This window comes from Schistocerca piceifrons, chromosome 3 (assembly GCF_021461385.2).
Source record: "Schistocerca piceifrons isolate TAMUIC-IGC-003096 chromosome 3, iqSchPice1.1, whole genome shotgun sequence".
Lineage (NCBI taxonomy): Eukaryota > Metazoa > Arthropoda > Insecta > Orthoptera > Acrididae > Schistocerca > Schistocerca piceifrons.
In genome coordinates this window covers 283,003,474-283,147,652 of record NC_060140.1, presented here as the reverse complement: position 1 = coordinate 283,147,652, position 144,179 = coordinate 283,003,474, and the positions used below count along the sequence as shown (strand labels likewise).

The 144,179-nt window shown below is 40.8% G+C and overlaps 2 protein-coding genes across 2 annotated transcripts in view; both read left to right on the top strand.

Moving 5' to 3' along the window:
• Positions 1–37,856: 37,856 nt before the first annotated feature.
• Positions 37,857–82,783, top strand: LOC124788591 (photoreceptor-specific nuclear receptor-like). Its single transcript, XM_047255861.1, has 6 exons — positions 37,857–37,861; positions 37,957–38,266; positions 43,690–43,809; positions 58,258–58,470; positions 70,825–70,977; positions 82,580–82,783. Exons 1-6 carry the CDS (start codon positions 37,857–37,859, stop codon positions 82,781–82,783), a joined length of 1,005 nt encoding a protein of 334 aa, XP_047111817.1.
• A 45,043-nt stretch (positions 82,784–127,826) lies between these two features.
• LOC124788161 (MAPK regulated corepressor interacting protein 2) overlaps positions 127,827–144,179 on the top strand; it is a 19,165-nt gene continuing 2,812 nt past the window's right edge. The window contains exons 1-5 of the mRNA XM_047255314.1: positions 127,827–127,954; positions 128,066–128,156; positions 128,566–128,678; positions 137,562–137,615; positions 137,828–137,884. Coding sequence (XP_047111270.1) covers positions 127,903–127,954; positions 128,066–128,156; positions 128,566–128,678; positions 137,562–137,615; positions 137,828–137,884 — 367 coding nt within the window. The 5' untranslated portion in view covers positions 127,827–127,902. The remainder of the gene's footprint in view (positions 127,955–128,065; positions 128,157–128,565; positions 128,679–137,561; positions 137,616–137,827; positions 137,885–144,179) is intronic.

The following is a 144,179-nucleotide window of genomic DNA, read 5'->3' as shown; positions in this document are numbered from 1 at the left end:
GCTTTCGAAATGTGGTGCTACAGAAGAATGCTGAAGATTAGATGGGTAGATCACATAACTAATGAGGAAGTATTGAATAGGATTGGGGAGAAGGGAAGTTTGTGGCACAACTTGACCAGAAGAAGGGATCGGTTGGTAGGACATGTTCTGAGGCATGAAGGGATCACCAATTTAGTATTGGAGGGCAGCGTGGAGGGTAAAAATCGTAGAGGGAGACCAAGAGATGAATACACTAAGCAGATTCAGAAGGATGTAGGTTGCAGTAGGTACTGGGAGATGAAAAAGCTTGCACAGGATAGAGTAGCATGGAGAGCTGCATCAAACCAGTCTCAGGACTGAAGACCACAACAACAACAATTACTCTGTCTATAAGTTACGATATCTTCCAGATCCATATGAGGCGGATGAACCCACTTTGTAAGAAGGATCCATTTCCATCGATAGTCTCCTCCCATAATTTACTAATATGAAGAAATTAATTCTCGAACTGCATTGGATGATAATCGAACTTACCACCACTGGAGTTACGTTGGACGGCCGGTGTGGCCGAGCGGTTGTAGGCGCTTCAGTCTGGAACCGCTCGACCGTTACGGTCGCAGGTACGAATCCTGCCTCGGGCATGGATGTGTGTGATGTCCCTAGGGTAGTTAGGTTTAGGTAGTTCTAAGTTCTACGGGATTGATGACCTCAGACGTTAAGTCCCTTAGTGCTCAGAGCCATTTTTGAAGTTACGATGTAAACAATGCACGTTTCCGATTTGAGCCTCAAACAGTATCAGAATTAAGCAAATATTGCATTTTGAAGCGTGTGGCTTTCCATATGAATTATTTTCCGTAAATTAACGAACATTAGAGGTTTTTTAAATTCATTGTTGGCATCTGGTCTCATGACAATACAGCCGTCTATAATTTACACATATTAATAATAGTCAGCTTTGGATGTTATCTACCTACAATGGTGAGCACACACTAATGATGATATTATTGTCATTACTGAAAGAAACGATTCATATACAAAATAATTAGTATTTCTTCATAAATTTGTAGTAACGTCCACCGTTGACATGGACTACCGTGTGTATGTCCATATTGACCTTTGTCATTTCGGGTTCTTAGTGTCTCTCCTACATTTGACGTCATTCTCCTTTTCGGCTGTTCTCCATCTTGATCTCGACTACTCGAAGTGGTCATATTCGCACGTGGTCTCGTATTGCTGATGTTTTCTGGTTTATTCCTGGTACAAAATGTCTTTCTAGTGGTGTCTACAGCAGCGAAACGGATCATAAGCTTCTTGCAGAATCTAAATTTTCCAGTGAATGATTACGTGGGTATTCGTAACTCCTGGAGATCTATGTACATATGTTTACATTAGGTCTGTTGTTATCAGCAGAACGCAGCCAGAGCCCTGTATCCCAAAGCACTCTATTGTTTTAGTGTCCTATCGGTCGTTGCTTTCACTTCGGGACCTCTTAGTATTATGTAGTTCATATCTTCTTCATCAGCAGTGGTAAGACTTCCGACATAAGAAGTCACCCTCGTTCTGGCAATGACCATGTCAAAGACAACGGAGGAGCAGAGAGAGGTTCAGGCCACTCTCTTGCCCTTGGGGAGAGAAATTGCTACTAAAAGGGAATCAGCAGTGATCAACGACATGAGGATGCAGACGGCAATGCAAAGCACTGGATTAAACACACATCATTTGTATCCAGAGCACACGTGGCCTGTAACTGAAAAAGGGTCGTGATATTCTTTCCACTGGCGAAAAGTTTCCGGACTACTCCCTCATTCGGAAGTCATGGAGGGAACTGCCAAGGAGGAGATGACCACGAGAAAAACGTTGACTAACCAGCTACCAGTTGAGGTATGGAATGTCAGAAGTTTGAACGTGGTAGGGATGGTAGACAATCTGAAAAGGCAAATGCTAAGGTTCAGTCTATATACAGGGGACTCAGAGAATGAAATGGAAAGAAGACAAGGATTTCTGGTCAAATGAGTGCAGGTAATATCAACGTCTGCAGAAAATGGTATAACGGGTGTAAGAGCCGTTATGAATAGAAAGGTAAGCCAGAGAGTCTTACTGTGAACAGTTCAGTGATAGAATTGTTCTCGTCAGAACAGCTATACATGCTGACATCGCAGACGGAAGATGAAGATGTACAGAAAGTATATGAGGATATTGAACGGGTAATTCCATAGGTAAAGGGAGATGAAAATCTGATAATCATATGGGACAATAATGCTGTTGTAGGGAAAGAGCAGAAGAAAGGTTTACTGGAAAATATTGGCTTGGTAGTAGGAATGAGAGAGGTGGAAGACCATTGAGTTCTGCAATAAATTCCAGTAGTAAAAGCCAATATTCTGTTCAAGAATCACAAGAAAAGAAGTTATACTTGGAGAAGACCGGGAGATACAGGAAGATGTCGGTTAGATTACATCATGGTCAGGTAGAGATTCCAAAATCAGATATTGGACGTAAGGCATACCCAGGAGCAGATATAGACTCAGATCACAATTTAGTAATGATGAAGAGTAGACGGAAGTTTAACCGAGTAGTCAGGAAGAATCACAGAGCAGAGAAGTGGGATACGGAATACTAAGTGGACGCTGATGACCACGCTGTTTAGCGCCCGAAAACCTCAAACCACACACACACGGAAAACTAAGGAATAAAGAGATACGCTTGAAGCTCTCCGAGGCTGTAGATACAGCAATAAAGAATAGTCCAGTAGGCAGTTCAGCTAAAGAGGAATGGATATCTTTACAGAAGGGCAATTATAGGACTGGAAAAGAAGAACATAGGTACAAAGAAGGTAACTGCGAAGAAACCATGGGTAACAGAGAAATATTTCAGCTGATCGACGAAAGAAGAAAGTACAGAGACGTTCAGGCTGAATTCAGGGATACAGAAATACAAATCTCTTCGGAATGGAATAAATAGGAAGCGAAAGGAAGTTAAGGCGAAATGGCTGCAAGAAAAATGTGAAGAAATCGAAAAATAAATTACTGTCGGCCTACAGAAAAGTCAAAACAACCTTCGGTGAAATTAAAAATATGGGTGGTACCATTAATACTGGAATGGAAACTCCACTGTTAAATGCAGAGGAGAGAGGGTAGGTCGAGAGAGAGTGCATTGAAGGCCTCGATGAGGGGAAAGATTTGTTTGGTGTGATAGATGAAGAAACAGAAGTCGATTTAGGAGAGGTAGGGAATCCAGTATTAGAATGAGAATTTAAAAGATCTTTGAAGACTTAAAATCATATAAGCAGGAGGGATAGATAATATTCTATCGAAATTTCTAAAATCGTTTGGAGAAGTGGCAACAAAATGGCTATTCACGTTGGTGCGTACAATGTATGAGATTTTCGAAAAGACATCAAGCACACATTCCCCAAGATTCCAAGGGCCGGCAAGTGGAGGAATTATCGCACAGTCAACTTAACAGCTCATGTATCCAAGTTGTTGTCAAGAATAATATACAGAAGAACGGGAAAGAAAATTACAGTATCTGTTAAATGACGATCAGTTGGCCTTCAAGCAGGGTAAAGGCACCAGAGACGCAGTTCTGACGTTGAGGTTGACACTGGAAACAAGAATGAAGAATATCAAGACACGTTCATACGATTTGTCGACCTGGAAAAGGCGTTCCACTACGTCAGATGGTGCAAGGTGTTCTAAATTCTGAGAAAAATAGGGTTAAGCTATAGGGGGACCCTGGTAATATACAATATCTATAAGAACCGAGAATTAACAATAAGACTGGAAGAAAAGAAACAAAGTGCTTGGATTAAATATGGTGCTAAGACAGGGATGTGATCTTTCTTTGTACTGTTTAGGCTATATGTTGAAGAAGCAATGACGAAAATAAGAATGGGATTGAAATTCAGGATGAAAGGATATCAATGAAAACATTCGCAGATGTCATTGCTATCCTCAGTGAAAGTGAAGAAGAATTAAATGACGTGTTGAACGAAATGAGCTGTGTATTGAGTACAGAACATGGATTGAAAGTAAATAGAAGAAAGATGAAAGTAGTCAGGAGTAGCAGAAATGAGGACACTAAGAAAATTATTATCAGCCACGAAGCAGATGTAGTTGAGGAATTCTGCTACCCAGACAGCAAAATAACCCATCATGAACGGAGCAAGGAGGATATAAAAAGCAGAATAGCACTGGCAAAAACGGTATTCCTGGCTAAGAGAACTATACCACTATCAAACATGGGCCTTAATTCGAGGAAGAAATTTCGGAGAATGTACGTTTGGAGCACAGCATAGTATGAAACGGGAACTGTGGGAAAACCTGAACAGTACAGAATCGAAGCATTTGAGATGTGGTGCTACAGAAGAATACTGAAAATTAGGTGAACTAATAAGGTAAGAATGAGATCCTCCGCAGAAAGGAAAATATGGGAAACATTGACAAGAAGGAGGGACAGGATGATAGGATATGTGTCAAGACTTCCATGGTTCTAGAGGGTGCTACAGAGGCTAAAAACTGTAGAGGCAGACAGAGATTGGAATACATCCAGCAAATAGTTGAGGACGTAGGTTGCAAGTCCTACACTGAGCTAAAATATTGGCACAGGAGAGGAATTCGTGGCGAGCCGCATCAAACTAATCAGAAGACATGATGACTCTCAATAAATTCTTCGTCGTCTTCACAGGTACAGAAAGGAGCGTCAACCAGACACAGTGGATATAGATGCATTTTCAACCGACCGTGTCTGAACTTCATACATACTACTGTCGCATGAATTTCTTTTGACACCGTTTGCTTGCAACATCATAGACTTCAGTCTGTATCAGAGCTCGGCTTTCAGCGATGTGCCGTCTCGTACAAACAACAGGGTCTCTTCACAGATCTCCAACCAGTGCGTCATAGAGAAGTTTTAACGCTTAAGATTACCTTTAGCACTTCACTGATGTAATCAGTTAGGGAATTTTTCCATTAATAGTCTTCTGCACATAGCTGGCGCTTTGCTAATTGCTGCACTGACTGAGCCCAAGATTGGGAGTTATCAATTTTCTGTATGCCAGTGGCGTGGGACGATAGCAGCCGGTTATGTGGAGTACCTAGTATGGGTATAACCGTAACTGCATTACGTGTCGCAGTGCTGTTAGGGCACACAACATCCTCCGTACTTCGTGTTGTTTCGTGGCCGTTGGTGACCCCTCAACTTGCAGGCTTGAGTCTATTAAGCTATTAAACAGCTAGTTAGTAGCAACGAATTAAAACAATGTACGATTAGCACAACTAGAAGAGAGGAATAATGAATCACTTATTAAGTTGTATTTGCTCTTATCCCGAAACCTTACCGTGAATGATTTCTTCTGCTTTTTCTTTCCGTTTTTATTCTTGCTAGTGGTTTTCCTGAGGTCATGGGGTTCATTTGTATCTTATGGTTTGCCAATTTATTTATTTTGAACTTCGTGGCTGGGTGCCCATCTTGTCACCACATCAGTTAGTTAAACCTGAGGGAAGAAATCTGTGTGGACCATCTGCCAGTGAACTGTGTAAACTTTATTTTTTAAAGGTGCTTTAGCTGTTTGTCTATAATTTTTTCTGAGCCATTTGCCTAGGCGAGCGTGGAAAGTCGTCTAAAAACCATACACTTAGTGGACAGTGTAATATCTGAAAGGTGCTCCGAAGCGAACCGGCTCTGACTTACCTCTTCCTCTCTTAAAGTAGCACTCTGCGCAAGTCTTTATTGTAGGTTATTTGTGTTTGCTGTAGTTTTTGTACCTGAAAAGCCGAGTAGCTGCTAACCCCTGATTGTGTGTCGCGCCTGCAACTTCTTACACTGTCCTGTGAAGCGGGTTGCCTACACATATCTACAGGCGGAATCGCATTATGCGAAGAAGCAACAAGATGTTTTCCATGTACGTAATTACATTTATTTGCTTTATCTGTACTACATAAATGGCTAAACTTCATTAAATAAAGTAATGTTGTTTCATCTTAGGAATAGGTGGTAACACTCTTGTTTAACCAGTGACTCATTTCCCCTCACTCAATACATATCAACGAAAGTAATAGTTATTATTGTGAATCTTGAGTAGTTGCAGACCAATACGCTTCCATAACAGAAAAGCCGTCATATCACTGACACAAGGGTAAATAAAAAAGGCGAGTTTATTACTGTAGATCCGACGAATTCTGTAACCTACAAGCAACAAGATATCATGTTCTTTTAACGTTATTAATCGTATTTCCTAACTACTGAAGTATGGAGTAATTCTATTAGTAGCAACAAATTAAAACAATGTACGATTAGCACAACTAGAAGAGAGGAATAATGAATTACTTATTAAGTTGTATTTGGTCTTCCATGTACATAATTACATTTATTTGCTTTATCTGTACTACATAAAACGTCTAAACTTCTGCACATTGAGAACAATTATAAGTAGTACATAAATATTTTGTTGGCCTGAAATTGGGTTAAGAACCAAAGAAACATTATATTTGTTTCGATTAACTCACATATCCGACACGGAGGGTGAAGTAAGCTTTGTAAGTCCAATGGGACCTCGTTTATCCAGACTTCATTAATCGGGATCACCCATTCAACTGTAACGATTTTTTTTAAGTACAGTAATTATACAGTGTTCGACACACCGGACACATCAGTGGCAATAATCGATGACGTCAATCCCTAAATTTAAATTCAGGCAACTGTTGAAAAATAATTTCGTTGAAGAATTTACGGCATGAATGGTGTAATTATTGGCGTCGAAATGAAAATGCACTGTGTGATTTCTGATTACAAAATTATCGCCATGTCCTCGTCTGCAGTGTTCAAGGATTATTTGATGAAGTTAATTATCAGCCTGAAGACGTTATAATGTATAGAGATGCCACAACTCAGCTGCACTTCTTTCTTTAAAAATAACTTTCTGATTATTTCGAGTTATAAAACTTATTGTACATTTTTCACCATTACACCAAATGTTACGCGGAAATAAACATAAGTCCTGTTTTTACGGCAGTTAAGGCAGATCATTGTAATTGTTTAATAAATTTCAGAATTATCCAGATTTTCGTTAATCTGAATGATCCACGTTCCCACCAAGTCCGAATGAAAGTGTTTCTGTGTAATTATATCTGCTCTCCCAACACGGCATCCTCGTAAAACAGACATTTTAAGTGCGCGTAGCTGATCAGTGATTATGTAGGCTATAGCTGTCCATATTGTGTGTCCTATGTATGAGGTTATGGTACACCATATGAATTTCAGGAGGCACGAGGCCGACATCTTTTATGAGAAGAAATCTGGGAATTAATGTCACGATCAGAGAACACATCTACAATACACTTTCCATGAAAATAAGCACAAAACCTTACAGGTCTAACGGTTACTGTTCACGTAATACGCAGAACTGAATACCAGTATTTGCCGTCAGAAAATGCGTCAGCCAGAGAATGACAAAAAATGGTTCAAATGGCTCTGAGCACTGGGACTTAACTGCTGTGGTCATCAGGCCCCATTACTTAGAACTACTTAAACCTAACTAACCTAAGGACATCACACACATCCATGCCCGAGGCAGGATTCGAACCTGCGACCGTAGCGGTCGCGCGGTTCCAGTCTGTAGCGCCTAGAACCGCTCGGCCACTCCGGCCAGCAGAGAATGACCGTCTGAAGCAATATCGTAAGAGAGCTGGAACCAGCTCCACGGCCAGCAGGTGCGCAAGAGTCTTCAAGGACCCCGGAAGAAACTGCGGCCTTGTTGCTTCGCCCTTATTGCTGGCACAGAAACCCTGCTGCAGTAACAGTAAAAAGAGAGCAGTCAACGAAATCTGTATACGCTACTTGCTATGCGCTGCACGTCGGTAACGGCATGCATTACGACTGGAAGACGAGATTTAATCGCCTTAAAGGCTGCCATTACTACTCACGGCGTGTTTTTGTTTGTTTCAACAGGGTAGTGAAAATATAATAAGTTTCCACCAAAGCAATGTAGCGCAGCAAACAGAAACTTTCACGTAGTATTATTTTGCCGTATATTTCAACAATAAATAACAAAAATAAACATTTAGAATGTGTTAATCACAACACAAACTGTTCATATTCCACATTAATTCTTTATTTTGCGTATCTGTATTTAGATTACAAAGCCGTCGTTACACAATAGTTTGATATCGTCGTTAAACGCCTTAGCAAGGAGAGCTGCGCGTTTTGTCAAGAGTTCTTTCAGTACGTGTCAGAGTTCAGTGGCAGGCGCTGCAAGAGAGGCGCTGTTCGTCACAGAGAGGTTTCGCACCAAAATTCTGGGACTGTACTTTCCAAGAAGAGTCAAGCAACATATTACTTTCACCAACGTACATCTTGTGAAATCACTTCATTGGGGAATTAGAACTCTTACCGAGTCTTATTGACTGACGTTTTTCCCACGTAACATCAAGAGCAAGGTGAGGAAATGATCGTGGTACCAGCAGGGCTTAATTTCAGCCGGAATGTGACGGAATGGCGTTCTGGCACCTCCGAGGAAACAAGTCGGCACTGGAGATTTAAAATAGTACACTTATATTAAATCTCAACGTGGCAATGGGTGGTCAACGTGATGCGACGGTCAGGGACGGGGGTGGGGTACTGTGTGAGTGTGTGTGTGTGTGTGTGTGTGTGTGTGTGTGTGTGTGTGTGTGTATGTATGTATGTAAGGAGTGTTCGAACATGAGTGTCTGTATAATTTACTTTCACTAAATTTTGTTCCTTCCGTGTCGTGGTTCATGCCATAGCAGCTGATGAACTGTGGCGCGGCGCACGCATGAGTAAAAGCTGGCAACAGTTGATAATTGTGAGCAGAACTATGAAGCCAAGTGACATTGTTACGAGGACAGACGGTAGCAGCTATTGTTTACATTAAATGTAGTGATTTTATTGTTTTAACTAAAGGAACTTATGCTTTAAAAACCTAAATTTCAGAACAGTATTTTGTAAAAACTGGTTTGTCATGTAAGTTTTATCACAAGTTTTCAGAAATCAAAACTTGTGAATTTTAAAGTTCAGGGCGGAGGGGAAGGGCGGTTATTGTCGACTAAATTTTAAAAATTAAGCGCTGAAGCACCGGAAAGGCCCTCCGATATGTTACGTGAGGTACCATGTGAAGAGACATTTTGAAGCTTTTCACCTAGGCTGCTTTTGAAAAGTAATCACCTTGCACGATTGGCCAATTTCCTTACAGGTTGTTTTCAAGCGCAGTTGGTCCCAATGAACTGCACAGTTGTGCCTTGCGAAATATAGTTGTAAATGTAGAAGCTAGCTTCTGTCTTATACGATAGGCTGGCTTGTAAGTGGAAAACATGTTCGCAAAACGTCTACAGTTCGTGCTTTATTGAGCAATATGTAATTTTTCTGTCAATCAGTAACAGGAGAATACATTTTGTTCTCTATGACAGAGCTGAGCAAACGAAATTTTCAGATGCGTCGGGCAATGGTAACATGTTCCATGCAAGCAACAGTTTCTATTAATATGCCGGCTGATGATTACTGCATTGCACTAGCACTAGTAAAGACAACAGTTTTAGGTGAAGAGAAGGAGAAACGCAAATATTTGGAGCGCTCTAGTCTTCCGGGGTAAACTGAGTATGGAGTGTAATAGCATTTTGAGGGATAAAGTGACGATTTAATGCCACTGGAAACTGCTGATGGTCACAGCGAAAACTTTAAACGGTTTGCTGGTTCCCATGCGGAATCAACTGCTTCAACAGAAGGTAATAGGCCCGCTCGCCAGCAACACATCGGGAGCCAGGATTCAAACCCGGGCTTCGTCCACCTGTCTGGACGCGCCACAGCACACACTTGTGGAGTAACACAAGTACCGAAAACCTCTAGAACACACACACACAATGCGCTACGGTCGCAGGTTCGAATCCTACCTCGGGCATGGATGTGCGTGATGTCCTTAGGTTAGTTAGGTTTACGTAGTTCTAAGTTCTAGGGGACTGATGACCTCAGCAGTTACGTCCCATAGTGCTCAGAGCCATTTTGAACCACACACACAATACAAATACACAGGCCAACTCAGATCCTTAATAAGCAAGCAATTTAAAGACGTAGATGAGTTGCCAGGAGATGAAATAGTACCTACTTATAAAAAAAGGGAAAAACCCGCGTTAAGATGGTGACGCAGAGTAAAATCAAACCCTTTCGTTGAAACAACGCAATACAATAGAATCCAATCAATAGGCTAGTGTCAAGTATGTGAGGCGACGCTCCATCCCTATAGTTCAATGAATGAATTATAACAGTTCGGTAACGTTCGAGACAGTTTGCAAGTGAACAGCAATCTCTTGAAGCAAACAGTCTTTTCATCAAGAAGGACATGATTAGCGGAACAAATTGTTAATCCCGCACAAACTAGTCTCGACTCTGAAGTAAAGTTACACAAGAACGTTCAGTTAGCACAATAGCAGAATAATCTGAATAACCTTCGGAAACTATTATTGAACAGTGACAACAAGAATATAACTCATTAATAAATGTGCACCGTGAGAGAGTGAACTGTACCGCGGATCACGAGACTGGGACACTGGATCTCTGAATCTTTCGCATTAATACTGCTTTAGCCAAACAGAACTTAGAGCCCCTACTTAACGTGGCTGACACAGGGTTACACAATTCTGAAATGTTAGACTCACAACAGGCCTGCCACGGCTCGATTCCGAGAAACCACGATTAAATCTAAAGTCATTCCACTCCATTTTCAAACTCTGTGGCACTGGTAAAGCAATCGTGGTAATGTAATAAAGAGAATTCAGTCGTGCTTGCAATGAATAATAATAATGAGCGTATGGCATTGATGGCCGGGAGACCCCTCGCGGGGCGGTTCGGCCGCCACTCCACAAGTTCTTTAACGCCACTACGGCGACTTGCGAGTGAATGAGGATGAAATGATAATGAAAGACACACAACACCCAGTCATCTCGAGGCACAGAAAATCCCAAACCCCGCCGGGAATCAACCCGGGACCCCGTGCGCGGGAAGCGAGAACGCTACCGCAAGACCACGAGCCGCGGACGTGCTTGCAATAAAGATGGGTTTATTAATTCTTCAGACGACTCAACAATGGGTAAATAATCATCTCATGAAATGACGACTTGATCAGTTCAAAAAGCGCTAATCTGATGTAGTCCTCGGGCAGGGGCCTGGCGGCGTTAGCAGACTCGCATGGGTGTTGTGGCCGTACTCTCACGGCCGTTGGTTGCCTCGTCTGACAGCTGCTCCTCGCGCGACCTCCTGTCTGCGCCTCGGCTGACGGGGTGCTGCTAATCTGAAGTGCCGCGGGCGTTAGTGTTATCGGCCAACCGAAGCCGCATGTTCGTTCGCCAAACGGAGAAACTGCTGGCGCGGCTGCTACAGATGGCTTGCCGGTACGATCGATCCCATACAGCTCTGCTCTCCCAACTGCACTCTGCCCTCACGTTCCACACGCCCAGCATGCTCGCGGAATGCAGGCAGCAAACTGATGAATGTATGAGTCTGGCGACATACCATCTGACGTTCCGAAAAGCATCATCCACACAGTTCCGAAGACGGCAAGAGCTAACAAGTGCGAGAATTACCGCACAATCAGCTTAACAGCTCATGTATCCAAGTTGCTTGCAAGAATAATATACAGAAGAACGGAAAAAAAATTGAGGATGCGCCAAAAGACGATCAGTTTGGCTTTAGGAAAAGTAAATACGCGAGAGAGGCAATTTTGACGTTGCAGTTAATAATGGAAACACGCCTAAAGAAAAATCAAGACGCGTTCATAGGATTTGTCAAACCTGGAAAAAGCGTTCGATAATGTAAAATGGTGCAAGATGTTCGAAATTCTGAGGAAAGTAGGGGTAGGCTATAGGGAGAGACGGATCATATACAATATGTACAACAGCCAAGAGGGAATAATGAGTGGACGACCAAGAACGAAGTTCTCGTATTAAAAATGGTGCAAGAGAAGGATGTAGACTCGCCCCTACTGTTCAATCTGTACATCGAGGAGGCAACGATGGAAATTAAAGAAAGGTTCAGGACTGGAATTAAAATTCAAGGTGAAAGAAAATCAATGATACGATTCGCTGGTGGCATTACTATCCTGAGTGAAAGTGGAGAAGAATTAGATGATCTGCTGAGCAGAATGAATATTCTAATGAGCACAGAGTATGAAGTGAGAGTAAACCGAAGAAAGACGAAAGTAATGAGAAGTAGTAGAAATGAGAACAGCGAGAAACTTAACATCGGGATTGGAATTAAGGAATTCTGCAACCTAGGCAGTAAAATAACCAATGACGGATGGAGCGAGGAGGACATCGAAAGCAGACTAGCAATGGCAAATAGGGCATTCCTGACTAAGAGAAGTCTACTGATATCAAATATCGGCCTTAACTTGAGGAAAAAATTTCTGAGAACATACGTCTAGAGTACAGCATTGTGTGGTAGTGAAACATGGACTGTGGGAAAACCGGAACAGAAGAGAATCGAAGCATTTGAGATGTGGTGCTACAGACGAATTTTGAAAATTAGGTGGACTGATAACGTAAGGTATGAGGAAGTACTGCGCAGAATCGGAGACGAAAGGAATATATGAAAAACACTGATAAGGAGAGGGGACAGATTGATAGGACATCTGTTGAAACATGAGGGAATGACTTCCATGGTATTAGAGGGAGCTGTAGAGGGAAAAAACTGTAGAGGCAGACAGAGATTGAAATACATCCAGCAAATAATTGAGGACGTAGGTTGCAAGTGCTACTCTGAGATGAAGACTTTAGCACAGGAGAGGAATTCGTGGTGGGCAGAAGACAGAAGAACTGATGATTTAAAAAAAGTTCAAGAAGGTCCGTACACCTTTTCAGCTTTGATATTTCACCATTTTACCCTTTCATCAAGCTCAGAAATTTGTACTTTTTCTGAATTTGGGTCAACAGCTGAAGTATACGTAAATAAACTTCTACATCTACATCTACATCCATACTCCGCAAGTGGCGGAGGGTACCCTGAGTACCTCTATCGGTTCTCCCTTCTATTCCAGTCTCGTATTGTTCGTGGAAAGAAGGATTGTCGGTATGCTTCTGTGTGGACTCTAATTTCTCTGATTTTATCCTCATGGTCTAAAAAATGGCTCTGAGCACTATGGGACTTAACAGCTGTGGTCATCAGTCCCCTAGAACTTAGAACTACTTAAACCTAACTAACCTAAGGACATCACACACATCCATGCCCGAGGCAGGATTCGAACCTGCGACCGTAGCAGTCGCGCGGTTCCGGACTGCGCGCCTAGTCCTCATGGTCTCTTCGCGAGATATACGTAGGAGGGAGCAATATACTGCTTGACTCTTCGGTGAAGGTATGTTCTCGAAACTTTAATAAAAGCCCATACCGAGCTACTGAGCGTCTCTCCTGCAGAGTCTTCCACTGGAGTTTATCTATCATCTCCGTAACGCTTTCGCGATTACTAAATGATCCTGTAACGAAGCGCGCTGCTCTCCGTTGGATCTTCTCTATCTCTTCTATCAACCTTATCTGGTGCGGACCCACACTGCTGAGCAGTATTTAAGCAGTGGGCGAACAAGCGTACTGTAACCTACTTCCTTTGTTTTCGGATTGCATTTCCTTAGGATTCTTCCAATGAATCACAGTCTGGCATCTGCTTTACCGACGATCAACTTTATATGATCATTCATTTTAAATCACTCCTAATGCGTACTCCCAGATAATTTATGGAATTAACTGCTTCCAGTTGCTGACCTGCTATTTTGTAGCTAAATGATAAGGGATCTATCTTTCTATGTATTCGCAGCACGTAACACTTGTCTACATTGAGATTCAATTGCCATTCCCTGCACCATGTGTCAATTCGCTGCAGATCCTCCTGCATTTCAGTACAATTTTCCATTTTTACAACCTCTAGATACACCACAGCATCATCTGCAAAAAGCCTCAGTGAACTTCCGATGTCATCCACAAGGTCATTTATGTATATTGTGAACAGCAACGGTCCTATGACACTCCCCTGCGGCACACCTGAAATCACTCTTACTTCGGAAGACTTCTCTCCATTGAGAATAACATGCTGCGTTCTGTTATCTAGGAACTCTTCAATCCAATCACACAATTGGTCTGATAGTCCATATGCTCTTGCTTTGTTCATTAAACGACTGTGGGGAACTGTATCGAACGCCTTGCGGAAGTCAAGAAATACGGCATCTACCCGTGAACCCGTGTCTATGGCCCGCTGAGTCTCGTGGACGAATAGCGCGAGCTGGGTTTCACACTGTCGTCTTTTTCGAAACCCATGCTGATTCCTACAGATTAGATTTCTAGTCTCCAGAAAAGTCATTATACTCGAACATAATACGTGTTCCAAAATTCTACAACTGATCAACGTTAGAGATATAGGTCTATAGTTCTGCCCATCTGTTCGACGTCCCTTCTTGAAAACGGGGATGACCTGTGCCCTTTTCCAATCCTTTGGAACGCTACGCTCTTCTAGAGACCTACGGTACACCGCTGCAAGAAGGGTGGCAAGTTCCTTCGCGTACTCTGTGTAAAATCGAAATGGTATCCCATCAGGTCCAGTGGCCTTTCCTCTTTTGAGCGATTTTAATTGTTTCTCTATCCCTCTGTCGTCTATTTCGATATCTACAATTTTGTCATCTGTACGACAATCTAGAGAAGGAACTATAGTGCAGTCTTCCTCTGTGAAACAGCTTTGGAAAAAAAACATTTAGTATTTCGGCCTTTAGTCTGTCATCCTCTGTTTCAGTGCCATTTTTGTCACAGAGTGTCTGGACATTTTGTTTTGATCCACCTACCGCTTTGACATAAGACCAAAATTTCTTAGGATTTTCTGCCAAGTCAGTACATAGAACTTTACTTTCGAATTCATTCAACGCCTCTCGCATAGCCCTCCTCACACTACATTTCGCTTCGCGTAATTTTTGTTTGTCTGCAAGGCTTTGGTTATGTTTATGTTTGGTGTGAAGTTCCCTTTGCTTCCGCAGCAGTTTTCTAACTCGGTTGTTTTACCACGGTGGCTCTTTTCCATCTCTTACGATTTTGCTTGGCACATACTCATCTAACGCATATTGTACGATGGTTTTGAACTTTGTCCACTGATCCTCAACACTACCTGTACTTGAGACAAAACTTTTGTGTTGAGCCGTCAGTTACTCTGTAATCTGCTTTTCGTCACTTTTGCTATACAGAAAAATTTTCCTACCTATTTTTAATATTTCTATTTACGGCTGAAATCATCGATGCAGTAACCGCTTTATGATCGCTGATTCCCTGTTCTGCGTTAACTGTTTCAAATAGTTCGGTTCTGTTTGTCACGAGAAGGTCTAATATGTTATCGCCACGAGTCGGTCCTCTGTTTAACTGCTCAAGGTAGTTTTCAGATAAAGCACTTAAAAAATTTTCACTGGGTTCTTTGTCCCTGCCACCCGTTATGAACGTTTGAGTCTCCCAGTCTATATCCGGCAAATTAAAATCTCCACCCAGTACTATAACATGGTGGGGAAATCTACTCGAAATATTTTCCAAATTATCCTTCAGGTGCTCAGCCACAACAGCCAGGGGGCCTATAGAGACATCCAATTACCATGTCTGAGTCTGCTTTAACCGTGACCTTCACCCAGATCATTTCACATTTAGGATCTCCGTCAATTTATACTTACAGTATAGCAGAATCGTGTTCTTCATATGTTACTAAAATCGCTCTGCCGTGTAAAATTGAAGTCTCAACAAGCTTTGATTGGTAAAATACAAACTTACTGTTGATGTAAACCGTGAAAAATCGAAGAGGCTGTTCTTGTGGGACGGGTGTTGGACAGAAACAGGGTGCTCGGAAAGTTGCTCTCACTTGCAACATGTTGTTGTTGTTGTTGTGGTCTTCAGTTCTGAGACTGGTTTGATGCAGCTCTCCATGCTACTCTATCCTGTGCAAGCTTCTTCATCTCCCAGTACTTACTGCAACCTACATCCTTCTGAATCTGCTTAGTGTATTCATCTCTTGGTCCCCCTCTACGATTTTTACCCTCCACGCTGCCATCCAATGCTAAATTTGTGATCCCTTGATGCCTCAGAACATGTCCTACCAACTGGTCCCTTCCTTTTGTCAAGTTGTGCCACAAACACCTCTTCTCCCCAATTCTATTCAATACCTCCTCATTAGTTATGTGATCTACCCATCTGATCTTCAGCATCCTTCTATATCACCACATTTCGAAAGCTTTTATTCTCTTCTTGTCCAAACTATTTATCTTCCATGTTTCACTTCCATACATGGCTGCACTCCATACAAATACTTTTAGAAACGGCTTCCTGACACTTAAATCTATATTCGATGTTAACAAATTTCTCTTCTTCAGAAACGCTTTCCTTCCCATTGCCAGTCTACATTTTATATCCTCTCTACTTCGACCATCATCAGTTATTTTGCTCCCCAAATAGCAAAATTCCTTTACTACTTTAAGTGTCTCATTTCCTAATCTAATTCCCTCAGCATCACCCGACTTAATTCGACTACATTCCATTGTCCTCGTTTTGCTTTTGTTGACGTTCGTCTTATATCCTCCTTTCAAGACACTGTCCATTCCGTTCAACTGCTCTTCCAAGTCCTTTGCTGCCTCTGACAGAATTACAATGTCATCGGTGAACCTCAAAGTTTTTGTTTCTTCTCCATTGATTTTAATACCTACTCCGGATTTTTCTTTTGTTTCCTTTACTGCTTGCTCAATATACAGATTGAATAACATCGGGGAGAGGCTACAACCCTGTCTCACTCCCTTCCCAACCGCTGCTTCCCTTTCATGCCCCTCGACTCTTATAATTGCCATCTGGTTTCTATAGAAATTGTAAATAGCCTTTCGCTCCCTGTACCCCTGCCACCTTTAGAATTTGAAAGAGAGTATTCCAGTCAAAATTGTCAAAAGCTTTCTCTAAGTCTACAAATGCTAGAAACGTTGCTTTGCCTTTCCTTAATCTATTTTCTAAGATAAGTCGTAGGATCATTATTGCCTCACGTGATCCAACATTTCTACGGAATCCAAACTGATATTCCCCGAGGTCGGCTTCTACCGGTTTTTCCATTCGTCTGTAAAGATGGTAGAGTTTTGTCAGGACTGGCCCTCCCAAGGCCGTCAGTAGTTCCAATGGAATGTTGTCTACTCCCGGGGCCTTGTTTCGACTCAGGTATTTCAGTGCTCTGTTAAACTCTTCACGCAGTATCGTATCTCCCATTTCATCTTCATCTACATCCTCTTCCATTTCCATAATACTGTCCTCAAGAGCATTGCCCTTGTATAGACCCTCTATATACTCCTTCCACCCTTCTGCTTTCCCTTCTTTGCTTAGAACTGGGTTTCCATCTGAGCTCTTGATATTCATGCAAGCGGCTCTCTTTTCTCCAAAGGTCTCTTTAATTTTCCTGTAGGCAGTGTCTATCTTACCCTAGTTAGATAAGCCTCTACATCCTCAGATTTGTCCTCTAGCCATTCCTGCTTAGCCATTTTGCACTTCCTGTCGATCTCATTATTGAGACGTTTGTATTCCTTTTTGCCTGCTTCATTTACTGCGTTTTCATATTTTCTCCTTTCATCAATTACATTCAATATTTCTTCTGTTACCCAAGGATTTCTACTAGCCCTCGTCTTTTTACCTACTTGATCCTCTGCTGCCTTCACTACTTCATCCCTCAGAACTACCCGTTCTTCTTCTACTGTATTTCTTTCCCCTATTCCTGTCAATTGTTCCCTTATGCTCTCCCTGAAACTCCGTGCAACCTCTGGTTCTTTCAGTTTATCCAGGTCCCATCTCCTTCAATTCCCACCTTTTTGCAGTTTATTCAGTTTTAATCTACAGTTCATAACCAATAGATTGTGGTCAGAGTCCACATCTGCATCTGGAAATGTCTCACAATTTAAAACCTGGTTCCTAAATCTCTGTCTTACCATTATATAATCTCTCTGAAACCTTCTAGTATCTCCAGGGTTCTTCCATGTATACAACCTTCTTTCATGATTCTTGAATCAAGTGTTAGCTATGATTAAGTTATGCTCTGTGCAAAATTCTACCAGGCGGCTTCCTCTTTCATTTCTTAGCCCTAATCCATATTCACCTACTATGTTTCCTTCTCTTCCTTTTCCAACTGTTGAATTCCAGTCACCCATGACTATTAAATTTTCATCTCCCTTCACTACCTGGATAATTTCTTTTATCTCATCATACATTTCATCAATTTTTTCATTATATGCCGAGCTAGTTGGCATATAAACTTGTACTACTGTAGTAGGCGTGGGCTTCGTGTCTATCTTGGCCACAATAATGTGTTCACTATGCTGTATGTAATAGCTTACCCGCACTCCTATTTTTTTTATTCATTATTAAACCTACTCCTGCATTACCCCTATTTGATTTTGTATTTATAACCCTGTATTCACCTGCCAAAAGTCTTGTTCCTCCTGCCACTGAACTTCACTAATTCCCACTATATCTAACTTTAACCTATTCATTTCCCTTTTTAAATTTTCTAACCTACCTGGCCGATTAAGGGATCTGACATTCCACGCTCCGATCCGTAGAACGCCAGTTTTCTCTCTCCTGATAACGACGTCCTCTTGAGTAGTCCCCGTCCGGAGATCCGAATGGGGGACTGTTTTACATCCGGAATATTTTACCCAAGAGGACGCCATCATCATTTAACCATACAGTAAAGCTGCATGCCCTCGGGAAAAATTACGGCTGTAGTTTCCCCTTGCTTTCAGCCGTTCGCAGTACCAGCACAGCAAGGCCGTTTTGGTTAGTGTTTCAAGGCCAGATCAGTGAATCATCCAGACTGTTGCCCCTGCAACTACTGGAAAGGCTGCTGCCCCTCTCCAGGAACCACACGTTTGTCTGGCCTCTCAGCAGATACCCCTCCGTTGTGGTTGCAAGCCTCCCCAGCGACAGCAAGGTCCATGGTTCATTGCGGGGGGGGTGGGGTGGGGGACTTGCAACATATGTTGGAAATTATGTTCACGGCTGGCTATCCAAGTGTGAACTGCTTTCAGCAGATCTTATTGTCATATACTTCTCACGTACGCAGTTATTTCAGTATTTACGTCACAAAGCGTGCGTGGGCGATTGCGGTAAATACAGATTTTGCTACTCCCCAAAGAAAAAAGTCACTGGAGTAAGAGCCGGGGGTGGGGGGCATAGTTTTTTGAGATGATGCGTTCACGTTTTATTAAAAAAATAAAGGTGCAATAATTGCTTCCCCCACTCCAATTTTCTGATGATGCGGTGGCGTTTCAAGTACAGCAGAATTACATTTGTGTGTTGTGTGTGTTAACAAGATCAGAGAGGTGGGACCAGACCTCTTCTGTGCAAAAAGTGATTTAAAAGTTTATCAGTTTTATTCCTCTCAATAAAAGAAGTAAACCATCTTCAGTAACGGTTTCGCTATCCATGATGCCCAACTTTAATTTCAATTCATGCACTGCTGTCACTTTATAGGAGAATAATTTCAATGTTTGGCTAACCGCTTTATTCTCGATTATAAAGAGTGTGATAGGTTCGCTCTTGGTTTCTGTATACCCTATATGATCAAAAGCGTATGGACACATCTATATATGCGGGACTGACCTCTAGGTGTCACGAGAGGCGGACCCGCCAGTGTAAAAGGATAGGGGAGAATTGCGTTATCAGAAAAGAAGCAGGAAGGAAGGATGAAGGATGAATATTGGGGATTAAGGTCTCGTCGACATCGAGGTCATTACAGACAGAATACAAACTCCGTTTGTTTCAAAATGGTTCAAATGGCTCTGAGCACTATGGGACTCAACTGCTGAGGTCATTAGTCCCCTAGAACTTAGAACTAGTTAAACCTAACTAACCTAAGGTCATCACAAACATCCATGCCCCAGGCACGGATTCGAACCTGCGACCGTAGCGGTCTTGCGGTTCCAGACTGCAGCGCCTTTAACCGCACGGCCACTTCGGCCGGCTCCGTTTGTTTCAAGGATGGGGAATCGGTCTTGTTCTTTCAAAAGAATCTTCCCGGAATTCACCTGTTGCGATTTAGGGAACTCAAGGAAGACCTAAATCGGATGTTCTGACGTGATTTGAACCGTCATCCTTCCGAATGCGAGTCCAGTGTGCTAACCACTGTCCCACCTCGGTCGGCAGAGAAGCAGTAACATCAGCCTGGGTCGGTCAGGAGAGCTCAGTGATTTAACGTGGACTAGTCATTGGATGTCACCTGAGTAACAAATTCATGAGGTACGTCTCAACCGTTCTAAAATTGCTCAATAGATCGTTGCTGATATGATTGTGAAGTGGAAACGCAAAGGAACAACCCCAGATGAACCAAGGGCAGATAGACCTCACGTATTAGAAGAAAGAGAATGTCGAACATTGCGGTGGGTGTTTATAAAGATTCACATGAAATCAGCGGAAGTTGTCCCTGAACCGCTCTGCCACAACAAATTCCTGACACAGTCGGTCTGTAAAAGCATCCGGTTACCACTTTTAACCCACCTTTGATGCTTAACTGCACCCATATTATTTCACATTCGGAATCTGTGATAACCTGGCCAGATATTATCAATTTTTTCCCCGCAATAAATACGCAACCGGCAGTGGCGTCTAGCCTACCCTTATGAATAATATCCCAACTTGAATTTAGGATTTCCTTGCTATTCATTTCCGGTTTCAAGCAACTTTTTGTTCTTAATATCATCTGGGCATTTATTATCTTTAACAAATGATATTCCTCCGTAGAACACTCCATGGACAAGGTGTTTGTCCGGCTCCCCTGGTCACCTGAGCTCATTCCTGGAACAGTGTCGTGCGATGTTGGCGAACTTTCCCAAGTAACAGACAAAAATGGTTCAAATGGCTCTGAGCACTGTGGGACTTAACATCTGAGGTCATCAGTCCCCTACAACTTAGAACTACTTAAACCTAACTAACCTAAGGACATTACACACATCCATGCCCGAGCCAGGATTCGAACCTGCGACCGTAGCGGTCGCGCGGTTCCAGACTGAAGCGCCTAGAACATCTGGGCCACAACGACCGGCAAGTAACAGACAGGCCACAGCATTGGACAGGTTTCGTTTACTTGTTTGCATGCTAGATGTAAGCTAATCGTCCTGCTTTTGTAGAGCTGCACGCTTCCGGGTTGTTTCTCACTCCATTTACCTTTTGTCCTTAGAAATCAAATGTTAAGCGAACATCCATTGTTACTAGCGCTATGCATATAATATCCATTGAAATGGGATGAGCGTGAATTAATAGTAACATAGCGTTCCTCTGTTAACGAAACTTACCCTATATTTGAATAGCAGAAATACTTTTTAAACCTATAGTGCTGGCTCCAGTTTCGGACGCTACATTTCTGTTAAACCACAAACAGAGAATGAGTTCTACAAACGAATTCAGTGAAACTGTCACTTGTCAGTCATTCCTGTCATTAGAGCAGTCTCAGAGACACCAAAATGGGATGAGAAGACAACGAATAAATTAATCAAAGGAATAACGACATTGGCTGCTAGTGAGCATTGAAATCAATCAATAGTGTAAATTAAAAACTTGTGCCGGACCAGTACTCGAACCCTGATTTTATGTTTCTCGCGAATGTTAGCTTTGACCACCGCGACCATCCGGAGATGGTCCCTGGTCCTCGTACAAGTCCAAAAGAGCAGATACCACACATATATAACTAGAGAGAGACGGTCAACAATCCTTTCCGCGCAGATACAGAAGCAAGCCCGATCTCCTATGGGAACCAGCGATCGCTGCAAGATGTAATGGAAAAACCGGTAGAAACCTAACTCAGGGAAGATCAGTTTGGGTCCCGGAGAAATGTAGGAACAGACGGGGCAATACTGACCCTACGACTTGTCTCGGAAGAAAGATTTTTCGACAGTCTTGACTGGAATACTTTCTTTGAAATTATGAAGGTAACAGGGGTAATATACAGGGAGCAGAGGGCTATTTACAACTTGTACGGAAACCAGATGACAATTATCTGAGTCGAAAGTCATGAAAGGAAGGCAGTTATTGAAAAGGGAGTGAGACAGTGCTATAGGCTGTCCCCTATGTCATTCCCTATGTTATTCAGTATGTACATTGAACAAGCAGGAAAGGAAACCAAAGAAAAATTTAGAATGGGGGTTAAAGTTCAGGGAAAAGAAATATAAAAACATTGAGGTTTGCCGATGACATTGTAATTCTTTCAGAAACAGCAAAACTTTCAAGAAGAGGAGTTAAAACGGAATGGACAGTGTATTGAAAGAAGGATATAAGACGAACATCCACAAAGCGAGACAAGGATAATGGCATGTTGTCGAATTAAATGATGTGAGACTAAAGGGATCATACTAGGAAACGAGACATTTGAAGTAGTGGATGAGTTTTGCTATTCGAGAAGCAAAATAACTGATAATTTCCGAAGTAGAGAGCATACAAAATGCAGACTGCAAGGGCAAGAAAAACATTTCTGAAGAAGAGAAGACTGTTAACATCAAATACAGATTTAAGTGTTAGGAAGTCTTTTCTGAAGGTATTTGTCTGGATTGCAGCCAAGTATGGAAGTGAAACATGGACGATAAATAGTTTCGATAAAAAGAGAATAGAAGCTGTTGGAACGTGGTGCTACAGAAAAATGCTGAAGATTAGATGGGTCGATCACGTCACCAATGAGGAAGAACAGAATAGAGTTGGGAAGACAAGAAATTTGTCGCACAACTTGACCAAAAGAAGGGATCGGTTCAGAGAAGACATTCCGAGACATCAAGGGATCACCAATTTAGTGCTGGAGGGAAGTGAGGGAGGTAAAGGTCGTAGAGGGAGACTAAGAGATGAATACACTAAACAGATTCAGAAGGATGTAGGTTGCAGTAGTTATTCAGAGATGAAGAGGCTCGCGCAGGATAGAGTAGCTTGGAGAGCTGCACCAAACCAGTCTTTGGAATGAAGAACACAACAAACAACACGGAGGCATGTAGACAGTAGTTTCTGCCTCGCTTCGTATACGAGTGGAACAGGAAAGTAAGTGACTAGTAGTGGTACAAGGTACCCTCTGCCACACACCATATGGTTGCTTACAGAATACACTACGTGATCTAAAGTATCCGGACACCTGGCTGTAAATTTCTTAAAAGTTCGTGGCGCGCTCCATCGGTAATGCTGGAATTCATGGTGTTGGCCCACCCTTAACCTTGGTGACAGCTTCCACTCTGGCAGGCGCACGTTCAGTCAGGTGCCGGAAGGTTTCTTCGGGAATGGCAGCCCATTCTTCACGGAGTGCTGCACTGAGGAGAGGTATCGATGTCGGTCGGTGAGACCTCGCACGATGTCGGCGTTCCAAACATCCCAAAGGAGTTCTATAGGATTCAGGTCAGGTGTCTGTGCAGGCCAGTCCATTACAGGGATGTTATTGTCGTGTAACCACTCCTCCACAGGCCGTGCATTATGAGCAGGAGCTCGGTCGTGTTGAAAGATGCAATCGCCGTCCCGAATTGCTCTTCAACAGTGGGAAGCAAGAAGGTGCTTAAAACATCAGTGTAGGCTTGTGCTGTGATAGTACCACGCAAAACAACAAGGGGTACAAGCCCCCTCCATGAGAAACACGACCGCACCATAACACCACCGCCTCCCAATTTTACTGTTGGCACTACACACGCTGGCAGATGACGTTCACCGGGCCTTCGCCATACCCACACCCTGCCTTCGGATCGCCACATTGTTTACCGTGATTCGTCAATCCACGCAACATTTTTCCACTGTTCAATCGTCCAATGTTTACGCTCCTTACACCAAGCGAGGCGTCGTTTAGCATTTCCTGCGTGATGTGTGGATTATGAGCAGCCGCTCGACAATGAAATCCAAGCTTTCTCACCTCCCGCCTAACTATCATAGTACTTGCAGTGGATCATGATGCAGTTTGTAATTCCTGTGTGATGGTCTGCCTATTACACATTACGAACCTCTTCAACTGTCGGCGGTGTCTGTCAGTCAACAGGCGAGGTCGGCCTGTACGCTTTTGTGCAGTACGTGTCCCTTCACGTTTGCATTTCACTATCACATCGGAAACAGTGGACCTAGGGATGTTTAGAAGTGTGGAAAATGTCGCGTACAGACGTATGACACAAGTGACACCCAATGACCTGACTACGTGCGAAGTCCGTGAGTTCCGCGGAGCGCCCCAATCTGCTGTCTCACGATGTCTAATGAATACTGAGGTCGCTGATATGGAGCACATGGCAATAGGTGTCAGCACAATGCACCTAATATGAAAAACACATGTTTCGGGGGTGTCCAGATACTTTCGATCACATAGTATACACTACTGGCCATTAAAATTGCTATACCAAGAAGAAATGCAGATGATAAACGGGTATTCATTGGACAAACATATTATACTAGAACTGACATGTGATTACATTTACACGCAATTTGGGTGCATAGATCCTCAAAAATCAGTACCCAGAACAACCCCTTCTGGCCGTAATAACGGCCTTGATACGCCTGGGCATTGAGTCAAACTGAGCTTGGATGGCGTGTACAGGTACAGCTGCCCATGCAGCTTCAACACGATGCCACAGTTCATCAAGAGTAGTCACTGGCGTATTGTGACCAGCCAGTTGCTCGGCCACCATTGACCAGACGTTTTCAATTTGTGAGAGATGTGGAGAATGTGTTGGCCAGGGCAACAGTCGAACATTTTCTGTATCCAGTAAAGCCCGTATAGGCCCTGCAACATGCGGTCGTGCATTATCTTGCTGATATGTAGGGTTTCGCAGGGATCGAATGAGGGGTAGATCCACGGGTTGTAACCCATCTGAAATGTACGTCCACTGTTCAAAGTGCCGTCAATGTGAACAAGAGGTGACCGAGACGTGTAACCAATGGCACCCCATACCATCACGCCGGGTGATACGCCAGAATGGCGATGACGAATACACGCTTCCAATGTGTGTTCATCGTGATGTCGCCAAACAAGGATGTGACCATCATGATGCTGTAAACAGAACCTGGATTCATCCGAAAAAATGACGTTTTTCCATTCGTGCACCCAGGTTCGTCGTTGAGTAGACCATCGCAGGCGCTCCTGCCTGTGATGCAGCGTCAAGGGTAACCGCACCCATGGTCTCCGAGCTGATAGTCCATGCTGCTGCAAACGTCGTCGCTGGTCGTGCAGATGGTTGTTGTCTTGCAAACGTCCCCATTTGTTGACTCAGGGATCGAGACATGGTTGCACGATCCGTTACAGCCATGCGGGTAAGATGCCTGTCATCTAGACTGCTAGTGATACGAGGCCGTTGGGATCCAGCACGGCGTTCCGTATTACCCTCCTGAACCCACCTATTCCATATTCTGCTAACAGTCATTGGATGTCGACCAACGCGAGCAGCGATGTTGCAATACGATAAACCGCAATCGCGATAGGCTATAATCCGACCTTTATTAAAGTCGTAAACGTGATGGTACGCATTTCCCCTCCGTACACGAGGCATTACAACAACGTTTCACCAGGCAACGCCGGTCAACTGCTGTTTGTGTATGAGAAATCGGTTGGGATCTTTCCTCACGGACGGCGGTTCAATCCCGTCTCCGGCCATCCTGATTTAGGTTTTCCGTGATTTCCCTAAATCGTTTCAGGCAAATGCCGGGATGGTTCCTTCCCAATCCTTCCCTAACCCGAGCTTGCGCTCCGTCTCTAATGACCTCGTTGTCGACGGAACGTTAAACACTAACCACCACCACCACTTTCCTCACGTCAGCACGTTGTAGGTGTCGCCACCGGCGCCAACCTTGTCTGAATGCTCTGAAAAGCTAATCATCTGCATATCACAGCATCTACTTCCCGTCGGTTAAATTTCGCGTCTGTAGCACGTCATCTTCGTGATGTAGCAATTCTAATGGCCAGTAGTGTATGTATGTATGTGTGCAGTACGCGTAGAGCCAGATGTAGTACGTGCGCCAGAAGTCGTACCAGCTCTTAGAAGTAGTTTGCTGTCTGGTTTTCTCAATCGTTGTGATAAGCGAAAACCTGAAATTTCTTGAACAACACTTATATTTCACATCGAGTAAATTATCACATTGTTAAATTTGTGAGATTTTTAAGACTATGATACTTCTTAAGTCAGTTGCAATAGAAATCTACTCCTGCATCTACATTCCGCAAGCTACTTTACGGTGTGTGACGGTGGGTACTTCGTCTACCACTGCACTGCCCCCTTCCCTTGTACAACCGGGAATGATTCACGGGAAGAACGATTATTGGTGAGCCGCCGTATAATCTCGAATGTCTCTAATTTTCATGATCTCTTCGCGACATATACATAGGAGAAAGCAATATATCTCTTTACGAGTCAGTTAGAAATGTAGCTGTCGGAATTTTAAGAGTAAACCACACCGTGATGCAGAATGCATCTCTTGTAGCGTTTGGGACTGGAATTGGCTTAGCATGTTCGTGACGCTTTCGCGTTTAGCAGATGAACCTGTAACGAAATGCGCAATTCTTCTACGGATCTTTCCTGTTTCTTCTGTCAGTCCTATCTGGTATGGGTCCCAGACTCACGAGCTACTGTAAGCTATCTCCTTTGTTCATGGACTACACTCCGTGCTTCCTGAGGATTCTTCCAGTGAACCTCGATCTGCCATTTAACTTACCTGTGGTTAGTTTCACGTAGTCGTTCCTCTTTAAATCGATTCGTAGCATAGATTTTTAGTGGATGTAACTGATTCCGGTGATTGTTCTGGAATTGCGTAATAATAGAATAATAGGTTGTTCTGCCTGTTTATGAGTATTGTGTTACATTTATCCGTGATGTGGGTCAACTGCCACTCAGTACACCAAACGTCGAGATTCTGCAGGTCTTCCTGCATTTCGTTACAATTTTTTTGTCGTCGTGACTTCTCCATATAAAAGGCCGCGTAAAGTTTTACGGAACTTACAATATTATCTACAAGGTCATTTATATATACTGTGAAAAGTAATGGTCCTTTGACACCCTCCCGGGTCAGTCCCGAAGTCAGTTTTACATCTGAAAATTTCTCTCCTTTGAGAATGACGTGTTGTGTTCTGTTTGCTAGAAACTCTACAGTCCGTTCGCACAGCTGGTCTCATACACAGTACACTCTTATATTGTTCATTAAGGGACAATGAGGACCTGTATCAAACGTCTTCAGCTAGTGAAGGAACACGACATCAACCTGGGAGCCAGTATTTACTGCTTTGTGGGTCTTCTGTAGGAAGAGAGGGAGCTGGGTTTCACTTGGTCGTGGTTTCGGAACGCATGTTGATTCCTAGAAAAGAGATGATCGTTTTCCTGAAATGTCCTAATACTTGAGCGTAAAACATGTTCATAGGCCGCGGTGGTCTCGCGGTTCTAGGCGCGCAGTCCGGAACCGTGCGACTGCTACGGTCGCAGGTTCGAATCCTGCCTCGGGCATGGATGTGTGTGATGTCCTTAGGTTAGTTAGGTTTAAGTAGTTCTGAGTTCTAGGGGACTGATGACCACAGCAATTGAGTCCCATGGTGCTCAGAGCCATTTGAACCAGCCATTTGTTCATAACTTCTACTACATACTGACGTCAGTGATACGAGCGTAAAGTTTCGTGAGTCCTGTCGATGTCACTTCTTCAAAATGGAAATGATCTTCGCACTTTTCCAAGCAGTAGGAACATTTCGCTGCTCCAGGAACCTGTGCTACGCTGCCGTTAGCAGATAAGAGAAGTTCTTTCCTAATCTGATTATACAGGGTGGAGAAAAATTGTGTAACGAAACTTTAACCTAGGATAGTTGATTCCAGTAGGAACCAAAATTAATATTGTTGTGTAGGTGGACAAGGCACAATTTTTAAACTACGGAAACTTGGCGCCACGCGCTCCGATTGGCCGCGGGATTGCCCTGTTGCCGGATGCTCTGGACAACTCACGGCCGCGAATGTTTGCCTGCCGGATATCGCGATGTATCCAAGGCGGCCCGCTTGCTCGGTGGTAGCGCGCCAGCCTTCCAATCTGGGGGCGAATCCGCCGGGGTCCCGACACATCCATTGTAGTTTCATGATAAGACTTACCGGGAACAAACCCGTCAACAGCTGTTTGTTCTCGTACAGAAAGTCTTTTTACAAATTGTGTCGGCCTTGAAAATGACCTTTTTTGTAGCTAGGGAATTGTTTACTTAGAGCAGGTGCTCGAAATGGCGATCCTCTGACGCGACACAAGCCAGGTAACGTCGGTGTTTTGTGAAACTCTTTCAAAGATTCCTGGCATTGCCCTGATGTGATTGGCGGCATGCTGAATGCAATCTATTCAGTCCTCTTCGTTTCTGGGTAGTTCGCGTCCGGGTGGGTGAACTAGAGCCTTGAAGAATCCCCACAGGAAAAGTCCGATGACGTGACGTCTGGTGATCGCTGGAGCCATGTCCTGCGAGCACCTCTGCCAACTACCATGCCATCGAAGAGATCATTTAAATATCTGCGCACAACACGACTGTAACGTGCGGGCTCCCCACATGCTGAAACAACATGTGTAGCCTTTATGTCCAAGGGAACATCTTCCAACAGGCCGGGTAGACTTCCTTGCAAAAAGTGAAGGTAATTTGCCCTGGTGAGTCGAGGAGGTAGACGCTCCGGCCCAGTCAGATGGTCACCCACAATGCCTGCCCAGATGTTGAGCGAAAATCGTTCCTGGTGTCCGTGGACGTACGTGACGTGATGATTTCCCCTTACCCAGTAATGAACGATTCGAGTGTTGTAAAGGCCATCCCGGTGGAAGGTGCACTTGTCGGCAAACAACACAATGGCGGGGAAGTCGGGATTTCGTGCAGAAAGTCGCAGAAACCACTGGCAAAACCCTAGCATGAGTTCATGGTGCACCACAGGATGTAGGTCTTGGACACGGTGGAAACTAAATGGATGCTGGCCGTCGCCCCTCAGAACCTCCCAGATTAACCGATGAGCGACCCCCATGTCGTGTCCAACCACTCGAGTTCTTGTCGTAGGTGCTTCCTCGTAACGCTCGAGAACAGTCTCTTCAAATGCAGCATCCCGTCGTGTTAGAAGTCTTCCACCATCACCATGATATCGCGCTATCGAGCCTGTTTCGCAAGTCGCCGGTGAATTGCTGTAAACGTTTGCGAGTGTGGGTGGCGTCTTGCTAAGTACCATTCCTCATACAACCGTCGAGCTTCATGCGCACTACCGTCAGCTAGTCCATAAACAGAAACCATATATCGTTGTTCTTCAAACTTATTGTATGACCAAATTGCAGGTGACGTGTGTGTGCTCCGAAGCGAAGCTTACGTGTGAATGCTTCTGACGTGAGGTGGAGACAAACAGCAAGACCTCTTCGACACGTACGCGTATCATGTTAGGGCAGTGACGGAGCGAGGGACATTTATATGTGTGAACCGACAACCATAGCGCTGCCCTTCGACCGATGAACGGCAACAGGGCAATCCCACGGCCAATCGAAGAGCGTGGCGCCAAGCTTCCGTAGTTTAATGGTTCAAATGGCTCTGAGCACTATGGGACTTAACATCTATGGTCATCAGTCCCCTAGAACTTAGAACTACTTAAACCTAACTAACCTAAGGACATCACACAACACCCAGTCATCAAGAGGCAGGGAAAATCCCTGACCCCGCCGGGAATCGAACCCGGGAACCTGGGCGCGGGAAGCGAGAACGCTACCGCACGACCACGAGCTGCGGACTTCCGTAGTTTAAAAATGGTGCATTATCGATCTACACAACATTAGTAATTTTAGTTCTTACTGGCATCAGCTTTCCAGGGTTAAAATTTAGTGACACAATTTTTCTCCACCCTTAGAATCGCATACGTATCTCTGGTACACTGGTGCTAGAAAATGAAGCAAGTTCTTTCGTAATTTGTATATAGAGTTGCATAGGTATCTAATGGGGTATAGTGGCTTTCCTTACGTTTACTTCTCACATTTTCAGACGTATGCTTTTCAAATTATGTATTTTACAATTTCAGATTATGTATTTTGCAATGTGATACACTAAGCGACAATGTAAACAAATTATATGATTATATTAAAATATTTTACTGCAGTCTAATTAAAGACTTTATTATTATATACGCTGAGTTGCAAAAAGTCATCGTGTTCGACCACCTTTTGCCCGGCGTAGTGTAGGAGTTCGACGTGGCATGGACTCAACAAGTCGTTGGAAGTCCCCTGCAAAAATATTTAACCATACCACCTGTATAGTTATCCGTAATTGCCAAAGCGTTGCAGGAGCAGGATGTGCACGAACTGATCTCTCGATTACGTCCCATAAATGTTCGATGGGATTCATGTCTGGCGATCTGGGTGCCCAAATTACTCGCTCAAACTGACCAGAACGTTCTTAAAACCAATCGCGAACAATTATTGCCCGGTGACATGGCAAATTCACATCCATAAAAATTCTATAGTTGTTTCGGAACATGAAGTCCATGAAAATGGTTTCCAACTGGCCGAACATAACCTTTTCCAATTAATGATCCACGTAAACACAACCACACCATTGTATTGTATTGTATATTAACCGTGGGCTTAGAAACGACGCAGAGGCTCCATCCCCGCCGCAGCCGCAGTGCTCCACAACCCCACGATTACCGCAGTCCAGTCCGTGGCTCGTGATCTTGCGGTAGCCTTCTCGCTTCCCGCGCACGGGGTCCCGGGTTCGATTCCCGGCGGGGTCAGGGATTTTCTCTGCCTCGAGACGACTGGGTGCTGTGAGTCTTTCATCATCATTTCATCCTCATTCACTCGCAAGTCGCCGTAGTGGCGTTAAAGAACTTGTGGAGCGGCGGCCGAACCGCCCCGCGAGGGGTCTCCCGGCCACCAATGCCATACGCTCATTATCATTACCGCAGTCCACTTCACCCCACCGCTGCCCCACACGGAACCACTCCTTCAGGGTTATTGTGCGGTTCGGCCCCCAGCGGACCCCCCCCCCCCCCCCCCACCGGGAACGTTTCACAACAGACGAGTGTAACCCCTATGTTTGTGTGGTAGAGTAATGGTGATCGTCGACATAGTGTAGCTGAGGTTGAATAAGGGGAACCAGCCCGCATTCGCCAAGGCAGGTGGAAAACCGCCTAAGACTGGCCGGCTCATCGGACCTCGACACAAGTCCGCCGGGCGGATTCGTGCCGGGGGACCAGGCGCTCCTTCCCAATCCGGAAAGCGGTGCGTTAGACCGCATGGCTAAGTGGATGGGCAACCACACCATTATGGAGCCACGACCAGTTTGCACAATGCCTTATTGACAACTTGGGTCCATGGCTTCCTCGGTTCTGCGCCACATCCGAACCCTACCATTACCTCTTACCAACTGAAATCGGGACTCATCTGTCCAGACCACGATTTTCTAGTCGTCGAAGGCCCAACCGATGTGGTCACGAGCCCAGCAGAGGCGCTGCAGGCGATGTCGTGCTGTTAGCAAAGGCATTCGCGCCACTCGTCTGCTGACACAGCCCATTAACATCAAATTTCGCCACCCTGTCCTAACGGATGCATTCGTAGTACGTTCCACATTGGTTTCTGCGGTTATTCCGCGCATTGTTGCTTGTCTATTAGCACTGACAACTCTATCCAAACGCTGCTGCTCTCGGTCGTTAAGTAAAGGCTGTCGGCCACTGCATTGTCCTTGGTGAGAGGTAATACCTGAAATGTGGTATTCTCGGTGCACTCTTGACAATGTGGATCTCGGCATGTTGAATCTACTAACAATTTTCGAAATAAAATGGTCCTAGAGTCTAACTCCAACCATCACTACGTGTACAAAATCTTTTAATTTCCGTCGTGCGGCCATAATCATGTCTGAAACCTTTTCACATGAATTATCTGTGTGCAAATGACAGCTCCGCATACGCACTGCCGTTTATGCCTTGTGTAAGCCATACTACCGCCGCGTGTAAAAGCGCATATCGCTATCCCATTGTCACCTCAGTGCAGAAACGTTTTATACATGGCATAACAGGTGCAAGTGAAGATATTTTTGTATGTGATGCTTTAATATGTACTCGCATTAGTGAGCAGGTTTTGTTTTCTCTGTGTCGAAAAATCTTCCCACAAACACGTCAAAAACTTTACGACCTGATGGCTTCTGCACGAGCGTAACTGCACCACTAAATGAACTACGCTTGTCAGTATAGACTAAACATATTTTGTGCACACGTCCCCACATCAGCATATGACCTGCTGACCAGCGCAAAATAAGCATTAATGGCTTGCTCTTGCCACATATACTGATGGGCCCAAACATTATGATCACCTGCATTATCGCTTGTTTGACCGTCTTTGGATCGAAATGTGTACTGATTCTGCGTATCAGGGATTCGTCAGTTCTTTTTTTGCTTTAAATTTGTGGTAAGTTGATATGGGAGAAAACTACTGAGGTCATCGGTCCCTTAATCTAACTTTAACTTACACTGTGAACAACACACACACCCATGCCCGAGGAAGGACTTGAACCTCCGATGCGGTCAGCCATACGGACCGTGACAAGGCGCCCAGACCGGGCGGCTACCTCGCGCTGCGATTCGGCAGTTTGTTGGTAGGTTTATGGAGGTATGTGGTATTCGATGTCTACGCACAGGTCATGTAATTCGGGCTGCTGATTTGCATACGCAGTGATGACGGTCAATAGCGACCCAGATAGTTCAAATGGCTCTGAGCACTATGGGACGTAACATCTGAGGTCATCAGTACCCTAGACTTAGAACCACTTAAACCTAACCTAAGGACATCACACACATCCATGCCCAAGGCAGGATTCGAACCTGCGACCGTAGCAGCAGTGCGGTTCCGGACTGAAGCGCCTAGAACCGCTCAGCAACAGCGATCGGCGACCCAGATGGGTTCCATAGGATTTCCATCAGGCGAATTTGGTTCCAAATGGTTCAAACGGCTCTAAGCGCTATTAGACAACATCTGAGGTCATCAGTCCTGTAGACGTAGAACTTCTTGAACCTAACTAAGGACATCACACACATCCATGCCCGAGGTAGGATTCGAACCTGCGACCGTAGCAGCAGCGCGGTTCCGGACTGAAGCGCCTAGAACCGCTCGACCACAGCGGCCGGCAATTTGGTTCCCGAGACATCAATGTGATTTCACTAAAATGCTGTAGCTCCGAGATATGGACAATTATAATGCTGAAATATGACATCGTCGTCGAGGAAGACATCGAGCACGAAGGGACGCAGGTGGTTCGCAGCTTTCGGCGGGTCTTCGATTACTACCACAAGTCCCATGCAAGCGCAGGAGAATGTCTCCCAGAGTATAATACTGCTCCCACCAGCCTGTGTCCGTGGCACACTGCACGTTTTGAGTAGCCGTTCACCTCTATGACCGCGTTTGTGGAGACGACCATGGATCAATGGTCAAATCCCGATGGTCCCGCGCCCACAGCAATCGTAACTGACGACTTCGTTGGGTCAACATGTGAACACGTAGGGGTGGCTGCTTCGGAGCTCCATGTTCAACAACGTACGATGAACGGTGCGCTCTGAAATACTCGTGCATGCACCAACATTGTATTCTTTTGACAGAGATTCCACAGATCGTCATCTATCCTACGAAACAGAGCAGAGAAGCCTCTGAACCCCACATTCTGTGAAAGAGTCGTGGACGTCCAACCATTTAGCGCCTAGTGGTAGTTTCACTGTTCTTATACCTCTTTCTGTAGATGCTTACGAGAGTAGCACTTGACATTCGACCAGCTTCGCCGTTTTCTAGATTCTCGTTGGCAAGCTTTGCATAATAGTAATCTGTTCTTTGACAAAGTCGCTTAGCTCAGTGGATTTCCCCATTTGCAGCCCAGGTCTTTGCTAGGGTGATCCCCCATCCGACTCTGCTGCGCTTGCATACTTTTCGTAGCGCGTCACGCGCCCGCAACGTCACCACGCGACATCAACATCACGGTGGGCAGTGTTCATAATGTCAGTGTATACTTTTAGTTACTAACCCACCTGTACAACTTGTAATAACTATAGTCCGTAAATGGCGTAAATATTGTCACTCAGTACATCATCCTCAAGTACCAATAGAAAACTGTCAAAAAGATGGATTTAAAAAAAATGCACACTATTATTTTTTAAAAAAGTTCTACATGTTTGAAAGTTTTACAGTGTGTAGATACATCCTTTAGGAACAATATTTTCATTTTTCCACATAATTTCCATCCCTCTCAACTGCCTTACGCCATCTTGGAACCAGCGCCTGTATACCCGCACAGTATAATTCTGGACAAACCTGTTGGAGCCACTGTTTGGCAGCATGTACAAGAGGGTCATCATCTTCAAACCTTGTTCCACGAAGAGAGTCTTTCAGTTTCCCAAAGAGATGATAGTCGCATGGAGCCAGGTCAGGACTGTAAGGCGGGTGTTTCAGTGTTGTCCATCCGAGTTTTGTGATCGCTTCCATGGTTTTTTGACTGACATGTGGCCATCCATTGTCGTGCAACAGCAAAACATCCTGGTTTTGCCGATGTGGTCGAACACGACTCAGTTGAGCTTGAAGTTTCTTCAGTGTCGTTACATATGCATCAGAATTTATGGTGGTTCCACTTGGCATGATTTCCACAAGCAAGAGTCCTTCGGTATCGAATAATACCCTAGCCATAACTTTTCTAGCAGAAGGTGTGGTTTTGAATTTTTTTTTCTTGGGTGAATATGCTTGGTACCAATCCACTGATTGCCTCTTCGTCTTTGGTGAAAGACGATGGAGCCATGTTTCATCACCTGTCGCAATTCTTCCAAGAAATTCATCTTCACCATTCTGGTAGTGTTCTGAAAGTTTGCTGCATACCGTTTTTCTTGTTTCTTTGTGAGCCGCTGTCAACATCCTGGGAACCCACCCGGCAAAAACCCTTTTTAACGCCAACACTTTCAGTATTCTGCAAACACTTCATTCCCCTATCCCAACGTAGCGTGCCAATTCGTTCACTGTGATGTATCTGTCAGCAGTCACCAATTCGTTAACTCTCTGCACATTGTCTGGAGTGTGGGCAGTACGAGGCCTGCCGCTGCGAGGACAATCCTCAATATTGCTGCTACGACTTCTGCACCACATGTTAGCAGCAGACACAGTGGCTGCGCCAACGACTGAGACGGCGTGGAGTTTTACAATTATTTATTGAACTTTCTTTACAATTTCTCCCTCGTCGTCGCTGTCCAGCCCTGCAGATCCCTCCGCCTGGCTGCTGCTGTGTAGATTCTCCGACAATGCGCGCAACGTGCGCCGCTGATCGCACTCGGGAGCCTCAGGCCACCAGTGCTCCGCTGAAGCCGGGATGCCCTGTGGTTGAGATGAACTCGTCGCCGCTCGGCGCCCCAGTACGGGCACGCCCACGGAGCCGCGTCGCCGTGAGGCCAGCTGCCGACGCCTGCTGCACCGGCGGCTGGGAAGAAGTCAGTCGCGATGTCCGCGAGGTCCCATCATGGACGGTCCACGCGCCGTGGGGCCAGGTTGCTGTGAAGTCCGGGCGTCAGTCTCCGGCGGCACCTGTGACCAAGACCGCACTGCGGCCGGTCCTGCTGGAAGTTCTCGCTGTAGTTAGTCAGCCATAGTGCCGACCGAACTCGGGCCGACCTCCAGAGCTGAAGTTTACATCTGGCGGCGAACGGTTGATTCCTGCAAGCTGGAACAGACTTCCAGAATCGTCACCTACGAAGACTGAACATTCGGACACGGACCACGTCCGTCCTCAGATCCAAACTGCTTCCTAATGGCTTCTGTCTGTTGCTGCCTGCACTCCACTATTTATATCCGGCAGGAGCAAGTTTTTTACCCTCGGTGGTAGCTTTTTGTTATTACTCCTGCAGTATATTGCAGTGTAACTTAGCATGCTGGCCTCACTTCCCCTTACTCAGCAATCTCCAGGCTTCGCTCGGCGCTTGGTCTGTGTGCGTCCTTGCGTCAGATTGTTGGTAGACTGCTGCTGTCAGCAAGGCTATCTGTGCCTGTCTACTTCGCAACTCCTCAGTCGCCGGCGTGCCTCTGTTTTGCCATTCTCCACTGCGTGAAGCAACACTTACTACATGTGGCCGCAACATTGCAGTGGCCGCTTTCATCACGTAACCTGCTTGCCCACCGACTAACTGTACTGTGATCGACAGCAGCATCTCCATACACCTTGTGGATGTTTCCCACTGTCTCGTTTTCACAGTACAGGAATTCTATGACAGCACGTTGTTTCTGACGAGCGTCAAGTGTAGCAGCCATCTTGAAGACATGCTGTGACGGCGCCACTCACGGGAACTGGTTGACCTAAGTTTGAAAACAAGCTGGAAGGATGTATCTACACACTGTAAAACTTTCACACATGCAGAATGAAAACTGTATTTTTACAAAAATAGTGTGCTTTAGTTTTGGAGAGACCATCGTATTTGCGGGAGAGGTGAAAGATGGGTAGTTTCCAAGAATGATTGCCTATCGAAGTTGGAGGGCTCCAAATGATATGTATCGAAGGTGCGATAGTAAATCGATTATGGAAGTCTTGTGGCGCGCGTTACGAGTATGTTTCAAGTTGTCACTACAGCAACGACAAAAGAAAAGCGTTAGTGAAGCACTTGTAAATTCAAAGGACACGAATTACCTTACTCGTCGTCAGTGTTACCCTCTTGTGACAGTCCGCGTGATGTATAAGCGACAGGGGCAATTCCTTTTTTCCCGCACCCAGGGTAAACTCTGCCAATATCGAGCAGGAATATCGGCAGAGTGTCGCATGCGTCGACTTTCCCCTACAAACGCAAGCTGTGAAAGTACAGGCACTGGAACAAATACAGTTCGTCCCTCTGTCCTGGAGGCCCTTCTCTTTTTATAGTAGACTTCACAGACTTCCACAGCCGTTCTATATTCTAGGTATGGACACTGGCGTCATCTGAAGAGACGAACACCACAGAGTGGTTCACGAATTCGTGGTCGAATCCTTTGGCTTTGAGAGTCTGGTACGACTGAAACCCGTCTGTGACATCTTCTGTTCCAGGCAGTATGAAATGTTTTATTTGACCCACTAAAGCCTCCTTGTCTCGGGACAATACCCTCACAACGAAACACTTGCGGGACTCCCTTTCTATCCCACCGAAAACCCAAATATGATCTACTTCACTTTTAGAAGGTCGTCCTCTCTGATTCTTTCGTCTAGCAATATGAGAGTCATCTACTCCTACCGTTTTATTCGGTCCACCAATTGGCACACTGTCATTTTTCACTATCACGTAGCACACTTCTCGGCAAAACCCGAAGTAGCCACACGGTATATGCCGATAACTCCGTTTCTGATGCTGTCGCTTGCAACGTGTAATCTCGAGTCCAGCATGACAAGAAATACGCTCGTCTCAATCGATAATTTGGAGGACTCGAACCACGTATTTTTCCTGAGCTGGTTCGCTTTCCGCAAAGTCCGCAATGAAATTGCAACGGAATCTCCGTGTCCACACTCCTCTTACGAAGTTTCACAGACTTCGTAGCACCACAGTCAACACAGTCCCTCCTTTCCTCGTCCGGCAGAAGTCCATATTTCCGGCAAAAAGTCAAACATTTGTCTATGGTGGATATGTATGGAATTAGAGTTTTCCATGTGAGGCAATCCGCCGAAGAAACGTCAGAAGCAGCAGACATTGCACTCGCTATCAAGAGAAACCGTATCGATTTCCCAAAGGAATCACAAACAATTACGGCGGGAATGTAATGTACCTGAACTGAAGAAACAACGCAAAACTGATAAAAATGACTATCACAAATAATTGATCATAACGCGCGCCACGAGACTCCCATAATCGTTACTATCGCACGTTCGATATGTATCGTTTGGAGCCCTCCAACTTCGATAGGCAATCATTCTTGGAAATCACCCAAAGATGCAGTAAGACACTGTGATCATCCCCTCGCGCAAACATCGAATCCTGGAGCCGCGCCTCGGTGCAACTGAGGGCGAACTCGGTGTGGTTTTTCCAATAGCTTCGTCCTAGTCCAGCAGCGCTCTGGAACGCCAGCGACGCCTCGTGTTGCAGGGGTTGGCGCCAGTAGCAGCTCCGGCGGCGGCGGCGGCGGCGGCGGCGGCGAGGCGCGTCGTGGCCGGCGGGCCACGCCCCCTCGCCGCTGCGCGGTGTGCGGGGACCGCGCCTACAGCCTGCACTTCGGCGGCCTGTCGTGCGACAGCTGCAAGGCCTTCTTCCGGCGCTCCGTGCAGAGCCGCGCCTGCCTCACCTTCCGCTGCCCCCACTCCAGGCCCTGCCTCGTCACAGTCACCTCCCGCCGCTGTTGCCAGGTAACGGCACTCGCTTTCTTCGTAGCACACACTTCTTTGTTTTGACTGCACTATTATCTAGAGGGCGCACTAACCGTTAATAATCACGTAATACTGCTGAATTTTTTCGGTTTACCAGATAGGTAGCCAAAATGTTTTAATTATCTCTTAGAAAAATCGAGGTGCCAGCATGATATACGAGGGGCGTTCAGAAAGTAAGCTCCGATCGGTCGCGAAATGGAAACGACTATGAAAATCCGATAAAGCTTTGCACAGATGTGTTGGGTAGTGTCTCTAGTATAACCCCAGTTAGCATCACGTCGCTCTTCTCATTTCTGAGCTCGCAGTGAGTGCGTAAAGATGTCTAGAAAATAGTGTCTGCCGCCAAGTACGAGGGCCTGGTGAGAAATTTTGCCTGAAGCTATGCAGCTAACATTACATAACTGTCGTGCTGTTTCGTCTTCACGACAATTCTCAGCCGCATTCTGCAGGGGCAATGAAGATGCTCCTGCATCGTTTTCAAATGGAAATGTTAGATTACCCACAATACAGTCCGCAATTGTCTCCCCCTGAGTTTCATCTCTGGTCACATGAACCGCTGTCTTTGAAGACAACATTTTGACACAGACAACGAGGTGTAGGCCAGCGTGGAGAATTGGCGGAAAGCACTGGCGGCTGCCTTCTATGATGAGGCTATTGAAAAGTTGGTACAACGCTATGACAAAAGTCTAAGTCAGAACGGCGACTACGTAGAGAAGTAGCTGAAAGGCGTAGCTAATTGTTACAAGTAAAACATTTCTGATGTTCACTGTGGTTTCAATTTGGCAATCAATCGGAGCTTACTTTCTGAACAGGCCTCGTATAACAACCTCAAGCCCAGGTTCGCCTGCCTCGAAGGGCAACAACGGGGGGGGGAGGGGGGGGGGGGTAGAATATCGTCGCTCTATACAGCTGTGCTGTGTAGGTACGGCCTAGTATCTCATTGACCGGGATATAACGGGCTTCGAAATGAGCCCCAATGACTAGCGAAGACGTGTCTGGGGATGCCCCCGGACAGATTAGATTAGATTAGATTTATACCAGTTCCATGGATCATGAATACGATATTTCGTAATGATGTGGAACGAGTCGAATTTTCCAATACATGACATAATTAGGTTAATTTAACAACATACTTAAGTTAATATAACAACTTTATTTTTTGTGTTTTTTGTTTTTGTTTATTTTTATTTTTTAAATATTTTTTTTCCTTTTTTTTCTTAATTTATATCTAAAAATTCCTCTATGGAGTAGAAGGAGTTGTCATTCAGAAATTCTTTTAATTTCTTCTTAAATACTTGTTGGTTATCTGTCAGACTTTTGATACTATTTGGTAAGTGACCAAAGACTTTAGTGCCAGTATAATTCACCCCTTTCTGTGCCAAAGTTAGATTTAATCTTGAATAGTGAAGATCGTCCTTTCTCCTAGTATTGTAGTTATGCACACTGCTATTACTTTTGAATTGGGTTTGGTTGTTAATAACAAATTTCATAAGAGAGTATATATACTGAGAAGCTACTGTGAATATACCTAGATCCTTAAATAAATGTGGGATTCGGCTCTACGACTGTGAGAGATGGCCTGGGGTGCCATTTCTTTTCATAGGAGGATGTAAGGGATCTGTGATCCCACAAACATAGATGCTAGTATCCGACACCCAGGTCGATAGCAGACAGGAGTCGATTGTCGAGCGCTGCTGGAGGCAGTGAGACACTGTTGAGTGAGCAGTAGTAGTGGAGAGACGGGCAAGAGTGGTGGTTGAGTAAATTCACCGGAGTATGACAAATGAGCGCGTCCCCCTGATCGTCGTGGGGTGGACCCTCATCGATACCGATTCGCGAGTGATATGAAAGCAAAAGTGACAAGTGCCGAATTACGTGTTTCGCGTCAACCGCGTCGGCCAGCAACAACCGTGGATTGCAGTGAGTATTGTTGTGAATGTTAACCATCATCATTGCGTGTGACGAAGTACTTAATATCAGCAACCAATAAAAGATAAAACCGTAATTAGACGCGTAAGGCGAAGGTAGCAACTGCCTCAGAATTTGTGTGTTAGTGGTAAATACATATCAGTTTGTACATCGCAACCTTTGTGGTTCTTAATAGTAGACAAACTTTCAACCATTCCACTATTCAGTCTCAGAACAGCCGCACTCGGTTGAAATACCCCCGAAACCACAGCAGAAAAACCGATAGCCTTTCATCCATTAAGCACACGGTCATATAATCATAATAATTAACTGTTTGGCGGCTTCGGTAAATCGCTCAAAACCCAATAAAGGAGCATAACGGGAGTGTTACAAGGACCCTTTGGGTGTCATCCGCGGCACCCTCACAAACAGCGGCATGCCGAAGATATTCTGCCCACAATTTTGTTACCCTTCGTGGCAAAGCCATATTGGGATTACATTTCAGCAACATAATGCTCACTCGCACACGGCGACAATTTCTACTGCTTGTCTTCGCACTTGGCCAGCAAGATCGCCGGATATTTCCTCAATTGAGAAAGTTTGCAGCATTACGTGTAGCGCCCTGCAGCCTACTCTTGATTTTGACGATCTAACGTGGCAATTGGACAGAATCTGGCAGGGCATCTCTCAAGTGGACATCCAACATCTCTGTCAATCAGTGCCAAGCCGACTAACTGCTTGTATAAGGACCAAAAGTGGACCAACGCATTGCTGACTTGCTCAGTTTGTGAAGCTTTCTCTCTTGAATAAATCATCAAATTTTTCTGAAACTGTAATTTGTTTTTCTCTAGATGTGCATTACATCTACCGATTTCCGTCCCATTCGGATAATTCCTTTTTTTGTCTTAGAGTGTTTAGTGTCTTACTCATCCTACTTAGCTCCCATGAGGCCTATGACTCACACATATAAGGATCGACTATTCCTGGGGCACTAAGCAGTAACATTGATTTCTAGGTTAAATTCTAGACAATCTTTCATTGAAAGAGCCTCTCGAACGCCAGGAATAATTTTAAGCACTTGCGATATACATGTCTCTTACTATCTAAACAAAACAAAAATATGACTTTGAAACTGTTGAGGTAAGACACCCATAGCACCACTGGAGATGGCGCTGACATGTAATCATAGAAAATTGAAACCGACAGAAGTTCGAACTGACAGTTTGCAGAGTCCGTAGTTTAATTGAAACAATCCTGATGACATATGTCCAAATTATGTCAAATAGAATTTACATAATTCTGTAGAGCCTTCATGAAGTTTGTTAAGAAACGACTAGAGCTCTATAGGATCTTCAGTAACTACCACATGTCCGTAAAATAGTTTCACCGTAACTCTATCTATATTCTGAGCAGCTGAGATAAATACGTAACAGGGCAGGGCTGGATAACTACTCAATATTACAGCTAAAAATGACACGCAGATACAATGGGTGTCAACCAAGATCGTATAAGAAGCGCATTATAGTTGCCTGAAATTAAAAAAAGAAATCTGCATCATCTTCACGTTTCACCAATTGGAAAAGAAGTACACACATCAAAACAGTTTTACATCACCTCGGTTCCGGGAATTCCGGAACCTGCACAGAAAATTGGGATAGATATCAACATAAACATCATTTCTGCCCTTTATATTGCTCATGAAATCCACGCATTGCATGTTGCACCACCATACAGCGAGACCTTCAGAGGTAATGGTCCAGATTGCTGTACACACTGGTACCTCTAATATACAGTAGCACGTCCTCTTGCATTGATGCACGCCTGTATTCGTCGTGGCATACTATCCACATGTTCATCAAGGCGCTGTTGGTCCAGACTGTCCCACTCCTCAACGGCGATTCGGCGTAGATCCTTCAGAGAGCTGGTGGATCACGTCATACATAAACAGCCCTTTACAGTCTATCCCAGGCATGTCCGATAGGGTTCATGTCTGGAGAACATGCTGGCCACTCTAGTCGAACTATGTCGTTATCCTGAAGGACGTCATTCACAAGATGTGCACGTTGGGAGCGCGAATTGTCGTCCATGAAGACGAATGCCTCGCCAATATGCTGCCGATATGGTTGCACTATCGGTCGGAGTATGGCATTCTCGTGTCGTACAGCCGTTACAGCGCCTTCCATGGCCACCAGCGGCTTACGTCGGCCCCACATAATGCCACTCAAAACAGCAGGGAACCTCCACCATGCTGCACTCGCCGGACAGGGTGTCTAATGCGTTCAGCCTGACCGGATTGCCTCCAAACCCGTCTCCGACGATTTTCTAGCTGCGGGCATATGCGACACTCATCGGTGAAGAGAACGTGATGCCAATCCTGAGCGGTCCATTATACATGTTGTTGGGCCCATCTGTAACGCGCTTCATGGTGTCGTGGTTGCAAATATGGACCTCACCATGGACGTCGGGAGTGAAGCTGCGCATTATGCATCCTATCGCACACAATTTGAGTTGTAACACGACGTCCTGTGGCTGCCCGAAAAGCATTATTCAACATGATGGCGTTGGTGTCAGGGTTCCTCCGAGCCATAATCCGTAGGTGGCGGTCATCCAATGCAGCAGTAGCCCTTGGGCGGCCTGAACGAGGCATGTCATAGACTGTTCCTGTCTCTCTGTATCTCATGTCCGAACAACATCGCTTTGGTTCACTCCGAGACGCCAGGACACTTTCCTTTTGAGAGCCTTTCCTGGCACAGAGAAACAATGCGGAGACGATCGAACCATGGTATTGACCGTCTAGGCATGATTGAACTACACACAACACGAACCGTGTACCTCCTTCCTGGTGGAAGGACTGGAGCTGATCAGCTGTCGGACGCCCTCCGTCTAATAGGCGCTACTCATGCATGGTTGTTTACATCTTTGGGCGGTCTATCTCTAAACAGTCAAAGGGACTGTGCCTGTGATTCAATATCCACAGTCAACGTCTGTCGGCAGCAGTTCTGGGATCCGGGGTGATGCAAAACTTTTTTTGATGTGTGTATATGATACACGACAACGATGACACGCATACTATTAAACACCGGTAAATTTTCAACTCACCAGTTCCGAATGTGACTGAAGGAACATCCAATTGATGTTTAACCTCTTAATGTTGTGTAATCCATCTAGAGACATTATGTTCGGGATGTATAGGTCGTTTTGGATAGTAAATATTATTTATATGTTTTATTTGTTTATTTATAACAGAATTACTATATGTTGCTCTATTTGGTAGTTGAGTAATCTAAGAATCGTTTGTTTCTATCTACACCTTTTGTCAATGACGATCAGTGAGAAGTACAGCGGATTCACTATTAGGGAAGATATTATATAAGGGTGTTGTTTGGTTGTACTGCGATGGACAAACACCGATGAAACAAAAAAGACCTAACTTTTCGTCTCAATTTCTTGAAAATGCAGGAGAGAACACTAATTATATTTATTTTAACACACAGGCATGTCGTTATGCCAAGTGTTTGGCAGCTGGCATGGAGCCGGGTTGGGTTTTAAGTGAACAAGAGCGCCATCAGAAGGTTGCCAAGAAATGTGCAGAATCTCCAACGCAGGACAATAAGGTATGTATTCGTTTAACTAATGTATCCGTTTCGAAAACTTCCTTCATAAACGAACTATGAAGTCCCTGACCCACAAAAGGACAACCTTAAAGTAATTTCTCATCCTTCATGAAAGTCTTATTTGTTGCAGCCGATATGAGATATCTGACGTGCCCAAACGTAAAAGGTAGTGAATAATTTTCGCATGCTCATATACGATTTAAAATTTAATGACACGTTTACATAGATGTCGTTAACAGATTGCTCACTTCGGTTACTGCTACTATAGAAATCCGGCTCCGTTGTGTTTTACTTAATCGGCAAGTTCAAGTCGTAGCATATGCGGATGACGTAGCATTAATGCCAAGGAATGTAAGGTCACTAAAGGGGAACTACGATATGTTAGAGGAAGCAGCAAGAGATGTAGGTTTAGAAGTAAACGTAAACAAAACAAACTACACTCCTGGAAATTGAAATAAGAACACCGTGAATTCATTGTCCCAGGAAGGGGAAACTTTATTGACACATTCCTGGGGTCAGATACATCACATGATCACACTGACAGAACCAGAGGCACATAGACACAGGCAACAGAGCATGCACAATGTCGGCACTAGTACAGTGTATATCCACCTTTCGCAGCAATGCAGGCTGCTATTCTCCCATGGAGACGATCGTAGAGATGCTGGATGTAGTCCTGTGGAACGGTTTGCCATGCCATTTCCACCTGGCGCCTCAGTTGGACCAGCGTTCGTGCTGGACATGCAGACCGCGTGAGACGACGCTTCATCCAGTCCCAAACATGCTCAATGGGGGACAGATCCGGAGATCTTGCTGGCCAGGGTAGTTGACTTACACCTTCTAGAGCACGTTGGGTGGCACGGGATACATGCGGACGTGCATTGTCCTGTTGGAACAGCAAGTTCCCTTGCCGGTCTAGGAATGGTAGAACGATGGGTTCGATGACGGTTTGTATGTACCGTGCACTATTCAGTGTCCCCTCGACGATCACCAGTGGTGTACGGCCAGTGTAGGAGATCGCTCCCCACACCATGATGCCGGGTGTTGGCGCTGTGTGCCTCGGTCGTATGCAGTCCTGACTGTGGCGCTCACCTGCACGGCGCCAAACACGCATACGACCATCATTGGCACCAAGGCAGAAGCGACTCTCATCGCTGAAGATGAAACGTCTCCATTCGTCCCTCCATTCACGCCTGTCGCGACACCACTGGAGGCGGGCTGCACGATGTTGGGGCGTGAGCGGAAGACGGCCTAACGGTGTGCGGGACCGTAGCCCAGCTTCATGGAGACGGTTGCGAATGGTCCTCGCCGATACCCCAGGAGCAACAGTGTTCCTAATTTGCTGGGAAGTGGCGTTGCGGTCCCCTACGGCACTGCGTAGAATCCTACGGTCTTGGCGTGCATCCGTGCGTCGCTGCGGTCCGGTCCCAGGTCGACGGGCACGTGCACCTTCCGCCGACCACTGGCGACAACATCGATGTACTGTGGAGACCTCACGCCCCACGTGTTGAGCAATTCGGCGGTACGTCCACCCGGCCTCCCGCATGCCCACTATACGCCCTCGCTCAAAGTCCGTCAACTGCACATACAGTTCACGTCCACGCTGTCGCGGCATGCTACCAGTGTTAAAGACTGCGATGGAGCTCCGTATGCCACGGCAAACTGGCTGACACTGACGGCGGCGGTGCACAAATGCTGCGCAGCTAGCGCCATTCGACGGCCAACACCGCGGTTCCTGGCGTGTCCGCTGTGTCGTGCGTGTGATCATTGCTTGTACAGCCCTCTCGCAGTGTCCGGAGCAAGTATGGTGGGTCTGACACACCGGTGTCAATGTGTTCTTTTTTCCATTTCCAGGAGTGTATATGGTGATGAGGGAGCCCAATATAAACGGACAAAAGAATTCAATAATGAGTGAGAGAGAATACGAAAGAGGGAAAACATTTAAATGCTAGTATTTAGGTTCTATAATAACGGAGGGCGATAAAGTAGCAGTAGAAATTCAAGAAAGGATAGCGAGTGGAAATCGTTGCTATTTTGCCTTGCAGAATGTATTTAATTCCAGGAATGTTAGCAGGAATACAAATATCAAAATATGCACTACCATATTAAGACCTATAGTAATATATGGATCAGAAGGCTGGGTATTGACAATAAAGGAGGAGAACTTGTTATTGAGATGGGAAAGAAAGATACTGAGAAAAATGTTTGGAGCAGTGAGAGAGGAAGATGGCTGGAGAATAATTACAAATGTAGAACTACAAACACTTTTTGGACAGATGGATATTGTTGTTAAAATTAAGCAGGGAAGAGTAAGATGGGCAGCCCATGTACAGAGAATGCCAGAAACTCGGAGTGCCAAGAAAGTTTTCATGGGAACACCTTACGGGAGAAGGAGAAGAGTTAGACCCAGGAAAAGGTGGCTGGACGATATGGAAGAACATCTAAAGGCGATGGGAATAAGAAATTGGAGAAGGAAGGCGATGGACAGAGAAGAATGGAGGCAGGTGATACAAGTAGCCAAGGTTCTTCAAAGACTGTCGAACCAACCAAGAAGAAGAAGAAGACTTACCCGTCTACATATCTCTTCTGCATTATACTGTAGAAGAGAAAAATTATGGTACCAAGAAGGAATAGTGAAACGAAAGTTGGTAGGTGTGTTTCTACATCTGAAAGATGATGTCTGTTCAGATTTCGTACCAGTCGCATAAGAGTGACGTTATGAGGAGGCAAATCAAATTTGCTTTAAATACGTGCTGTAACAATCGTGAGCGTTCACCTCTGAAACGACAAAGACGCCATTATCAACACCCCACTGAGTTTTAACGACGTCGTGTCATAGAACTACGAAATGTTGGATGCTCCTTCTCCGATAATGCAGAAAGTCTTGGCAGGAATGTAGCCACTGTACATTATTGCTGGCAATGGTGGTTACGAGATTGTAACGTCACAAGAAGACCGGGCTCTGGACGGTCACGAGGCATTACCGAGAGGGGAGATCATCACGTTTGGCGTATGGCTCTGACTCATCGTACTGCATCTGCAGCAGCAATTTGTGAGGCAGTTGGCACCACAGTGACACAACGAACTGTTAGAAATCGGGTATTTCGAGGACACCTCCGGGCCAGAAGCCCTGTAGCGTGCGTTCCACTGATCCCAAACCACCGCCATCTGCGTCTTTAGTGGTGTCAAGCGGAAGGTCATTGGACGGCAGTGTAGCGGTATGTTGTGTTTTCTGATAAAAACTGGTTCTGTCTCTATCCAGTGATGCCCATATGTTAGTTAGGAGGAGGCCAGTAGAGGGCCTGTAAGCAACCTGGCTGCGTGCACGACACACAGGACCTACACCTGCAGCTATGGTCTGGAATGCGTTTTCGTGTAACAGCAGGAGCACTCACACTGTTATTCCACGCACCCTGACTGCAGATGTGTACGTCAATCTGGTGATTCGACCTGTTGAGCTGCCAATCATGAACAGCATTCCAGGAGATGTTTTCCAACAGGATAACGCTCACCCACATATCACTGTTGTAATACAACATGCTCTGCTGAGTGTCGACATGTTGCCTTGGCTTGCTCGATCACCAAATCTGTCTTCATTCGAGCTCATATGGGACATCATCGGGCATTAACCGTTCCAGTATTGACCGACCAAATGAAGCGTGTATAGAACTCCATCCTACAAATTGACATCCGGTTTCTGTTCAACAGAATTAATGCACGTCTGCGTGCTTTCGTTCAACATTTCGGCGGTTACACCGGTTATTAAAGTATCAGAATTTCACATTTGCAGTGTCTTATCTCGTGGTTACATTAACCTGTGATCTTGCAGTGTTAATCACTTAAATATCTTATGGTTCAAATGGCTCTGAGCACTATGGGACTTAACATCTGAGGTCATCAGTCCACTAGAGCTTAGAACTACTTAAACCTAACTAACCTAAGTACATCACACACATCCATGCCCGAGGCAGGATTCGAACCTGCGACCGTAGCGCTCGCGCGGCTCCAGACTGAAGCGCCTAGAACCGCTCGGCCACTCCGGCCGGCTAAATATCTTATCTAGACAAATGTATTTCCGAAATTTCATTAGTCTACACCTAATTATTTTTTGTTATTGCTATTTTTTCCCCACTATATTTCTCCTTCGAACTCCGGTCAGTGTTGATATCATTTATGGTATCTTTGGCCATAATATTTTCCTAGAAAATTTTTACTTTCTTCGGTGAATCATTTACGGACATGAAAAAAATAGTACAAGTATATTAAGTATTTGTAGTTTCAGTAGCGTCTGTTAAAATTAAGTAATTGCTTTTAGAATTTCCTTTATACAAGAGATGTGGTCATGGAGAAAATGGGGTGTGCGCAAATAAGCTTCTTCACGTTGAACACTGATTTCTGAACGTGCACCGTAGGAGCACTTAATATGAAATCATAGGATACTTATAGCGCTGACGGTTGTCAAAAATGGCTCTGAGCACTATGGGACTTAACTTCTGAGGTCATCAGTCCCCTAGAACTTAGAACTACTTAAACCTAACTAACCTAAGGACATCACACACATCCATGCCCGAGGCAGGATTCGAACCTGCGACCGTAGCGGTCGCGCGGTTCCAGACTGAAGCGCCTAGAACCGCTCGGCCACCCCGGCCGGCTGACAGTTGTCAGTGAAGATCGATATTTATACGCAATATGAGATGGAATTATCACATAGACTCGCCGGCCGTTGTGGCCGAGCGGTTCTAGGCGCTTCAGTCTGGAACCGCGCGACCGCTACGCTCGCAGGTTCGAATCCTGCCTCGGCGATGGATGTGTGTGATGTCCTTAGGTTAGTTAGGTTTAAGTAGTTCTAAGTTCTAGGGGACTGATGACCTCAGATGTTAAGTCCCATAGTGCTCAAAGCCATTTGAACCATTTGATCACATAGACTCAGTAGTGGGTAAAACAAATGGTAGACTTCCATTTATTGGTAGAATACTAGAGAAGTGCACTCAGTATACGAAGGAGATAGCTTAAAAATCACTCGTGCGACCGGTTCTAGATTATTGCTCAAAGGTGTGGGACCCGTACAAAATAGGACTAACAAATGTTATTGAACGCCTTCAAATAAGGGCAGCACGAATGATCACATGTTTGTTTGATCCGTGGGAGTGTGTTACCGTGATGCTGAACTGGCAGACTCTTGAAGATAGAAGTAAACCATCCCGTGAAAGACTATTAACAAAGTTTCAAGAACCGGCTTTAAATGACGGCTCTAGGAATATACTACAACCCTCTACGTATCGCTCGCATAGGGATCGTGAGGATATGATCAGAATAATTACAGCACGTACAGAGGGATTAAGACAATCATTCTTCCCGCATTCGTTTTGAATGGAATGGGAAGAAACCCTTACAACTGGTACAATGGGATATACCCTCTGCCATGTAAATCACAGTGGTTAACAGAGTACAGAAGCAGTTATAGATATAGAAATAAGTCCATATACCATCCGATCAGTTAAAACCATCAAATATCAATTACGCCAATCGAGGCTGTGATTACCGAATTTTATTGCGTGTTTTCGTAATATAGCGCGACTGCCATCAATTCCTAAAAACAAAAAGGTCATTTTGCTGTCTTATGCAACACAAGGTTTGGACACATTTACTTAAGGAAGGAATTTCTACTTGTGTATAAGAGCGAAGAATAAGTAATTCGTTGATCATGTCATTTATTACAACACAGGGTCTTTTAATTTTGTTGTGACGTCAGCTTCTAAGTGTGGGACAGCACACCTTAAAACAGTTATTTCTGAGTAGCTACTTATAAACAAACACGTTCATTAAACTCGGTTAGTACATGCAGTTTAAACGTAATACAATATAATGGAAAATCTTTTTCTTACACAGTTACTATAATTATAACAAATTCTTTAGCCCAAACAAATTGCAAAATCAAAATAACCGATTCTAATGATCACGTTTAGTGTGAAATTGAGTTCGTTCAGATGCGAAGTTGATCAGTGTAGAATGAAGTTCACTTGGCTGACACACCGAAATCATTGCAATGCAAAGTCCAAAAAGTAAGTTAAATCTTCACTGAGTGGCAAGGTTCCTATATTGCAAGGTGATTGTCGCTGGGAGGCTAAGTCCAACTGCTGTTCACGTGGATGCCGAGTCCAACGGAGCCATGGTCGGTGGTGAGAGCGACGTATTCATGCTAGTGTTTCTATTTACAGACGATACACGTCGGCTGGCGTATCTTTTCTGGTGGCTGACGCCTGTTGGTGCGGCAATCCATAAGCTTTAGGTGTGTTGCAGTGTAGCTGAAGTCTTAGGATAAGCAGTTTGCATTAAGAATACGTACCAGCAGCCAGCACCTTATTACATAAACTGTACATATGACGATTAAAAATACTTAGCATATTGTAACTGATAAAAGATAATAGTAAAACATCTTGCTAGCTCGTAACAGATACAAGTTCTCTAGAATATTGAGGTCTGAGGGGGAAAGGTATGGAATAACACATTATCTAGTTCTGGATTTAATTTTATGCATAATCTTCAGTTCCTATAAGGTAAGATGGTAAAAACAAGTAGCTGATGTATTGTGGTCTCCCAGACAGTTCACTGGATAGTCCAGAAGTTCTGCATAGGAATCGATTCTAATTAACGTGGGCAAGTCAAAACGTAAAGAACCTTTTCTTGGGATAACATCATCGCAGTTAGCATCGTTTCTGCACGTACTCTCCGTCAACATCTATGCACTTAGCCCACCTCTTGACAACCTGCTTTATTATGTCCAGGGAAAAGCTTTGTGATATAATGCACATCCAATGTTGCACTGTCTCCACAACCTCATCTTCCGACGAATACTTGGATTCAAACAAGGGCTTCTTCATCGAACCAAAAAGATGAAAATCACTTGTAGTTAGGTCAGGACTGTACGATGGGCGTCCCGCAGCTCAAAACTTAAATTTTGGATTCACTGGAGTGTTTTCCCGGCACTATGAGGACGGCCATTAACCTGCAACAAAAGCATACTTTTTGAAAACGTCTCTCTCCTCTTCATTTTTATTGAGGTTTTCGGATCTCATCGTAGCTCACTGTAACTATCACTATTGGCAGTTGGATCTTTAAGAGTGTAATGACTGTCATCATAACTCTTCTCAGAGAAGCGGCGCTTTTTTTCTTTTTGCTACAGGTAAAAATGGATGTTTCCACACCATGCTCTGGTTCGTAGTAATGGACTCACGTCTTACATACAATCTCGACATTTCCAAACGTTCCTGTCTGTTTTTTTCTGTCAGTTGACGTGGTACCCGAGCACAAACTTCGAGATAATTTAGACGTTCATGGTCGAGTTCAAATGCCCAACCGTGGCTAATGGTCAACTCTTGTGCAATTTCATTAATTCTGGTAGTAAAATCATTAGGAATAACTCGATCAGCCGTCTCGATGATCCCGTCCGTTTTTGAAGTGGATGGCCTACGCGAACACTGTTCGAAGCAGACGCCCACTTTTAATGCGATTTACCCACTCGTAAATTATCCGTTCACTGAGACAGCTATCACCATTTTTGCAACTGCATTTTGCGAATAATCTCCGAAGCTTTAGTCCCTTCAAAGAACAGAAATGAATCACTCCCTCAGTTGCCACATGCTGAATACGGACAATGAGCCACTCATACTAAAATGCTCTACAATTAGAATAGAACTGTTACCTGAAAAGACACAGCTAAGGAATAAGGATAACAATGAGGCTAGCGCATGGAATTGTTGAGTCAGTGCTGTCAACGCACGGAGCAAAATAAAATGCCTTTACTTACTGAGTTGCCGTCGCATATATGCAGGTTACAACCTCTCAAAAAATTAATGATGATTCTGTAAGTTGTTAGATTTTATGATGCGGAAATATAGTTGTGGTGGGAAACGGCTGCCGGCCGAAGTGGCCGTGCGGTTCTAGGCTCTGCAGTCTGGAACCTCGAGACCGCTACGGTCGCAGGTTCGAATCCTGCCTCGGGCATGGATGTGTGTGATGTCCTTAGGTTAGTTAGGTTTAAGTAGCTCTAAGTTCTAGGGGACTAATGACCTCAGAAGTTGAGTCCCATAGTGCTCAGAGCCATTTGAACCATTTTTGGGAAACGGCTGTCTCAGTTTACATTGTCTCCGGTTCAGAATTATTGGTTAAACACGATACTACTCACACGAAAGGAATGTGTGATTTTAATTCCCTCCTGATGTTATGCCTGACCAACGAGTTCGCTAAACTTTGACCCCTGTTCTCTAGCGGAGATGACGCTGGCGTGATGAATATGCACACTTACCATGGACGTTAACTGCCATCTAAGGCAAGTTCCAAGGTTCGGATCCTGGTGGTGAAAAATTTACCTTGCCAGTATTCGGCCGACAATAAGAGGAGAGGTGGCGTCATAAAGTTCCTGATCACTCTCATGTATCTGTAAAGACAAGCGACCAATGTGCGAAAAGGAAGAACACCCTTTCCGACAGATGGCTGAGCCGTGTGACATCTCAGCCAACAATGCAACACGCATTAATTTTTGACGGACAGGGAGGGTGGGGGGGGGGGGGGGATGCGGATGTATAAGTTGCAGATTATAGTCCTGGCGGGCGATGTGTCGTAGTGTTTCTTTCCACTTTTCTTTCTGTACAGCATTACATTCATGACCACTCTACACCAACAGATTGAATACCACCTGATGGCTTTGTGGGCACGTGACGCAGTAAGGACAGCATATGAAAGGAGCAATACCAATGGGAAGTCAGGCTGCAAATGGCGAAATTCATTTAAATCAGAAACTTTGACAACGGCGAATTATTACGAGCTGGCGCCTGTGGGCGAGCATCTCGAGAACGGCGTAGCTGGTCGGCTGTTCACGTTTTCTGTAAAATAGGATAGGCGGCGGTCTGCGATAGGTCTGATGCTGATGGGGACACAGGTGTTCTAGAGCACAACGTTCACACGCGTTGTCGAACGCGGGGTTCCGTAACAGATGACCCCATGGAGCTCTCGTAAGTGCTGCTGGAGAAGCGGTTAGACTTCATCCCAGTGACGCTGCTGAAGAAATAAGACGTGAAACAAGCCGCACACTTACGAGATCTGTACCTCTGAAGTCACACGTTGGTCCTTCCAGCGGATAAGGGATGCGCCACTTTTCTGTTGTCATGTTGAGCTCTACGACCAAAAGATTTATAGCTAACTGAGTAAACCAAAGCATCGGAAGATTGATAAAGACACCACAGGAAGAGTAGAAAGGGAAGTTTCAGCATTGTTGAATCCTTCCTCTCTTCCGCAATAAGAGGCAAAAAGTTTAAGAGCTCACAGTTCCTTTCCGCAAGGGTTACATGGCCTTCTGAAGATCCATAAAGAAGGCCTTACATTACGCCCTTCTTTGAGCAATATCGGTGCTGCGACGTATGACCTGGCTGCTTGCTGCTTTGTTGAGGAAATGCTCGCATCGTATTCGCAGCTCTGTTGATTTTATTAACCGACTAAAGTCACTTCGAATCAGTAAATTAGTAAGCTTCAATGTCGGCCCACTCTTTACCAGAGTCCCTCTCATGGATTCATTGTCACTCATCAGCAGTAAGTTCGAAATCGATATGACGGCGCTACTTTATCACGTCCAGTGTTCAACCTACTTCTTATTCAACAGTGAATATTTTGAGCAAATTGCCATTGGTAGTCCTCACTCCCCTCTGTTATCAAAATTTTTTATGGAACACTTCGAGGTGAGGGCACTTAATTCAGCCGAACTTAAAAAAAGTCTTCTGGCGATATGTAGGTGATACGTTTGTAATGTTGCCCTACGGTGTAGAAGAACTGCCAGGCTTTTTGCAGCATCTGAATCCAATCCACGAGACTGAAGTGGAGAAGGGGATCTGTCTGCCGTTTCTGGATGTCTTGATCAGTACGAAAGTGGATGGATCGTTGGGGCATTCCGTCTGCCGTAAGCCTATACTTAAAGACCTGTATTTCCAGGCGTCAAGTTGTCACCACCCGTCGCAAACTACGGACGTTCTTCGAGCGTTGGCGCGCCGGACACACGTAGTGTGTGATATAGACAGCCTTGCAGAGGAGCTGGAAAACGTAAAAAATTCGTGTTCGAAGATAATGGATATTCCTCACATCAGATCAGTGCGGCTTTAAGGAGAAACGAGCATGGTAGCCCACATGAGCAAGACGAGAAGGAGCGGATCAAGTAGAGGGTATTCCTTCCTTACGCCAGCAATAATAATTCGTAAAATTATGGAAGAATCCTTAGGAAACATTATGTTGAAGTAATATTCCGGCCATCTACAAAGACTTGAGCTCTTCTCGGTTCCGTATAGGACGATTGGAGATTGCGAAGTACTAGAGTCTCCAGAATACCATGCCACTGTGGCAAAGCCTACGTTGGTCAGACAAAGCGCACAACCCGCGAAACGGCCGTTGAACCTGATCGGCACACTCGCCTTTCACAGCCCTGTAAGTCAGCCGTAGCCGAGCATTGTATTTCTGCAGGTCATTCTCGGAATTATTCCGCCAAGGGTATCTTGGCCTTAACGGGATTCGATTATTAAGGAATCGGTGGAAATACATATGGCGGGAATCTTATTAATCGTGATTGCGGCTTTGAACTGGATAAGACGTGGGACCTGGTGATATCCTTAGTGTCTGCAGACAGGAAACATTTTATGACTAGCGACGCGTCTAGTGACAGTTAGTTTTATTAATTTGACATCGGAACTTTAACTCCGCGAGCGTTCTGAAGGGAGCTAGCGAGTTGTATCACCAATACGCACGTGCCTGCGCGCCACAGTTGGAACAGTATTCGAGAAGGGCGCGATACCTGACAGAAGCCGCTCCTGTAGCTGCTGCTTTTGCGTCTCCGAGGCAATTTTTGGTGTGAAGTTAGCGCTGCGAACCAGCAACCTCCAGCGCAAAGCATTCACCCGAAAATGGCTAAGTGGTTGTCAGCCGAAATACTGTGGGAAGGAGTTGACGCCATCAGACTGCAATCCCGAAACTTTATGGAATGGACAAGTTCTGTTCGTGTGTCAAGGTGATGGAGGCTGACGTGGGTGTGTTTAATGAGAAGCTGTTCGACATAACGTCCGTCTAGAATAATGGGACGCTTTTTGGTATCTGACTAGCCTACACTACATAGTCTACCTTGTAGTCAATAGCAAGTTCGAACAGAAAAGAATCGCATCGAATGATTAGAGAAGTGTTCATCACTTTTTCTGCTGTCTTTATGGCAATTCATTAAGTGGTAAAGCGTTTTTTTCAACCATTTTGACCAAATACCAACATTCTGAATTAATTTTGATGTTGTCAGCGCGTCGGTGTAATGTTTTCCAATCAGTGCTCTCTATATTACCTGGATAGAAAACTGTTGTCTTAAGAGTTCAGAGCTTCTGTGTGCCTGCAGATCCCTGCATTCAGCATAGTCCGCCGTACCGCAGTTCGGCAGAAAACTTTTATCGATCTGTATGTGATTAACAATTATTTATTTATTCCTGATGGTAAGCTGTACGCCATTGACTGTAACAGTACCTGAAGGAGGGAGCTTCAGGTCAGCGAAGATTATAGTACTTCATTAGGAGGCCCCCAAATAACCAGAATAATTCCTTCCCTCTAATAAGCTAATAATTTTTCTATCACTTTTGTCATTTTTTTATTATAACAGAAAATTATAAGGGCCTGTGGTCGGGGTATAGCACCTTTTAATATTGTAATAAAAATCTCCAGGGTCCTGTCCCAGCCACTGCTTAAATTTTGAATAAAAATATTCAGTCTTGCCCCTGGGATGGAAAACTGCCCCTAAAAGACCAAGAATCGGCAATGATCAATGGTTTGAGGATTCGGAAGCCAATGTAAACCACTGATGATATCTCCATTAGAAAAATATTCCAGATTAATCCCCCTATTCGGGTCTCCGGTAGGGAGGTAACCACGAAAGTGTAACATTCTGAGACTCAGAGCGTGAAATGTCAGAAGCTTGAACGTGGTAGGGAAGCTAGAAAATCTGAAAAGCAAAATCCAAAGGCTCACTATACAGCAGATGTGACAAAGGTTAGTGAAGCGAAATGGACAGAAGATAAAGATTTCTGCTCAGACGAATGTAGGGTAATATCAACCGCAGCATAAAATGGTATAACAGTAATAGCATTCGTTATGAATGCGAAGGTTAGACAGACAGTGAGTTTCTTTTAACACTTCAATTGTAAGATTGTTCTCATCTGAACCGACATCAAACCTGGGCCACAACAATAGTTCAGGCATACTTTCTGACGTCACAAGCAGAAGATACCTAAAGAGTATGAGGCTATTGAACGGGTAATTCAGCGTGTGAAGGAAGACGATAATCTAATAACCATGGGGAACTGGAACACGTTAGTAACGGATGGAATGGAAGACAGATATAAGGAGAATATGGGCTCGATAGTAATAATGGGAGAGGAAAAAGAATGAGTTCTTCAATAAATACTAGATAGTAATAGCGAATACACTGTTAAAAATCACAAGAAGAGGATGTATACAAGGAAAGCCCCAGAGACAGGAAAATTGCATCAAGGTCAGACAGAGATTCCGAAATCAGAAACTGGATTGTAAGGCGTACTCAGGAGAAGATATGGATTCGAATCACAGTTTAGTAATGATGAAGAATGGACTTAAGATTAAGAGAATTGTCCGGAATGTGGAAAGATGTGGGATGTCGAACTAATTAGGGATGATAACGTCGTGTGTTTGAAGTTCAATAAGGATACTATATACTGCGATAATGAATACCACAGTGCCGGCCAGGGTGGCCGAGCAGTTCTAGGCGCTACAGTCTGGAACCGCGCGACCGCTACGCTCGCAGGTTCGAATCCTGCCTCGGACGTGGATGTGTGTGATGTCCTTAGGTTAGTTAGGTTTAAGTAGTTCTAAGTTCTAGGAGACTGATGACCTTAGAAGTTAAGTCCCATAGTGCTCAGAGCCATTTGAACCAATACCACAGTAGGCAGTTTATTTGAAGAAGAATGAGCATCTCTAAAGAGGTCAGTTACGGAAGTTGACAGAGAAACATGGGTACATGGAAGGTAACGTGCGAAGAAGCCTTGGGTAATAAAAGGAATACTACAACTGACCGACAAACAAGAAGTACAAAAATATCGGAGAAAGACAGAAATACGGCATTATAAGTAACTAACGAATTAAATAAACAGGAAGTCTAGGAAAGCCAAGGCGAATTGGCCGCAGGAAAAATGTGAAGAAATCAAAAATGAAATGGTGGCCGGTAGGAGTGATTCAACATGCATACAAGTCAAAACAACCTTTGAGCGATTTAGAAGCGTCAACAATAAGAGGGTGAGGTCATCCCACTGTTAAGCAAAGAGGAGAATGTAGGTAAATGTAAAGAGAACATTGGTGGCCTTTGCAGGGGGGGGGGGGCTTCCCCAACAATATGATATGAAAGGAAATGAGAGTCGATATGAAAGACATAACGTATTAAGTGTTAGAGTCATGATCATTGTAGGTAGGAAGTAGCAGCAAAATTACTATTTTAGATATGTGTAGAGTCTATGAGACTGGGAACTATCATATTTACGGAAAAATATCATTCACATAATCCTCAAGATATCAAGGACAGATAAGTGCGAGAAATATCGCACAATTAGTTGAACAGTTCACGCAACCAAGGTCCTGCAATACTGTAGAGAAGAAAAAAATGGAGGGTCTGTTTGAGACTATCACTTTGTCTCTGGAAAAGGTAAGGACACCAAAGAGGCATTTCTGACGCTGCGACTGATAACGGAAACGAGACTTCAGAAAAATAAAGGCAGGCTCGTAGGATTTTTTGACCTATAAAAAGGGCTCGACAGTGTAAAATGGAGCAATATGTTTGAAACTGTGACAAGAAGAGGAGCCAGCGGGTGATATACAGTTTGTACAAGAACCACGAGAGAACAATAAAAATGGAAACCAAAACCAAGTGTTGTTCTGTCTCGAAATAGGGGAGAGAGTGCCATGGACATGATACGTGAATTGGGGTGGCAATTATTGAAACAAAGGCGTTTTTCGTCACGGCAGGACCTTGTCGCGAAATTTCAGTCATTAGCTTTCTCCTCCGATTGCGAAAATATTTTGCTGGCGCCCACTTACGTGGGGAGAGGTGACCATCATCATAAAGTAAAAGAAATCAGAGATCGTTCAGAAAGATTTAAGTGCTAGTTTTTCCCACGTGCCGTTCAAGAGTGGAACGGTAGATAAATGGTTTTAAGGTGGTTCGATAAACCATCTGCCAGGCACTTAATTATGAATCGCACAGTAATCATGTATATGTAAATTGTTTCGAGTCCTGGTTCGATTTACACTTTTAATCAGACAAGAAATTTCATCTTTTCACGTGTTTTATGTGTATGAAGTAAAATCGAGAAATTGGCTGAATGTTTGTAACACATATCACTTTCTAATTTTCAGTGTGGTGCTGCAAGGAAGAGAGAGGTTTGCCAACAAACACAAAACGCTGCTGAACTACCCAAGCACCTGTCACCGGCAGAACTGCACGATCTCAACGCTATTATCTCGGCGTTTCGTAGGGCGTGTGAAAACTGCACAGCACAGAACCAGGCTAAAGACGCCACAGGCAGGGTGATCGAGGCGACGAATTTTCCTTACCATTTAACAATGCCGGTAAACGCCTCTAGAGATTCCATGCAATTTCTGCAGAAGAATGAAGACGATATTAGGACAGTGGTTGAACTCATAATTAGGTTCTGCTACACTGTGGTGGCTTCCTCTTCGCCGATAGTCATCGGCGAATTCTACACTTTGTTTGAGTCCGTACTTACTCAGGTGTGTTTTATTTACGTCGCAGCAAAACTGTACTGTAAAAATGAGTACCAAGACACAACCGGATTCGCAGTTAAAGAGGAGAACGGTCGGTTATACGGTGACGTGAACTTTTCAGCTAATCAGTCATATGCAGTGACGAGTCTAGCAGATCCTACTAATGAGAATTCGTGGAACAACACAAATGATCTGGATGTTTTCTTCGCTGACAGAACTGCTTCCAGACCCTACAACATTGAATGCGTAGAATCTGGATGGACTCAGTCTGGTGCAAACCAAACACTGAATCAGCAAGCCTATTCAGTAAGGTCACTGACAGCGGAAAGCTCGGGTGGTGGTTGCAACGTTTGTACTGCAGAAAACTACTACATGGAATCTCATTTCATTAGGAGGTTGCAATCGCTTAACATGGATGACCCTACGTTACTACTCCTGCTGGTCATCGCTCTTTTAAACCCGTACCATCCGGGAGTAAGAAACTCGCTGCAGGTGGAAAGGATACAGGTAAGTACCGAAAATACGCCTATATGCTTTCCGTTAGTGTGTAATACAAGTTCAGGAGATATTCATTAGCTAATAGCTATAAAGCCTTTGTATAGAGGGTGTTCCGTAAAATGTTTAATAGTACATCTTTTATCGTTATTTCATAACCACGCTCCTCTTGAGCTAGGGCGGCCGGGCATTGGTCCAGCACACCACTCTTCAGCCAAAAGTTTTAAAAACGTATAAAGATGAAACGGTGTAAGTAAAGGTTGAAATATTTACATAAGTTTATCAGATTAATAAAATACGAATTTCGTTGACGGTATTTGTATTAATTAAATTCTTAATTTTTTAGACAAAAATACTAAAATGTAGGATACAGATAACAAAAAGGACATATGAAAAGCATTGCAGACAGGTGATGATTTTATAAAGGAACAATGCACTACCACTAATAGTAAGAACTTGAACTGGAGAAAATATTTAGAGGAGGGAAACTTGTAGGGTGTGGATATAAGCGTAGGGGTCCTTTGTGTTGTACCTATCGAGATGAGGATATGTATTTGGATGGACAGTGAGAAGACAGAAAGGGAGTACGAGTTTGTGGTGATATAAATAAGGAAGAGATAAGGGAAGAAGGAGAGGGAAGGAGGAGCACTGATAAGAGGTAAGATACGCGTATACAATAGGGAAAGGCAAATACACTGACGGAAAACAAATCGCAACATCAGAAAATAACTAACGTAGAGTAATGAAATTTTGGGAATACATTTGTCTAGCTAATTATTAGACTGATTAATATTGCAGGGTCATAGGTTAAAGTGAGCGCGAAATAAGCAACTGCAAATGTGAAATGCTGGTACATTAATAACCAGTGTAACCGCCAGACTGTTGAACGCTTGAACGCAAGCATACACATGGGCATGCATTGTGTTGTACAGGTGTCGAATGTTAGTTTGTGGGATGGAGTTACGTGCCTGTTGTGTTTGCTCGGTCAATACAGGGACGGTTAATGCGTTTGTGGGTGACGCTGGAGTTGTTGTCCGATGATGTCCCGTATGTGCTCTATTGGACTCAGATCTGGTCAAGACAACATGTCGACATTCTGCAGGGCATGCTGGGCTACAATAGCAGTACGTGGGAGAGTGTTATCGTGTTGAAAAACACCCTCTGGGATGCTTTTCATGAATCACAGCACCAGACTGACGTACAAGTTAGCAGTTGAGGTGCGTGGGATAATCATGAGAGTGCTTCGGCTGTAGCACAAAATCGCACCCCAGACCGTAACTTCAGGTGCAGGTCAACACGCAGACAGGTTGGTTGTAGATTCTCAACTGGCCTCCTTCTAACAAACACATGGCCATCACTGGCACGGGGGCAAAACCGCTTTCATCAGAAAACACAACAGACCTCCACCTGCACTACAATGAGCTCTCGCTCGCCACCACTGAAGTCGCAATGGCGGTGGTTTGGGGTTAGTTGAATGCACGCTACAGGGCATCTAGCTCGAAGCTGTACTTGAAGTAACCGATCTGTAACAGCCTGTTGTGTCACTGTGGTGCCAACTGCTTCACAAATTGCTGCTGCAGGTGCAATACGATGCGCCAGATCCATACGGCGAACACAGTGGTCTTCCCTCTCAGTAATACTCCAGTAAAGGCGTCACAAAAAAGGCCTTTTGCTTGCAAAAAATGAGATAGAACGTTTTATTTTTTTATCTCGTTTATATAGTTGAGAGTATTTAGAATTCAAGTTTTAGACCTTCAAAACCCTCGGGACAACATTATGTGGAAAAAAAACAACCACGAAATTTTGGCATTTTTTTTTCAGATTTTCGCCTGCTACTCGGAAACTATGCATCCCACTGAAAATGTTACCGTTATCAACATGGAAGAGCATTAAATTTTGCGTCAAACGACCTACGTAAATATCAAAACCGGTGCAGCCGTTTGGGCACAATCTGTTGTGAAAGTTCTGTCGTTTTTACCATCTTGGCTAAAAAGTCGGCTCCAACGTCTCAAACTCAAAAACGGCTACTCCAAATGAAAAATTCCAACTTATCGAAGTTGTAGACCATGAAATTTCAGAATCATCTTGGTTTACAGTTTTAGGTACTATTAAGCGTTGATACACTTGCAAGCAAAATTATGGGTGCAATATTATTGCATGTTTACTCGCACACTCACGGGAAACTGGAGTATGTATTTAAACACATTAAGAAACCGCCCCATACTTTCATATGCTAAAAGTGCTCACACTGGAAGACCGGATGGGTGCTGCTGAATTCAAAAATTTTATAACTGAAGGCTACTTCACCATTAGGCGAGGAGATAAATTTTGGTGTGGCGTATGGTCTGATATGACAATGGATGACGACAACGAAAATGAAAGGCGGTTTAACTGACGGATTTGGGTTTTCAGATTCACTGGTCACAAAGTGTACTTCACGGATAGCATCCTTGAAGCATTTGAAGAATACTGTGATATGTCATCAGGAACAAGCGAGCAATATGTGGATTTAAGAGCTTCAACGCAGACAGTGACAAACTGATTGATTGGCTGTTAAAACCTCCACCTTTTCCAAAATGCAATGTGCTTATGTCAATAAACAGTGGAGTAATTGGTGATGAATCGGTTAATTTTCATGAGACATTAGTGGAAGGAATTACGGGGATCACCGGAATTAAAGCAAAGAACTTTAAAAACGTCTCATTTCAATGCAACCCCTAGATTATAACACTTACATCCTGCACTACGGATTCAGGATAGGGAAGAAGAGGATTCCTACCATAAACACTAACATTGTTTCACAGTTGCGTGTTATCAAACAGTCCGATAGAGACTTGAAGTTTTGTTTCTCATTTGTACTTTCCCCATACCCATGTCATTGTTCACAAAAGAAGGTCTCAATAAGGGTACAAATCATCTCTCTATGATGCATTTACACCTCTCCAATAGAATGACGAACCCAAAATAAAAAGCTTTGTGATGGATGGCCCTTACCTGCTCCATAACGTCGTTTGGCACATCAAAGAAAAGCGTGAAGTTATTTCTATGAAATATGAAAACTGTTTGAGAAACCACTACGGATCCGAAATCACAGTTACATTCGATGGCTACCCAATTAATGCACCGCAAAGGGGAGCAACGTCTTCTCCAAGATCTCGTCTATTAAAGACACCGTGTTCTGCATAAGATATTATTTTCAATGAAAATGCAAATGGTGCAGTCGCACAGGAGAAGTTTCTCGCAAATGAGAGCTACGAGAAACGCTTGGCATTGATGTTCATGGGGAACTTTGAGGATGAAGGTATTCAATTGCTACAGGCAGAAGAAGATGCAGTTTCATTAATTGTGTAAACAGTTGTTTTCAAAGTTGCTGAGTCTGGCGGTGTGGCAGTCGTGAACGAGGACATTGATATACTTGTTCTCCTAACAGGTCGAGGAAACAACTACAGCGACTTGTACTTCCATGAACCTGGAAGAGGAGAATCAGCAGGAATGTGATACTCCGGTAATTCTTCCAGTTTCGAGCCTCCATTTTCTTTTTTCAACCATGCCTTCACAGGATGTGATACTACATTCTTTTTTCCGAGGGAAAGGGAAGTTACTAAGCCGTATGGAGCAACAGCCACACTCAAAGTGCAAACTGCTGAACTTGTTAAACCCTCAGTCTCTCAGAAGTAATAAGACACGCAGGAGAACAGCTAATGTTAACATTGTATGAGTATTCCAATTGCGCGACTTTGGACGAGCTCAGGTATGAGCTTTTTGTAAAGTCTGCCCCGAGAAAGTTTCTCAATACTGAAAGGTTCTGCCAAGATCGGGCGCAGCAAGGTGGCACTAATTGCGATCCTGCCATCAGATGCAGTCTCGCCTGGGAAGGAAACTGATCCATGACAGTGGGGCCAGAAGAAAAACTTATAAAGCATGTTTCCCGTGACGATGACGAAAGGTGCTGTGGCCTACTCCACCAGACATCACGGCGCCTAGAGTATCAGCAACCAAACTGACAGTCTGCAGCCACGGTTGCCCGCCTCGCAGGCACACCAATGCACTACACGCGCAATATTGATGAACGGCCACAACAACAACCACAACAACAAAACCACAGCAAAGACACCAGCGGCCACCAGGGGCCACTACCTGCCCACATAAAAATAAGGAAGAGATCGCTGCAGATCCCGGAACTATTTACACACGTCAAACCACGTGATGGAAAATAGTTCCGAGGTACTCATCCGCCGAAGCGCTATAAAGGCCGGCGCTCGGCCACACATAGTCAGTTCATCGACCGCCAGCAGACATGGATAGCTGCCGCCCCGGCAGCCCGGCTTGGATCTTCTCGCTGATCTCTGGATTAGGTTTGGTATATCGGAGAAGTCTCTGGCGTAGACTAGTAGGAAATTATTTCAGTTGTTTTCTATATTATCCTTGTATGTAGTTGTGATTCGAAGACGGATCACTGTTTTGTGTTGGTGTTATACTTGGAGAATTTGTTTTGGTTAATTGCACAGTCCAATAAATTGTTTTCGTACTTGATCGTTAGTTTCTTCTGCTTACGCAGACATATCAAAAGGTGTGGCACCACAGACGCTACTGAAGATGGCTTCCTGTGCATGCAAAGCAGGATGCACAGTGGTACGTGGACGTCGCAAGTCTGGATTGAACTGCTCCTCGATGTGCGAACACTGTTGTAGCTTCTCCCGCAAGAACTTCGCAGAAATTCAGCTCGACGAGAATGAGGAAGAGAGATCGAAGATACGTTTCAGGACGAGGATGTTGATGAAGGTGCCGCAATGGATGCTGAAGATCGGATGCTGGACCGGGACCTGCCGCAGTTTCCCAAAGGACCTAGATGGAATTGAAATTTTACAAAATGCGAATCTCTAATATTTAAATTGTGTGTTTTATTATTGTCCTGCGCTTTTATTTGTTCATTTGTACAAATTTTTGAATATCTCATGCGTAAATACATATTGGCCATTACTGTGTACCTGATTTTCATCGTAGCAACCCACCCTCGCCAATTAAGGCACAGATAAAAATGAATAAAAACACAGGTGAATAAAGAAAATTAAGAAGATATACATAGAAAACTCATATTTGGTCATCAGAGACCCGGCTTCCCACTGGAAATTTCATTTCATTGAATGACTGACTTAAAAAAAGGAATTGCTTTGGCTCACAAGTGTATGAACGCTGAATAGTGTCTGAAACTGAAAAACTAGGCTTTTGTAACGTAAAATTTCAAGCTTTACAACTCTGATAGCATGACGTTTTTCATTTGGAGTAGCCGTTTCTGAGGTACAGGCGTTAGAGCCGTCTTTGTAGCCAAATTGATAAAAGTGACCGAACTTTGACAACATATTGTGGCCAAACGGCTGTACCAATTTTGACGTCTGAATAGGTCATTCGCCGCAAAATTTAATGCTCTTTTAATTTGGTAATCGTAACATATTCAGTGGGATGCATAGCTTCCGAATAATAGGCGAAAACATGAAAGAAGTTCTAAAGTTTCTTTGTTTGCCACAAAAAGTGGTCCAGAGGGTTTTGGAGGTCGAAAACTTGGATTCAACATACCCTCAACTGTATGATCAAGATAAAAAATAAAATCTTCTACCTCGTTTTTTTCAAGCAAAATGCCAGATGACTTGTCTTCTTGCGACCGTACATTCCCGTGACTGTTGCCGCCAGCAATCGTGTGCAGTAGTTACATTACTGCCAAGTCTTTCTGCAGTATCGCAAAAAGAACGTCCAGCTCCTTGTAGCCCTATTACACAACTTCGTACTAATTCGGGAGGTGTTGATAATACCTTCTCTGTCACCTTACAGGCATTCTTGATTAACATCAACTCACATGTTTAGGCTCAAAGGTAACTCACGACAGTTGCAGCTTAGCGTATCTGAAGCAAACCTGATTTGCACCCTCATAAAGGCGCTACTAGCGCCACTCTTACGTGACTGGTGCGAAATTTGAATAGATATCATCTTTCAGATGTACACTCATGCTCATAAATTAAGGATAATGCTGATACACACTGAAACAAAGTTCTGGTGGGCGGTTTGCGGGTTTAAATCACCTCGGGGTATGACCATGCGGTGCATTTGACCTGCCGTCGTCGCACGGTGGCCCTGGACGCAGTCCACATACGCAGAGGTGTGTGTTGGTGCATGACAGAGTACGGTGCAACGAGTAAGTGTGCAGACGTATGTTGAAAATGGCTCGAAGAACACATATTGATGACGTTATGAGGAGTAGAATACTAGGGTGACTGGAGACTGGTCAAACACAGCAGATCTTAACACGGGCCCTTCGTGTGCCACAAAGTGTGTTCTCAAGATTATGGCAACGATTCCAGCAGACAGGAAACGTCTATCGGAGAGCGAAGAATGCGTATGGGGCAGCACGTCTGTCGAAAATCACCGGTGTGGAACGGTGTGCGAAGGGGTCCTGCTGCTTCATGATAACGCACGTCTCCATATCACAAAAGTCATAACATAGAAGTTACGCTAACTCTAGTGGGAGGCACTAGATATCTCCCCATGCAATTATCACGCCTGCGGCCAATTAAAAGAGACTGGAGAGTCGCAATGGTTTGAGGCGCTGCAGTCATGGACTGTGCGGCTGGTCCCGGCGGGGGTTCGAGTCCTCCCTCGGGCATGGGTGTGTGTGTTCGTCCTTAGGATAATTTAAGTTAAGTAGTGTGTAAGCTTCTTGACTGATGACCTTAGCAGTTAAGTCCCATAAGATTTCACACACATTTTTGAGAGTCGACAATTCCCGTCGGATGAGGATGTGCAGCATGCAGTTTCGGACTTCTTCACGCAGCAGGACACGGTGGATAACTTCAGCCTAGTGCGTCATGGGATACTTGTCTCAATGTCCACGGCGATTTTGCCAGATCGGCATATCGATTCTTGACTATAAGGTCTTCGAACAAAAATTTTTTGATTGCCCCCTATATTTTAACAACTTTCCGAAGTAGTTCATATTTTAAGCCTTCTCTCTTATGTGACTCACACTTTTGCAAGTCTAAGTAATAAAACACCAGTTTCTGAAACCATGGCCTCTTTGGACGTTGTAATTATTAATAATCATGACAGCTTCTTTGGAAATAACCTCAACACATACGCTAAAACAGTATGTAATCGTGTTACCTGGCATACCACTTCCTTCTTACTTGAATTACGTTACTACAGTTGTCGCAAATGAGATGATGTGGTCTCTGGACCTGTTCCGACTGGTATCAAGCTCTGATAAGAAAAGACCACATATCAAGGGCGATGTGTTCTCCTGAATTTGCAGAGGGATTACTTCAGTTCTTTTCTTATCTACTGCATACTGCAGTATTCCATTGAAAAGACTATAAAACTTGTCTGTGGGCGATGTGGCCTAGAGACTGAGAAAAGTTTTAAGTGCTCAAGAACAAACTTTACTATCCTCATACCAATGTTTGGCAAAATGCTTTTCGTGTCTTCATCCGTTTATCATCGTTTATAAATACCATATACAGTTTATTAACACTTGAAAATGTGAAACGCAATTCTCAGAACAAATCAATGGTGCACGTTAACCCAGGTTTTGCCATATACAATCAGTTGTCAGTGTACGCCTGAGTAGTGGTGCTTGACTCTGAGGTAGCTGTTTCAAACCTGGTTATGAAAGACATTTTTCACCAACAGTATTTGGCGTCTGAGAGGAGGACAGGTTGCTGCTGCTGGTAAATCTTCTGGGTTTTATGACTGTGGATCATGAAATTTTTCCATTCCTAACATTTCATCCAGAGCTATAGTAGACTTCTTCAGAGGTGTTTGTGATTATACTGACTCTTTCCAACTGAAGGTCAGATGTCAGAGAGCGACATAAATAGTGTGAAAGAAGGGTGTTGTCAAAGTATAAATTTGATCAACAGAGATAATCCTTGTCAGAGATAAAACTTAACTATCAAAGTGTCGTCATCAAAAAACTGTCCATATAATGCTAAGTTTCATGGCTTCTTCTTTTCTATTAAAATTATCCTCATGTTTATAGATTATGATGGCTTCTGTGTATATCCATGAATAATAGTTCATCATTGTAGATGAAATACTGGTTTTCAAAACTTCACTTCATCATTTCCCGACTAAAGAATATGTTCTGGTACAGCTGATTTTTCTACTTCCATAAGTTCCTTCAGCTGTATGTTTATGTTTCTCTTGGTAGTTCCAATATAGACCTAACCACACACACCTTGCTTAGAGTTATCTGATTTTTCTACTTTCCTTAGTCAGTGAACACTTAAAAAATTGGTATACAACATTTCTTGTGCCAGTACTTTGTCAAATATTAGACAGCCTGGGTCTCAGTATCATTTAGGGAGGAACCCGGTGATAGAACAGTAAGGTCAGCAAGACCAAGATGACTAGGTTGCTCCACTGCTCAGATTGTAATTGTAATAGTTGCTCTTCAGTGATTTAGATATGCTTTTTCTTCTGGTGGTTGATCTGTGATCTTTAAGTCCAGAGACTGTGACACTCACTGGACCTATTATGGATGGTGCAGCACAAGGAAGTTTGCTGGGTAATTTAGTGTCATTCTGCAGCCTTGAAATAAAGACTTGATAAGTAATTAGTTTGGAAGGCTCATTTTGACAGACTAATACCTTCATGATGAATGAAGTCCAAAATTTTACTCAGGATGGTACTGTGGAGCCTTACACACTGCAGCCATGAGTCCAGTCACAACTAAAATTAACTCTGTAAAATATTGAGTGCCTGTTCGTGTGTTCTTGCTCTTCTGGTCACCAGTCTAAAGACTGGTTTGATGCAGCACTCCACATTAGTTTGTTGTATGCAGGTTTTTTCATCTCTGCATGTCTATTGCAACTTATCCTCTTGAGCCTGTTTACTGTAATTAAACTTTGGACTCCTCCTATGATTTTCACCCCTTGAAACTTCTCCTATTACAAAATTAACAATTCCTTGATGCCTGAGGATATGCACTATCAACCTATCATTTGTTTCAGATAAGTCGTCCTGTACAGCTCTTTTCTCTCCAATTCAGATCAGTGTACCTTTATTATTTACTTGATCTACCAGTTTAATCTCCAGCATTCTTATGTAACACCAAATTTTAAAAGCATTAATTCTCTTCATGCCTATGATGGTCATTGTCCATATTTCATTTCCAAATGAGGACACACTCCACACAAATACCTTCAGAGAAGATTTGCTAACATTTAAATTTTTATTAGATTTAAACAAATTTCTCTTTTCAGGAATTGTTTTCTTACTGTCGCCAATCTGCATTTTAATCTCTGTCAGTCATTTTGCTTTCTAAATATCAAAACTTAACTACTACTTTCAGTGTCTCACTTTCTAACGTATTTTCCTCAACATCATCCAATTTCATTTACCTAACTACATTATTCTTGTTTTATTTTTGTTGTTCATCTTATCACCTCTTTTCAAAATACTACCCATTCTATTCAACTCATCTTCTATGTCCTTTGCTGTCCCTGAGGTAGTACAGCATTATCAGCAAACCTTAAAATTTTCCTTATTTCCCTATGAACTTAAATTCCTTTTCTCCATTTCTCCTTGTTTTCCTTCACTGCTTGGTCTGTGTACATGTGGAATAATAGGGGATTTGGATGAAACTCAGTTTCAGTCCCTTCTTGAGTCCTTTGACTCTTACAACTGCAGTCTTGTTTCCATACAAGTCGAAAACAGCCTTTTGCTCCCAGTATTTTAGCCTTGTTAACTTTAGAATTTCAAAGAGTGCAGCTCTCTGTTAACATTACCAAAGGTCCCCCCCCCCCCCCCCAAAATGTACAGATGCTATGATTGAGTATTTGTCATTCTTCAATCTACCTTTTACAGTAAGTTGCAAGTTTGTAGTTACTGCATGTGTCCCTGCAATTCTCCATAAATTGAATTGATCTCTCTCCCTCCCCCCACCCCTACCCCCTCCCTCCCTCCCTCCCAAGTTGGCATCTAACAATTGTTTCATCCTTCTGTAGATAATTCAAGTTAGTATTTTGCATCCATAACTTGCCAAATTGTTGATTTTGGTAATACTCTCACAAACCATAAAAATGATCAAATCCTTCATCCTTTTAAAGAGCCCATCCTGGGATTTGCCTTAACCTATTTAGGGAAAACATGGAAAACTAAAATCTGGGTTGCCAGCTGGGGAGTTGAGTCACTGTCCTTCTAATTATATCCACTGTCCTACCACTGTGCTACCTCAGCCAATGTGGAGTCTCTAAATGAAGCATTGTCAGAAGGCCTAAAAAGTGTCTCTTGTTTACTTGGATACAATAACCTGTCTTGTGTCAGGAGCTTTACTTCCTTTACATTAATTCTTAAATCATTCACATTCTACCGCTATATCATTTATTTAAATAGCTTTTCCTTTGACCTATCTATCTTTTTCAATGTAAAACTATACAAAGGGGCTGGATGAGTAGAAAACCTTGCCATTTTGCCTGTCTATACTTCCTTCACCTATATATATTTCCTCTGAAGTGATACCTTTATCAGTTACTATTGACATTTTCTTGTTGAATTGTGCAGTGCCTGCATACATTGGCTGTGATCTGTTTTTACTTTATGCTGTGAAGAAGCAGACTTTTTGTGAAGAACCAAACTACTGTACATATAGATTTTCTTACTGAAGCTTACCTCTTTATTATATTACTGGTTTCCACTGGTATTCATTTGGAAGTAGATACAGTCTTTTTAATGTGAGCATCACTGTTTCCTGTGTTGGTTGGGCCACACTGACTTTACGGCCACTCTGTTTAACGTTGTGGCAAATGAAGGTGAGAAAATAAAAAATTACATTTTCTTTCATTCCTGTTCTGATGAAATTGTCTTGGTCACTTTAATTTCCTATATTATTTTTTCTAAAACCATTGGACACAGGCAGTTTATGTAGAAGTCTGGGGTGGAGCATGGCCACCTCATAGGCATCCTTTCCACATTTTACATATCTTGGCTTGGTGTCACACCCTCTTGAAATGTGTTCATGTTCCTGTTATTTATAATATGACACTGTCTTTGGTATGTAAGGCTTCACTTTCATTCAAATAAATCCGGGCTTGATGTTCTTAGGAAGAGTAGGAGAACTGCATGTAGCACCTTCATTTTCTAACACTTACTTTAAAACATATTATTATTTATTTAAATTACTTGTTCCTTAACACTGATTTATCTTACAGATTTTGGTACATTTCTTAACTTACGTTGTTTCTGAATATATCTATATTAATTTTGTTTATTTTACAGGAATATTACACAACATTATTGTGGCATTATTTAGACTGGAAGCATGGAAGCAAAATGGGTGGAAGGATACTGTCAAAATTACTTGATAAGCTTGCAGATCTTCATACCCTGACAAATCAGTCCCTAAATTTCACTGTGCCACCTGGTGGCTGCTGCTGTAACTTGATCTGCTATATTCGAGGCACTATCAGCAGGTTGTCTGGTCCAGATGCCACTGTGTATGGTATTACAGGAATTACTATTGGTGATGACATGTGGCAGTATCACGAAGAGACAGAATCCAACTTTCTCCAAACACCTGAAAATCTCTTATCCTCTGTTGCAACTCAAAGTGAAACCAAAGTTCCAATGACCTCTTCTGAGGGTGTGGTAACCATCAATCAAATAAAGGAAAATAAATATTCTTGGACTCCTTGGAATTTCTATAATTTTGAACAGACAAATGGTGAAATTGCTCACAATTCTGAAATTAACAGTTGTTTCTTGGACAATAAGTGTGAAACTGTGATTGATGAAGGAAATGGTAAAACAGAGAATGTTGAAGATGACCTAAATTTTTTAGAACACCTCTTCGTGCAGCCAGAGACACAGGTAAGTTGTGGTTACAGTCATCTTGCAAAATTCACATACACTGAACCTCATTTACCCAGTCCAAGTGGGACTAGATGTATTTTGGAGTACTGAAAAATCCAGATAATCTGGAAATATTGTATTAAATGTAAATTCTCTAATACGTACTGCAATATACAAACCTTTTATATTGGCACTTACATGAAACATTTATTTTGTGTTTAAACTCTGTCTTTACTGCAGTCTACCCACATTTATATGCTGAGGTAGTGTGTAAGTTTCTTTTGCTCAAACTTGTGTGGCTTTTGAGAAAAGCACAACTGCATAGATGTTTCACTAATATCAGTTCAGCTGCGGTTGTTTTTAGCTGACATTCTAGATAAACCATTAGCTTTTCATCTTCGCATTCAATCTTGGCTGGCTGTGAAGCTAGGATCACCATCAGGTAACGTGCTTAAATTTAGCACCTTCTTCTGCAGCAAAGATATGGATATTGGAACGCAATGCCCTCTTTTTCTCAATGAGTCAAACAAATAATGCTTCAACTAGTGTTTCATTTCTTGCTTCCTTAACTGTATGATGGTTCTACAAACTGTGTTCAATCATCATTTTGAAGCAAAAGTCTTCAATCTCTTTTTGGTTCTTCTTCCAATCTGATACAGTTGATGTCCCTATACGATATTTTGAAGCTACATTACTAATCTCTATAAGCTAACAAGCACTACTAGCCCCTAACACATGTGACATCATGCAATTCATATGGAGTCTTTCCAATAATCTCTTCACTCTGAGAACCCTTTCACTGTTCTCTCATATGTTAATTTCTCACCCTTTTTGTTCTGCAGTTTCTAGGTCACTTTTTTAACAAACAAATTTAAATGTAATAAAATATGAGCTGTCTTTGAGTACAACATGAAAATCAAGATCATTGCCCTATGCATTTCCTCTGTTGCTTATTAATTTGCAACATTCACATTTTTGCCAGTTATGTGAAAATCAATAGTAACAGGCATCTGCAGTCTCATAAAAGACTCCTTGGTGCAGAAGGTATGTGGAGAACAAGTAGGCTACCAAAAGACTGTTTGAACAAAGTATGAAATGGAAAGTTCCTTTGCATCTGCTGATTATAGAGTTTGAAAAAGGTGTTGAATATCTTATCGCATGGAAGAAATAAAGAGACACGTTATCTTATCACAGTTACCCAGAATAATGTGTGGCTGTTTTAGGAATGTAAATGCCATAGCTCAGGGTCTGGCCAGGATAGCCCCCCCCCCCCTTATAATTTGTTTGGTGCTTGACTGAGAAGGTAACAGGCATGGAGTGGGCCCAAGAAAGTTATGTAGAAATTTTAGACTTTGCTGTTGATATCTGCTTGATCTTACATAACACCATCAACATGGATAGGAGCTAAGGAGCTAGGAAGTGTAAAGCAAATGCTATTGTGCTGGAGATTAGCATCCACTGGACAAAGAACATGAAAGTTGTCACTGTCTCATGAGATGCTCTCAACTCTGGAGTAAAAACAGTAGAAAAAGTAAATGCACGTGTATACCTTAGAAGCAAGGCCATGAAAACAAGTGTGCAGAAGTGCTAAAGTCTTAGAAAATAAGATTATCTGACAATTCATCCAACATTACAAAACAGGTTGAAAAATCAAGAGCAGAATACCTATTTGGTAAGGACAAAAATATGAGGTTGGGGAACATAATGGTTTTCTTCTTTTCTCTCATTCTGCCTTGGAAGGATGCACTGGGCTGTTGGCATGTGTGATTACTCTTTTTAATATTTGACCAGTGGGTATGGCTTTGGTTCAATTTATTTAACAATGCAATCAAGTATTGTGATGTCAACATCACAAGGTGGTTTTCTTTGTTGGGACTGATGTCTTCTCTCCCTGCCATAGCATGTGATGCACTGCTAACAACTGATGCTCCCTATGAGTTGTTTAGTATCTGCTTGGTTGGTGGAGGGGACATGAGGCACCATACTGACCCTCCCTTCTAGCCTGAGGCTTGGCTGCTTGCATGTTTGACACAGTGAAGTTTTTGGCTTCACATGGCTGTTCATCTGGCAGTTTATTTTCCTTCTTTTCTCCTTCTTTGGTGGTGGAGCATATTTATGAAAGCCACACAGAGACACACTCCCTAGCATGCCAATCCAGTGGACACACAAAAGTGAAAGGACGATTTTTCATGAATTACTTGCTCTTCTTCCACACTGTCTACAGGAGACTCATCACTTTTACTCTTATGTTCTTCATCTACATGAGACTTCATTCCCAGAAAGTCAGGTGTCCTGTACAGTAGTCCCCTGAAGGTTCTCTGGATTCAGAGTGTGCTTACTTCATATGCTAATGTTTACCAGTATGTCACTAGATGCTCTGATGGCTTGTGGGAGCATTTTGATTAGCTTTTGTGGACTGAATAGAATATCTTTAATTTAATCTTGAAGTGCATTTACTTACCTTCCATTATAACTTTTTCATCCATATCTGAGCATAAATAATAGTGCTCTGGCCCCATATGAGTTTAATAAAGCTGACCACACAATGGATACATAAAAATGGGATTTGTTGAGGCTGCAGTATTTCAGAGTGATGGTGATGATATTTATCACAATATTTGCACTAAATCTTCAGAATGTTCCATAAAATACAGTGGGCAATGATTTATCATAAAATTCAGGACCGGATCTAGGGGAGGGCAAACCAGGGTATCTGCCCTGGCCAGCAATTTCAGAGGGTGCCAAATTCAATTATTGAAGAAAAAAAACCTTGTTTCTCAAAGTGCTTAGCATCCAGTGCACATTGGTTTATCATTTATTCATATGATTTTGAAATGTATCCCTGTGGGACCTGAACATTTTTGAACACATTCTAAGTTGACTTCTGAAGGAATCATAATTTGATCTTTCGATGTGCGTATAATGCATGTGATGTCTCTGCCAGGGGAATCCCCATCACATCTAGAAATAAAAAACTTCCCCACAGACAAAATTGCGTTAGGCTGTGCGAGCTGAGACGAATAAACCTGAATGGATGAATACCAATAGCTGTCTATTCATATGGTTGATTGGGTGTGCAAATGATAAGCATTATTATAATTATTAGTGATACCCATATATTGACTACCAACATATTATCTTCTTGGTGTATCCAAGAAAATGAAATGTTGACAGAAAATTTTTGTCCAGATCACTACGCTAGTAAAGGCCAATTGTACAGTCCCTGGTTAGTAGCCCATTAAGCTCCATTCTCAGAATAGCATGGAAAATGCATTGTATGAACATGTAGTAATGCCTAACCAGAGAATAAATACAGAATAACTTAACTGGTGATTCCGGCACGTTTTGCAAATTTAACCGGAAAATGCATTTTGACAATGGCAGGAATAGTTACAAAATCAGTGATGACTGTGGGGAGAAGAAAAAGGGACATCACACAAATTATAAGGAAGAATATGACGATTCCAAATTTATGTAAAATTTTTGTACTACTACTACTTTTTGTACTCATGCTTGAGGAACTGTAGCATATGAATGGAAAGTGAAACTGTTTCCTAACAAAAAACATTTTGCTTGCAGTAGGCCTAATAGGCATTTAATGTTGGTACTTCATAAATTATATTCTATCATGTTATTTATGTAAATGAGGTAGATAAAAATGACCATTTGTGCCAAAGCAGTCTCACTTATTTGGCGTGTGTTACAACTGATGCAGTATTAGAAAGGCCTACTTTGTTTTATTTAGGAGACACTGAAAAAATAGATGTATTCAAATTGAAAAAACTACACCAATCTTGGGTACTATTTGTATTAACTGATGTTTCAGTATTAGACATTGACATTTTTATTTTTCATGTAGCAAAACACTTGACAAACTTTGATGATGTGATAGATTCTTCCGCAGAAAGGAAAGCACACCTTCTACAACTGTAGCAAGATCAGAGAGAAAAAAGTGCTAGTACCTAAGGATTGAAGAAATGTGTACTGTCTAAATCGTCTATTGTCTTTACTTATTTTATGTTTCCTATATTTAATTTCATGCCACACAAAAGAGAAAGTTATTAGCTAAAAGGAAATAATGGATGCAAATTTTCTGAATAGTTCTTGTTCTCTTGGTCACAAATAATCTCACCCAGCATTAATTATGAGTTTTTTTAAGGGTGGTAGAATATCAAAATGGGTGACTGGGAGCAGGAAATCACCACAGGATGTTTTATTTTCCACTGTCCTGAATATAGGTTTGAGGCTTACATTACAAAATATACACATTTGAATTCCCAAGAACAAAATAAGTTGATGTGCAATACTTTACTTTACTTTACTTTACTTTACTTTACTATATCTTCGTCATTTACCAGCCATGGCTGGACAGACTGCGTCACAAATACAATGTTTATCAACTAACATTTATACAACACCATATACAAAATTTCTATTACAAATAAAAGAAAATATTTATGCAGTGCAAAGAAACACAGAGAACATAGCGGGAATGAAATATAACTAAACAGGAAAGTAAAACTTCATAGCAGCAAATGAAAATACCATAAAGCAAAATGTCACAAACACAAAGTTTCATTTTGGCAAAATATGTACTTTAAGTAAAACACAAAGTTAAATGTGTAGTTAACATAAGAAGAAGATTACATTTAGGCAAAATTATATATAAAACATAACAATATTTATTATTTTGTCCATTCAGTAGAACCACTGTTGAAAAACTCTTCCAATGAATATAGTGGATGTTGTTTCAAGTCCTGAGCAATTTTTTTCCGAAATAATTCAGGTGGCAGGGATTTCACTTCTGGAGGCAGTTGATTGTACATGTTTAGGGCGACTGTTGGAAAGCTGTCTTGTGTACTTGATAGGCGACACCTTGGCACTTCAATGTTCCTCTTACAGCGAGTGTCATGATTATGTATTTCTTGTAGAAAAATGCTGTGTGAAGAGGAATGGCACTGCACTTTAGCATAAGCAGGAGACAAATGCTCAAGCTCATGAACTTTTACGAATCCTTATCAGCATTTAAAAATTCAGAATTCACCATCATGAATATTTTAATATATTTCATATCAGTGCAGATCAGTTACATAAAAGAATTAAAAAAAATCTTATTTGTCACATTATAAACTGAACTTGTAATAGATATTAAGAAACAAAAATGTAACTTAATGTGAACTGAAATGTGTGAGGATTCCCTTTTAAACATCTTGGAAGAATTTCTGCATGTGAAGTAATATCTTCACATCTAACTATATTACTGAAGCATAATTCACCTTGCTGCTTGGTGCATGAATTATAGACTGAAGCTAAGAGTGATATCATCACTGAGAAGATGCAAATAGCTTTCTATTTAAGAATTTATATATAAATATTACAAACTGACTGGTATAAGTCATTATATATCAGCCTCATAAAGGTATTTCTACATTTTAAGTTAACCCATTTTAACTATATAGTTGTTGTAGAGGTCTTCAGCTCAAGAAAGGTTTAATGCAGCACTCCATGCAGATTTATTTTGTGCAAGTTTCTTCATCTCTGCAGTACTGCTGCAACCTATATCCATTTGAACCTCATTACTGTATTCAATTCTTGATCTCCCTCTACAGTTTTCACGTCCATACTGCAATCCTTTACCAAATTGACCATATCTTGATGCCTTAGAATGTGACCTATCAATAAATCGCTTCTTTTAGTCAATCCGTGCCATAAATTTCTTTTCTCCCCAACTGAATTCGGATCCTTGTCTTTAGTTACTTGATCTACCAATCCAGTCTTTTTCATTAGTTACTTGATCTACCTATCCAGTCTCTGATAGCATTCTTCTGTATCACCACAATTCGAAATCCTATATTCTCTTCATGTCTGAACAATTTATCATCCGCATTTCATGTCTGTCTGTGCTGCACTCTAGTCAAATACCTTCAGAAAAGACTTTCTAACATTTAAATGTATATTTCATGTTAGCAAATTTCTCTTTTCTCTGTTTATTCTCTCTCATTTCTTTATTGTCACTTATTTTGCTGACCAAATAGAAAAGCTCATTTACTATATTTAGAGCATTATATCCAGATCTAATTCTGTCAGTGACAGCTGATTTAATTTAACTGCAATCCACTATCTTTGTTTTGGTTTTGTTGAAATTCATCTTATAAGCTGCTTTCAAGACATAATCTATTTTGTTCAACTGATCTTCTAAGTCCTTGCCATTTCTGAGAGAATGCAATGTCGTCAGTGAACACAAACTTTTTATTTATTTCTTCTTGCTAAATTTTAAATCCCTCTCCCCATTTCTCCTTTATTTTCTTTACTGCTTGCTCAATGTACAGCTGAATAACACTGTGCATAAGCTGAGGCTTTTTTGTGAACTTATATCACGTAGAGGCTCAGACAGCACAGCAATAACAAGTGACACTCGAGAATTCTACTCAGTTTTGAACTTCTGTTTGAAAAAAAAGTCTTTCAGCAGATTACTGAAATGTTTGTTTTTTGATATAATTCACATCTTATGATTTTATAATTCTACCAAAAGCATTCCTATTTTTGAGACAGAGCTTCAAAACTGAGCAGAATTCTCAATAAATAGCTGTCAGTGCTGTGCTCTCAGTACATCCATGTGATACAACTTCAGAAAAAAGCATCTTACAGCAACAGGAATTATATGTATAAAACACTGACAGAAAAGTTACTTCAGGGCTGATTAAAGAGAATGTAATGACAGTCCAGAGGACACTGTTTCAAGATAAACAGTATAAATTTGCAAAAAGATTAGCATGGGAAGTGTTCACTTATGTTAGTTACTACAAAAGGGTTGAACAACTTCCAATTGAATGGTAGTAAATAAAAGATTTCACAAATATAGGGTTTCAGTCAACAAAACATGAGTTTCGGTCAACAAAGTACATTGCAACACACAATGTTATTCATGTAAAAAAAGTCCAGTAGTCATTTCTGTGCATATAAAAGTTTTCCTTCTGTACATTTCAAGATGGCGGCGTGTGTAGATATCCGCGATTTTACTCCAAAAATAAGTTACAGTGAAGCCGTTAAAAATTCGTGTGTAAGTTGCAAAAGTGAATTATTAAAGTATAATGAGCGTATTGTTAGTTTACAATGTGTAATCAGCAGTCTAAGAATAGAAATCGACAGCCTGAAGTCCGAAAATATGGAACTGAAGTCGAAGCGAAACATGGATCCATTGCTTCAAGACAGACAGAAGGACAAAAACTTTCGCGAGAACATGACTACATTGGTGCAAAATGACGCCGATAAATCATCAGAATGGAAGGTAGTACACAACAAGCGTCAAACAATCGGCACTAAAAATTCGTGTACAGCAAATGTTTCGAGGTTCGAGAATATAAACAATTTTGATGTACTTTGTTCTAGTAATAGTCTCACTGAAAGTGAAAACAATCGTAAGAAGAGTGTGCCGATAAACTGTCGGAAAAAGGTTAGGTTTGATCTTCCAAAGCCACAACGTTCAGTTAACAGCAATGAAAGTGGCAGTGGTGTGATCCAGTCTGCTGTGAGTGAAACATCAACAAATCGTTTTCACATTTTCGCTGATAGTCATGGTAGAGGCATGGCTGATATAGTGAAAAGCAGTTTTAATGCTGCCGATGTTTGTGGAATTGTGAAGCCAGGTGCTAAAGTTCAAGAAGTTGTAGCGGGGTGTGATCCTGAAAAAGTAAAAAACGAGTGTGTGATCTTAATATGTGGCTCAAACAACGTTGCCTGCAACGAAGGGAATGATGCCATACAGTCGCTCAGGAAGAAAATATCGGCGCTTCATCAGTCTAAGGTATTTGTTGTGAACATTCCAAAGAGACATGACTTAATTCCACAGTCCTGTGTAAATGAAGCTGTCTCACAAACGAACTCTAAGTTAGCAAAGTTGTGTAAGCATTTTAAAAATACTTGTGTTATAGATGTAAGCAGTTTTGGACGAGATTTATTTACAAGACACGGTATGCACCTGAACAGATCAGGAAAAAAAGCATTAGGTACCCTCTTAAAAACAAAAATATTGGAAGAAGTCCACAAATGTACCCCAAAGTTGGAACCAATCGCACTTGAATGGCTCCAACCATCAAGTCAGACTCGGTTTCAAACTCAAATGTTTCAGGAAATTGTTAGTAATGAATGTACTGTGTCTGTAGCTACCGATAATTTTTTAGGCAAAAGTTTAGATCTGTCTCTAATTCCAAAGAAATGACGATTTTTCACCAGAATGTGGGAGGACTTGGTAATAAAGTAAATGACATTACTGTTCTGTTAGAGGAACCACAAGGAATAAAAGATACTGATGTATTATGTTTTAGTGAACATCATGTGAAGGATATTGAAAGGTTGCAACTAAGTGGTTACTGTCAGGCAACGCATTACTCTAGAACCATCATGGAAAAAGGTGGAGTGGTAATTTATGTAAAAAACAACATATCTTACAATGCATTAGATTTAAAGAGCCATTGTATAGAGCAACAAATTGAAGTATGTGGTGTTGAGATTACTGTAAATGACGTCACGGCGGTAGTGTTAGCACTGTATAGATCTCCCTCAGGGAATTTGAATGTATTTCTTAAGCACTTAGATTCTTTATTATCCATTCTGTACTCAAAGTCCAAGAACTTGATAATTACTGGTGACTTTAATGTTGATTTCCTAAATGAGAGCAATAGTAAAGCTGATTTAGTACATTTAATGGAGTCTTATAATCTGATGGCAATAGTAGATTTCCCAACTAGGATTACTGTTAACAGTAAAAGTCTGATAGATAATATATTTATAGATAAGTCTACATGGAATGAGATCACTGTACATCCAATCACTGGCCTTTCTGATCATGGTGGTCAATTGCTTAGGCTCAATTACATCAGTGTGTGCAACAGTTCCGAGCATTCTTGGAAATCTTTTAGAATAATAAATGAACAGGGCCTTAAAAAATTCAATGATAGCCTAAAAGAGATAGACTGGAGCCGAGTTTATAGGGAAACAGATGTAAACAAAAAGTACAATTCATTTTTAAATGAATTCATGTCTGTATTTGAGTCCATCTTTCCCAAAAAAGTAGTTAGAAATAGTCATATAGGCAATGCCAAGAAGTCTTGGATCACTACAGGGATAATAACATCTTGTAGAACAAAGAGGATGTTATACAGTTCTCTCAGGACTTGTAATGATCCAAAGAAACGACAACACTACAAACTTTACTGTAGCATTCTCAAGAAGGTTATAAATAAATCTAAAAGTATGTGCATAAAATCAGAAATTGAAAGCTCAGAAAATAAAATTAAAACTATATGGAATGTAATAAAGAGGGAAACTGGCAGGACAACAGGGAACATGTCTCAGGTAGAGATTAATACAGGGGGCAGTATCATAAAGAAACCTGAGTTGGTTGCAGAAATATTTAATAACCACTTTTTGAGAGCAGCAGAGAAGACAGGCTGTAATGGTTCTATGGAAGAGTCATTGTCCCTCTTACAGAAAGCTATTAGCAACAGAATCCCACAGTTATCCTTACCTCCAGTTACTGTAAGCGAAGTCATAAGAGTAATTAGATCATTAAAAAATAAAAATTCTGCTGGTGTGGACAATATTTCTAGTAAAATACTGAAACACTGTTATAAATTTGTTAGCCCCGTCTTATGCAACATATTCAATGCATCCCTACAAGATGGGATTGTCCCTGACAGACTTAAGTTGGCTGTAGTGATTCCTCTCTTTAAAAAAGGGGATAAAAGCATTGTTACAAACTATCGCCCAATATCCCTATTAACTACCTTCTCGAAAATTCTAGAAAAACTCATGCACAGGAAGATTGTAGACCATCTCAACATCCACAGTATCTTAAGCAAAAATCAGTTTGGGTTTCGTGCCGGTCTTTGTACTGAACAGGCAATATTCTCTTTCAGCAACCAAGTTTTGGAAGCCATTAACAAAAAAATGTCTCCAGTGGGTATTTTTTGTGATCTTACGAAAGCCTTTGACTGTGTAAACCACCAGATTCTTTGGAAAAAGGCAGAATACTATGGTTTAGGTGGTACTGTTGGCTTGTGGCTACAATCATATCTACAGGATCGGAAGCAGACTGTAATGCTAAATGGCTCTTCTGGAGAACCTGCCTCGTCTGAATGGGGCACGATAACGTGTGGTGTGCCTCAAGGCTCCGTTTTGGGCCCACTGCTTTTCCTCATCTTTATTAATGATCTTCCTCTTTGTTCTGAGACAAACAGCAAATTTACCCTGTTTGCCGATGATACCACAATTCTAATTGACGATTTGATTGATCATGATCTTGAAAAAACTACAAATACTGTTTTTAATGACATCTTAAATTGGTTCTCCTCAAATGGTCTCTCGCTCAATGCAGATAAAACTCATTATATGAGGTTCCATACAGCACAAAGTAATCCCGATGAAATTAACATAAAATGTAGAGATCAACCAATACAGAAAGTTGAAGACACAAAATTCCTGGGTGCTTACATAGACAGTAAATGTAATTGGTCGGTTCACATTCTTCATCTATGTAAAAAACTTAGCTCGGCAACATTTGCATTACGGGTAATTTCTTCAGTGGCTGAAGTTGACACTATTAAGGTTGCCTACTTTGGCTACTTCCACTCATTGATGTCATATGCTATCATATTCTGGGGGAACCAACCACTTGCAAAAAAAGTTTTCACCATCCAAAAAAAAGCAATCAGAATAATGTGTGGGGTCCATCAAAGACACTCTTGCAGGCACTTGTTTCGGAAGATAGGTATCCTAACAACTGCCTCACAGTATATTTTTTCCTTGCTGACCTTTGTGTGCAAAAATTATTCCATCTACCAAGACAACAGTAAATTCCATGGTTATAATACCAGAAACAAAAACAATCTACATTTAGAAATGAAACGTCTCACTCTGGTACAAAAAGGAGTTTACTACTCCAGCATTAAGCTGTTCAATGCTCTACCACTACATATCAAATGTGTTCATACAGAACTGCCAAAATTTAAACAAGTTCTCAAAGATTACCTGACAGAGAAATCTTATTATACTGTGGATGAATACCTGAAAGAAAATGTATACCATCACTAAACTTATTGTGTCTAGAAGTAGTTCAGTTGATTTTATTGTGCATTTGGGCATTAGCGCACTTTTTGTAACAACAGATTGGCTGTACATGTATTTACTCTTGTAGGTCTAATATCTGATTTAACTTTGTGCTCTTATCTTTAACCTTTATTTGAAACTCCTTTTTCTGTCAAATGGTAGTTATGTTATCTAGCTGACATTGTATCTGTGACTTTATTTATAGTATGTCTTACTTAAACTATGTACAATTTTCCATTGAATTGCCCTTGTATTTATTGTAAGTTTAAATTGAAACCTGTACAATTTGACACGTTCCATATCCTTGTGATTGACTCACTAACTGGATCTACGGAACAAGAAATAAATAAATAAAATAAATAAATAAATAAATAAATAAATAAACACTATGGTAAAATTATGTGTAAGACAGAAACAGACAATGAATCAAAATTTCTCAGTAATTTTATGGGCCTATTTGTCAGTCTGTGAGCCAGATATAAGTAATAAACTCATTAAATTACTTTTTTGTCAGGTTCTGGATACCCAGCACCCTTTACCAACAGAACAAGGCTGTACACCACAGTGGAGCTCAGCATCAGAGTTCCAGTGGAATACACCAGTTCACAACAATGGCCCAATAAATACCTGCATGGAGGTCACCTCTGGCTACGGTGAAACAGAAGGAATGCAGCAGCTCTACACATGTCCTACCACATATTTACCTGATGTTTATTGAAAAAGAAACAGAGAGAAAACTCAAAAAAATTATTGTTATCAGGCAGAAGTTTAATGGTCATTTACAATAATACTCTAACGGATGTGAATAAAAAACCAACCAACAACCAACAGTTATAAACATCTGTAGTTGAAAGCAGACAAGCTAAAAGCAAAGAGAGAGAGAGAGAGAGAGAGAGAGATTAAGAGTCTCTTAGATCATCATCTTCACTTATTGCAGGACTGTTATTTGGTCTCTTGTGCTGCCACTCAACTGTAAATATGCTGTTTAGTTCTTTGTTTCCTTGTACTTTTTAAAATGCTCCTCTTGTTTTTTCTTCTCTTTCCTTTTCATCTTTTATTTCCAACATAAACTTTTTCTGTTTTCAAATAACCCTACCTCTCTATTTTGTTGAAACCTTAGTTTTGAGTAAATATGACTGCTGTTAGCCTACTTAGACTAGATATGAGGTATTACTATATGGACCAGTAACTCTGTAAACTAATGGCTTGATATTGATTGTAAGATTGGCCTGTGGAATAAACATTAATTTTTTTATTGCAGCCCAACTCACACCCTGCCCTGCCAAATAGACAGATAGAAGTAACAACACGTAATGGACATTTACTGGTAGCAATTGTACCCAGAGTGTTATGATATATCAAAACAGTTTTGTCATTCACCATGAAAATAACTGAGCTGCCACACCCACTCCTCCTCTCCAACTTAAGACCTAAGAAATGCTATTGGTTAATCATAACGTTTTCAGTCAAATTTTTACATCAATGATGTAGCTTTGCACAAAGATGGTTGCTTGGAAAATTTGTGATAGTTGTTCATATTTTGTTCCAGAGGTAAGATCATTTTAAAAATACCAAATTTTGCTGACTAATTTTTAAGATAAAGTAACTGGATTATAGACTAAAGTTAAGATACAATTAGCCTTCTATTTAAAAATGTTTATTTGTGGATAAATGTTACAAATTTAATAATAAAGATTGCTATACACGAGTCTCTTAAATGTTCATCCGAATAGTTAATAATAATAATTACTTTGCCTTTCTTTTTTCTGTCTATAACATGAACTTTTCAATTTTCTTCTGTATTATCATCTATTCTCATAATAATTTTCATACTGATGTAGTACAAAGGAATGTTTTGATCCTTGCCTTGAAAAGAAAAAAACTGTTTAATGCAAACAACCACACAAACGTTTGCCATCTGATTGTTTTGATTCGGAGGTCTTTTACTTGAGAAAAAAGTGAAAGCCATATAATATGCAGTCAGTTTTTATTTCTCCTGTGCATTTTGCACCAAATGGAAAAAAAGAAAAAGCTTTATTTTCAAATAAATATGCCAGAAGTGTCATTTCCATTGGAGAGGAAAAGGTGAAATGCATTGATCTATACACTGATGGAGGTAAAAAAAAAGAAAAAAAATTATGCACAAGTTTCATTCACTTAGACATATAACTTCACTATATCTGAAACTTCATTTAATTGAAGATTGGTTTACTGAACAAGATCTGCTATTATCAGAACATTAGGAGTCATGATACTGTAAGAAAAACTCGAGCAGCAGAATGTGATTTGTGCACTTGCAGACATTAGTAGCAAACTGTTAATTTTTACTGAATATTAGTGTAGAAATTGGGGTTTGAGGCCCAAAACGTGATGAATCTTGAAGGTTTTGATGTGAAAAAACATTAATACTATCTAAATCTTTACAATAATTTTCTTAATAAGAATATTTTCTACTATATTATTCCACTTTTTGTTTCCATATTCTTTCAGTATTCATATTGGGTTTGCTAATAGTTGAACTGATAATAGATGTAAAACACAAAATGCCCATTTTGAGTAAAAAACACAAGCCATTTCTGATAAACCTGAAATTGAAATGCTTCTTACATTTAAAAAAATATGTTTTCTTCCAGTTCTGTGTGAATGATGAACAGATGATGTACAGTGTAGTAGAAAGTGGAAATTTGTTGGTGCCAAACAAATATGTTGATTCCAGTTTTGTGTGAATGGTGAACTAGATGATGCACAGTGTAGTGGAAAGTGGGAACTGCTAATCCTGACACTTGTAAAAGTATAATCGGAAAGAATTGTACACACAATTGTTTTAGGTAAAGCATAACAAAGTTTAGAAACAACAGTATTAAAAACAATAGGCAAGTGAATGTTGGAAATTTTGCAGAAATTAGATCAATTGTAATGTTACTCATGTACACTGACATATGATATCACTCTCTCATAGAAACCAGTGCTTGATTTCAGCTGTAAACAAAACGAGAGAAATGTTGATTGTCAGCTCCACTTTGTGCTATTGTAAAGACAGGAATTCCGCCTTATGCCATTCAGTAGATGACTTTGATGTTGGTACTAAGGCTCAGCATAGCAGAGATAGAAGCATTTTCAGTCTATGTGTATGTATGATCTCAGGTAGCCAAAAAAGCATATTTTGTTTCTTCAGAATACAAATCTCATTGCCAACCTGACATCTCTGCAGTCCCTCTTGAAGAAACGTTCTACTTTTTTCTGTTCTTTGACATTTTCCTTTATCCTCTTTGTCATTTATTCACCAGCCTCAGAAAAAAAAAGTAGGATGTCTCTCGAAGTGAACCAACCATATGTTTTGAGTGGGTGTTTGTTTAATCACAGTTTTTCATTGAGGTTCTTTCTCATGTCTTTAGTCATTCTATATTTATTTGGTTTATTAAAAATAGCAACATGTACAAATTTTATGTCAGAAGCACTGCCTGGTGGGAATGAGCATATTACTTGAAGTTTATTTTATTGTGTGTGTGTGTGTGTTTGTGTGTGTGTGTGTGCGTGTGTGTGTACGCGCACGCGTGCGTGTGTGGTGCGCACCACTCCATTAAAACCTTACACTGTCCAGTGCTATAGACTATATGTATTTTAAGCAATAGAATGAAACTACAAACTATTTTTAAGTAGCACTGTTTTGTAATTATCTATCAATACTGTAAATTGTATTGTAATAACCACTCCTAGTCATTTTATGCGGTATGCTTTTGTCTAAAGTGATCTCTAGTGTTTGTGTTCATTTATATTGTTTCATGGTAAAGTAAATAAATCATAAATGTTAGTTTGTGAGAATTATTTGTCAAAAATTTATAAAATGCACAGAGGTTAATTAAAATGATCTATTTATTTGTTTATTTAATTGATTATCTTCAGTTCAATTGTTACTATTATAAAAATGTGAGAAATAAAGAGTGAAACACATATCTAAGTGGTTCTGTTGTTTTTCGTATAACACATTGCTTCCCTGAAAAACCATTGCCTTATTTAAAATCTTTTTATATCCTCTGAAATCATAGTCCATGTTGTAACTGAATTTTTGTTTGAAACTAAAGGGATTTTTATTACAAACAGCTTAGTGAAGAAACTGTGTTAAATCACCTTCTATGAGTGCAGAAAGAAGGATATAAAATGAATGGCAACAAAAGAAAAGCCAGGATAATGCAATGTAGTTGTATTAAATCAGTTGATGCTAAGGGAATTAGATTAGGAAGCAAGACACTAAAAGTGAGTTTTGTTATTTTGGTAGCAGAATAGCTGATGATGGCTGAAGTGGAGAGGATATAAAATGTAGACTGGCGATGACAAAAAAAGCATTTCTGAAGAAAAGAAACTTGTTAACATCAAATATGGGTTTAAGTGCTGGAAGCCTTTTCTGAAAGTATTTGTATGGAGTTCAGCCATGTATGGGAGTGAAACATGGATGATAACCAGTTTAGATAAGAACAAAACAGAAGTTGTTGAAATATGGTGCTACACAAGCATGCAGATAACTGTGTGTGTGGATCACATAACTCAAGAGGATGTACTAAATAGAATTGAGGGGAAAAGAAGTTTGTGGCACAACCCAACTAGAAGAAGGAATCAGTTGCTAGGACACATTCGGAGACTTCAAGCAGTCACCAATTTACTATTAGAGGGAAGTATGAGGGTCAAATTTTAGAGGCAGACTAAGAGATGAATACAGTAAGCAGTTTCAGAAGAATGTAAGAAGCGGTAGTTATTCAGAGATGATGAGGCTTGCACAGGATGGAGTAGCATGGAAAGCAGCATCAAGCCAGTCTTTGGAATGAAGTCCATAAAACAAAGAGTACACAGCATAAACCAAAAAATTGCTAGGCTCCCACATTCAACCTTTTAGAAGTGTTATTCAGCTTCATATGCCACTAAGCCACATATGTCCAATGCCTTTCATTAAAAATGTATGACCACAACATGTAATGTTTTTGTCTTTTTGTGTGCCTAATAAAATATATATGAAAATTTATGTAACTGTTGTGTCATGTACTAAGTTGGCTGAAGTCACCCAATCCTTTCAAAATACAAACACCCAACACACAAAATGACTAGGGCTTGAAATTACCTCACACTCTTCTACACCGAATACACATATCAAATGATAATCTAACTGCAGTTTTACTTTCGTTTACTAGGGAGGAAGTAGGAAAAACTTCTACTAAAAGAAAGTATGATGATGTTACAAAGATTTTTTTGGTGTTCTACATTACTAATACTGAGATCCTGTATCTTGAATATTTATATGCAAATATAATGTTCAGACTGCTATTCAAACAAGAGCTTATTTCAGTTTTATTTGGTGACATTTTAATACTGGCTGATTTTATACAAAACTACACATAAACTTTTTGCTCTTGTCTGTACATGATTGTGGCTTAGAGCTGACTCACTGTGGTTCTGACCACTATTCCTATTTAAAAACTAGTGTGGAAAGATTTTTAAAAACTATCACAATACACAGCAATTACACATTCAGTAACGGTACAGAAAAAAGGAATAATAAGAAATATTTATACATATCTGGCAGTTGAGTTATTTCACTTTAATATTTACTCTATATTCTTAAAATGGCTTTAATATGAGTTCCTGTATTCTGAAGTGTATTTTTAGCAAAGCCTGTCAAAATATTCCCAGAGAACAAACATTCTTCTAGCAAAAGTGTATGTTTGTGAGTACATAAAAATTTGAATGATTAGGCACCATTATTTTTGGGTGAACTAATAAATTTAAAAAAATACAAGGGTTTTCAAATAAGATATGTTAATCTAAAAAACAAATACTCACTACTGGGGTCAAAATATTAAGTACAGTACACAATGCTTATTCAAATCTCAAAGTTGAATATTTCCCTGAATATAATGTCATCAGCCAACTATTAGTTAATACTTAAACAATAAAGATTACAAAAATGAAGTTTATAAGGTAATTTCTGGTCTTATATACACAACTGTATCTATATTATGCAAGAAGTGTTTGCTTATTTCATTACTAAAATGGAATACTATCATCACCAAAGGTTTATCAAATTACAGGTCCTATATACAGATTTATATACTTCTGCAGATAAATCTTTTACTAGCATTGTCAGAATAACTTTATTTTATAATTGCTGTTGTTGCTATGTTGTGATCTTCAGTCCAAAGACTGGGTTGATATAAAACTTCCTGGCAGATTAAAACTGTGTGCCTGACCGAGACTCGAACTTGGGACCTTTGCCTTTCGCGGGCAAGTGCTGGTAGAGCATTTGCCCATGAAAGGCAAAGGCCCCGAGTTCGAGTCTCAGTCAGGCACACAGTTTTAATCTGCCAGGAAGTTTCATATCAGCGCATACTCCACTACAGAGTGAAAATCTCATTCTGGAAACATCCCCCAGGCTGTCTCTGCAGTATCCTTTCTTTCAGGAGTGCTAGTTCTGCAAGGTTCACAGGAGAGCTTCTGTAAAGTTTGGAAGGTAGGAGACGAGATACTGGCAGAAGTAAATCTGTGAGGACAGGGCGTGAGTCATACTTCAGTAGCTCAGATGGTAGAGCACTTGCCCACGAAAGGCAAAGGTCCCGAGTTTGAGTCTTGGTCCGGCACACAGTTTTAATCTGCCAGGAAGTTTCATATCAGCGCACACTCCGCTGCAGAGTGAAAATCTCATTCTGGGTTGATATAGTTTACATGATATTCTATCCTGTGCAAGCCTCTTCATCTCTGAATAACTACTGCACCCTGCATCCTTCTGAATATGCTTACTATATTCATGTCTTGGTCTCCCTCTACAATTTTGCTCCCCTCCCCCTTCATTCCCACATTTCCCTCCAATACTAAATTGGTGATCCCTAGAAGTTTCAGAATGTGTCCTATCAATCAGTCCCTTCTTTTAATCATGTTTTTCCACAAATTTCTTGTCTCCCCAATTCCATTCAGTACCCCCTCATTAGATACATTAGCATTCTTCTGTAGCACCACATTTTGAAAACTTTGTTCTCGTCTTGTGTAAACTGTCTACCATCCATGTTTCACTGCCATATATGGTTGCACTCCATACAAATACTTTCAGAAAAGACTTCCTAATGATTAAGTCTATACTCAGTGTGTTAATAAATTTCTCTTCTTCAGAATGACTTTTCTTGTCATTATGAGTCAACATTTTATATCCCCTCCACTTTGGTCATCATCAGTTATTTTGCTTCCCATACATAAAAAATCATCTGCTACTTTCACTGTCTCATTTCCTAATGTAATTCCCTCAGGATCACTTGATTTAATGTGATTACATTCCATTATTATTTTTTTGCTTTCATTGATGTTAATCTTATATCCTCCTTTCAAGACATTTTCCATTACATTCAAATGTTCTTCACAGTCCTTTCTGTCTCCAACATAAAAAATCATCTGCTACTTTCACTGTCTCATTTCCTAATGTAATTCCCTCAGGATCACTTGATTTAATGTGATTACATTCCATTATTCTTTTTTTGCTTTCATTGATGTTAATCTTACATCCTCCTTTCAAGACATTTTCCATTACATTCAAGTGTTCTTCAGAGTCCTTTCTGTCTCCAACAGAATTACAATGCCATCAAGCCTCTAGGTTTTTATTTATTCGCCCTGAACTTTAATTCCTGCTCCAGACTTTTCTTTCATTTCCTTCACTGCTTGCTCAATGTGCAGACTGAATAACATCAGGGATAGGCTACAACCCTATCTCACTCCCTTCTCAACCATTGCTTCCCTTTCATGCCCCTCAGCTCTTAGAACTGCCACCTGGTTTCTGTAAAAGTTGCAAATAGCCTTTCATTCCCTGTCTTTTATGCCTATTACCTTCAGAATTTCAAAGAGCATATTCCAGTCAACATTGTCAAAAGCTTTCTTTAACTCTAAAAATACTATAAATATAGGTAGTCTTTCCTTAATCTATCTTCTAAAATATTTAGTAGGGTCAGTGTTGTCTCACAGGCTCCTACATTTCTCTGGAATCTAAACCAATCTTTCCCTAGGTTGGCTTCTACCAGTTTCACCATTCTTCTATAAAGAATTTGTGTTACTATTTTGCAACCATAATGTATTAAACTGATAGTTCAGTAATTTTCAAACCTTTCAGCAATTGCTTACTTTGGAATTGGAATTACTACATTCTTCCTGAAGTCTGAAGGTATTTTGTCTGCCTCATACATCTTGAACACCAGATGGAAGAGTTTTGTCATAGCTGGCTCTCCGAAGTCTGTCAGTAGTTCTGACAATGTGTCTGTTCCCAAGGTCTTGTTTAGACTTGGATGTTTCAGTGCTCTGTCAAATTCTTCTTGCAGTATCATAGCTATCACCTCATATTCATCTACATCCTTTTCTATTTCTTTAATATTGCCTTCAAGTTCATCTTCCTTGTATGACCCTCTACATAGTCCTTCCATCCTTTCAGCTTTCCATTCTTTGCTGAACGCTGGTTTTTAATCTGACCTCTTGATGTTCATACAGCTGCTTCTCTTTTCTCCAAATGCCTCTTTAATTTTCCGGTAGGTGGTATCTGTCTTTCCCCTAGTGAAACAAAGGAGACTTCAGGTGGGATATTAACAATGTAGAAAAATTTAGATTGCTACTTACCATAAAGATGACACATTAAGTTGCAGAGAGGTACAATTAAAAGATACTTACACATAAGCTTTCAGCCACAGCCTCCATCAGCAAAAGAGAAACACACACAATTCATTCACACAAGCAAGCTGCCTCAAGCATAGGTGACCACCACCTCTGGCAGCTTGGGCCAGAACGCAGCTATCACATAGGATGGAAGCAGCAATCTGGAGTGGCTGGGGAAGTGGAAGGGATAGCAGTGTGCATGTGGTGGGGGTGGGGGGGGGGGGGAGGGGGAGGGGGCGAGATGACAGCTGTCTAATGGAGTGTGCTGGGCTATAATGTAAACAGTGCAAGTGCAGGTTGTCTATCCTGGCTGCAATAGCGTGTTCACTATGCTCTTCATAGTAGCGTATCCAAATTCATATTTGCTTGAATGAGATTTTCACTCTGCAGCGGAGTGTGTGTTGATATGAAACTTCCTGGCAGATCAAAACTGTGTGCTCTAGAGCACTTGCCCGCGAAAGGCAAAGGTCCCGAGTTCGAGACTCAGTCCGGCACACAGTTTTAATCTGCCATGAAGTTTCATATTTTCTTATTCATTATTAAACCCACTCTTGCAATACCCCTTTTTGATTCTGTAGTTATAACTGCATATTCACATAGCCAGAAGTACTGTTATTCCTGCCAACAAACTTCATTAATTCCCACTATGTCTACCTTCAGCCTATCCACTTACCTCTTTAAATTTTCTAACCTAAGTGCCTGATTAAAGGATCTAAGATTCCATGCTCCAATCTGTAGAACATGAATTTTGTCTCTCCTGTTGACATCCTCCTCCTGAGTAGTCCCTGCCCAGTGATCTGACTGGGGGCTATTTTCCACGGACTTTATCATCAGTGAGGTGGCTTGCATGTCTTAGTGCTACAGTTAGTTAGACCATAGTTGCAACTCCAACAGAAGAGTATCTGTTGAGAGGCCAGACAAATGTGTGGTTCCTAAAGAGGGGCAGTAGTCTTTTCAATAGCTGCAGGGCAAGAGTCTGGATGACTGACTGATCTGGTCTTGTAACATCAACCAAAACAGTCTAGCTGTGCTGGTACTGCTGAAAACAAGGGGAAACTACAGCCTTATTTTTTCCTGTAGGCATGCATGTCTAGCTCTATTTTATAGTAACCAACACAATTCAAATGATCACATTACAGGCTGAACCCAAAGGCTGTGATGATCCTCTTATTGCTATTCTGTCACCTACGAAGAGCAACGTAGCCATTATTTTAGATCACATTGATTACAACAAATATACTTGGCTAATGGTTAAGGAGAACATGTGCTGCAAATTTTCATAGGATCTGATGAAAGAATAACGTCATTATCAGAAGATCTGAAGCAGTCACTGCTGGAAGACAGTACTATTCAGAATATCTTTCCTTATGAACTCAGATAACCAATGTATTTTGAGCTGCCCAAAATAGATACAAAAGGAAACACTGCTACAGCCTACCATTAACATCATGGGGCAACCAACTTGTAGACTGACAAAACATCTGGCCAGTGATCTTGTTCCATATGTGCATCACTGGGCGCATCATACCAAGAACATCCACAGTTTCATAGCTGAATTAAGGATTTACATCTTGAAGAAGATGATGCAATCCTTAGCTCATGGTCTCACTATTGATATGTGTTCCTATCAAAGAGTGTATAGAACTCCTCTCCCAGATCTTTGACAGCACAGTTGATGGACTTCTTATGCAGCCCTTGACATCCTTGTACTTCCTATATGGTAGCTTCATCAGGAGCAACTGACTGTCATAATTGTTGCAGTGGTGGCCTTATACAGTCCAAAGACAGCTTCTGATTGGTCAATAGTTATGTCATGCTGTTGCAAATGGTGTCAATGTCTGTGCTGGTGGCACCACCACTCCCACCACAGTGTAGACATTGTGACAAATATCTCTGGCTCTTCTCTGCATCAAGGGCTCACTTCCATGCACTGCTAAGATTTTATCTGCCATCACAGTTGAAGGTTTTCTCACACATTCTTATTTCTATGGCTTTTTCAATAATATATTTCCAGTATGTGGAAGCCTGGGACAAAACCTATATTTCTTCAAAAAGTATTTTATGTTTGTTTGTGAGGCTGTGCTCAGCAACTGCAGATTTCTCCTGTTCTTGACTTTTAATGTGCTGTTGATGTTCTGCATAGTGGCAAGGAATGGTGCAGATGCACTGACCAATGTAATTGCTTTTGCACTCACATTGAATGTTGTAAATTCCAGAAATCCTGAGGCTGAGACTGTCCTTGGTAGGGTGTAGTATCTGCTTTATCTTCTAAGGAGATCGGAAAATACATCTGATACCTAGTCTTCCCAAAACTCTTCCTATTTTGCTGGATGTAGCACTGCTAAAGGGAAGGAATTCATCAGTGGCTCTTCACATGAGTGTTCAACATTTTCATATTTTCTTTTCTAGGAGAACACTGGCGTGATGTCACGCGAGCCATAGTCAATCTTTCAGAACATATACTACAGATGATTAATTTCAGAATGGTACCTTGTTGACACAAGCATACTAATCATGAGTCCACACTTAGCCTTACTAGAGACCATTCATATGATAGATGAAAAGGTATACAACTGGTTTACGGCAGTTCAAGTCAGAATCTCACAAAAACACATATAATGCAGTTTCAAATAAGTAGAAAAGATCTGATAGCCATTAATGGTCAGGCAATTAATAAAATACATAAATTTCTTAGGTGTCCAACTGGATAACATGCTAAAATGGAATTAACACATAGGTAAGTTAATCACAAAGTTTATTTAAGCATGCTTTGCTCTTAGAAATACTCCTCATCATGCTAACATCAAGAGGAGTCTGTTGGCCTATTTTTCATTGTTTTCACTCCCTGTTGTATCTGCTGACACAATGCAAGTAAAGAAAATAAAGTATTCATTCACCAGGAGTGGACAATAACAACACTGCGCAAAGCAGATTTTTTTGAGCCATCAGTCTTCTGGCTGGATTGATGCAGCCCACCACAAATTCCTCTCCTGTGCCAACCTCTTCATCTCAGAGTAGCACTTGCAATCTACATCCTCAATTATTTGTCTTTCTCTACAGTTCTTACCCTCTACGGTTCCACCTAATATCAAGAAAGTTATTCTGTGATGCCTTAATAGATGTCCTACCATCACATCCATTCCTCTTGTCAATGTTGTCCATACATTCCTTTCCTCACTGACCCATGGAAAACCTCCTCCTTTTCTGCCTTATCTATCCACCTAATTTTCATCACTCTCCTGTAGCACCACATCTCAAATGCTTTGATTCTCTTCTGTTCTGGTTTTCTCACAGTCCATGTTTCATTACTATAAAATGCCGCACTCCAAACCTAAATTGTCAAAAATTTATCATCACATTGAGGCCTATGTTTTATACTGCTAGACTTCTCTTAACCAGGAATGCCCCTTTTGACAGTGCTAGTCTGCTTTTGATGTCCTGTTTGCTCTGTCTGTCATGGGTTATTTTGCTGCCTAGGTAGCAGAGTTCCTTAACTTTATCTACCTCATGATCACCAATTTTAAATTCACTCTTAAGTCCTTCTTTTATTTCCATAATTGCTTCTTCGATGAATAGACCGAACAATACGTTCGAAAAACAACATTTTTGCTGTACACCCTTTTTAATCTGGGCACTTCATTCTTGGTCTTCTGCTTTTATTGTTCTTTCTTGGCTCTTGTACATGCTGTATATTACCCTTCTGTCCCTATAGCTTATCTCTATTTTTCTCAGAATTTTGAACATCTTGCACCATTTGACATTGTTGAACACTTTTTCTTGGTTGACTGAGCTTATGAACATGTCTTGATTTTTCTTTAGTCTTGCTTCCATTATCAGCTACATCAGATCTGCCTGTCTGGTGCCTTTCCTTTTCTTAAAGCCAAACTGATATTAATCTAAGACACCCTCAATTTTCTTTTCCATACTTCTATATATTATTCCCATCAGCAACTGAAATTTTTGAGCTGTTAAGTTTATTGTGCAATAATTCTTGCACTTGTCAGCTCTTGTAACCTTCAGAACTGTGTGGATGATGTTTTTCTGAAAGTCAGATGGTGTATACCAGACTCATACATTCTACACAACTAGGTGAATAATTGTTCTGTATCCACTTCCATCAATGATTTTAGAAATTCTGTTGGGATGATATCAATATCTTCTGCCTCATTTGATCTGAAGTCTTCCAAGGCTCTGTTAATTTTTGATTCTAATACTGGATCCCCTATCTCTTCTATAACTGACTCCTGTTTCTTCTTCTGTAATGTTATCAGGTACAAGACTTCCCCCTCAAAGAGGTCTACAGTGTGCTCTTTCCACCTAACTGCTCTCTCCTCTGCATTTAACAGTGGAATTCCCATTGCACTCTTAATGTTATCACCCTGGCTTTTAATTTCAAAGAAGCCTGTTTTGAGTTTTCTATGTGCTGAGGCAGTCCTTCCAACAATAATTTCTTTCTCAATTTCTTCACATTTTTCCTGCAGCCATTTTGCCTTAGCTTCCCTGCACTTACTATTTATTTCATCCCTAAGTGACTTGTATTTCATTGTTTCCAAATTTCCCTGAACATTTTGTGCTTCCTTCTTTCATTGATCAACTGAAGCATTTCTTCCATTACCCATGGTTTCTTTGCAGTTACCATTTTTTGCACCTATGTCTTTCTTTCCAGTTTCCATGATTGTCCCTTTTAGAGATGTCCATTCCTCTTCAACCAAACTGCCTGCTGAGCTATTCCTTATTGTATTATCTATAGCCTTAGAGAACTTAAATTGTATCTCTTCATTCCTTAGCACTTTCATATCCCACTTCTTTGTGTATTGATTCTTCCTGATAAGACCCTTAAACTTCAGCCTATTCATCATTACTACTACAACGTGATCTGAGTCAATAACTTCTCCTGGGTATGCCTTATAATACAGTATCTGATATTGGAATCTCTGCCTGATCATGGTGTAATCTAACTGAAATCTTCCCATATCTCCTGACCTTTTCAGGTATACCTCCTCCCCCTAATTCTTGAACAGAATATTCACTGTTAGTAGCTGAATCTTATTGCAGAAGTCAGTTAGTCTTTCCCCTCTCTCATTTCTAGCACCAAACCCAAATTTTCCCATAACCCTTTCTTCTACTACCCTTTCTTCTAAATTCCAGTCCACCATGACTATTATGTACTGAATTAGCCATTCAATATCCTCATATACTTTCTTCACCTCTTTATCTTTGGCTTGCGACATTGGCATGTATACCTGAGCTGTTGTTGTTAGTGCTGGTTTGCTGTCAATTCTGATAAGAACAACCCTATCACAGCACTGTTCACAAGAACTCACTCTCTGCTCTACCTTCCTATTCATAATGAATCCTACTCCCATTATACCATTTTCTGCCACTGCTGATATTACCCTATACTCATCTGACCAGAGGTCTTCTTTCCATTTTAATTCACTGACCCCCACTATATTTATTTTGAGTCTTAGCATTTCTCTTTTCAGATTCACTTGCTTCCCTACCACATTCAAACCTCTGACATTCCAAGCACCAACTTGTAGAACATTATCCTGTCATTCGTTATTCTTTCTTTTTTTCATGATCACCTTCCAGTTGGTAGTCCCTTCCCAGAGATCTGAATGCAGGCCATTACAGAATCATTAGCCAATGGGGAGATGATTATGACATTTTTTTAATTACAGGCCACATGTCCTGTGGACACATACAATGTGTCTTTAATGCAGTGGTTTCCATTGCCTTCTGCATCCGTAAGCTATTGATCATTGCTTATGCTTCTGCTTTTGTGGGCAGTTTCCCACCCCAAGTGTAATAGAGTGCACTGAACCTGTGTTCACTCTTCCAGCATCTTTCACAAGGTCATTGACTGAATAACAATGATTTCTTATGCCAAAAGTATTTGTCCACCATTGCTGATGATTTTTATTCAAAGTTTAAGCAGCGACATGGTTTGAACCAAGGATTCAGGATATTCGATTACTGATTAAAGATGCTACCCCAATACCACAGGTAAAAATGGTAACTGTACACATATCACCAAAGTCTTTTCAAGGATCTAAGATTTCTTATACTCTCTTCCCCATACATTTTCTTTCAAAAGTTTTTCGTTGCTAAGAAAAAAAGTCATTTTCAGCTGGACTGAGATCTAAACAACCACAATACAAGTCACAAAAATAATTTCCTTGCAGACTTTGCCTCATTGTCTTGGGCTCACACTGGACTAATTTTGGTGATTTATATGTAAAAGTGATCATAAATCATTTATCTTAGCATACTGGACAAATGTGGGCAATAAAATATGTTCAGTAGTTAAGCTCAGACCATAACTGGAAATCAGCATATTAGAAAGGTAACTAATGACACACTCAGAGAGTTTAGAGACAACTGATGGGAAAAACACTGGGAAAAAACTTACAAGATAGGCATAAACTTTTCTTAACTTTTTAACTCTAAAACAAATGAGAGCAACATTAAACATGTGGATTATAGTATTTTAGCCAGGAAGTAAATATCTGCCTAATTAAGAGGCCAAACTGTAAGAAAAAGTTAAAATTGTATTACTATGAGCACTGTAAAATCCTCCAATCTCTTACCAAAAAATGAAAACACAGGCACTATGCTGTATAAACAGAATATTTCAAGAGTAAATCAATATCAGACAGGAGCATTACAAAACAACAAACAAATGGAAAAGGCGAGAAATATGAAATTCAGGTCACAGATAGTACCTGTGGCAGAAACAACACATTGCAATCATTCATCAGCAATGTCAGTGATTACTTCCTGATAATGGAACGATACAGTGCACCTGTTAATAAACACACATTAGATTTATTCTAAGACACATTTACATCACCAGTAAACACTAGTTTCAAAAGTGTAACCATAAGAAAGTTATAAAAATTAATATGTTACTACAAACAAACAATGGAAAATCCAGGATGCAATGTAATAATGTTATGAAATGGAAAGTTGCTACTCACCATATAGCAGAAGTGCTGAGTCACAAATAGGTACAACAAAAAGACTGTCACAAATAACCTTTCGGCCAGCAAGGCCTTTGTCAAAAATAGACAACAGATACACACACACACACACACACACACACACACACACACACACACACACACACACACACACACACACACACACACACACACTTATGCAAACACAACTCACACACACAACTGCAGTCTCCGGCAGCTGAAGCCACAATGCGAGCAGCAGCACCACTGCATGATGGGAGTGGCAACTGGGTGAGAGAAAGGAAGAGGCTGGGGTGGGGAGGGGGAGGGATAGTAGGGTAGGGGTGGGGGACAGTGAAGTGCTGCTGCAGTGCTGAAAACTGATTCCAACCTTATAATCCTACCTGTGGACAAAGGCTCCACCACTGTTGTTTTGAACTGCAAGGATTACTGCCAGCTGTCAGATGCATTCACCTACAAACCCATTCCAGGAATCCAGCAGGATTTCCAGTCACTCCTCAAATCCTTAGGCCCAGCCCAAAACCTCTTCTCAGATTCCACCTCTCTGCTCACCCCTAACATTCCCCATATTCCTACCTTCTACATACTTTCTAAAGTCCATAAACCAAACCACCCAGGATGCCCCATTGTGGCCAGTTACTGTGTCCCCACTGAGACAATCTCTGCTCTCATAGACCAACATCTTCAACCTATTACCTGGAACCTACCCTCCTATATAAAAAATACCAACCGTTTCCTCCACTGACTCTCCACAGTTCCTGTCCCTCTACCACACAGTGCCCTGCTCATCACTAGTGATGCAACCCCCCCCCCCCTCCCCCCTCCTTTACGCCCATGGCCTTACCTTCCTAGTCATCATGACCACCTATACCCTCACCCAAAATTACTTCTCCTTTGAAGGCGTTACCTACAAACAAATCTTGGGTATGGCTATGGACATTCGCGTGGCAACACCCTATGCCTATCTATTCATGGGCCATCTAGAGGAATCCTTCCTAAACACCAAGAATTCTAGCCCCCTCACCCAGTTCGGATTCGTTGATGACATCTCTGCAATTTGGATTGAGGATGAGAACACCCTATCCATATTCCTCCAGAACCTCAACAGCTTCTCCTCCATTTGCTTCACCTGGTTCTACTCAACCCAGCAAACCACCTTCCTAGATGTTGACCTCCACCTCAAAGATGGCTACATCAGTACTTCTGTCCTTATCAAACCTATTAAACACCAGCAATACTTCCACTTTGACAGCTTCCACATCTTCTATACCAAGAACCCCTTCCATACAGCCTAGCCACCTGTGGTTGTTGCATCTGCAGTGATGAGCAGTCCCTCTTAAAATATACAGAGGGTCTCACTGAAGCCTTCATAGACCATAACTTTCCTCCCAAGCTTTAAAAAAATAAATCTCCCATGTATTATCTTTCCAGAGTCTCCCCATCTCCAAAGTTCTCACCTCTGGCCACAGAGGAGCATTCCCCATGTAGCTCTGTACCACCCACAACTGGAGTAACTGAATTACATTCTCCGCCAGGGTCTCAACTACCTCTTGCCATGCCATGAAATGAAAAATGACCTGCCCAATATCCTTCCATTCCTCCCACAGTGGTATTCTGCCATCCACTGAACCGACACAATATACTCATCCATCTATACAGAACCCCTGCTCCCAGCTCCTTACCTCATGGCTCATATCCCTGTAATAGACCTAGATGCAAAACCTGTCCCACACACCCTTCCACCACCAACTACTCCAGTCTGGTCGCAAACATCACCAATCCCATCAAATGCAGGGCTACCTGTGGAACCAGTCATGTGATGCACAAGTTAAGCTGCAACCACACTGCTGTATTCTTTGTAGGCATGACAACCAGCAACCTGCCCGACCACATGAATGGTAACTGTCAAATTGTGGCCAAGATACAAGTGGACTGCCCTGTTGCTGAGCATGCTGCCCAACACAACATCCTTCATTTCAATGACTATGCCATATGGATCCTACCACCAACACCAGATTTTCTGAATTGCACAGGTGGGAACTTTCTCTGCAATATATCCTACATTCCTGTAACCCTCCTGGCCTCAACCATCATTAGTCACTGTCCCCACCCATCCAGCCTCTTCCCTGTTCCCATTTCAACACTACACAGCCCTCATTCCACCATTGCACCCAGTCTCTTTACTTCTCTTCTTTTCTCCTACATCAAGATTGGATGATCAATCAATGAAGATTGTGTCATCTGATCAGATGAATCAAGTTTCTTGCTACACCAGGTTGATGGCGACGTCCAGATGTGCTGTCATTCAGCAGAATGGCTGCTTAAAAGATGTGCTGCATCACAGACACAGGCTTGTGGGAGAAGTATTGTGCTGTGGGGAACATGCACCTGGCCTTCCAGGGGATATATTTCAACAACAGAAGACACCATAAAAGCTGTGGCTATGTGAACACTATTGTGGACCACATGCACCTCTTCATACTTGATGTCTTCCCCGATGGCAAAGCCATCTTCCAGCAGGATAACTGTCCATGTCACAAGTTCAGAATTGTGCTACAGTGGTTGGAGGATCATCATAGTGAACTGACTCTGATACTTAATTTGGCAACATTTTCTGATCTGTGCCTGATGAAACACATCTGGGACACTATAGGTGCTAGACCCATGTTCCCAAAACACCAGCCCATATTATCCAGGAATTGAATGATGTGCATAGACATCACGTGCCACATACCTCTGGAAACCTAACAAGGGATTGTCAAATTCACACCTCACTGAATCACTGGTGTATTTCAGTCCAAAAGTGAATCAACCTGCTATTAAGTATGTTTTTTCTGCACCATTCTGTGTACTATTTTTTTAATAGCACAAGCTATCAAGTTGCGCAGGTAATAAAATACCCAAGATCATTGGCACTTTACTGATAAAAAATCATGGGGTCCAAAAACTCTTTTAAATTGAATATACTGGTTTTGCAATTACATAAAATAACTTCATTACTTACAGATTGTAGTGGCAGGGGATAGTGTAGATAATTTGTAGCCAGCCATGCTTGACAAGGCTCTGCATGTAACAACTACAGAGACAACACAGCAAACATAGGTCACTCAGGAATGGTGTATGACTGCCAGGTGGTTAGCATACACCACTCAGCTTGCTGAAATTTTTAGTTATTTTGCACAAAGTATGTAAACAAACATGCCATATCATGAGCAGATTACCCGAATTTTGACATACTCTCTGCCAAACCAAAAAATAAAACACTCATAAACACCAAAAACCACATAGTCTATACGAATGATATAGTCCACAACTACTGCTCTTTGAATGATAAATCCAGGTTAATTAGTCCACATGAACACACCAGAATTGGAAGAAAATTGAACGATCTCCAGTTTTTACCCTAATCTGGATGGTAGTCTAATGTTTCTCTGCAAGAGGCAATGAAAAAATTATTGTTAAGGTTTACGTGACAAGCCTGTTTATAGTGCTCATCAATTACCATGTATTCTCTTACACATGGCCATGCATTCATGCAGTCTTAATCTTCAAATAATTATGCCTATAGTAATGGCAGCAGAAGGCATAATGTTTGAGCTTTATGTAAAAGTGTCTCTTGCCTAATATAATGAGCTGATGAACAAGAACTATTCTTTTTGGTATTTGCTTCCAACTCCACAGAGAGGAAGACAAATGAATGTTAAAAAAAGAATATATATCATTGTCTTGTTACATGTTGCAGAGAACAACAATGAAACTGAGATACCTCAATGGCAATACAAGCTGATGAGGACATACAATCAATAGGAGTACATCCAAATTTGTGCATTCTGGAGTTGCTAGACCAGCTAATCTCAGAGGACCATAATTAATATAATATGTATATCATTTGCACCAGAAGACAATCGTGGCCTATTATTACTTAGTGCAAAGGTCTAATTTGGTTTTCCCTCAGTGCTTAATGGAGTGTGACTAGGAATATTTATTCAGTTATGGCCCTATGAGCTTAATGTAGAATCTGCAATGTGTGCAGTTTTTTGCTACACAGCTATTACTTCTATGTTCTAATTGGCTTGTTAATCTGTGCTGTGTACAGTAATTGATAGACAGCTGCAGCAGCCACAAATAATAAATGTTATTACTATTATTAAAATTATAGGTGTACCAGCATATGTTGTGATGGTGTATTTCTACATATATGAACCTCCAAATGTGTATGTCTAAATGATCATATAGGTTTAACTTGGAGGGTAATGTACCAGACGACAAGTCCAAAGTTCTTGGGTTCAAGCCCCAGAGATTTGAGGATTTTTTTTCTATTGCTTATCACTTCTTTCACCTTTGACAATGATTTGTTAATGTGCTGAATGCCAAGTTGTACTGTCTTTGTTTGGAGTTGAAGTTAAATTGTAGGTCCACATATAACTGGTTAGGTAAGTCAATTCAAGATTAGTTCTAGGAACCTCAAGTGTCATTATTGGCAAAGTGGTGAAGATTTTGAGCATTTTATCAACTACAAAGCTCACTGAATTGCGCTCAAACAACAATTGTGGGTGCTGTCTTTGTGCTTGTGTTTCTACATTTTTTTTTTTAAATCGGCAAACCACAGAATATTGACTCATTTCTCACTGAATAATTTTCTAAGTGACCCTCAGTTCAAATTATTTGAAGAGTGGTAATTGTTGTAACTGGCAGCTGCCTTGGGCAGTTGTAGGCATGTGTTTACATGTCAGCGCATATTTCGCTTACCATAGTGGCCCAACTTCTGGCCCCTGTGGTGGTAGGTGAAGTAACCAGCAGGTTATTAGACTATTCCTTCATTGATGGGGGCAAAACCAGGCATTGCCATCCAAGATGCTGTGACCAAAGAGATGTCCAAGGCATCCTTGGCAGTACTGGGGATAGCTGCCACAGGCACAAGAAGTTCCTGCTCCACCCAGACCCACCAAAAGTGAGGGGACTGAGTGGGATGAGACATCTCCTCAGCCCATTGGGACCATTGATAATGGGGTCATCTTGATGTCACAGTCCATGTTGGGGGCACTGGCACAGACTGCAATGATGATGTACTGAAGACAAGAGGCTCTGGCAATGGAGACCCAGTTCCCATCACCATTGATATTGGTGCCTGCTCAGCACAGTGGGAGGTGCTGGCACCTGCTGCAGGAAGCAAAACCACTGTCGGTGCTGACAAAGTCCCCACTGCCAGGATAGGTGGGCATGACCTGGCTTGCATAACTCCTCACCCCCACTCTCCTTACAGCCAGAGCCAATGAAGAATGAGGTATCAGGGCAATGGTCTGGGAGGGGGCCATGTGCTCACCCTGGAATGCAAATGTTTCTGGTGGCATGTCACAAGCCAATTAAGTCAATCTTTGGTGTGACCCATGAAGGCACAGCAACTACACCAGCTGTGGATGATGGGCAGAATCCACTGGGGGCACCATCCAAACACCCCAGCCCAGACTGTTGCAAAAATTTCAATGAAACCACCATCACTGGGGGTGTCTGTCATGCACCAAGATTTTGAACCGTGTCTGCAGCTGATGGCCATGCTGAAGCTTGGTGGAACTCTTGGCTCCAATTGACATAGTTCTAAGAATTTAAAAAAAATGTGAGAGTGTTCCCAGCTAGGAAATCTTCTATGTACTTGTGCATTTGAATCTTAAATGTTTGGACAAGGCTTTCCACCTGACTTTTCAACTGTAGATGTTTGGGAGGTGGCATGATGTGGGAAATGCCATTATGTGTACAAAAGTCCTTGAAAGATTGTGCCACAAACTGAGGACCATTGTCCACGGGCAGGGTGCAAGGCAAGCCTTCTATGGAGGATATCTTCAACAGGGTCTCTACAGTCACACCTGCTGTTAAACAAATTATATGGAGAAAATGAGAAAATGCAACTACCAATAACCAGAAAGTGTTTATAGTATCAATGAAATCAGTGTGGACTGTTTCCCATGGTTGTATACAGGACTTACCAAGGTGGAAAAAAAAGAAAAAAGAAAACAGCATGCAGATAATCTGGCAGAAAGTGTTCAACCTCCTGACTAAGGCCCAGTCAAAACACTTGGCAGTGCGCGAACAGTTTTGTGCGAGTGATCCCCCAGTGAGACTGTGTAATAAATGGAGGACCTCCTCCCACAGAGCCATCGGAACCATGACATGGGAGTAAACCCTACTGTCAACAGGAGAATAATGCTGTTCAAGAGAGAGCACAATGCACAAAAATTCTGAAGTGGGTCCGATGCCAGCCTGGATGGCAGTTGGGCCACCCATGTTAAATCATCCACGCAATCTGCTGGAGCACTGGATCCACTGCCTTAGCAGAGGCAACATGGGAACTGGTGATGTGGAAACCATCCACTGCGTGCCTCACCTCTGTATCCAGTTGAAAACAAAGCAGTTCCTGTTGGTTGAATGAGAGGTCAAGACCCATGAGGGGCAGGAAAAAGCATCTACATTCACATGTTGCAACATGGGATGAAAATGGACCTCATAATTGTACTGGCTCAAGAACAGAGCCTAGTGCTTACTTTTCCACCTGAAAATAAGGTTGCTGCACCGAATTGAGTGTTTTCGATGCAAAGACAACGGACTGTTCAGAGCCATCTGAATAATGATGACCCGAGAGAACCCCCACCCATACTTGAAAGCATCCATGGCCAAGACCAGAAGCTTGATGCAATGAAACATTGGAAGACGTGTCATAGAGTGAGGACCATCCTTAAAGCTGCAAAGCATACTCACAAGTTGCAGACCAACAAATGAGCGTGTTTCCATAGCAACAGATGTGAGGGGTGGATAATAGCAACCACTCTGGGCCATATTGCCAAGCAATGCCTGAAGTTCTTGCAGATTAGCTGGAAGGAGGAAAGTTTTAATTGCAGTAACATGTTGTTCCATGGGGTGTACACCCTGCCAGGAAATTTCATGACCAAAAGAAACAATGGAAGGCTGAAGTAGTACTCAGGAAGATTACATTTGAGGCCCACCATCTGTCGGACAGTAAACAAAACATGGAGGTTATGTAGGTGATCCTCTGTGATAACACCTCTTATAGGGACAGCATATAGATAGTTATTGCAATGTGGAGCACTCATTATGACTTGTTCTAAAAATTTTGGAAGATCGAAGGTGCACTGATGAACTGAAACATTAGCCATTGATACTGGTAAAGGCTGAAAGGGTTTTGATGTCTCATCCAATGGAATCTGAAGGTATGCTTGGTTCAAGTTGACTCCCAGCCAACTCAGTAGGCAACTCCTCCAGGTGAGTCAGGGGTAAGTGTGTACATCTTGTGATGGAGCAAGCTGAGATCTCTTTATTTCCTCTCTTGTTTGTTATCTGTCTCCTTAAATAAATTCAGTTTTTCATTTTGCATAATTACCATTAACATACATGAGCATAATCTGCATTTTCAAAAAAGAGGAAGGTTGGCCTTCAGTTTTAAAGAATATAGCCCCAGATCTAATTTTGTGCTTAATTTGATGTATGTCATCAATTTCCTAATTTATTTTGACTATTCCTAGTTAATACTTTTTTATAGGGTGAATTCAGTAATTGTTTCATAACTTATATTCTATTGTTAACTTATAAACAAATATTAATTCTGTAATAATTATAAACATTTGGAAGAAGTAGTACTAGTATTCTTAAAATATCCATTTGGCTCTATTCGAAAATATATTAGCAAAGCCAGCCCTTCATTAATTCCAAAGTAATTACCAGTTTTGTCAAAAGTATTGTTTATATGATCATATCTGTTAATTTCATCATTTAAATAAATAATTCGGCCTAACCCTTGCAGTAGAAGAAACTGTTAAAAAGAAGGAATTTTTTCTATATATTCAGTTAATTGAATGAGTTATGTTTTAATTGTAATTTCTGTAACTTAAACATCAAACAATGTATAGTTTCAGTACCTATTATTGTGATGATATATAAAGGCCTGATTTTTTGGTCCCAAGTCAGTCAGTCCACGACCAATTTTCAGACAAGGAACCTGTGTTGACTAGGTGAAGTGTAACACAAATAGGCCATGTGTTAAAACAATGACAGTGTGTTCAATACATACCATATTATTCTGCAAGAACTCTATGGTTAGGTTTTTACTGCTCATAGATATTCAACAGTAAACTATTGTAGCAGTATGCTGATGTTTGATTGCATACTATTACTGAGGCTTATCAAAAAGTTAACCAATAGAGATTAACCACTAGAGAACTGGCTATATTAACAGTGTATTATTGGGAGGTTGTGAACAGTGAAAGTAAAGAACTGTGAAATGCAACTGTGCAACTGTTGGCTACATCATTTACAATGGTCACTGTTGAACTTCCACCTCCATTTTTCAGCCCATATAACAATGCAGTACATCGACACCGAGGACTATTAACAAAGAATTAAGCAGGTGAACATCACAGTTTGACTGTGCTTCAATAGTAATGTTGAAGTCACCACAGAGCCAAAGCTGACCTGATGGCTTCTTGATGATCACTAAGGGCATAGCTCATTCACTTGTAAAAATCAGTAAGTTACTCCCAACGATGTTAAGAGATCCAGCTTCGTCAACCTGATCATATAATGCTACTGGCACTGGTTGCACCCAAACTAAGCAAGGGTAGTGCAATCTAATGCTGGCAAACTGATCTGAAAACTCAGAACACAATGAATCCAATTCATGATAAAGGCAGTTAGTCACTGCACAGCACCTGTAATAGAATCATTAATCAACAAGTATATGATGGAATGGACAACTGGATGGTAAACTGTATCAACAGTGAATTGACTGAGAACAGGAATCTGCTGTTTGTTATAGCTTACCAATGGATGCCCAATGTGTGCCATTGGTGGGGGACCAAGCCTGGCTTATGCCTGTGACTCGGGCAGTGACAAGAAAGTGTCAGGGTTAACTTACAGGATTAGTGGCTAATCCATCACTCATACTTCAATGTAAGGTTTGTTCTGGACTGCAGACAACAGTGAACACAACAACAAAACAATATGAATATCAATGTCCATTGTGTACTGCAAAGACTACTAGTTGAATGGCAGGGGGAGGGGGCTGGGGCAGAGATCAACATACTGCTGCCAAGTGATCCTTTTTTTTTACATTTGTGGCTTCTGGCACTAGGCCCACTGCCTGAGTCAGGCCACCTGCCTGTGCTGTGTGAAACAAGAGGAGTATGAATGAAGTGATGTTGACTGTTCCTACTGCTGACAATGTGCCTGTCCCCATCAGCCAGGTTGGTTTGTTTGTACTTCGCAACCTTCTCTTTTCCAAGCATGCATGGCTTCATGCATTGTGCCTGCACACCGTCAACAACAGCGACCTTTCTCCAAGACTCTGATTGATGGCCTGCTGTGTGAGAGACCTAACACAACTGTGCAATTTTCAGAACTTCTTCCAACACAGGTTTCTCAAACTAAAGGGCACATTGACACATCTTCTCACCTGGAGCCAAATGAATGATCATGTCTCTGACCACAGTGTCTGTGTAAGACTCCTGAGATTTGGGCATAATGAGAACTGACAAAGATGATGGAGACCATGAAGCTCGGCTACCCCAGCTCAATACAACGGCTGTAGCTGCTTGCAACTTTGGTGTAAATCAACACTTTCAGTGCCACATTCATTCACTTTCAATGAAAGGAGGACAGCAAATTACATATATTGTCAAAACAGAGAGATGCTGCTTCTTGCATGGGAGATAACTGGCACAGTAAATGATACATATGAGGGGGTATCCATGGTTTTTTTTAAAAGAAAAGAAAGAAAAAAAACCCACTTCACAGACCTCCTTGTTGACCCAGGGGAGGTGGGGGGTGGTGGACAGGGTCAGGGGATTGGGGGGGGGGGGGGAGAAGATGGGGGATGAAAACTGGTGTGGTGACTTGAGTAAAGCCTCCATATAAGAGCCAAATGGCAGAATAACCACAGAATTCAAAGCACACAAAAATTCAGTCCTTGCTTGTGGCCATTTGTGTCCTCACTAGGACCATAAGAAAACATGTGTCCATAAAACAGATATGGTTTATTGGGTCACAGAGTGACAATAGCAGTAGTACAGTGTAGACAGATACACTGAGTGACAACCATCAAACAAAAATGAAGGTGGCTACACATCTCAAAACCATTGACAACTGGGGACCTGGAGGCTTGTGCATGTACTTATAAAGATGCTGTCCCCATCAAGTATCACTGGTGTAGGGGAGGGTAATTGGTGACCGGGCTGCCCACACAGTCCAACTCAGGTAATTGCACATGCACCATCTGAATGTTGGTGCACACTACACTTGCTTTAGTGGCCCAACTTACGTTCACTGTGGCAGTAAGACCAGTAAGAGGTGGGCTACTGTGGTAATGTCAAACATTCGAAAAGCCATTTTTTTTACAAAATGTGTTTCCAGTGCTGCTGTGTCCTTGGTTCTCTGGTGCATGCTCCTAAATTTGTCCCAAGTGCCAAATCATATAGAAAATATTTCAAACATTTGTTACTCAATGACACACGGTGTTTGTGCAAAGCAGTACTTTCCTCTAGAACTCCAAAATTTAAAAACTATGAGAAATGATTTTTGTTGACTACAGTTCTGCTACTTGACTGCTGTATTTCTACACTTATACCATCACAAATACAATGAAGTGCTTCAATATTAATGAAACTTGAAACCAAAGCTATGTTGTTGGCATGTAGAACCAGTCAGTTCTCTGATATGATGCCTAGAACATTCTTAGTAAATTATTTATTTTCTATTTTGTCTCATTATATTTTGCAGTGATGAGGTGAGCAACATAATTCTAGCTTATCAGAATACCTTTTCAATTTCTTTAGGTGCATGTAAGTTATGTGCAAAAAGAGGTATGCTGTTTTTTTTATAAATACAAGATTTGGTACTTAGAACATTTTATATTTTCCCTCTTCATGTATCATCACTGCACTGACAAAACTCTTTATGCACACAGTTTTACGAAAGTGGACATAGTTCAGACTTTTCTCTGGAACTATTACTTAAAATTGTGCAATTGAGACTTTTACAGTTACTGCCCTAAGAAGCATTTGAACATCTCTGTCTACATGTTTGTGTGTAAAATTTTGGGAGCAGAAATGACTTGATAAACTGAGAAAGTTTGCTTCACACTGCCAAATTTTGTGTCTCACATGGTGCTCTTTCCATACACATGGCTACATTCTATAGAAAAGGCTGTAATGCCTATACATTTTTTGGGTGCTGCCTTACAAAGGTTAGCTTGGTTTCTGCTTACATGCAGTGTGATTGACTCCAATTGAACAGCTGTGCTGGGAGAATCAGTATGTAATTAGATCAGCTGCTTCAGGTGGCTACTGTATCAGACCTGGGTTTGGTTCCTGTTGATACTATTGGTAGATGGGATTTCACAACACATGACCTGCATTCCAACAGGAAAGGGAAGGGTGAATTGGCCAGGATGATAGCAAAATCTTTAATGGGGGGATTCAACATTGAATGAAATTAAACTTAATGAGAAGCTTAGACAGTCAGATAATAGGAAAGCTAAAATATCACAAGATTCTCAAAAAAGTACTGTGAAAAATAATGTTAGTATATTACATTATTCTCATATAAGTAAAGTGAAAAATAATGTCAGTATATTGCATCAGAACATTAGGAGATTAAAAAGCAAAGTGGATGAGCTTCTCATTTAATTAGAAGATTTAGAACCTGATGGTGGAATAGATTTACTATGCCTGTCTGAACATGATATAGTCACAGATACGGGAAAAGTAAACACAGATAGTTATAAGCTTCCAGCACATGTAAGTAGAAACACCAAGGAGAGAGGAGTTCTCATATATGTCACAATTTATAATAGAGTGAAAAATTTAGAAACTAAAAAATTTTGTGTAGAGCAAGATATAGAAGTGTGCAACCAGTGAGATTAAACTAAATAATGGTACTTTTCATAAATTTTGTTACATTCCATTCTGTATTTTCCATTGTTTGATTAATGGTACTTTTGTAATTGTTACTGTGTAGAGGCCCCCATTCAGAAAATTTCAGCTATTTCTGAAAAACGTGGATTCTTTGTTGTGTTGTCTGTCATACAGAGGGAAGTAAATTATTGTTTGTGGGGACTTCAACGTAGAGTTTCTGAAAGCATCTGATAGAAAGAATGACCTTCAAGTATTACTTGGTTCTGCAATTTGACATCAGTTATTGAGTTTTCTACCCAGGTAGTATAGGAAAACAGCACACTGATAGCTATTGTTTTTGTAGACCAAAATAAATTTCATCAAATAAAACTGTTTTTTTTTTTTAATCATTATGCACAGGTAGTTACAGTATATGACATAGTTCTGTCCAGTAATGGAAAACAGTCCTCCAAAATAGCTTATTCAATTAATGGTCTAACAGTTGGAAACTTTATGGAAAGCCTGCAACAGTTAGACTGGTATGAGATGTACAGGGGACTTGATGCCAATTTAAAATTTAACCTATTTCATGACACCTAGGTGAGTATATTTGAGAACAGTTTCCCTAAGAAAACAGTGAAACACAATTGTAAGAAACCATCTAAAAAGCTGTGGCTTACTAAAAGGAAAAAATATATTGTAAACAGAAAAGGAAAGTGTATCTTATAGCTAAAAGGAGTAATGATCCAGAAACAGACAAACACTATAAAAACTACTGCAATGTATTAAGAAAAGTTTTTAAAAAAGTTTTTAAAAAGTTCAGGAGTAAGTGGATTATGTCTGAGATTAATAACTATGATAACAAAATTAAAACAATTTGGAATATTGTTAAAAGAGAAACAGGGTAACCAAGAGCACAGGAAGATTGTATTTCCATAAAACTCAATGAAAAGTGTTGTAGAAAAAATGGGCTGCAGCTGTTCATTAGAAAATGCAAGGCTACGTATGGAAGAGGAAATAATGATTTAACTTGATAAAACTGAAATTCAACCCACCTCTTCTACTGAAATTAGGAAAGTAATAACTTCACTCAAAGGTAAAAGCTTGCAGGGAAATGATGGCATTGCCAACAGAGGGCTAAAGTCCTGTGCCCAACAGATGAGTAGGATTCTCAGTCACATATATAACATCTCATTGAAACATAGCATTTTTCCAGATAGACTGAAATATGCTATTGTTAAACCATTGCATGAAAAGTGAGATAGGTCTGATGCTAACAACTATTGCCCAATCTCATTTCTGATGCTTTTATCCAAAATTCTTGACAAAGTATTGTATTCAAGAGTAGCTTCACATATTTGTAAAAAGAAGTACTAACAAAATTTCAGTATGGTTTTCAGAAATGCTTTTCAACAGAAAATGCTATATATGCTTTCACTGATCAAATATTAAATGCTCTGAATAACCAAACATCACCTATTGGAATTTTTTGTGCTCTCTCAAAGAATCATCAAAATTTTCTAAATAAGATTAAGTATTGTTTTATGAGTGGGACAGTGCACAAATAGTTTAATTCATATTTTACTGGAACAATGCTGAAGGTTGTGCAGTTAATCTGCAACTTTCAACAGAGTCTTGTAACTGGAGAAGTATCAAGAATGGTGATGTCCCACAGGGTTCAGTCTTAGCCCCTTATTGTTCTTGTTATATATTAATGACTTGCCATTCTATATTCATGAAGAGTCAAAGCTAGTTCTTTTTGCTGATGATACAAGTATAGCTATCACACCCAGCAAGCAAGAATAAGCTAAGGAAATTGTAAACAATGTCTTTCAGAAAATTATTAAGTGGTTCTCAGCAAAAGGACTCTCACTAAATTTTGAGAAAACACAATATATACAGTTCTGCACAGCAAACAGCATAACACCATTGATAGCTATAAACTTCAAACAGAAGTCTGTTTCTAAGGCTAAATATCCCACCCAGGATCACCTTGCACACATTTATTTAAGGAACTAGGGATATTCACTCTACCTTCACAATACATATAATCACTTATGAAATTTGTTATTGATAACCCAACCCAATTCAAAATAATAGCAAAGTGAATAGCTACAACACTAGAAGAAATCATGATCTACACTAGTCTGGGTTAGATCTGTCTTTGGCGCAAAAAGCGGTGGATTATGCTGCCACAAAAGTCTTTTGCCATTTACCAAATAGCATTAAAAGTCTGACAGATTTAAAAACAAATTAAAAGACTATATTTTGTAAAGAAATCTTATGTTAAACTGAGACATTCCACTTCCTTGCGAAATGGCATATTCATGATCCATGGAGCAAGTGTTAATGCAATGTAATGTAATGATGATTGTCTGAAAATAAATGCAGGAGTGCTTCTCCAGTCATAGAACCGAATACGTTAGCAATGGAAAATATATACTGACACTATCATTTTATACTTAAGCAAAATGGGACCGATGACAGTAGCAGTCTGGTCCCTTCAAACCCACAAACCAACCTTAAGCAAAATGATATGAAAATATGGAAAACCAAGACATGACTATGCGGAATACAATATATAAATCTTTTTAGAGTTTTTTGTTTGCTATTAGGTATTATATTGGTAATTTTTGTCAGCTGAGATTCATTGGATTAATCCTCAGAGTGTGTAGTACACCCATGAAGAAGGTAGCTTACAAAATCTTTATTTGGCCAATACACCACTCTCGTTCTCAGTCAGTGGGACCAGGTAAGGCTGACAGAGGAAATAGAGATTATCTGAGGAAGAGTAGCGTATTCCATTAGAGGTTTGCTTAGTGTGCATGGAAGCATCAAGGTGATGCTCATCCTCTAAGCGATGTATTGTGCATCACATTGTAGTTTACTGTTAAAATTCTGGGAACATATTACTTCCTATTAAATGTATGTGTATCCAAAGAAGATGTTATTTTTTCATATGTTACATTCACAACTGCAGCAGGAATGGGAGGAAGCAACAATCCTGTAAGTACAGTTTAACTGGAAACAACAGAAATTGTTGATGGTCAACTGCTTCTATGTCACTGACCAATTTTGTAGCAGAAACCATCAGTGTACCCACATATCAGTATCATACAATGTAGGTCTCCATAACATCTGATTTCCACAACCATTTAACACTGTAACACAATCTTTGTGAGTAAGATTTGAAACTGTTTCCAGTTGGCTATCAACAATTTCTGTTGCTTCCTGTTAAACTGTATTTTATTGGTAGCTAAACTTTTTGTGGTTGCTGGCAAGTCATTGAAGACTTGTGTTTCTAATGGATATCTTTCTGGCCTATAATAAGTGATTTTAAATCTTTCTATAGTCCATTCCCATGCTTAGTATTAATTTGATTCCATGAACTAAGCTGTTCATTTGAAAGATAAATATACTATTTATGACAAATTTCATATTATCTTACAATATTGATGATGTCATGGCTCAAATACTAATCTCTCTTTTTAACACTTTGCACAATTTCAGAAGGAAAAATTATAATTTTTTTAAAAACAGTTACAACTCATAACATATTAACTCAAGTGGAGTCTTGATGTTGCTACATCCTAATGGTCACATACTCAAAACAAGATCACAGACGTGTAGAACTTCTTGATTATAAATTGTTTCAAAATTATGGACTGTAAAATTTTGTCTATGACTTTGAGCAAATCCTTACACAGGGGTGCAGGTGTCATTTGAATTACCTTTCTCTGTTATGGGACTGTTCATCATCATCATAGCCCTTCTTGTACCAAATGTCTGCATTGTCCTCCAGCAGAACCCTGACATCTGCAACTGTAATATCACCTGCTTTACACATTACCTGGTGGGGACAGGAGCAAAGAGAAGGCTCCAATAATTGTTGCAAAACATATGGGTCTGCACAGTGAATTACTTAAAAGTATATATTTTTCTTTCTGTTTTATACTGCCTCCATCCTACTGATGGCTCAAATGGCTCTGAGCACTATGGGACTTAAATTCTCAGGTCATCAGTCCCCTAGAACTTAGAACTACTTAAACCTAACTCACCTAAGGACATCACACACATCCATGCTTGAGGCAGGATTCGAACCTGCGACCGTAGCAGTCGCTCGGTTCCACACTGTAGCGCCGAGAACCGCTCGGCCACTCAGGCCGGCCATCCTACTGATGCATTTGGCTCATGTATGAACTGGAAGAGTGAAAAATACATTCCATTGTTGAGTGGGCACTGTTTGCTTCCACCACAAAGTGAGATTTCTCCAATATTACTTGATTAGCATTGCTGCCTCTAGCTCACAGGGTCCCAGGTTCAATTGCTGGCTGGGTTGAAGATTTTCTTCACTTGAGGCAAGGCGTTTGTGTTGTCCTAATCATTTCATATCATCTTCACCAATGTGCAAATTGCCAAAGTGGCATCAAATAGAAGGACTTGCACCAGGTGGCAAAACAGCCCAGATGGGGTCTTCTGGCCTATAATGCCATACAGTCATTTTATTTTTATCATTCTCCCTTCATCTTTGTGTCAGGTAACATGCTTCCTCACTATAAGTATACCATCATGATATGCAAGTGGTATTTCTTTTCTCCCAAATTCAGTTCCTTAAGCTCATTGCAAATGTCACATTCATGTCGCCAGGGCTCGAATATGAATATCTGTGTACTGCCCAATATTTCAGTTTTGTGTGAAATGTAATGTCCTAAATTACATTTCAACATACATTAAAACATTTTATCTGTATCAGGGACAGGATATTACAGAGATCAGTTCAAACTACTTTAAAACATAGTATGAATTCAATAACTTTTTCTTCATCTTTGGATCCATCTGTACCTCTGTCAGTTCTAATTTAGCCCTGTTGTATGAGCTACACCTATACCACCCACTGTGTTATAATTGTGATCTTTCGTCTAAATGCTAGAAAGTATTCTTTTTATATCTGTTGTTGAAACAATGTAATATTTTTATTCCCTGATACTTTTGCCATGTGTCCTTAGTCTTTCTTCCTCTCTCTATTATATTTTTTTCATGTTTCAATTCCTGCTAAGATGCACTTGTTGAATTACCTGTATCTTGTGCACATCAGTATGTATACATTTACATATTTTGTATTGATTTGTCATTGAAAATATGTTAAAATATCTTCCTTATTCCATTCGTACAATATGTGGTACTTTTAATGAATAACTCTCAGATTTTCAGTCAAGTGGCAGTGTTGAGGTACCACAACATTTCAACATGTGTCATATTTTTGCATTCTGTTGAAGTGATGAGCACTGCAACATCTTGGTGAGTGTCATACTCAATATCTTCTGGCAAAATGCTGAGATACTCTGAATAGTCATAATATCTCAAGACTTTGACAGATGATGAGTATGACATTTGTTGAAGTGTCAGGCTATATCAACACTGTCCTCCAGTTGGAAACCCGACAGCTTTTCATCAGTAGTATACAAATGCAAAGTCTACAATCACACATGTGGTATTTTCGATTTTACTGTCGTGTTTTTCAGGCTCAAAGGTCTCCTTGCAGTGAGTTTAAAGACATTCAATGAAATGTCCTAAGAAAAGCTGAGGGTTCTGACTTGAAAAATTGAGTGTTTCATATATACAGCTACAAAGGACTCTAATTAAAACAAGGCTTTTAAATAAAGGTTTATATGTTTACTGTTCTTTGTACCAGTTCCTTTATGGAATACACTCTCGGCATATTCTTTTCTGAGCCCAGAAGATTATTCCGTATCTGACAACAGATGTTAAATATATTTTACCTACAGTCTTTTAACTTCAATTACATTGTTTAAAAGCATAAATAAAACTGTTTACCTTTTTTCTACCATAACATCAACATGATTTGTCCACATCAAATTTTATTTACAACAACACCAAGAAGTTTAGACATGTCATAGTTATGAGATCTGTGTCTTCATACTTTATGTCTGATGTGTGTTCTGTAGTTTCGTTAGTCCTGAAATGTACAATCTTAGTGTTACTCAAGTTTAATTTGAGATTTTTATCTTTAATCAAAGCATAAAGTTCATTAAGTGATGGTTTGACTTGACTGAGTACTTGTTCCTTGGTTCCACCACAAACCAATGTTGCTGAATTATCTGATCAGCTTGCAGAACTAATATTTGCTTTCTACATTTTAAGTAAGAGAATAGCCAGCCCATTGATTTTCCCAGGAACCAATAGACAGCCAGTTTGCAATGGTGATAAAGATAATGTAAATAACTACAGACCTATCACAATTTCCTCCTGCATCTCTAAAGTATTATAAAAAGTTATCTATGACAAACTTACAACATTTATAAATAAAAACAGCTATTTATGAGTGCATCAATTCCATCCTAAACCTGATGGAGATAAAACAGGAATGAATAGGAGTATTTATTGACTTGTCAAAAGCTTTTGTCATGTTGTTGTCGTGGTCTTCAGTCCTGAGACTGGTTTGATGCAGCTCTCCATGCTAATCTATCCTGTGCAAGCTTCTTCATCTCCCAGTAGCTACTGCTCCCTACATCCTTCTGAATCTGCTTAGTGTATTCATCTCTTGGTCCCCCTCTACAATTTTTACCCTACACGCTGCCCTCCAGTACTAAATTGGTGATCCCTTGATGCCTCAGAAGATGTCCTACCAACCGATCCCTTCTTCTAGTCAAGTTATGCCACAAACTCCTCTTCTCCCCAATTCCATTCAATACCTCCTCATTAGTTATGTGATCTACCCATCTAATCTTCAGCATTCTTCTGTAGCACCACATTTTGAAAGCTTCTATTCTCTTCTTGGCTAAACTATTTAATGTCCATGTTCCACTTCCATACATGGCTACACTCCATACAAATACTTTCAGAAACAACTTCCTGACACTTAAATCAATACTCAATGTTAACAAAATTTCTCTTCTTCAGAAATGCTTTCCTCGCCATTGCCAGTCTACATTTTATAGCCTCTCTACTTCGACCATCATCAGTTATTTTGCTCCCCAAATAGCAAAACCCCTTTACTACTTTAAGTGTCTCATTTCCTAATCTAATTCCCTTAGCATCACCCGACATAATTTACAACAACACCAAGAAGTTTAGACATGTCATAGTTATGAGATCTGTGTCTTCATACTTTATGTCTGATGTGTGTTCTGTAGTTTCGTTAGTCCTGAAATGTACAATCTTAGTGTTACTCAAGTTTAATTTGAGATTTTTATCTTTAATCAAAGCATAAAGTTCATTAAGTGATGGTTTGACTTGACTGAGTACTTGTTCCTTGGTTCCACCACAAACCAATGTTGCTGAATTATCTGATCAGCTTGCAGAACTAATATTTGCTTTCTACATTTTAAGTAAGAGAATAGCCAGCCCATTGATTTTCCCAGGAACCAATAGACAGCCAGTTTGCAATGGTGATAAAGATAATGTAAATAACTACAGACCTATCACAATTTCCTCCTGCATCTCTAAAGTATTATAAAAAGTTATCTATGACAAACTTACAACATTTATAAATAAAAACAGCTATTTATGAGTGCATCAATTCCATCCTAAACCTGATGGAGATAAAACAGGAATGAATAGGAGTATTTATTGACTTGTCAAAAGCTTTTGTCATGTTGTTGTCGTGGTCTTCAGTCCTGAGACTGGTTTGATGCAGCTCTCCATGCTAATCTATCCTGTGCAAGCTTCTTCATCTCCCAGTAGCTACTGCTCCCTACATCCTTCTGAATCTGCTTAGTGTATTCATCTCTTGGTCCCCCTCTACAATTTTTACCCTACACGCTGCCCTCCAGTACTAAATTGGTGATCCCTTGATGCCTCAGAAGATGTCCTACCAACCGATCCCTTCTTCTAGTCAAGTTATGCCACAAACTCCTCTTCTCCCCAATTCCATTCAATACCTCCTCATTAGTTATGTGATCTACCCATCTAATCTTCAGCATTCTTCTGTAGCACCACATTTTGAAAGCTTCTATTCTCTTCTTGGCTAAACTATTTAATGTCCATGTTCCACTTCCATACATGGCTACACTCCATACAAATACTTTCAGAAACAACTTCCTGACACTTAAATCAATACTCAATGTTAACAAAATTTCTCTTCTTCAGAAATGCTTTCCTCGCCATTGCCAGTCTACATTTTATAGCCTCTCTACTTCGACCATCATCAGTTATTTTGCTCCCCAAATAGCAAAACCCCTTTACTACTTTAAGTGTCTCATTTCCTAATCTAATTCCCTTAGCATCACCCGACATAATTCGACTACATTCCATTATCCACGTTTTGCTTTTGTTGATGATCATCTTATACCCTCCTTTCAAGACACTGTCCATTCCGTGCAACTTCTCTTCCAAGTCCTTTGCTGTCTCTGACAGAATTACAATGTCATCAGTGAACCTCAAAGTTTTTATTTCTTCTCCATAGATTTTAATTCCTACTCCGAATTTTTAATTTGCTTCCTTTACTGCTTGCTCAATATACAGATTAAATAGCATCGGGGAGAGGCTACAACCCTGTCTCATTCCCTTCCCAACCACTGCTTCCCCTTCTTGTCCCTCGACTCTTATAGCTGCCATCTGCTTTCTGTACAAATTGTAAATAGCCTTTTGCTCCCTGTATTTTACCCCTGCCACCTTCAGAATTTGAAAGAGATTATTCCAGTCAACATTGTCAAAAGCTTTCTCTAAGTCTACAAAATCTAGAAACTTAGGTTTGCCTTTCCTTAATCTTTCTTCTAAGATAAGTCGTAGGGTCAGTATTGCCTCACGTGTTCCAACATTTTTACAGAATCCAAACTGATCTACTCTGAGGTCAGCTTCTACCAGTTTTTCCATTCATCTGTAAAGAATTTGCGTTAGTATTTTGCAGCTGTGACTTATTAAACTGATAGTTCGGTAATTTTCACATCTGTCAACACCTGCTTTCTTTGGGATTGGAATTATTATATTCTTCTTGAAGTCTGAGGGAATTTCGCCTGTCTCATACATCTTGCTCACCAGGTGGTAGAGTTTTGTCAGGACTGGCTCTCCCAAGGCTGTCAGTAGTTCTAATGGAATGTTGTCTACTACCGGGGCCGCGTTTCGATTTAGGTCTTCCAGTGCTCTGTCAAACTCTTCATGCAATATCATATCTCTCATTTCATCTTCATCTACATCCTCTTCCATTTCCATAATATTGTCCTCAAGAACATCACCCCTGTATAGACCCTCTATCTACTCCTTTGACCTTTCTGCTTTCCCTTCTTTGCTTAGAACTGGGTTTCCATCTGAGCTCTTGATATTCATGCAAGTGGTTCTCTTTTCTCCAAAGGTCTCTTTAATTTCCCTGTAGGCAATATCTATCTTACCCCTCATGAGATAAGCCTCTACATCCTTACATTTGTCCTCTAGCTATCCCTGCTTAGCCATTTTGCACTTCCTGGCGATCTCATTTTTGAGACGTTTGTATTCCTATTTGCCTGCTTCATTTACTGCATTTTTGTGTTTTCTCCTTTCATCGATTAAATTCAGTATCTCTTCTGTTACCCAAGGATTTCTACCATCCCTCATCGTTTTACCTACTTGATCCTCTGCTGCCTTCACTATTTCATCCCTCAAAGCTACCCATTCTTCTTCTACTGTATTTCTTTCCCCCATTTCTGTCAACTGTTCCCTTATGCTCTCCCTGAAACTCTGTACAACCTCTGGTTCTTTCAGTTTATCCAGGTCCCATCTCCTTAAATTCCCACCTTTTTGCAGTTTCTTCAGTTTTAATCTACAGTTCATAACCAATAGATGGTGGTCAGAGTCCACATCTGCATCTGGAAATGTCTCACAATTTAAAACCTGGTTCCTAAATCTCTGTCTTACCATTATATAATCTCTCTGAAACCTTCTAGTATCTCCAGGGTTCTTCCATGTATACAACCTTCTTTCATGATTCTTCAATCAAGTGTTAGCTATGATTAAGTTATGCTCCGTGCAAAATTCTACCAGGCGGCTTCCTCTTTCATTTCTTAGCCCTAATCCATATTCACCTACTATGTTTCCTTCTCTTCCTTTTCCAACTGTTGAATTCCAGTCACCCACGACTATTAAATTTTCATCTCCCTTCACTACCTGGATAATTTCTTTTATCTCATCAGACATTTCATCAATTTTTTCATCATATGCCGAGCTAGTTGGCATATAAACTTGTACTACTGTAGTAGGCGTGGGCTTCGTGTCTATCTTGGCCACAATAATGTGTTCACTATGCTGTATGTAATAGCTTACCGGCACTCCTATTTTTTTAATTCATTATGAAACCTACTCCTGCATTACCCCTATTTGATTTTGTATTTATAACCCTGTATTCACCTGACCAAAAGTCTTGTTCCTCCTGCCACCGAACTTCACTAATTCCCACTATATATAACTTTAACCTATCCCTTTCCCTTTTTAAATTTTCTAACCTACTTGCCCGATTAAGAGATCTGACATTCCACGCTCCGATCCGTAGAACGCCACTTTTCTTTCTCTTGATAACGACATCCTCGTGAGTATTCCCCACCTGGAGATTGGAATGGGGGACTGGTTTACCTCCAGAATATTTTACCCAAGAGGATGCCATCATCATTTAACCATACAGTAAAGCTGCATGCCCTCGGGAAAAATTATGGCTGTTCTGGTTAGCGTTACAAGGCCAGATCAGTCAATCATCCAGACTGTTGCCCCTGCAACTACTGAAAAGGCTGCTGCTCCCCTTCAGGAACCACATGTTTGTCTGGCCTCTCAGCAGATACCCCTCCATTGTGGTTGCACCTACTGTACGGCTATCTGTATCATTCAGGCACACAAGCATACCCACCAACGGCAAGGTCCATGTTGGATCATAAAATTCTGCTATCAAACTTGAAAGATATGGTATTTGAGGTCTGTCCAACAAATGGATCAGTTCCTTCCTGACTAATCGTAAGCAGACAGTATGCATCAAGCACAAAAATGTTGAACAAAAAACTGTATCCAAATACTTATCTGACTCTAAACGAAATTAAATGTGGTGTACCCCAAGGATCAGTAATAGGACCCCTTCTGTTCCTTCTCTAGATAAATGATCTAAACTTGAATGTTGATGCACATAAAACAATCATATTTGCAGATGACACCATAATTCTACTAAAAGGAGACAACAATGAACAGTTACAGCAGACAGAGAATGTGGTCACGAAACAACTTAGCAGCTGGGCACAGAATAATCAATTTTTAGTTAACAGTTAAAAAAACCATTGCACTAAAATTCCACAGTGCTCCTAACAAGGGCATGTTTATTCCATCAGTCTCTATCAATGACGTATTGGTAAACGTACTGAAACCAAATTCTTAGGACTTTGGCTGCACCTCAACATCAGATGGAATAAGCATATTGAATATCTCAATGCAGAACTGAGCAAAACATGTCACCTTCTTTGCTCATAAAAATCATCTGTAGTGAGAAAACAATAATAAATGCATATCATGCCTACTTTCATTCTCGTCTTAGATATGGGGTCACATTCTGGGGAAATTCTAAAACAGCTAATAGCACTTGTAAACTACAAAAATGGGCCATTAGAATCTTGTTTAGGTGGAAGCCTAGAGACTCTTGTAACCTCTGTTTAAGAAATCTGGTATTCCTCCTTTACCCTGTGTATACATTATGGAAACCCCTTTTATTCTTTAAAACAAATGTAATAGGTAAGGACGGCAGACTGAAAAAAAAAGTGACATACATGATCAGTTTACCAGACAAAACAGAAACTTACACATACCTCAAATCAGCACAGCCCTGCCCAAAAAGGTAATTTTCACATGGGAATTAAGCTTTATAACAAACTTCCTGAAAACATAAAATCTATTACCAAGGTTAATACCTTTGGAAAATCTCTGAAGTCATATTTACAGCATCAGTGTTTTTACTCCATTGAAGAATATTTAAATTTATGAACTGTGTTACATAAATACTTAAGTATAAAGTGTATTATTGTAACCTTAAATTTGTATGCCTAGAAATGAATTTCAGCTGTTTATTTATAACTTGACTTGTCCAACGTCTTATGTTATAAGCTGCTTTGTAGACAACAGGACCAATAAATACAAGAACAACAACAATTAATTTCTGGTTTACCATACATCTAAGACTTCTGTGAGGTTACAAAATGTACCTATTACTTGGATCTTGTCATTAAGACACTTACTTACTTTTGTGACAATGAATTAATGGCTGGTATTTTAGTGAGGCCATTTCTGACTCTATATTTGTTAGCAAGAATAATTTTTGTTTTCATAGTTTTCTCTTCAGCCATGAGCCATGGCAATGGCTGCTTATCGATTCTTCCCTGCCTACCATAGTCGTAAGTGTCTATGGTGCCACATTACCCTCTGTGTATTGATTCTCCTTGTGAAGCAACATCTCTGGTGGTGCATCGAGGAGGCAGTGGCAGAATGCACAGGAAGCCAGTAGGTTGAGGGCAAGTGAACAGCTGGATACAATGGACCAGGATGACCAGTGGCCCGGACTACCAGTGGCAGCTATATCTCTCAGATGCTTGTTTTGGTCATGGCCTTAGCATTTCTTGCCTGCTAAAAATTTTTGGGGACATGGAATCATGTTGTATGAATTCTATTCATCTTGACATCCATTGCTTTGTGACTCGGATGATTCAAAGCCGTGTGCGACTGGATATTTAATGCTGCACTGACAATATTCAACTTGGCTTCACCTTTTGCACCTTTCATGCACAGCAGTCGTACAATGAGAGCTTCTGGCTTTGCCTGGTCTTGGTGGCTTCCTTTAGAGCTGACCTTAATGTGATTACTGATTGAGCCCCCTTTTTTTATTTATTGGCATTTCTTTTATTAATTGTGTATTTGTGCCTTTCAGTTCCTCTCTAAAGATGGTTTTCCGCATTATTTATTGCACATGTAATTCGGCTGCTGAAGTCCAACTAAGTGGCTGAAGGCAGTTATTTAACTAATGTTATGTATCCTTTTATTGTATTGGCCATTACTTTGAGAGTTGCCCTGTTTTATTCAAATGCTGGTGGCCACCTTTTTTAAAATAAGAGTGTTGTTTATTGAAGTTTAGCCCTTTAGTATTCTCTAAGCAATTTTTTGGTGTAGCTGGGACAGAGTTTTCTTATGGATAGCTAAGTGACATTCTGATTGAACTGAAGTGTTTAATTAGCCATACAAACACCTGAGTCTAAAGTCAGTTAATTTACTAGTTGTATTTTCTGCTGCTGGTTATTTTATCAGTTGCCCTTTAATTTTTTTATTTGTGGGAGAGTGGATTTAAACCTTGTACGCAAATTGCGATATAGTTTTACTCGCTTAAAGTGTTGTGTAAGCAGCTAAAGGGCATGAGAACCTGTTTAGTTCCAGTTCTGTAGAGGTAAGCGCATTCCTTCTTGCATGATTGTAATATATGCGAACAAATGGTTAGGTGGCCTGACAGTTGTCAGCTGCATATGTCGCTGAGCCTCTGATTATAGTTGTGACTAGCCCGTTGATTAAAGCTTGAAGCTGCCTTTAATTCTCATATTCTCTTTTCTTCAATAGACATCTTTGTTATGAGAGTTAAAGATAATTTGCTACTCTTTGGTATGTTCTTGTATGGGCTTCATTTATAATTGTTAAACTGCTTCTTTGGCCCTCACTTATTTAGTGCCTTTTATTAACAGCATTAATTTGCCTCAGCTTGTGGCCAGCTTCTCTATACATCATGGGCATGGGGACCTGTTGATGTTATGTGCCACTATGTTGTTTGTTAACTTGTCTTGTGGTGTGGGGGATTGGCCTAAGCACAGTAATTCAAGCCCATGGATCTTGTCTCCTCTGCAGAAAGTAAGGATCTATCATTACCCATCCACCTGACTATGAATGGTACATCTAGGTGTCCTGTACAGAGAGGATGGCAACCAGGGAGGACTCAGGGTCTTGTACCAATTCCTCACCAATGAGTTTGAGGTGCTGTCATTCACTGAAACTGAAACTGAACCAGTGGGACTCACTTCATCTTTTGTGGGGAAAACTGTTTCGTCCAGTGTCAGGAGGAGGCAAACACAAAAGGGTATGGTGTATTAATCATTGGCAGTTCAAACTTACTGTGAATGATGGTACCCCTTAGGGAAATGGCAACAAGGGACAGGAAAGGACACATGTTGCAGTCAGTATGTATGCCTGGGGGCCTCATTCAGTGTGCTGAAGAGGTTATTCCAGCAACCATTGAGGGAACAGATTGCAACCAGTTGCAGATTGTGGTGCACATTGGAACAAATTATATCTGTTGTCTAGGCCCCAAGGTCATTCTTGGGCCATTCCAGCAACTGGCACAAAAGGTTGGGAGGACCAGTCTTGGACAGGAGTTTCAATGAAGTTCACAATTTGCAGCATTGTTCCCAGACCTAATTGTGGCCAGTTCGGGAGTAATTTGTCAACAATCTCCTTTGTAGATTGATTGCCCCAGTATTCTATCAACAAATTGAAGTCTACCACCCACTTTACCCACAACTGAGCCTATGTGATCATAACATTTCACACCCATACAAAGTGTTACACATAGGTATTTGTACGAGTTGGCTGATTCCAACAGTCACTCTTTGATACTATAGTCATAGGATATTATGTTTTTCTGTTTATTGTTTTGTGAAGTGCACAGTTTTACATTTTTGAACATTTACAGCAAGTTGCCAATCTTTGCAACTCTTTGAAATCTTATCAAGATCTGACTGAATATTTATGCAGCTTCTTTTAGACAGTACTTCATTATAGACAACTGCATCATCTATAAAAAGCCTGAGGTTACTATTAATGTTGTATATAAGGTCATTAATATACAATATGAACAGCAAGCATCCTGGCACATTTTTCTGTGGGACTCCTGAAGTTACTTCTACATCTAATGGTGACTCTCCGTCCAAGATAATGTGCTGCGTCCTCCCTACCAAAAAGTCCTCATCCAGCCAGAAATTTCACTTCATACCCTATATGATCATACTTTTGACAGTAAGCATAGGTTTGGTACTGAGTCAAATGCCTTCTGGAAATCAAGAAATACTGCATCTACCTGGTTGCCTTGATTCAAAGCTTTCAATATGTCATGTGAGAAAAGTCTGAGTTGGGATTCACATGATTGATATTTTTTGACTCTATGGTGGTTGGCATGGATGAGGTCATTCTGTTTGAGATACCTCATTATGTTTGAGTTCAAAATATGCTCTAAGAGTCTGCAACAAAATGATGTCAAGGATATGGAACAGTAGTTTTGTGAATCATTTCTACTACTCTCCTTGTAGATGGGTGTGACCTGTGCTTGTTTTCAAGAAATGGGCACGGTTTTATATTTGAGGGATCTATGATAGATTATAGTTAAAAGATGAGCTAACTCAGCCAAAAATTCAGTATAGAACCTGATAGAGATTTCTCTGAGCACTGGAGCTTTGTTCAGTTTTAATGATTTCAGCTGTTTCTCAACACCACTGGCACTAATATTTATTTCAGTCATCTTTTCAGTGGTACAAGGATTAAATTGGGGCAATTCTCCTGGTTTTTCTTTGTAAAAGAACATTTGAAAACAGAGTTCAGCTTTTGCTTTGCTATCGAAAAATTTCAGTTCCTGTTTCATTTGCTAGGGACTGTAAACTAACTTTGATGCCACTGACAGCCTGTATGTATGACCAGAATTTCTTTGGGTTTTGTGAAAGATCATTTGACAATAGTTTTCAACAGAAGTCACAGAAGGCTTCACGCATTGCTCTCTAGACAGTGAAATGTGTTTCAATCAGCATCTCTCTAACTATAGGCCTATGCTTTGTTTTACATTATTTTGCAGTAATCTCTGTTTCTTTAGACGCCTCTGCTGATTGTATATCATTGAGTGGAGTGGGAGGGTGGGGGGGGGGGGGGGAGGGGGGCGGGCAAGGGTGAGAGGTCGTTCCCATTATGAGCTGTTCTACTGGATACATATCTGTCCAGTGCATGGTCAATTATTCTTTTAAATTTGAGCCATAGTTCCTCTGCATGCTCCTGTCCTGTACTAAAAGTTTCAAATTCCTCACTGAGATATGAAACTACTGATTTTTTATCTGGTTTACTGAACATGTGCATCTTCTCCTTTTTTAAGTTATCCTTTGTACTTTGGTAATTATTGTTGCCACAACCACATCATGGTCACCAATACCAGTTTCGATGTGGACATCCTCAAAGAGGTCAGGTCTGTTTCTTGTCATTACATCCAATATATTTCCATCATGAGTGGGGTTCTGAACTATCTGTTCTAGATAGTTTTCAGAGAAGGCATTCAGTAATGCTTCATAGGATGTCTTTTCACACCCACCACTAACAAAACTGTAATTTTTCCAGTTGATTGTTGGATGGGTACGGTCTCCGCTAATGATTACAGTATGATTGAGGAACTAACATACAAGTGAACAGGCTTTCTTTGAAGTGTATGGTCATGTCAGGAGATGAGTCTGCTGGGTGATAGAAGAATCCAATTATCATTTATTGCCTACCCGTGATACTGAGTCTTGCCAAAACAATCTCACATGCAGCTTCAATTTCTATCCCGGTGGATCTGAGTTTCTTATATACTGTAACAAATATGCCACCTCCATTTCCCATTTGCCTACCATTTTTATGTACACTTAAATTTTCTCCAAAAATCTCATTGCTGTCAATTTCAGGTTTCAACTAGCTTTCTGTGCCTAGAATTATGTGAGCTCCACTGCTTTTCAGGAGTGCTTCAAACTCTGGCACTTTGTTGTGAATGCTTTGGTAGTTAATCATTAGGATTTTAATACTCTTATACACTTCTTTCGATCTTACACTGCTGAGTTTCTGGTAGCTATTGTTATCTGGGTTAGACAGAGTGCCATCAAACTTAAAAAACCCTTGTGTGCGCCCCAGGTAGAGCTGGCTAAACAAGTAGCTAGCTGCCTCTGATGTGTAGTGCACACCTGACCGATTTAAAGGAACTCTATAATTCTCAACCCTACTGTGCAAGTGCAGGAAGTCACAGCCTATCCTGCCACAGAACCTTCGAAGACTCTGGTTCAGTTCTTTCAGTCGACTCAGAACTAAAGAGCCAGATCAGCTCTGGAGACAATGCTGCAAATTGTGAGCTTCCTTGAAACTTCAAGTGCAAGACTGGTCTTCTCAGCCTTCACTGCCAGTTACTGAAATGACCCAAGTATGACCTCATAGCCAGATGACAGGCATCATTTGTTCCAACATGCAACATCTGCAGTTGGTTGGATTCTGTTCCCTCAATGGCTGCCAGAATAGCCTCTTCAGCATGATGAATGAGGTGCCTGGGCATACACATTGAGTGCACGTTGTATCCTATCCTGTCTCATGCTGACATTTCCCTAAGGCGTACCATAATACTTAAAATGTACAGTTAAATGCAAAGCATGATCAAACTGAACAAATACAGTAAGTCAAGATATTTACAGGCATTTATGTTCTGCCTGTAACCAAACCATACCATAACATATGATACCGTACTTACAACTTCTTCTTGAAGCAAATTAGTTCATCATATTTCACTTTTATGCTGATTAGAAACTGCATTTCATGAGAACATTTGTTTAAATGCAATATAAATTTTTGTAAATGAGGCAAACGTGGTAGGGTGTTAATAAGCCTTGTAAACATACTTTGCACATTCTTTCTCGTCAAGAAAATATATTATGTATTGTCTGCTGTATTCAGAAGTCAATTAAAAAAAGTGACGGTTGATTAATGTTGTTCAGACACTGGGTTGTCATAGTATACGTGCAGACTAAGTCGTTTTGTTCATTAGGCAGCTTCAGGACAAGGGAGATTTACAAAAATCTGACCAATCGAGCATGCCTACTGTAATAGAGAAACTCTGATGTGGACGAATTTCATCCATAGGCAAATTCGTATGACTACAAAAGCAGCCTAGCACACGCGAAATACAACGATGCGCTCTTATTCTGATGCCCAAAAGAGTAATTACTTTTCCAGGCGCATCTTATAGGATCTATATCATTCTTTTATACATGTTACTAAAGAAGGGCTGTTTCTTAGTTTTCATCCTCCTTCAGTGTCTAACAAGAGAACAAGCAAAACTGCACTACGACTGCAATGTTTTTAAACGCCCGCGCATCTGTTATTCATGTGTCACCCGAAGTTGCTCGTTTGATTTTCTCCCTATCGTGCACTCTCATTGGTTCTTCTCCTTCCTAAGGTCACCAAATGAACGATACACGGCATCGTGTACGGGCTATAGAAATCGCAGTTTGCGCAAGAAGAGTGTAGAGAAAATGTATACTGTCTCCAAAGGGCCAAGTAAAATCGTTGCTAAAACGAGGCGAGGTGCGTGATAGGATTAATAAGCGATGCGATTGAAGGTCCTGATGCCTATAATGTGATCTTCCCTGCCTGTCGTCAAGTTGAATACATGAAAATAATGAAATTTTATTGCAGGACTTTCACACTCACAAAACATAGAAAGGCTGGAAACACTGAGGGACCAGACGAAAAAGCCCTTGGACTCCGATCAGGGTCAAGTTATGAAGTAAGTGAATAATTGGATGAATATTGTATTTGTTTGTTTTGCCAAAGTTTACGACGACCTGTTTAGCAATCGTTATCAAACACTTAATTATTATGTAATGCTAGGTCCAGATATATAATACGGGAAGATTCATCAAGAAATATCTATAATTTACCCCTTTTCCATTTTATAGTAAAACCAAACGGGAAGTAGTGTTATTAGGTAGCCAAGGTGTTTTAGAGACAACTGTTTTCATCGGAGTTAGTAGTGCGCTAATTTGGGTCCTACGCTGTATAGATATAAAACACCGTAGAATGTATTGGAAAGCAAGTGATATACTTATGAAAATTAGGTTTATTTATATTACTTATCGAAGAGATTATATACTAGAAAATTCTGTAGCGTTGTTTTGTTGGTTTTGCTGTTGCAGTGTGCCGAAACCCGTGTTCCACAGTGTGAATGGAAAACGATCCAATAGTCAGAGAACGCAGCAAGAAGTTATTAGCCCACAACACGCCGAGCTGATAAACTTCGTTTGTGAATGTAAATAATATCAACATCTCTTGAAAATTACAAATTATGCAAATCACCCGAAGCATATGTTTGTTTCCTTTCACTTCTTGGTTAATGAAATTTTTTTAAAAAAAATATTCGCAGAGGTTGTGCTGTATATTTTGTTACATTTTGTTTTGTCACAACGGAGTTTCGAAATAAGGGAAAAAGTTCTTATGGAGAATTATTACATTTATCTAGGATTCTGCATACTGGACTGAATTAGGTAGTAAGTTGTTCAAATACCTACTGCTGAATTGTCTGAATGTTGTGGTAAAAAGTACAAACTGGTGCAATTAAGGTGTCTGAAGACATTATTCTGCAACTATAGAACAAATGCGTGATAAATGTCAACATTTTTATTTTGGTTGGTAACAAACAATAATTGAGGCACTCTAGTGATACTGTAGATTATCCAGGGGGAAAAAAAACCACACATGAATTACTAAACAGAAAAAAGTGCTCTTTATGCTTCATTAGAATGTTCTGTTGTGAATTGGAGAGGTAAAAACAGGAAATAATGCGAGTATTGATTGAGTATAAAAAAGTACAGGGAACGAGAGAAACTTTCATATAGCATTGAGTTAGTTGGTTTCATGTTTCAGCTATAACATTGTAGGCTACAGTAAATTATCATGATGTGCTTGACTTTCTGAAGTGAAGAAACAGAAAAACCTGAATAAGTTGTAGAATAACAGGAAGTACGAAAGGTTCGTAAGACTTACATCAGGTGTACATAATAAGTTGAGTAAAAGTCGTCTTGCTGCTAGGCCAAATACCTGTTGTTGCAGTCATCTGAGTTGAAAGAAATATGAATATTATAATCTCATGCAAATGAAATTTTTGATGGTTTTTTTCGTGACTTTACCAGTCCTGACTTAGTATTTCTGTAAGCCGTGTAAATGAACAGTTGAGCTGACTCAAATGAAATCTCCCATTTATTACAAATTGCTGATATTGGGAAATGGGAACATGTTAGTTTTGGTCTCAGCCTGAGTATGAGAGGGTGATTGCAGAATCCTGAAGATTGTAGTAAGAGAAAATGTTTGGGAAAGGCAACAGTCACACAGTGTAGACTCACTGTTGATACAGGAGTCGTAAGGTCCTCTTTTTAACAGCAGCTACAGGCAAGTATTCTTGAATGAAGTTAAAATATAATTATGTATATAGGCCTAATAGTTAAGAATGTGTATATGAAAAAAAAGTTCATTCCTCTAAATAATCAGGTGGTTCCAAAATGACTCAACACCTTGATGGCCCCTGTGTTAAATTACCCTCTGGTAATGAAAATTTGAGCAGGTTGCTGCTGATAATAGCGGAGTATTTTATGTTGGTTGTGCCTCTTACTGTAATTGAGAGTTAGGTAACATTAATCATGGATTGTGTCTAAATAGAAGGAAAATGTAGATAAGATGGTGGTATTGCAGAAGTGTAGGTATACCCATTGTCAAACAAGGCAGCTTTCTTGTAATTATACTAAGGGAGAATTTTTAATCAATAATTTTGGGATTTGAGAAATTAAATCTTGAATGCAGTTGTAATAATGAGAGGCACCTGTGAAATTTGTAAGAATACTCTGGAAAATAAAATTTATTTCTTCAGAACATTGAAGAATTGATGAAGTATATAAAAATTGTATGTGTTTATAAGATTACCATAGTATGGAAAGTGGATGGGTTGCGTCTACCAATACTGGATGTCACTTGGACCTGTGCTGTAATGATGTTGTGTAAGGTTTCATTGTGTGTTGAGACATAGAGCAGAAGTGCTCCCTCAGGTTTCCTTGGCACGAATGGACAATGATGTGCTCCCAGGAATTCAGCAAAGTAATTGTTTACACTTTATGTGCAATATTTCAACTACCAATGTAGTAGTAATATATGAACCCTCTGTAGAAAATGAATGCAGGAATATACTACAATCCTCTGTGTATTGCTCACATAGGGATTGTGAGGACAAGATTAGCTTAGTTACAGTGCACACAGATGTGTTTGTGTGTTTGAACAGTCATTCTTCTCACAATGCATATGCGAATGGAACAGGAAGAAGCCCTAATAATTGGTTCAATGGAAAGTATTTTCTGCTGTGCATGTTATAGAGATTTCCAGAGTATTGATGTTGATGCTGACGGGGTCAGCCATTGAAATATTGTACATAAGGTGGAAATAATAACTGGGCTGAATACCTGGAAGCACACCATTAAGTAATTGAACAGAATACCGACAATATTTCTTTTGTTTTTATATTATTTCGTGGGATTTTGATTATGGTGGTTGACTGACCTGTGGTGCTTGAATATAGTTGTGTACACTGTCTGAACTATAGGCCACACTGAAAATGTCTGCAACCAATTACACATTGTTTTAAAACAGTGTTGTGTGGTTGTCAGTTTGTAATGTGTTCATCTTCATGTTTCACAAATTATGAAATACTTTTATTTTTATTTTCATTTGATAAATGTAATAATGACTGTCAAGTTCGAACAGGTTAACTGTGAAAATAAAATGTGTCTGGGTCTGTGAATTCTAAGATCTAGCTTGTTGTTATTGGTAAAGTATTTGACTGTTTAAGACGGGTGATGGTGAGACTAATACATCTTGAAGTTGCGGATCTGTGCTTTCAGAGAACTATTAGCTGCACACACAAACTTCATGGAGGTGTTGATGCATGGGCAGTGAAAGAGTTCAGTGATTAGTTTCAGTGTGCCAGATTTATCTTGTGATTGGTATGAGCATAATCTGTTTTACTACACAGCATTTTGTTTAGGGTTTTAACATTAGTATTAATACAGATAATCTTCATAAATGTGAAATTTCCCCAACACATAAAATGCATAAGATATGGTAGACAGGCACTGTAGAGTGACCAAAATCATCCTTTACAGATTCTAAAAGGGTCCTAATCATAGGTGGCAGTCAGGAACCACATTAACATATCATATCCATAGAATATGACCAGTCCTGCATAAGGCAAATACACCATAAACTTTGGTGTCACCTTATTATTTTTGACTCTTTCCAGATACACAATTCATCGTCTGAGCAACATGCATCTCATCTGTCATTCACTATAACTATTGTGGTGAAAGGTGACTTTGAGGTGGACTAACTTGGCTGACAAATTTTCAGGGTCTGAGATTAACTGGGGTCTTCCAAACCAAAGTATGATTTACATCTTCATGATGACCTGGAAAGGAACAACTATGTCTGAAGAGTGACAACTATCAATCTGAAGATATTGATTTGTATATTTTTTATTTTAAACACAGGCAACACTTCCAATAGAAGTGGTCGTATGCTACATAAATGTGATGTGAAACGTATGTTTTGACCACCATCTAAGATTTGGGCCCTGTCTGCGATCTGTCGATTTTAGTTTGAATAAGGTGTGTGTTGACTGTATCCCTTGGAGTTGGGGCACATCGTACACTGATAAACAGTAGTGAACATATTTTGCCAGCAGAATCAGTTTTCATTGTAGATGGTTAGGCTCATTATGTTAAAGTCTTTTGTATGGTCTGAATCAGTTTGTTAAAATAGAAAGATTTAGATGATACCTTTGTGCTGTTTGTTGTACAGAATAATGATATCAGAAACTCTTTCCTCTTGTCTGACCATTTGACACGAGTTGTTTTTTTGTTTGTTTTAACTTCAAGAAAACCTATGAGTTTCTTACTTCCAGTCTGAATTTGTCTCTGAGAATCCAGACCACTCTCTCCAGACTTCTGCGTCAGATCCTAGAGACTTTGGAACTATAATAATAATAATAATAATTATAATAATAATAATTATTATTATTAGTCTTTCTTTTTTTAGACGTTATGTCTGGTCAAAAATGGAAAGTGACACGGACCTTGATCAAGCGTGGCTTCCTTTTAACTGTACGGTATATGTTACATTGCATTTAGGAACTTTTGGGTAATTGAACATGTATCGATAACTACAGATTTCGAATATAATAGAGGGAAACTGTAGTGTTGGCAGAAGAGCCATCACCGTGTTGCTAGAGGAGGCCGAAATGCATGCTTTTAAGCTCACGCAGGCTGGTGTGAGGTCTGGAACATTACAAGGAAATGAGAACTTAGAAAAATGGACGCAGTTGCTGTAATACTTAACTTTAATCCATAATTGGTGTACATCTCTCTTGACTGTACATGCTTCACCATATAAATATCAAATGCTATGGCGCCTTGCTAGGTCGTAGCAAATGATGTAGCTGAAGGCTATGCTAACTATCGTCTCGGCAAATGAGAGCGTATTTGTCAATGTAGCATCGCTAGCAAAGTTGGCTGTACAACTGGAGCGAGTGCTAGTAAGTCTCTCTAGACCTGCCGTGTGGTGGCGCTCGGTCTGCAATCACTGACAGTGGCGACACGCGGGTCCGACGTATACTAACGGACCGCGGTCGATTTAAAGGCTACCACCTAGCAAGTGTGGTGTCTGGCGGTGACACCACAGAAACATTCCACGTGGGAAAAATATATCTAAAAGCAAAGATGATGAGACTTACCAAACAAAAGTGCTGGCAGGTCGATAGACACACAAACAAACACAAGCATACACACAAAATTCAAGCTTTCGCAACAAACGGTTGCTTCATCAGGAAAGAGGGAAGGAGAGGGAAAGACGAAAGGATGTGGGTTTTAAGGGAGAGGGTAAAGAGTCATTCCAATCCCGGGAGCGGAAAGACTTACCTTAGGGGGAAAAAAGGACAGGTATACACTCCCGCGCACACACACATATCCATCCGCACATACACAGACACAAGCAGACATTGTCTGTATATTTGTTGTATTGGGTATGGATATTTCGATTAGTTGTGTTAATTTCTTCTTTTTATTGGTGAGTATGATGTCAGGTTTGTTATGTGGTGTTGTTTTATCTGTTATTATTATTGCTATTATTGCCAAGGTTCCTAGATTGATTCGTACAGTAGAAATCTGAAGAGTATTGCGTGGTAATGATTTTTGTCTGTCCACTACCAACATTAATGATTTATATTACATATAAAATCAGCCAATTTTGGGACTTTGATGATTCAAATTTCTCTGTTTCTTTTTCCCTTAGTTGAGTTTACCTGTACCCTTGTTAACAAATACTATAAATTCTAACAGTTTTATAATTGAAAATTTCAGGCAGCAATTAAGCAATTCTTAGTGAGTGGTAATTATAGTATGCAAACATTCTCAGGTTACATGTTTTCTCAAATCTGGTCACAGTTTTGAGTTTTCAATGAAATTCTTCTTTGTCTTTGTTGGGAACAATTGTTGTGGCTGCTGCTGTGTTCCGTTCATAGCCCATAGGCAGCTTGAGGCTGATCCGTGTATGTCATGATTACATAATACTGCCAAAGGATGTGTCTGTGGCTGTGTACTGGTGGTGTCAGTGCTCTTGTAGGGGCATAGACTATTCAGTACCTTCATGTATGTCTTCTCAGTGTTGAGAGCTCACTTCCAGTGACTAATAGAATTATAGCTACTGTCCCAATTGAAGTTGTTCTTGCATAGCCAAAGTTTTATTGCTTCTTTAACAACAGAATCCCAGTGTGTAGGAGTGTGGGAAAATATTTCTGTTTCAGCAAATCTTATTATGTATTTATTTGTAACACTTTGTTCAGCAACTGCTGAGGGTTACAGTTTTATACAAGGATGTCATAGTGAGAAACTTCGCTCTCGTATCTTACTTCCTCACAATATTTGAGTGTCATTGAAGCTGAGTGGATTACAGTTGCCTTAACCAGTAGTGCTAGTTTCCAAAGCTGGTGGCAGGTTGCTTGCATTTGCATGGGTCACCATCAATTTCAGATACTTAAAATTAGTGTTCTTTGTCCAAACAGATTTTCTGCTTCTTTTTTAATTTTATCTGAGCCATGACATGGAGAAAAAAAAAACATGTATGTGACATTACAAGTAACAGACTTCGAATGAAAACTTTGTGCAGATGTTTTGGGTTATTTACTTTTATTCTGTGTGTCAGAAAAAGACTGCTTAAAATTCGTATAACAAACATACAGATGGTGATCATTAAAGCCATTTTTATACAGTTGTTTCTATTTCTGGTAATTTTTATTACTTAGATACGTTAGCAGGTATACATTATAAGTTTAATGAATATGTAATTTAATTTTTTAGTAAGTGTAACACCTCATTTTGATTCTTGAAGATTAGTCACTAGAAACTTTTGGTTCTTATATTTAATGTAATGTACTCCATTCTGAAGATCTCATTCTCTCACCAGTTTGAAATTTCGCCACTGTTTGTAAACACATACATGAAAAACATATTTATTGTTGGGAAAAAAAACGGAATGGGTGCTTTTGAGAGTTGGTGTTTAATACAGTTTTTTTCAGATTTTAGTAAAACTGAGCAAATGTTACAGCAGTGTCATGCTACATATCAAATTAATGTAAACCAAAACCTTCATAATGACACCAGTTTCAGCTTGCTCTCTGAACAGTGAACAATTTTCATGTCTTGAAATTTAGAACCAAATGAGCTTAGACATTTTTATTTTCTGTTGACTATGGGTCCATATAGTAAACAAAAATAATAAACTGTGTGGTTCAAACCTTTGATTTCATATTTATTATGGACTGATACATTATCAGTGCTGATACATTGTCACAGTAGTAGCAGTTGTGTTGTGATGTATGGTTAGGTTGTCTTTTTCCCCCCCCTCTGCTAATGCTTGGCATGAAAAACAATGCATTCATGTGTGTCAGCATTTCACAAGACAGAAAGGACTTGTTTGTCCATTCAAGGAGTGGAACCTTCAGGGAAGTGTTCCCCACCCACTGCTCTGCTTCCCACTACAGTCATTGTGGTGGGTGGGGCATTGTGGTGGGTGGGACACCGCTTTCTGGTTGAAAGTCTCTTCTGGTTTGTTGCTGGAGCCTCAAAGCAACGTGATACAATATTTTGGAGATGCAACTGTTTTTTTATCTTCAGGAGAATGCTGCTGCTGCCGCTGAGAACTCAGGGGGCTCAGCAGGAGCGGCAGCGGTATCCTCCTGAAGATAGCGAACAGTTCGATCACCGAAACATTGAAGAATCGAGTTGATTTTTAGGATCCGGTCACAAATCTGAAAAGACTTTAAAGACTTATTGCACTGGGAAAGCCTGTGAAGTCACACTCCTTTCTGCTGCAGTCTAGAAAGGTACAGCAAATAATACTCGATGTCCAGAACAGAAATTATCCTTCGATTTCCACATTCCATACACACGGTGTATGCAGGAAGTCTGGTTGTCCATATAATTGCATAATTAACTGAATTTTTGTGAATTTACATTTTTACTGTTCATGTTATATATCCTGAAAGTACTTCCTGGCGTATTAAAACTGAACAGTGTGCTGGACTAGGACTTGAAACTGGAGCGCTGCCTTTCATAGTTAATATGGAGGTTGACTGAAAAACCACGTGCATAGCTGTGCATATTAGTATGCCACATGACTGTCTGGTACTCACATCCACCTCATTTACAAGATTCACAAACATTTCAAAAAATGTTCTTGCGCGTTCCCATGGATTACACTGGACACAAATGGATGGGGTACATAATTTGCACCCTGGATACGGAAAAGGGGGGCGGCAACAGTGACAAGTGGCTTATCTGGCCAACCCTATACCAGTAACATAGCAAAATTCAGATTAACATGCCGACATGGCTCAAAGGTAAGAAAAACAGAGGAGATTTTTATTGACAGTACTGTCCAGGTATGACTCACTTACAGAGACTTTACAGCTTTACCTCTGCCAGTACCTCTCTGCTAATTTCCAAATTTCACAGAATTGCTCCTGCATATATACCTACAGTTAGTCAGCATATGAAATATTTTGAGTAACCTCATCTGTTCAGATTTGATAATCAATTACAGGACATTCTTAATTGTAAAGAACTATGCAGCTATTCTTTCAAATTTCCACATTTTGTCAGTCATTTGCATTTGTTTCACATTCGCTACAAATGAACAGTATAGTTCATAGTGAATCACATGAGAATTTTGTTGCAGTAATCCACATCTACGTATACAGTCTGCAAGCCACTGCATGGTGTGTAGTGGAGGGTACTTTGTGCCAATACAAGTAATTTCCTTTCCTATTCTATTCCTAAATGAAGGAAGGGAGGAATGACCTTCTGTATGTCTCCACATGAGCCCTAATTTATCTTATCTTGTTTTCATGGTCATTATGCAAAATGTAAGTGCTTTGCCAATTCCCTAAACTTTTTTAATGGTGTCTCACAGAATCTGATCTTCCCTCTAAGGTACCGGTAACAAACCTAGCAGCATGCCGTTGAATTGCTTCAATGTTTTTCTTTAATCCCACCTAATGGGGATCCCAAACAGTCAACAATTAGTCACACAAGTGTTATATACACGCTGTCCTTCGTAGATGTGCTAGTTTCCTAAAACCTTTCCAATAAACTGAAGTCGACCATTTGTCTTCCATCCTGGCACTCTTAAGTGCTCATTGAAAGCAGTTTCACTTGTAAATCAGTATTAATACTACTATAATCATAGACTGCTGTGTCATTTGATTTTTAACAGCATACCCCTGCTCCATTTGAGACTTCTAACAGTTTGTTTAGACCAAAGCTCACCCCCTCCCAAAATCTATATAATTTTCCATTGCACCAACTTTCTGATGAAATTTGGCCAGATTTACTGCATCTATGAAATAAATGCATTGTGTGAATTGAGTGATAATATACTGGTGTGAGTAATCATTAGTAGAAGTCCATAGTTTTTTTTGTACTAATGGGCACTTTCTAGATTTGGAGTGCACATGGTGGTCTTCATAGTCTGTGCTCAGTGCTATTGTTTTATGTAATATATTGCTCTACCCAAAGAGTTAACAATTGTGTTATCATTTCAGCTTGGCATAGGATATGCAAAGAATATGAGCAAGAACCATCAGAACATGATCGAGGTGAGTATTCCTCTTGCACCTCAGGACACTGATTTTGAATTATGTATGTACCTTTATACTCTAGATTAATGTTAATCCATTTTATTACTTTGTCTAATTTTCTTTTCTTTTGTGAACTCCACATAAATATATATTGCAATTTTTAGTTAGGTTTTGTCATGTAATTGCATTATATTGTTCACACATTCCGTTTTCCCCATTTCTGTTCACAGGTTCTAATCATTGTATAGTCTATTACAATGATGGTGAACGAAGTCCAGTTTTACAGGGTAAGTCTATATGAACCAGATAACCGACAGTTTGTAAACATATGTCTAAATACTTGCTTCAGCATCTATACTTCTGTTAATTTAGAGCTCAAATTTAAACACTGGGAACATTTAACAGGGTTTGTATTGACACTTTGGCACCATTAAAATCTTGACTCCGAATAAAATTTGTGCTAATAGCCCATGAGAAACAAAGCATGATTTAGACATGTTGATGAGTATTTATATGGAGACCATGTGGGTGGGCAATGATAGGAATAAACAGAAGAATAAAAATAGCCCAAATTGCTTTTGCAAAGATAAATGGAATTTTCCAAACCAAGTACTCAGTAAATCTGTGAAGGGAAGTTTACAATCAGTGTGAATTATCAGTTTTGACTTATGGCAGTGGGACAGTTTAATGTGAAAACAGTTCAGAAATTGAAAGTTTTTCAGTGACTGATGGACACACAAGTGTTTTAAATTACTGGGGAGTCATGAAAACAAACAAATAGATCAGGGTGCAGACTGTATTTGAAGAAGTAATGATGACTATAATGAAAATGAAATGATGGCAGCAGGGCACATAGCAAGGTGAAGAAATGGTAAATGGACCAAGGAAGTTCTTTGCGGATGTGAAGCGGTAAGAAAAGTCAGAGACAACACTCTAATGGAAGATAGGTAGACAACATTAGAAGACATGCAGAAGAAATGTGGAAGTGTTTAGCTGAAGACCATAATACATGGAAATGTCTGGAGGAGGCCTTTATTCAGCAATACAGGTCAGAATGCTGGCAACAATATAGCTAACTGCTACATTTTCCATTGAACTTTATCAGGATGCTGGGAAATTCACAATTGAAAGAGGAGACAACCAAGGAGGTTCTGTATCACCTAAACTTTTCTCAGGAGACACATAGAAAATGTTCAGATCCTTAAAGTGGAAAAAAATGATTTTAATGATATAACTGAGAATAACTGTACCACCTTCATTTTTGATGATGACATTGCACTTTTTGCATCTAGTGCAGGTAAAATGACACAGTGAGTGGAGCAATGTAATAAAGCAAGTTTGAATGTAATCCATAAATCAATTAATAGTGATGTATAATCAACATAATGGAAGCAAACTGGAGTACTACAACACAGTTATATAACTAGTGGATTAATTCTGAATGAAGCAAAGGAAAAGTAAACCAGAAGAGTAAAAATGAGCTGAACTGTTTTTAAGAAGGTAAACATTGTTCAGAAGCAAGGTCTTAGGGATTTTTACAACCAGTTTTGTGTTATCCAGTGAGATATGGAATTTTGATGTGGAAATCATTCTTAATATGAAGATTACTTGTTAGGAATTACTAGAAGAGACAGTATGACAAACATATGAATCAGGGTATATTCTGGAGTGTAAAAGTAATTATGACTGATGTGGTCTAGATGGTGGCTAGTAGTTATCTTCCAAGAGATAACAAGGAAATGCAGTCACATCGTAATGGAAGGTGGGTAGGTGACATTAGAAAACTTAGAGGAGTGAGGTGGACTCATAGCAATAAAGACAGTAATGCATAAAAAAAATTGTAGAATATGTCTGTATCCAGCAGTGGATGTCAAGTGGGTGATGTTTATGTTGAAAGGTGTTATTCCAGAAGGGAATTGTGTGTGTCTTCCATCTGTTGAATATATGTACTGGGTGAGTCACGAGGTTTTCCCCCGGTTTCTGGAGGGTATTCCTTAGGTTACTTGGAACAAAACATGTACTTAAAGTAATGGGATCAGATCCATAATTAAGGAGCTGCAGTAATTGAAAAACTCAGCAAACGGCAGGAAAAAACTTTTATTTCAGGATTTCACTATCTAAAATGCACATAATAATTAATTTAAACATTCAGAGTGGATTTAAAGCAAGTGTTCAAAATTTCCTCCCTGCATGCGGAGGCAAAGATTCGCATGTGAGTAGCATTTTGTAATTTCACATGCTTGTTCCTTATTGGTGTTGGAGCATCAAAAATGCATTGTACCAATTCTTCTCATGTTCCCATCTTAACTTCGTACACGATGTCTTTCATCCACCCCCAGATGCAGTAATCTAGAGTTGTTAAATCTGGGAATCTGACAGGCCAGTTGATAGGGCCCCTCGCGACCTATCCATCGATGTGGGAATTTCTGATTAAGATAAGCTGTTACCACACGGTGGAAGTGTGCAGGTGCCCTGTCATTTTGGACGAACATGTGGCGTCTTGTTTCCAGAGGAGTACCTTCAAGAAGGTGCAGTAAGACTTCTTGTAAAAGGTTGCTGTACATCTCACCATTTAAATTTTTCAGGAGAATAAACAGCCCCAGTAACTGTTCACACACAACACCACACCAGACATTGACACTGAGTCTGTGTTTGAATTGAGACACTATCGTGGCATGGGGATTTTTGTCTGCCCAGACATGCATGTTGTTGATGCAGGTTGTCTCATCACTGAACATGATGAAGTGATAGAGCTACCAGTTTCAATTTAACCAGTTACAAAAGTGAAAATGTTTGGCACAACTATGTGGTCCTAAATGTTGAACTTTCTGCACATGAAAAGGATACAGTCCATTCTCATGAAGAATCCTACATACCTTAGATGGTGAAACTTTCAGTCTGGTAGCTAGGCATCTTGTACTTGAGCGAGGACTGCGCTCTACTGAATTAAGAATGTTTTCCTCTTCTTGAAAGTCACGGTGTCTTTCAGAGTGAATATGAATACTGGGAAGAGTACCAGTTTCTAGCAATGTTCAATATGTTTTACAAAATGTTTGGCACTCAGAATCCTATAATTAGGATACCAGTGGTGATATTCTGCAACAGGAGCTTTTGCATTACCATCACAGAACCCCAAAATGTACACCCTCTCTCCATACTCCTGCAATGAAAACTTGTATGGCATTGCAAAGTGTACTGTACACAGGAGACAATAACAGTAAACAGTGACTGCAGTATCGACAACGTGGTTGTTATGAAAATGTAACAGTCACTGCACTTGTCTACCTAAGACTGATTGGGTGTCCTGTGAAAAGAAGTGTAGTGCTTCATACACCATGGTATGTTTTGGAACTCTGTTGTAGCTCCTTAATTATGGATCTAATCACATTACTGTATTCATAGTTTTTGTTTCAAATAACCTAAGGAATAACCTCCAGCAACCGGGGGAAACCATCGTGACTCACCCTGTAGATGTAGATGTAAAAGTTCAGAAGGTTGATATGCTAGGAATTTAAAAAATAATAATTTCTCCTCTTACACTCATTGCCAAAAAGGTAAAATAAACTCTTGTCCATGCAGCGAAGAGCACAACAATTATTTTTAATGTGTCAGAGACACTGTAAGTTAATGTTGCTCATCTGTTTTTATTAGTTGCACATAGTAGTTGTACTGTAAAATATCATTTTAGGCAACATCATGTTTGTAAAGCAAGATATCATTGCCTTTTGTTCCACAATGCCATCCATCTGTGGCTGATGTTAAAGGCTGTAGAATATCCCATAATTGACATTGCACTGTGTATTCAGCACAAAGTTAAATGTTCAGTAATGGGTGGTAGGTGATCATGCTGTCCCAGCCACCCTAAACTTGATATGGCTGCATTTAATCAATCATGGCTGGAATATAAAAAAGAATGATCTACTAGAACGCCCTTTGCATTAGATCTTGATGTAAAAGTGCAGTGGAAAGAGCTTTCCAGTTTCATTAGTATTGTGTTTTGAAATGTCAGAGTGCTGACAAGTATGGGATCACAACTGACCTGTCCGCAGATGGTAGGGCAGATCATGTTGTATCTGGTACTCTGAAGTATGTTGCCAAAATACTGGTTGTCATATTAAATAGCAGGGGAGTAAAACACTGTTGTTTTATAAGGTGCATAAGTGTTCATATTTTATAGTTCAAAATTCTATCACATTTGTATATTAATGTAGGCTGTTACGCCTAGCTGTGTTATCTATTTCTGTTGCCTTGATAGTTTGCAAGAGGATCTTCAAACTTCATGTGGGGTATACTCTGCTTATTATGTATGCATCTACTATTAGTGGAAAATGAGTCTTGCCATGGGAATGCCACAGTAAACTTGCTGTTGCTTACAGCAAAGAATCTGTTGTCACAGCTTACCAGCATTTACTTTCGGATCAGAGAGAGAGGTTAACTTTCTCAGGCAGCCTTTTTTGAATTGAATGCAGTATGAAGATTATTTACTGAAGTGAGTGCATTATTTGTTACTCCACGTGAGAGTTTGGGTCCATAATTTGGGATGTGCTCCAGGACACCTTACTTAAACACAGTGAAGACTAAATAAGGAGCTGCAGTAACTCTAGACTACTCACAGTTGTTGCAGTATAAACGTGGGTGCGCCATCCTCAGACAGGGATGATGTCCACTTAAGAGCAGAGCTTAACAGCATGACTGTTTGTTTACGTTCTTTGTACCAACCCTCATGGACATTTGGAGTCTCATACTGTAGCTTTACTTTCACCTTTTAACCCAAAGCGGTCAACTATACAGTTAATGGTGATATAAAGTGGAATGAACTGAACCTGTCAAGTGACAAATGTTCTGTGGAAGATGAAAAGCAAGACTACAAGAAGCATCGTTCCTACATACACGTATAAATATCTTATGCGCAGCTAGATGTAGATAGCTGAAGTCATTTTCTAAGGATGGTGACATAATATATTAGCAGAGAATATCTTCTTTAGATATTCCATTGCTTTTAATTTAACTCATCTCTCTTAAGTCTGATTCAAAACTTTTTTGCCCTATTTCATCCTCTTGCTATTTCTTTCATGCCCTTTCCTCAAACTCATCTTATCAAGATCCAGCAATCTTTCTGTTACTGTTACTTACATTTACCTTAAGGTAGTAATTATTGGAGGGCAGTGGCCTTGCCATAGTGCTTGTACTGGTTCCCTTCAGATCACTGTATTTAAGCGCTGTTGAGCTTGGCTAGCACTTGGATGGGTGACCGTCTGGGTCTGTCAGGCACTGTTGGCAAGTGGAGTGCACTCATTCCTTGTGAGGCCAACTGAGGAGCTGCTTGATTGAGGAATAGTAGCACTGGTCACAGAAGCTGATAATGGCTGGGAGACCGCTGTGCTGATCACATGCTCCTCCATATCCGCATCCAGGATGCCTATCAGCTGTTGATGACACGGTGGTTGGTAGGTACAGTTGAACTGTATAAGGCCTGTTTGAATGGAGTTTAGTAAATCATTATTTGGGATGTTGATGCAATTATTTCTGATTTTGCACTTGATTGATGGAAATTTATATTTGTAGCAAGTGTGAAAGAGATTTATAAATGTGTAGTAAAAATTGATAATAATTATTATAGTTGGTCCGCTTCACAATTTACTGTTGTATTCTAAAATTGGACTTTATCCTGGATCATTGCTAATAACAGACCATGTTGTACCATATGGGCCATCCAGTAAAGTGTCGCCCTACTAGACCTTTTCTTCTGCAGTTCCTACGTCACAAAGGCTCTCCCTTGTCTAAACTGGCACCCTTATGTTCATAGGGTCTTGATATTAACAGAATCCCTGTATTACTACTGGTTGAATTACACAGCCCTGTCTTTTTTTTTTCTTTTTATTCACCCAGCACCCTGTTTACAAGTGCATGGATAGTGAGATTTCTTACCATTTGTGTAATTTCACTTACCTGTAGGCCCCATGTTGTAACATTGTGTTCTGTCCTGTTCAGCCATTGCATCTAATTTCACTAGCTGTACAAGAAACACTGCAATTGAGCACCTGTAATTGGCAACTTCACCACCCTAACAGACCTTCCATCTCACTGATGAAATTAACCACTCATAATCGTGTAATCTGAAACCACAGTTTCTTTGTCATTTGTACTTTCCTATACTTTTAAGTGATGCAGTCCCACCTTGTGCAGATATTGTGACATTACACAATGCTGGCATGCCCCTGACAATCACTGCTCTACTCCTCCCCTTTCCAATAATGGTATCAATTTTGGAAGACAGTATTTTTGTAGCATGCTCACACTTAATGCTAAAGAATATGTATCTCACATAAAGATAGTGTCATTTTAAGTTTAGTACATACTGTGCACTGGGAGCTACTGCAGATTGTTTACAGTTTAGGTATGATAAGGCAAGTAAACAATGTTCCTTTATTACATGTACCAACAGATATCCTCCAAATCTTCTTGACTCATTAGTATCATGTGCCAGACTGGGAGTCTAACTCAGATCATGGTTATTGGAGGCAACACTGCATGGAGTAATTAATGATAATTTCATGTTGCTCAGTGGCTTGGTGAAAGTCT

Bases quoted from the DNA above. Each gene is read 5' to 3' on its own strand.
- LOC124788591 (XM_047255861.1), top strand. The intron at 43,810-58,257 runs GTATGTATTCGT...TCTAATTTTCAG, and splicing joins CTCCAACGCAGGACAATAAG to TGTGGTGCTGCAAGGAAGAG. The intron at 70,978-82,579 runs GTAAGTTGTGGT...CTTTTTTGTCAG, and splicing joins TCGTGCAGCCAGAGACACAG to GTTCTGGATACCCAGCACCC.